The sequence below is a fragment of the Eurosta solidaginis genome, chromosome 1 (genome assembly GCF_040869045.1).
Source record: "Eurosta solidaginis isolate ZX-2024a chromosome 1, ASM4086904v1, whole genome shotgun sequence".
NCBI lineage: Eukaryota > Metazoa > Arthropoda > Insecta > Diptera > Tephritidae > Eurosta > Eurosta solidaginis.
In genome coordinates this window covers 6,918,150-7,062,328 of record NC_090319.1, presented here as the reverse complement: position 1 = coordinate 7,062,328, position 144,179 = coordinate 6,918,150, and the positions used below count along the sequence as shown (strand labels likewise).

General features: G+C 36.0%; 2 protein-coding genes across 4 annotated transcripts in view; one reads left to right on the top strand and one right to left on the bottom strand.

Moving 5' to 3' along the window:
• Positions 1-11,417, bottom strand: part of LOC137238851 (CLIP domain-containing serine protease B4-like) — a 19,255-nt gene extending 7,838 nt beyond the window's left edge. The window contains exon 1 of the mRNA XM_067763877.1: positions 11,248-11,417. Coding sequence (XP_067619978.1) covers positions 11,248-11,368 — 121 coding nt within the window. The 5' untranslated portion in view covers positions 11,369-11,417. The remainder of the gene's footprint in view (positions 1-11,247) is intronic.
• A 79,881-nt stretch (positions 11,418-91,298) lies between these two features.
• Positions 91,299-140,396, top strand: ich (zinc finger protein ichor). 3 transcript variants are annotated; one of them, XM_067778431.1, is made up of 4 exons: positions 91,331-91,381; positions 92,866-93,193; positions 97,439-97,571; positions 134,213-140,396. In XM_067778431.1, exon 4 carries the CDS (start codon positions 134,391-134,393, stop codon positions 136,131-136,133), a length of 1,743 nt encoding a protein of 580 aa, XP_067634532.1. In that variant the 5' UTR covers positions 91,331-91,381; positions 92,866-93,193; positions 97,439-97,571; positions 134,213-134,390; the 3' UTR covers positions 136,134-140,396. The 3 variants fall into 3 exon arrangements, with proteins under 3 accessions (XP_067634549.1, XP_067634541.1, XP_067634532.1); XM_067778448.1 differs by lacking the exon at positions 97,439-97,571 and having other exon boundaries at positions 91,299-93,193; positions 134,229-140,396; XM_067778440.1 differs by lacking the exon at positions 97,439-97,571 and having other exon boundaries at positions 91,299-93,193.
• Positions 140,397-144,179: the final 3,783 nt, after the last annotated feature.

Genomic DNA, 144,179 nt, shown 5'->3' with positions numbered 1-144,179 from the left:
TTGGATATTTATATTGTACGCAGATGCTAATGCGCGAAGGAGAGTGTCGAATCTTTTGATGAGCGTTACATCCAATCCCGTATTCTCAGCACTAGCCTCAGAATTTTCGAACAACCTACGAGCAGTGTTGCCGTCATCGGTATTGCCGAAACCTGGTTTTGGTTTATCTACTATCAATCCAAGTACACTTTTAAATTTATTCTGGATTTCGTTGGAACGTAGCTTTACACTCTCTTTATCTGCCTCATTCATAAGCTGCCATTTTTTTTACTTCTAGGCGATAACTTATGTGAAGCAAGCATTCAAATCATCTTATCCATGCATGGAGAGTAGACAAACCAAAACCAAGATTATCTAGGTTAGGCGTAAAGTCCCGTAACTCATTATTCATATCTTTTGGAGTGGCACCACAAATATAACACTTTTGTGCGGAAGAAGTTTCAGTCAAGGCATTGCAAACTTTTGTGTCAATCATTGTAAGAAGCATATTGTGATTTACGGAAACTTTGTATTCTTCGAGCATGTACTTTGTTGACAACAACGCACTTATCTCCTCTAAAACTTTGTTCGTTTCAAAAAGAATAAAATCTTTTGTTTCTTTAGAAAAAATAAATTTAATTGGTAGAAGAAGGTCGAGGATTCTGCCAAACAATGTTACCTTTTTCATCCTGTAATTGAAGAGGAACGAAAGAAAATATAAACAAAAACTCATCAGTGTCAGAACTGCATGTAAACTTTTGCTTATATGTGCTATGGCCAGAGCTTCCATCGCAACCCCACTTGCTGATTAAAGTATACGTCAAGTTTGTAGGTAAACACTAACAACAACTTCTTGATTTGCTAAAACTAAACGCTCAACAGTTTTATCTAATACGGACTGGACTTTAATTTCCGCACGTGTTTCACCCACATCAATTTCATTTGGATAGCATTCTGCCTTAGCTTTTCTTAGACTATAAAATGATGGATAAACCTTATGGCCTGCCTTGATGCTCCACTTCCAAGTCGTTTTGTACCCATGAGTCGTCGACTTGCTATTTACGTAGTGTGCTAAAGCTTCTACATTGCTCAATTATCTTGCATCTGGCTCACATGTCATCTTTTTGCCGGATATTTGAGTGGTTTCCTGTGATTTTTTCATAATGTTAGCAACATTTCTGTTGCCGGACATACGCGTTGATACTTCTGCCGCATAAAGTAACTCACCAGGACTTCTAGATTGCAAGAGGTCATCCACTCGACGCCGTTTGGTTTTTTCACTGCAGCTAACAAAGTCCTTCTTTCGTTTTCTGGGGTCGGGGTTACCTGAAGAAGTGGTTGGTTGGTCTGATGGCAACTTTGAATCCACCGTTATTGTAAATTTGAAGTCTGGACTCGAAAGCCACTCCGAGTTTTTATTCAAAAATCGCTCCTTATGTCTTCCAGAAGTGTTCCACTGTTGTTTTTATCGAATACTCGGCTGCTTCGCTTAAATCGTACTTAAGTACAACACAACTCAATAATTCTTTATATCTGGTTTCCTTCGAATGTTGAACCCAAATGTAAAAAAACTCCGTTCTTGGTACGGTTATAACTAAACTGCTCTGTGTTGTTGATTTTCCGACAGGGTGAATAGCTGATGATTGTTGTGCTGCCATCTTAAGTGTCGTTGATCGTTCTGATTTGTTATCAGTTGTGCAGTATTTATATTACATTCAGGTATTGGCGTAGATGCTACCAAATGGGGTTGTTTTGTGTAGCGTTCCTGTGTGGTTATACCTGCAATAGGATTGTTTTGTATGTACCTGTTTTTATGCCTTGGTGACTGGTGCGGTAGGTTGTGGCAGGTCGAAGTCAGTGATCTTCGCCTTTTTGCTTTTGGTGTGTTCTTTTTGACCTTGCGCGTTTATTTTTGTGTGTTTTATGGCTACGTGTTTGTTCCCTGTACCTGGGAATTGGCTTTGCCGTTTGTAGATCAGCTTTAAAGGTTCAAATATCTCGTCGGAGCTGATACGTACATACATCCTATTTTATATGTGGAGATAACAAAATCTACAAAAAAAAAAAAATTAAAAATAGATGTGCAAAGAATTCGCAATGGTTTTTTCTTTCTACTATTAGAGAATACTTCCGACTGTAGGTAGGTAGGTTGAACTGGCCGGTCCATGAGGACCTCACATAGACTGATTGAGTCCGTAGTGTTACCAGAAGTTTGTTTTAACGACCAAACTGAAAAACCCTATCAAAAACCAGGACCTATGTTATAAAATAACTCCGTCCTCTTGGCAAATACTAGAAGCTTCCTAGGACTTAAGCCACTTGCTGCTTCTAGATCTGACAGCTGTATCACTCCTAATAGCTGGAGTCTTAGCTTGGCAAGTGCAGGGCACGAGCACAGAACGTGCTCGATCGTTTCCTCCTCCAACCCGCACTTCCTACACCTGCTATCACTGACCAAGCCTAATTTAAAGGCATGTGACGCCAGAAGGCAGTGTCCAGTCAGAATACCCGTCATGAGTCTACAGTCCTCTCTTTTTAATGATAGAATCAACTGTGTTAGTCTAAGGTTGTAAGACCTACACATAATCTTCGACACTTTACAGCCCCGCGCTTGAACCCACGCCTTTTCTGCTTGGTGGATCATGTGCACCTCTCGCCTTCGCTTAATCTCGCCCAATCTAATTGGGACGTCTACGGAGCAAGCTTCAAGGGATGCGCCCTTTTTAGCTAATTCGTCCGCTTTTTCATTCCCATCTATTCCCATATGCCCTGGGACCCAATATAGATGTATGCTTCTCCCTGTCCCGATTCTCTCCAGAGACTGCTTACACTCTAACACGCATTTAGATGCTGTGCTATGCGAGATTATTGCCTTAATTGCTGCTTGACTGTCAATATAAAAGTTAACACGGTTGCAGCTTAAGCTATTCTCTTCCAGGGTTTCTACTGCTTTGGTTACGGCTAATATTTCCGCTTGGAAAACGCTACAGTAATCCGGCAGCCTGTAGGATCTGCTTAATTCCGGATCAGCGCAGTATACCGCAGACCCTATTCCTTCCACTATTTTGGAACCATCGGTGTACACATGTATCGCCTCGTCCGCCATTTGCGCACCCTTGCGCCAACCGTCCACCTCTATTGTGGCCTTGAGATCTCCCTCAAAGTGCAGGTATGGAATCATGTAGTCTGTTCGTCTTGTGACTGAGGACGCTATACTACTATGGCCATATGGTCGGCGCTCAAGCTGCCCCGAAGCATCGAGCCTGGTTGCGGTCGTTAACGCTTTGTTCTTTGCTACCAGGTCTACAGGTGGAATGTGCAGAATGGCATACAGTGCAGCCGTCGGGGTTGTTTTCAGGGCTCCCGTAATGCAAAGCATCGATAGTCTGCATACCCCCTCTAATTTTTTGAGGTATGTTGTTTTTGTGTGGCTTTCCACCAAACGAGAACTCCATAGTATAGAATAGGGCTTACAATCGCTGTAAAAACCCAATGAGAAAGAGAGGGCGATAGGCCCCACGTACACCCCAGCATTCTTTTACATGCATAGAGTGCCGTTGAGGCCTTCTTGACCCTCTCCTCCACGTTGAGCTTCCATGACAGCTTACTGTCTAGGATGATTCCTAGATATTTTGTGCAAGGTTTCTCCTGTAAGGCCACCGCTCCTAACTTAGGCCTGGTCCAATTTGGGACCTTGTACCTCTTTGTAAACAAGATCATATCCGTCTTCTCCGCATTGACTTTCAGCCCGACATTAGATGCCCAGGTATGAATATCCCGAAGCGCCCGATCCATCAAACAACTAATCGTTGGAAGGCATTTTCCACTTATGACAATTGCAACGTCATCTGCGTAAGCCGTAAGTTTTACGGGTAACATATGTAAAATTTAGCCCGGATGTCCGCGGATATATGTAACTTTTTTGTCCCTAAAGTTAAAAAATAGAGAAAAAATACCTTTTCTTATTAATAACGGAATGTTAAATATATTGAAAATACTCTAATTGCGAAAGAATTACTATTAAAAAATTTTACTTATCTTCGGGCTTAGAATGCATCAAAAAAATTATATAAAAGTGTTCACTTAAAAGAAATATGAAGCTTAATATTCAACAAGAATTTTGCAAATTAATCAATGCATTTTACGGTCACTCCTGCTTTCTTACTTCAATTACTCAATATATATGAGCAAAAATATCAAAAAAAAAGCAGAAATCCCGTTATTTTGTTTGTTTTCTTTCATTTCTCATTACACTTTTCTTGGAATAAGAACTTTGTTTTTGTCCAGCTAGCTTGTTCTACACGAAACACTGTGCAGCGTTTAGATCAAGAGATTTGTCTGATCAGGACGATCAGACTTAGGTGGAGTGTAGTGTGACGAATATTAGCAACACTAAGGGATACTATCATCTCAAAGCCGATACTAAGCAGTGACTTGTATGCACATAAACAAATCAATCATTATGTCTACACATATGTCCATACAAGCAGCGGAGAGAAACGCACAAACACATGCATATATCTGAGATACTCCCAAAAGTAGGCAATCATCGGTGGAAGTATCACTCATATATACACGTTCATATGGCTATGCGAGAAGCTATAATCGTGCATCTGTAGTTTATAGCTGATAAGTTTATAGCTGGTAAACAAGTAGTAAATTCTAGGAGAAGAAACGCCCAGAAGTATGCGAACGAGACAGCAGAGAGTATAAAAGAAGCGAAAGCTGAGTAGGCAGTAATCAGTTTGATTTAATCACACTATCAGTTACGAAGTGAAGTTTAAGTTCGAAGTACTTTCAAAGTAGTCTAATAAAGACCATTTTGTAATACAGAATATTGGAGTGTTTTAGTCAACAGTTTAGCGAAACGAACGTAAGCAGAGGGTTGCAAATAAGCGGGATTTCCCTAAACTCGTTACAATATATAGGAGCAGAAAACGAAATTTTCAAATACAAGTACTCTCGTGAATTAGGTTAAGGCCAATTTGTTACTTATAAATTTAAAAAATTATAGTTATTATTTCCCGATTTTTTGGATAAACTAAAAATATATTTTATATTGTGACGAATAACTAACTAACTAAGGGATAGTATCATCTTTAAGCCGATGGTAAGAAGTGACTTGTATGCACATAATCAAATTAATCATTATGTCTACACATATGTACGTACACGCAGCGGAGAAACAACGCACAACGACATGCATATATCTGAGATACTCCTGAAAGTATGCAGTAATTGTGTAAGTATTACTCACATATAAACGCGCATGGGCTTTGAGAGAAGCCATAAAACCGTGCATCTGTAGTTATAGCTGATAACTAACTAGTAAGTTCTGGAAATAAAGCGCCTAGAAATATGCCGGCGAGGAAACCAGACAGTATAAAAGGCAGCAACAGTAGAGGCAGGACAATCAGTTTGATTTAAGACGCTATCTGGCGAGCAATATTTTGCATTATTGAAAATTGAAGTTATTTATTCAACAGTTTAGTGATTCGAACGTTAGCAGAAGGTTTCAAATAAGAGGAATTGCACTAAAATTCGTTACAATTGGTGTCAGAAGATGAATTGTTGAATAAATTCCGAAGATTGCGAATACAACTTGGACATGTCGAAGTGGAGTGAATTGAGGATCCAGCAACTGAAGAAAGAGTTGAAGAGCTGTGGATTGAATAAAACCCGCAATAAACTCGAACTTCAGGCATGACTACGAGAGGCAATTGAATTGGAAGGAATTAATGTGGACGAGTATGTCTTTTATCCTGATGCGGAAGAATCAACAACAAGAATTGAAGAGAAAAACGAAACATCGCAGACAGTTACCAGCACAGACTTGAACATGATACTGGCTGCAATAACTGCTCAAACATCGACAGTGGCATCTCAGCTGGAATCGCAGGAGACACGTATAACATCCAAGATTGAAGTACAGGAGGCACACATTTCAGAAATTTCATCACAAATATCCACAAATATGTCATCACAACTGGAAGAGCAGACATATATGGCATCCCAACTGGAATCACAGGAGACACGTATCTCAGAGATGTCGTCAGAAATAACATCTAAAATTGAAGCACAAGACGCACGAATATTCGAAATGTCGGCACAAATTTCAGCACAGGTATCATCGCAGATCTCTGCACAATTGGAAGCGCGTATGGACGAGAAAATAACGCAGTTTGAGGAAAAAATCGAGGCCGAGGTGAATGCTTTGAGAGGACGTATCCATGAGTTGCAACTTAATCGTCCGGCTGTTTCAGCGAGTAATCCAAAGGTAAAAACACCATCCTTTGACGGTTCTGTTCCTTTCAGGTGTTTAAGCTTCAGTTTGAGAAGACCGCAACAGTGAACAACTGGAATGCTGAAGATAAAGTTGCAGCTCTATTCGCAGCATCGAAGGGGCCAGCAGCCGAAATCCTACATACGATTCCCGAAGGAGAGCGGAACAACTATGAAGCATTGATGGCTGCTGTAGAACGACGTTACGGAAGCGAACATAGGAAACAGATCTACCAAATATAATTGCAAAACCGCTACCAAAAATCTAACGAGACTTTGCAGGAGTTTGCTTCAGACATTGACTCATCTGACAAATGCGGACGCACCCGTGGAATACACTGAAAGGGTAAAGATTCAGAGCTTTATAAATGGCATGCGGGACGTCGAAACAAAGCGAGCTACATACGCAAACCCAAAGCCAACATTCGCAGACACGGTATCACATGCTCTGATTCAGGAAACGGCGTCGCTTCTGTGTAAGCCAGTTTTCAAAGCACTCCGTGTGCAAGTAGACAGGCCAGAGTGGGCAGACGCAATTTTAGAAGTTGTAAAAGGAACGCAACAGAAGAATAATGGTGCAATCAAATGTTTCAAGTGGGGTAACCCAGGTCACCTTGCTCGTCATTGCAGCACCGGTCCTGGTAGTTCCAACTTGGGTGGCCGTAAACGGAAAGCTGGATGAGATAAGCAAGAGCGAGTCAGATGTAACGATCGAAAACTTGTCCCATTGAATGTTCTGTGATATCTATCTCGCAAATTGGAAGAAACTCGAGCAGTCTTACAGTCAAAGGAAATGTGGATGGCAAGGAGCGTGTACTGACTGTAGATACGGGCGCATCTCATTCCTTAATCCGATCTGATTTGGTCAATAGGAGAGTAAAGCCATTACCTGGAGCAAGGTTGAGCAGGGTCACTGGCGATTATAACCAAGTCCAGGGAGAAGTGATCTGTGAAGTCTTAATTGGGAATGTCACGGTTCTACACAAATTCGTTGTGGCGGAGATCGTTGATGAAGTCATATTGGGAGTGGACTTCTTAGTTGACCATGACATCAGGATCGATATGCGGAAAAAGATTATGTGCTATGAGAACCAGGATGTGCCACTTAACTTCAGTTTGGAAAAAGAGTTCAGCAGTAATCGAGTATTGGTGGAGAAGACTCGACAAAGACCACGAAAGTCAAAGGCAAAGGTTGATGGATCGAATAGGCCAAATAATGCGAAATGAGAAGTACCTGCGAGAGAAACACTGGCATTGACAAAAACAAATGGACGTACAAAAACTAAGGAACGAATTTTCCAGAAAGAATGCAAGGGTGGTTTCAAGCCAGGGCGCACTACTGTTGGGAAACGTCGGAACGATACTGAATATATGAAGCCAATCCGTCAAGAGCAAGCTCTACAAAATAGTTCATTGACCAAGCAACAGAGTGCGAGGGAACGATCCAGGATAATGAGTGGTAAGATGAAACGCAGGTACGATAAGAACAATAATTCGGAAGGTTTATTGGAGGGAGATTTGGTACTGCTATACAACCCTCACCGGCGGAAAGGTGTTCCATCCCAATTTTGGTGCAGTTGGGAAGGCCTGTGCAGAGTTGTGAAGAGGATCAGTGATGTCATCTACCGCATACAAACAATTGGGAAACCACGAAATAGAAGGGTGGTTAATTTGGAGAGGCTAGCAGCGTTTAGATCAGGAAATTTGTCTGATCGAGACAAATATTGTGACGAATATTAGCAACACTAAGGGATACTATCATCTCTAAGCCGATGCTAAGCAGTGACTTCTATGCACATAACCAAATTAATCATTATGTCTACACATATGTACATACACGCAGCGTAGAAGCGACGCACAACCACATGCATATATCTGAGATACTCCTGAAAGTATGCAGTAATTGTGCAAGCATTACTCACATATACACGCGCATGGGCTATGAGAGAAGCTATAAAAGAACCGTGCATCTGTAGTTATAGCTGATGAATTTATTGCTGATAACTAACTAGTAAGTTCTGGAAACAGAAGCGCCTAGAAATATGCCGGCGAGGAAACCAGACAGTATTAAAGGCAGCATTAGTAGAGGCACGACAATCAGTTTGATTTAAGACGCTATCTGGCGAGCAATAGTATTGTTATTGTACTTTAATAAAGGCCATTTTGCTTTATCAACAGTTTAGTGATTCGAACGTTAGCAGAAGGTTGCAAATAAGAGGAATTGCACTAAAATTCGTTACAATATATAAGTAATAGGGCGGGTGAAATTGTATGGGGAAAATGGGGAAAAAAACTTCAGGGTCACATCCAGTTTCTGAATCTATGGGTCATACTGAGTAATATTGTCCATGGGACTATAGGTCTGAAATGAATTTCGAGCCTCCCTAACTTTTTTGGAAAATTTTATATCCCAATTCGAATTCGAATTTGACATTTATTTTCATGTATTTTGTTTGTGAGAGCCGCTATTCGGAATGGGATATAAAATTTTCTAACAAAATTAGGGAGGCTCGAAATTCATTTCAGACCTATGGTCCCATGGACAATATTACTCAGTATGACGCATGGATTCACACTTTACACTGAAATGACAGTCCTTGGTCGGGAAAAATCCTGAGTCGCTCCGGTACATAGAACCGACTGCCTTGGGAAGCGAAACCTTTCATTATCACCGACTAAATCCTCCGCGACCTTGTTTACAACATGGACGTCACAAATGTCGACCATTTTGATCATCCACGTCGATGGCACTACGCTACCGACTGTCCTACATCCCAACATCTTGGGTGTGACGTTTGATCAGGATCTTCATTTTGGTGAGCATTCAGCCGCAATTGCACCGAAAATCCAGAGCCGTAATAAAATTCTCAAATCTCTTGCTGGAAGTACTTGGGAAAAAGACAAAGAAACGCTCATTACCACTTACAAAGCAATCGGCCAGCCTTCTTCTTATGTTCCCAGAACACAACCTACATAATGAGGCGAGAATACTCCCCATCAGGGAGAAACGAGATGCTAACCAAACAGTTCCTGTTGCATACCCAGAAACCTGGGCATCCCAACAGACATCTGAGCCAACACCGCGCAGGGGCTTAAGGAGTCATCTCCGGAAGCACTATGAGGAAATACGGCACCTGAGAACTCAGCCGTATGAAGCCAAAAACAGCGAACTCTACAAACAGGCGTCGGACTTTTATGCCAGGAATTGCTCGGTGAATCCAATACTCAAAGAACAGTACCCAAAACTTGCGGAAGAGGAACGCATACTCCACAGGGAAACGCGAGTCACTCTAGCTCAACTTCGATCCTGTAACAGGTTAAACTCTAACCTATTCAGAATCAACCCTGACATACAAAATGTATGCCCCGCTTGCACTGTGTCCCCACATGAAACCAACCATCTCTTTAATTGTAGTGTGGAACCAACGCCTCTAACACCCCTCTCTTTATGGTCCACCTCTGTTGAAACTGCAATTTTCCTTGGACTCCCGTTAGAGGATATTGATGACAATTTGTGATCGGTCGCACCTATTGGATGGGGCGAAGCACTGCTACAACAACAACAACCCGTAGATTCAGAAACTGGATGTGCCTTTTCAAGAATAAATTTGCCCAACCCTAATATGTATACATATATATATATATATAAACGTAACTTGGCAGATCAGCGTTAATACGCGTGGGGTTTTGTGTCCCGCGCCGTTCCCTGCCGTGCCCCGCAGCGTCGTCCACGCCGCGCTGACCTTCCGTTCCAAACTATGTTATCTTCTTTAGATATAAATTTCGGACAACGCAATAAGACCATCATGATATCTTTATTTCCCTTGATATTTGGTATAAGGCCATATCAAAATTATGGCTTTATTTCCAATTGCAACGGGAAATTAAGCTATTATGGCCTTATTGCGTATGACGTTTTTGCACCCCACCTTTTATAGTAGACAATATTCGTACTAAGCATGAGTACGTCAGCTATATACATCTCTAGGTTCTTAGTAAGTGTTAATATGTTTTTCTGTCAGTCATTGTAACTTACACTTAAAATACAATATAAAAAAGTTATAACTATAGGAATATCAGGTAAAATGAAACCATGTCCCTTTATTTATATACCAGTGTAACCTCGAGACAACATCTGCCCTTGTTCAATTTTGTGCGGGGTCATGGTTTTATACCTGCTATAATAATGAAATAAATTAACGTTAGTTCAATACTCTGCATTGAAAACATGTGTTTACTCGTGGAATAGGCACACTGTGGAAACCACAAAACAAACACGTCCTTAGTACAGTATCTCATAGGTAGCGGGGAATCGGTGCATATCATGACGATCAGAACTTTTAGATCGTAATATTTTAGAAAAGGTGGCTGGTAGCAAAAAAAAAAAAACATTTAGACGTTTTTTATATTGATAAATTTATGATCTACAATTTTTGTTATATATTTTTTTGATAAAATATACGGTTTGCTATACTTGTTCCATTATTTGTTGTTAACATTTTCATGCAGGCCTTAGTAAGTGTTGCCTTCAAATGGCACACCCTAACATACATACACATATGTATATATCGCAATTCACACACAAATTCATCATGTGTATATATCACAAATCACATACTCAGATTGCGCATTCACGACTTTAAAATTGCTTCGTTCGGCGCAAATACGTCATAGTTGACTCTTGAGCGAATAAAAAAGAGCAAGAAAAAAAGAGCTAAAGGAGAATGGTCAATTCATACATCATAAAACAGCTGACCTAATGTTTACATGCGCAATGCGCAATCTCCTAGTGTGATTTGTGTGTATATATTACCCCAGCTTGAGCTTACAAAATTGCTTAGGCCCGAATTACATAGAACGCTTTGCCTTCTGATATATGTTTTAAATGTATGGTTCTTTACATGGACACTTGCTACACAGAATTAGTGTAACGTCAAATGAAGCAAAGGCTATTTTTTAGATATATTGCAGCTCTAATTTATTTACCTTGTCCATTTGCTTTTGATAACAACACGAACGTGATTACACATAAAACCGTTGTTAAGTACATGGAAATGCGTATTTTGGTTTTATTTTTTGCTGTTGCGCAAAATACTTGTATGCTCATATTATCAGATATCGCAAATTACGAAAACGATAACCGAATTTCCGATCAACCGCTTATTACAGTTCAAGTTGCACTGTGCTCAACTTTGCAGCAATGAATTTAATGCTTCAATCAATTCTCATCTTAAATCAGACGATTAGTATGCTTATTTATTAAGTGATACGTACATTTTCTCATGAGATAATTCCTCAATGAGTATTAATTTTGCATTTGAGAATATCAGTTAGCTTACTGCACTGAAAAAAGCAAACGTTTTCTCTTTGACATTCTTCTGAAACTTGGATTATCTCTGACAAAATTATGCAAACGGATGATGACGATATAACAGATTGTTGTTTTGTATGCAAAGATTAAGGCCAGTTTTTGCAGTAAATGTCTAAGCTAAGCTTAAACTAAGTTTGCTTAAACTCCAGTCACATTTAAACTCTAGTTAAACTATAGAGAAGTTTTTAACTCACAGTTTAATGCCAATTTCACACAGAGGCTTAATGAAATAATTAGCCTAGTTTTCTACATTAAAGCCCTAATTGAACTCAATCTTCCCTTTTGAGCGGAGACAGTAAAAGAACTGATTCAGCGTTTTTCAAGCTACCTTTGATGTCCCGAAACGGAAGTACGTTTCGTAATCAAGCAAAAAAATTAGCGCAAGGAGCCATTTCAGCATCTTTAATTTGGTCTGATTACCACATCCACATAACTCAACGAATCAAGACCTATAATCTGCGTTGGTTTTGCTTTTTTATGCGAACGAAAGAAGATAATGCGCTCCCGAAAGTATTCGTACTGACAACCGCTTTCGGAAGCAAAGGAAGAAATGGAAGTCCACCTCGTTGGAAAAACTTAGTGAAAAAAGGTTTGAGTTTGAATGCCTAAAAATATGCTTTATTTTTATTAAAGCACTTTTAGGCTTATTTGGTTATTTGTAAATTTGTACTTTAATTTAAATGAATTATTAATATAAATAATATTGTCACGAATATTAGCAAAACTAAGGAGTGCTGCCGTCTCTAAGCCGATGCTAAGCAGTGACGTGAATGCACATCAATAATTCAATCATTATGTATCTACATAAACGAAACAATAACTGCGTCTACATATATGTACCATGTACGTATACGAGCAGCGGAGAGTCAATGCACTAACACATGCATATATCTGAGATACTCCTGTAAGTATGCAATGAGAAAAACTATAAAATTGTGCAATTGTAGTTACAGCTGAGAAGTTTGAGAGCTACTGGACTAGTAGATTCTGGAAGCGCCTAGAAAATGTATAAAATTGTGCAATTTTAGTTATAGCTGAGAAGTTTGAGAGCTCATGGACAATGCTAGTAGATTCTAGAAAATGCGAACGAGGAAACCAAAGAGTATAAAAGGCGACAGATGTAGAGGCGCTGTAATTCAGTTTGATTTGAGTTGTCAAGCAGTTACGACTAAGACGATATCTAGCGAGCAATAGCAGTATTATTTTGAATAGTGGAGTTTCATTTGAGCTATCAGTTTGGTTATTAAGCTATTCGTTGCACAGTTTGAGTGTTATTGTGGAGTATTTTAATAAAGGCCATTTTTCCATTATCCAATATTGGAGTTATTTATTCAACGGTTTAGCGATACGAACCTAGCAAAAGGGCAAATAAGAGGATTTGCAGCAAATTCGTTACAATTGGTGTCAGAAGAGGAATTGTTGAATAAATTCCGGAGGACAACAAGGATATGGCAAAGTTCAGTGAATTGAAGATCCAGCAACTGAAGAAGGAGTTGGAGAGCCGTGGATTGAATACAACCGGCATTAAACTCGAACTACAGGCACGACTACGAGAGGCAATGGAAGCAGAAGGAATTAACGTGGAAGAGTATGTCTTTCATCTTGATGTCGACGAGACAACAACAAAAATTGAAGAGAAAAACGAAACATCGCAGACAGTTACGAGCACAGACTTGAACATGATATTGGCTGCAATAACTGCTCAAACATCGACAGTGGCATCTCAGCTGGAATCGCAGTCGACACAGATAACATCCAAGATGGAAACACAGCTCGAAGAACAGAAGACATATATGGCATGCCAACTGGAAGAGCAGAAGACATATATGGCATCCCAACTAAAATCAAAGGAGGCACGTATTTCAGAAATGACGTCGCAAGTATCATCTCAACTGGAAGACCAAAAGACATATATGGCATCTCAATTGGAAACGCAAGAGGCACGTATATCTGAAAGTCGGCAGAAATTTTGGAACAGGTATCTTCAAAACTGGAAGCGCAGGATGCAAAAATGGCTCAATTTCAGACAGAAGTTGATGATTTAAAAGGTCGTATGGAGGAGTTACAACTAAATCGCCCAGCTGTTTCAGCGAGTAATCCAAAGGTAAAGACACCATCCTTCGACGGTTCTGTTCCTTTTCAGGTCTTTAAGCTACAGTTTGAGAAGACCGCAGCAGTGAACCAATGGAATGCTGAAGATAAAGTTGCAGCTCTGTTCGTGGCACTGAAAGGGCCTGCCGCGGAAATCTTACAGACCATCCCAGAGTACGAGCGGAACCACTACGAAACATTGATGAGCGCTTTAGAGAGACGTGACGGAAGCGAGCATAGGAAACAGATATTCCAAATTGAGTTGCAAAACCGCTACCAAAAAGCAAATGAGACATTGCAGGAGTTTGCTTCAGATATTGAAAGATTGGCTCATCTTGCAAATGCGGACGCACCCGTGGAATACACTGAAAGGGTAAAAATCCAGAGCTTCATAAATGGCATACGAGATGTGGAAACGAAGCGGGCTACATATGCGAATCAAAAACTAACGTTTGCTGAAACGGTATCGCATGCACTGACTCAGGAAACAGCCTCACTTTTGAGTAAGCCAGCATACAAAGCTCATCGCGTGGAAGTGGAAAAGCCAGACCGGGTAGACGCAATTTTGGAAGCATTGAAGGGTACGCAGCAGAAGAATAATGATGCAGTCAAATGCTTTAAGTGTGGAAAGCCAGGGCATATTGCGCGTTATTGCAACACCAACCCTAACAGTTCCAACAATGTGGGTGGTCGTAAACGCAGAGCAGAAGGAGAAGGATCTCCAAGACAAATCAATCGTTAAACTAAAGCGAGTCAGCAGCAAGGGGCGACAGCTGACTGCCTCAATTGAATGCCCCATAATCTCTATCTCACAAATTGGAAGAAGGTCGAGCAATCTTACTGTCGGAGGACATGTGGATGGAAAGGAACGTTTACTGACTGTAGATACGGGTGCATCTCATTCCATCATTCGAGCGGATTTAGTCAACAAGAAGATAAGACCATTGCATCGAGCAATATTGCGCACAGCCACTGGAGAAGACACCCAGGTAATGGGAGAAGTAGAATGTGAGTAGCAATTGGGAACGTCACGGTACTACACAATTTTATAGTGGCAGGTATTGTTGATGAAATCATAATTGGAGTGGACTTCTTAATCAACCAAGGCATCAAAATCGATATGCAAAGCAAGACGATGCGATATAAGAACATGGATGTGCCACTTAATATCGGCTACGAGAGAGGCTATAGCAGTAAACGAGTGCTGGTTGAAGAGAGTCAGCAAATACCACCAAAATCAGAAGCAGTCATCTGGGCAAAGGTTGATGGAGATTGTGGGACAAACAAATTGTGGGTTGTCGAAGCAGCAAATAAATCAGCACTGAACATACTTGTAGGAAAAACCCTGGCTATGACAAAACAAGATGGACGTATTCCGGTAAGAGTACTCAATGAGTTCAAGTCTCCATTCAATTTGACCAAAGGAGCTATTTTGGGAAGATGCCAAGAGGCCGAAGTAGTTATTAACTGTGAACAGCTCCAGGAACACGTTTCATCTAGTAATACTGATCTTTCAAATGATATCACGGCATGGACGCATGGGCTAGAGGAAGCCTATCAGAGTAAGGCAAAACAACTGCTCATAAAATACGCGAACATATTTGACCAGGATGGTTCCAAACCAGGCCGCACCAATGTTGTGAAACATCAAATTGACACTGGCGATGCGAGGCCGATCCGTCAAGCTCCACGTAGTGTTCCACTGGCGAAGCGGGAAGTTGTGAGTCAAATCATACAAGAAATGAGTGACAGCGGCGTCATCGAACCATCAGCTAGTCCATGGAGCTCACCGGTAGTACTTGTAAAGAAGAAGGATGGAAAAATGAGGTTTTGCGTGGACTACCGGAAGTTGAATGACGTTACGAAAAAGGATAGCTACCCGTTGCCAAGAATTGACGACACTCTGGACTCGCTATCTGGTACGAAATGGTTTTCCACACTGGACTTGAAAAGCAGCTACTGGCAAGTTGAGGTGAAGGAGGAAGATAAAGAGAAAACAGCCTTCAGTGTCGGTCATGGTCTTTGGCAATTTACAGTGATGCCTTTTGGACTTTGTAATGCACCAGCTACTTTTGAGAGACTCATGGACCAGGTACTGAAAGGACTACATTGGAAAACATGCTTGGTGTACCTGGACGACATCATCGTATTGGGCAAGAGTTTTGATGAACATCTTAAGAACTTGGAGGAAGTTTTCCAGAGAATAGCTGGCGCTGGTCTGAAGTTAAGTCCCAAAAAGTGTACGCTGTTTAAAAGGGAATTAAATTATTTGGGCCACAAGGTAACGACAGAAGGTGTCTGTACAGCGAATGAAAAGATAGAGGCAGTAAAGGATTGGCCAAGACCAGAGAATCTGCATGAATTGAGAAGTTTCCTTGGGCTGTGCACATATTACCGCCGATTTGTACCAAATTTTGCCAGCGTAGCCCATAGTCTCCACGAGCTAATAAGAAAAAATAAAACTTTTGAATGGAAGAAGGAGCAATAGTAGCTTTCCAAACATTGAAAGAGCGGTTGTGCACTGCCCCAATGTTGGCATACCCGATTCCAGTAGCAACGTTTATTCTAGATACAGATGCGAGCGGATATACTATAGGAGGCGTTTTATCACAACTGGTCGATGGACAAGAGAAGGTAGTTGCATATTACAGCCGTTCAATTGGAAAACCAGAGAGGAACTATTGCGTTACACGGAGAGAGCTGTTGGCATTGGTAGAGTGCATTAAACATTTTCACAAATACCTCTACGGCCAGCGATTCCGTGTCAGGACAAATCACGCAGCGTTGAAATGGCTTCTGCAGTTCCGTAATCCGGAAGGACAATTGGCACGGTGGATCGAGCGACTACAAAGCTATGACTTTTCCATTGAGCATCGAAAAGGTAGTACCCATGGAAATGCTGATGCAATGTCACGAAGATCATGTAGTCTGGAATGCAAGCACTGCTCAAAGACCGAGGCTAAAGAAGAAATTATAGATGTCCGGCTAATGACTATAACGTGTACGGATGAATGGGCAAGGAACAACTAAGAAAGTGTCAGCCAGAAGATACAGATCTGTCACATGTTATGCAAGGGCTCGAACGAAACGAAAGACCAAGCAGAGAGGAGATGTCAGCAGAGAGTCCCATTGCGAAGTCATATTGGGCACAGTGGAACAGTTTAGAATTGATATCCGGTTGCTTGCATCGAGTATGGGAGAGTGAGGATAATCAATGCAAAAAGAAACTGATAGTTGTTCCCAGGAAGAGGATTCCTGACGTGCTCAGCGAGCTGCACATTGGTCCAAGTGGAGGTCATCTTGGAATCACGAAGACACTCGAGAAAATTAAGCAGAGATTCTATTGGGTTGGTTGCCGTCAGTCGGTCACCGAGTGGATTGCCAACTGCGAGGTATGCAACAGAGCGAAAGGGCCCAAAACCCGAAGTCATGGCCAGATGAAGCAGTATATTTCAGGTGCACCATTTGAAAGGATCGTCATGGATGTCGCAGGTCCATTTCCTACTAGCAACCGCGGAAACAAATACGTACTGGTGGTTATGGATTATTTCAGTAAATGGCCAGAGGTATACCCAATCCCAAACCAAGAAGCAGAAACAGTAGCAGAAGTGGTTAAAAACGAATGGGTTGCAAGGTATGGTGTACCAATGGAGTTAAATTCTGACCAAGGCAGGAATTTTGAATCAGCTGTGTTCCAAGAAATGTGCAAGAAGTTGGGCATTCGAAAAACGCGGACAACTGCATTGCATCCTCAGTCCGATGGTATGGTGAACGCTTCAATAGAACATTGGAGGAGCATTTAAGGAAAGTAGTAGACAAGTACCATAAGGACTGGGATACACACATATCATTATTCTTGATGGCCTACCGATCGGCAGTACATGACACAACGGGCCAAACTCCCGCAAAGGTAATTTTTGGCAATGACCTTCGACTGCCAGCTAATTTGAAGTATGGGATAGATGCCGATGCGGAGAGGAATGTCAAGAAATCCACTGGTGTCTTGGAAGAAGAGCTGAGAGAGATACACGATCTGGTAAGGCAACGAGCAAAGATTATGAGTGACAAGATGAAAGCGAGGTACGATAAAGCAATTAATTCGGAAGGGTTTCAGGAAGGAGATTTGGTGCTGCTATACAACCCACAACGAAAAAAAGGTTTGTTCCCGAAATTGCAGTGTAACTGGGAAGGCCCATACAAAGTTGTAAAACGGATCAACGTTGTAGTGTACCGCATACAAACCATTGGCAACCCACGAACCAAAATGAAAGTGGTTCATTTGGAGAGGCTAGCAGCGGTTAAATCGAGAGATTTGTCTAATCGGGACGATCAGACTTAGGTGGAGGGCAGTGTCACGAATATTAGCAAAACTAAGGAGTGCTGCCGTCTCTAAGCCGATGCTAAGCAGTGACGTGAATGCACATCAATAATTCAATCATTATGTATCTACATAAACGAAACAATAACTGCGTCTACATATATGTACCATGTACGTATACGAGCAGCGGAGAGTCAACGCACTAAGACATGCATATATCTGAGATACTCCTATAAGTATGCAATGAGAAAAACAATAAAATTGTGCAATTGTAGTTACAGCTGAGAAGTTTGAGAGCTACTGGACTAGTAGATTCTGGAAGCGCCTAGAAGATGTATAAAATTGTGCAATTTTAGTTATAGCTGAGAAGTTTGAGAGCTCATGGACAATGCTAGTAGATGCTGTAATTCAGTTTGATTTGAGTTGTCAAGCAGTTACGACTAAGACGATATCTAGCGAGCAATAGCAGTATTATTTTGAATAGTGGAGTTTCATTTGAGCTATCAGTTTGGTTATTAAGCTATTCGTTGCACAGTTTGAGTGTTATTGTGAAGTATTTTAATAAAGGCCATTTTTCCATTATTCAATATTGGAGTTATTTATTCAACAGTTTAGCGATACGAACCTAGCAAAAGGGCAAATAAGAGGATTTGCAGCAAATTCGTTACAATATAAATAAACTTGTTTCAAATAACACATACACAAATTTTTTCACGTTTTTCTAGAACTGCATTGAGGTCTTAATCAAAAGAAGCAAAGTCAATTTTGGGCTACATCAAGTAGTTTTTGGCCGCCATGGGATACAGGGTATTGTATTGGCGCCTTTTATCGGGCAGTTAGCGTCTTCGAGAAAACCTTTTACTGCAAGAAGTGCACCTTAGCAAGCTTGCGCGTTAATTAGTGCTCCTTCAATAACGTTCAAAAGGAGGTCACCCGCATGAAACTTCTCTGGAATATGTTTCAATGCTATTTAGGTGCCCCTCAGGAATCACCAATGGATACGGGTACTTAACGAAATCTTGAAAAGGAGGAACGAGGGTAGTCGAAACGCTGAAAACTTCGTGTATCGAATCACCGAAAAAAGTCCTTACAACGCAAAGTGAGCTCATGGAAACGACACTTTTCAACATTTCGCAATGGCCTGTGCAAAACGGGGGGTTGAATCCCACCCTGCAGGATAGTAAAAAAAATCAAAAAAAAATAAAAAATTCCCTCACTCAACTTGCTGAGACTGATCCGCACAGTGATAAATCCCTTCTGAACCCAAAGAAATATTTTGGCTGGCGTAAGTGTCGTCTAAAAAAGAAGTGTACTTACGGACCTCATGAATTGAGCTATTGCACTGATGTTTCGACGATGCGTATACCAGCAAGTTGTCCCTGGAGAAATTATCAGACTGAGGAAGGGGAGCCGATTCATCACTTCCTTTTATCGATGTCTAGAACTGCAGACTTGACGACTCAGATTTCTTGGATTACGGTTTTTGACAGCCTGGCAGAGGTAAAGAAGGAGGATCTTTCGGTGCATCCCAAGGGCACTTACAATGAGCAACCGTGTTTTCGAGTGGACGTGTCGAGTGATCTCATTAACTACCATTAAGCTTTTAAAATCCGACAAGCAATAATTATGACACGTCACATTTACCGTAGCTGGTTAGAGGAGCTTAGAGCACTTTCACGGTAAGGCATGCCTATTGTAAGAGACAATTAAATCTACAGACCCGAAAGTTCAAGCCACTGCTTTTGCAGTTACAACAACAAAAATAACACCAAGGCACATTCCGGAACGAATAAAATATTTAGCATCTGTTTTAAGTTTGCATCTTCTTTTCTGGTCGAACTGGTAATTTGCATATGTAGGTATGATGCTAGTAACTTGTATATAATATATGAACATATGTATCTATGTACAAAAATATATGTATGTACACGTCACATACACAACATACATAATAATATAAAAAACTACTAATCGGCATGATAACTGGTAGAAATGTGGGTCAGTGGTATCGCTTTCGTTAATTTTTTTTATTTCATGAACAAACAAAAAACGAGTTACCAAGCACGAAACTTAATTTTATATCCACTTCATTAGACCCCTGCGTAAACACGTAAAGAACAAAGAGTAAGTAAAACACGCGGCAAATTTAGCAAAGAAAGTATGTGTGGGGGTAGGAAGAAGAAAGGGGAAATATATTATAAAGCAAAATATTAAGTGGTTTATAATAAACAAGTAAGGAAGTCTAAGTTCGGGTGAAACCGAACATTACATACCCAGCTGTACACTTGAAATGCTGTTGTTGTTTGTTTTGTGTGCTCAATAGTGTTACAAGGCTGACAATAATACATATACATATGATTATATTCTGAACAGATTTTCGTCTAAAAGAACCAAAAAAGATACAGAGGCTAACACCAATGACCTTGATCGGGTAATAATGCAGTTTTCCTTCAGATGTGGGGATTTTCCTACTGTTTATTTTAAAATAAAGATATAACAGAACAATAAACATAAACACACAAGTGCCATTGTACTAAAAAGCGTTATTACAAAAAAGGGCAGGGATTTTAACGAAATTTTCCAACTTTTACTAGAAATAGCTTATATACCTGCATCTAAACACTTTTATAAAATCTTTTATATAAAAGAAGGCTATTTAACCGATTTAGTCCATTTTTACTAGAAATATTTCCTGCTATAAAGAAAATATGTGTACCCAATTTTGTTACGATCCGTTAATTTATCTTCGAGTTATGGCTCCCGAAACATAGAAAATTGCTCAGTCATAAAACGGGCGGTGCCACGCCCATTTTTTTAATTTGAATTTTTTCCTATTTATTCTTATAAATCCACTTGGTATATTAAATACCATTGTTATAAAGTTCTTTTTTTGCATAGATATAGCTTATTTTATTCCTCCACGACTCTTTTAAAAATCTTTTATATAAAAGTGGGCGTGGTCCTAAACCGATTTCGTTAACTTTTCTTCAAAGCATTCCTTATAGTAAAGGCAACCTCTCTGCCGAATTTTGTTACGATAGGTTCAACAATTTTTGATTTATGATTAATAATATTTGTAAAATTTATTTTATCACAAGTGGGCGGTGCCACGTCCATTTTAAAAACTGTTTCCAAATTTTTATCAAGAGTCTCAAGAGTAGTCCACCCGTCAAATATCAACATTCTAGGTGTATTATTTACTACATAATCAGGTTTTTTGTGTTTTCCAAAATGTTATATATATATATATAAAAGTGGGCGTGGTTATCACCAGATTTCGCTCGTTTTCAATACCAATCTATTCTGGGTCCAGATAAGCTCGTGCACCAAATTTGGTGAAGATATCTCAATATTTACTCAAGTCATCGTGTTCATGGACAGACGTACGGACGGACGGACATGGCTCAATCAAAAACATCATCAATGGATCACCCATATTTTCGATTGCATTTGGCATCAGATATACATATTTTGACGAATATTAGCATCACTAAGCGATACTAACATCACCAAGCCGATACTAAGCAGCCGCTCGTATGTGCGTAAACAAATCAATATCATATCATCATTTATACAAATACATATAAGGCAGCGGAGAGATACTCACAAACGCATGTAATCATCAGCCGAAATAGTACTCACATATACACACGCATATGGCTATAAACTACAAATATACATGTATATGGCTGGTAACCAAGCATGAAGTTCGCAAAATTACTAGACCTTAGGAGAAATGGGTGAACGAGGAAACCGAGAGTATAAAAGCAACGCAAGCTGAGGCATGGCGACTCAATTTTGATTTATGCGCGCTATTTGTTGTGAAGTATAAGTGTTATTTTGAAGTACTCTCAAAGTAGTGTAATAAAAACCATTTTGCATTATTGAATATTGGAGTTATTTATTCAACAATAAGCGGAATTTCCCTAAATTGTTGTGAAGTATAAGTGTTATTGTGAAGTACGCTCAAAGTAGTGTAATAAAGACCATTTTGCATTATTGAATATTAGAGTTATTTAAATTAAAAAATTAGAGATTCTAATGTAGCAGAAGGTTGCAAATAAGCGGAATTTCCCTAAATTCATTACAATATGTACGTTTGCTGTTCTCCTATCCTGCCGACAGATTTGGTACTGTCGACTACCGTTGCTCGGTCTTTTCTGTCCTTAAGTTCACATATCTTTCTTAGTAAAGGAAATGGGACATCTACCCGACACCGGATTGGCTAATTGCCACCGTAGCCTTTGACGAAACTCTCCTTATAATATCATAGGCATCGCATGATTGAAACCGAAATAAAGCAAGTGTAAAATTAAAATAAGGCAGGTTATACATCTGAAGAGATTTAGGCCGAGCTTCTTTTGCAATTAGCATCGTGCCACTTTTCAAATTCTACTACCAATTATGGGAACGGGGCCTAAATGTTTTATCGCAACTCTGAACGGCGTTTGCAGTCAGATGAATTTTCATTAAGAAGCTTTAGGTAGCAAAAATACACGCAGAACGTTTGCCAATGCCGAAGGTCAACACCGCAAGGAAATGATTTTTAAAGGCACCCTTAAAAACTTTAGATGTTGTACTATGTTTTCTCTCTTCTTCTACGTCTACGTCTATCTCTCTTTGATCTGCTATACTCATTTGCGATTTAGAAAATTAAAACCTAAAAATTTAGCAACTCATGGCATTAATTTTACCGTTACATATGTGTTAATAATAAAAGCAAACGTGCCAGCATATATGAGTGCGAGTTGGTTAGAAGGAAAATTGCATACGTGGCAAATGCTCTGCGAAAAACTTTTGGTCAAAAACTGTCCTTAACAAAATTGCACAAGTTGTTTTGCAGAGCATTAGGAGCATATGCGTTTTATTTGGTAAAATATCGACCCACCCTAGCGTACGTGCACAATTATCATTATTTATTTATAAGCTTATTCTGCGGGCGATTCATTGGCACAATTTTAGTATTTTTTTTTTGGTTGTGATGACTACTAAACACACGCTTCTTTGTTGTTGTTTCATTTCACATTTGAGTTGTGAATTTTTAATATGCGGGAATTTTTTTTTTGTTAAAAGAACATCAGCGTTGGCCTACTTTTTGGCAACGAACTCAAGCGCAAATACAGTCTCACAAATGAAGTTTAACATTTTTGTAGTACATACATATGTATTTATTTGTTATTATTGTTGATCTTATTATAACCCTTCGTAGTATTAATTAGTAAAATTATTTAATTTGCAACACAGAAATTAAAAAAAAAAGTAATTTATGGGGAGTGTGTATGCAATTATTTTCATTGCTGGACATCTTGTCAGCCTGCCATGTTTTTGGGCTCTGTGAACTACGCTAGTAACAAAAATTCTGGCTGATCCGTGTAGGCAGCTGAAAAGGAATATAAAAATAACTCCCTTCTTTTTAATGAATATAGCACTATCTAAGAATTTGCTTCAAAAATACTTCATCTGAGCTAAAAGTGCGTTGATTTTATGCTGAAACATATATATTTTTGAAGATGAATCTGAGATGGGGCGCTCTCCAATAAAATTGTGATATAAGGCGTAATTTATCAAATACAGTAACATTCCTTTCAACAGTCGGTTTAAAATATAGGTTGCACGAATAATATTATATAAATACGATTTTGTTCAGCTAATATATTTGGTTTGAGCCAATTTGTGAAAAACTTTCTAAGCTAAATGTGTAATTTTACATCCTTAATATTTTCTCAAACAAATATTCAAAAAAAACAAAAGACTTAAAAAGCGAACTTGCTTCAACATATCATTTCACTCTAAATACAAAACTCTGCTTATGACATCATTCCTGAAAGGGTGACATATACGCCATATTGAATGAACACATTTACGTTTATTACCGCTGCTTGTTGACAAAATCTATTAAAGCATCGACCCAGATTTTCGCTTCGTTCTACTCACTTGCGCTCCCTTCTTTTCGTGCATAATTTACATATGCCTTAATATTATGAAATCCGCTCGTTAACAAAAGCACCAATGTGGTACGTACATACATATTTACCAAGCAAACCTATCCACCCACCATAAACGGTAAATTCAAAATTCCGTTGCTTATTTGGGTCTGCGGTAAGCAAAAAAAAAAACAAACAAAAATTAAAGAAATGAAAAAAATTGTATACGTTTCAATTTCATTCTAAATTGGTAAGTAAATAAGTGGCACTGCTAAGGCAATGTCAATATGAAACGAGTGAAAGGGACGAGTGAAAGGGAGGCTGAGAGGTAAATATATGCAATTTATATACAAACATCGGTGAAGGCACCACAGCATGACCAGCCACATTTCCAGCTTAACAAACAAAACAACTTGACATTTTGAGTGAAGCTGACTTGTTTTGTTGTTATATACAGCCATGTGCACATACATATATGTGTATATACAAACACTCATGCATGCATGTAGTCATGTAGGCGATCTTTTTACCCACAATTTGGCTTCATCTTCATTATAGTATTCCCACAGCGAAAATGAATATTTGGGCCAAATAAAGAAGAAGACACCCAACTCGCCGAGAAGTTAACTGTGCGTAGAACGTAAAAAAAAAAATATATATATATGCGGTAATTTAACACAACCACTAGACATTTACAAAGCAACAACAATGCTTTAGTCAAAGCAGAAGCAGCGTTTGCAAAATGAACAGACCGCCGAGAGACTTCAATTCCGAGTTCATTCCAATTGTAATAAAATTTTACTTTTTATAACAAAAGTTGCCGATTCATCAGAAAATAAGTAAAAGCCCCGTCACATAAGCAGTTTTTCATATAGATGCGTTTAACGCAATCATATGCATTCCATTAACATTGTGGCTCAGCTATAAACGCAATACTACGGGGCTGGCTTAACAACAAATTATGTCCGAAAGAGCGGAGAAATGGTGAAATGTTAACCTGCCTTCAGTGCGTGATGATCCCAATTAGTGGAGTTTGTTTATATGGAGTCGATGGTATTACCTAAGGTTCGTAATGTCATGGGCGGACATGTATATGGATTTGTTTGTGTATGCATGTGAGTAAGTAAGTTTGCTTGAACAATTTAAGAAGAAGTGCTGGTTTCGGAAACATCAATACTTCCTGCAGTATTGTAGAATAATGTAAGGATTTCGAAACTTGTGCAATAATGAAACTAGAACATTGGCGTAGAAAAATTTCAAACTCTAGTAAGTTCATCCCATTTCAGCTCCCATTAATAAACTCGATCTCTGGATAACTACTAGCTGCTAGGCGGTCATTGTCGTTGTAGTAGTGTTCGCCCTTTTAATTAAGTCTTTTCTATTTTCGTATGATTAAAAAACAATAGAATTTTTCTTTTTTCAGGAAGCATATTTCTGGAGATTTGGGAAGAGGAGTCGAGAGAAACGAATAACGAGAAAAGGATAAAGAGATGGAGTTAAACAAAGAAGAGATATGTGTCGTAGAGGGAGCGGGGAGTGGGAGGGAGCAGGAGAAGGAGCTAGAGAGAGATGAATACATAAATGGTCTAGAAGTTCGCATGTGGTCCTAACAAATCGTTCCCGGATCTGCATCCAGTGAAGGACCATCAACATCGATAACAGTATCCCCAAGACCTTCGGGGAGTGTCCTTATCGCATAATAATACATAAAGAAAGAAAAGAAGTTGGAGAGGAAGATAGGGCGAGCGAATAAAAGGAACACGAAAAGAGGAATGAGAAGACAGAGGGAGGAGTAAGGAGTAAGAGAGTTAGGACTGAACAACGTCTGCTGCGTCCTCTGATATATTGTATGTGATAAAAAATTGTTTTTTGTCGGTAACATCCTTTCATTTTCTCGACTATTAGAAACTTAAAGCTTTGTTACTGACATCCTTTTGGTGTATATGAATTGTTATGATGAAGAAAGGGCGTTTATTGCTGCCTATTTTTTGTATCAATATTAAAATTAGAAATTTGTATTTTACATACTGTAACGAGGTTTGGGAATTCCGCTTATTCCAACCCTTCTGCTAACGTTCGAATCGCTAAACTGCTGAATAAATAACTCCAATATACAATAATGCAAAATGGTCTTTATTAGACTACTTTGAGAGTACTTCACAATAACTCTTATACTTTACAACAAATAGCGTGTTTAAATCAAAACTGATTAGTCACGACTCAGCTTGCGCTGCTTTTATACTCTCGGTTTCCTCGTTCACCCATTTCTCCTAAGGTCTAATAATTTCGCGAACCTCATGCTTGGTTACCAGCCATATACATGTATATTTCTAGTTTGTAACCAACTGCGTTTGTATATGTGAGTACTACTTCAGCTGATGATTACATGTGTTTGTTAGTATCTCTCCTTTGCCTTATGTGTGTAAATGAGGATTGATTTCTTTCGTACATACGAGTGGCTGCTTTGTATCGGGTTAGAGATGCTAATATTCGTCACAATACTTTAAGCAGTCTTTAAAAAATTGCGAAAATAAAAGTAAGTTCACACCAATGTTTTTTTTACCTAATAATAGAAGATGAAAGTATGTCATGATGCATAATCTACCAAAAATTAATTTTTTTAAATATTAAATATGCGCTGGTATTTATGGCAAATTTATCCGGTAGTTCTATGTATGTTTATGTCTATATGTGCAATTATCAATTTATGTTAAGGTTTTTGTTGTTGTTATTGAGTACGCACATATGTATAAAAACTAAATTGCAAAGCTGTCGTTAAGTGGGTCAATATAGTACCGATACGTGTGTCATACAAACACACATCCACATCACACAAAGAAACATAAAAGCACTCTATATATATACATACATACAAACATATAACAGTAAATTATTTACACGCTACAAATGCCGCAAGCAAACAATCAATAGTCAACTCTTTTATACGCTTTAAAATTTTATAACGAATCCTTTTTCATTACTTCGAGCAATTCCAACAAACAAACATACAAACATATGCACTATCACGCACATAACGCTTTCTGGTGTTTTGTTGTACGCTTTTTTGTTGTATTGTCTGTCCAGTTTCTTGTTGCTGATAGCGATTGACAGTGCGGCAACATGTTCTGAATATGTCCACTTGACTGAAGGGTGGTATTAAACAAGCTGCAAACTCAATGAAGAACATGCCAGCACACTCGTAAATCCACACATACATACACATTGCTTAAATAGAACTACTTTTATAAAGAAAAACTTACATACTTTCAAGTTGCAAGTTTTGAAAGTAATCAAAGCGTTCCATCCATTTTGCAGATAAGTCTATACGCATCCATATATAATGATAAAGGGGATGGAGCGCGCAGCATTGGTATGAGATCGCCTCCTTTTGGCTTTCTAAAATGGAGCAACGAAAAATGCGTTTAAATACGTAACTGGGTCGCTGCTAAATAAAATCGAACAACAGAATTTATGTACTACTTTTATCAATAATTTTTTTATTGTTGTATTGGCTCATCGTATGTATGAAACTGACAACCTGTTGCACGCCCCAATGCTTGAGTTACATGTGGCTCATTCCAGAGTAAACAATACCGCTGTTTGACAAGCTGCTCGCTGCATACTTAGTTTGAATAAGTGACGACCAAGTGGAAAAATCCAACAAGGTACCGCGACAACTTAGTTCTCTTGGCATTTATTAGAATTTTTTTAGGATCCATCCTAATTGCTGCCGCGAAATTTGAAAACTCAGCCCCTCCTAGTACCCAGAGTTTTGAGTTTGGGAGCGCAGTACACGTGCACAAACTGAGTTCAAAAGTCTCCCCTGCAGCCCGTAATTCCTATATCTCATCTCACTAGCGAGACCTCATTTATAAATATAGGACGCCAGAAGCCAGTGACCCAATAATCCATCATGGGCATCAATTCTTCCCTTCTTAGAATAGGAACAACTTTGTTAATCTAAGAAAAAATATATATTGTAACGAAGTTAGGGAAATTCCGCTTATTTCAAACCTTCTGCTAACGTTCGAATCGCTAAACTGTTGAATAAATAACTCCAATATTCAATAATGCAAAATGGTCTTTATTAGACTACTTTGAGGGTACTTCACAATAACACTTATACTTCACAACCAATAGCGTGCTTAAATCAAACTGATTACTGACTACTCAGCTTGCGCTGCTTTTATGCTGTCCGTTGCTTCATTCGCATATTTCTACTAAAGTGTAGACGTTTAGCCTTCTGAAACTGCTGTATCTCCTGCTTGGTAATTTCTATATACATGTATATTTGTAGTTTATGTTTATCTTATAGACATATGCGGGTGTATGCGTGAGTAATACTTCGGCATTTGATTACATGTGTTTGTGAGTATCTCTTCGTTGTATGTGTGTAAATGATAATTGATTTATTTACGTCAGGCATCGGCAAAATCAAAATGCAGATGTGTTAGTGAGAGCGCGATAATCGCGCACATCACTTGATGCATCTGTTTGCGTAGTTCATTCGCTTATTAGCTAGCACCAAGACAAGGTCGTGTTTGTTATTATATTTTTAATCCACACAATGGCAAGCAAAAGGTTTATACAATTAAATATATTGTATTTGCGCAAAAGGGTTGGTCAACATTAAATATTTTTCGCTTATGCACATTGAAAAGACTAACAAACGATCTTTGCTTGACAACAACATTCATCAGCATAGCGAACGACGAACACAATCGATGTTACTGCGCCAAATGCTCAGCGACAACTAAACTAAAGAGAATAAGAATATGTGTGAATTGAGTCTGCAAAATTTTGTCACTATTTGCCGATGTCTGGTTTACGTACACAAGACTGACAGCTTGCTTTATTGTTGTCGTGCCTTTATTTATTTAGTATCAGCTTAGTGATACTAATATTCGTCACTATATATAAGGCGCGATATACCTCTGAGGAAAATCAAGGCCGATCATCTCTTCTTTTAATTTGATGTTCTCTACGAAAGGCATCTGCAAGCAGATGAGCTTTCGCTGAGAAGCCATGATCTTAGAGATTATTTCCTTGTCTCAAAATCTCCTTCTCTTGCGTATTTCCCTCAAGTTTTGCTGTATCCTTTGCCGGATATAGATTCGGTACGTTCCGGTAACAAGCATCGTTAAAGCAATAGCGCAGCTATTTCGGGAACGATTTAATATGACCACGTTGAAGCTTCTAGGTCCTATCGCCCTCCACATCCACCAGTCTTATGAGAAGCGCGGGACCACCAGAGTCTCGCCGTTTAAATATGTGTATTACACCTACATATTTGCAACGTGATTCGCTTCGGGTAAGTGAGGTTGACAATTGGATTGGGAAAGCTGTGAAGGTAAATCCATTCGTATTGCAATTGCACCCATCCTTCAGCTTTGCAGCATCAAGGTATGTGATTTCTAGCTATTGCGAGACCCTATTTTTGCTTTGCCTTTGCAGATAAAGATGTGAGGGTCTTGTCATTGCAGCTCGCTTGCTTCACGGCCATGTAACTTAAGTGTATACTTGCCCTTAACCAGTTTATGCCTCTATTTTCCGCCCGGGGCCTCTTCATACCGGTTGTGAAATCAAAGATCTTACAACAAACTGACTTCTATTTTCTCCAAAATCCAAAATTTTCGGATTCTGCCAATTTTCAATACAGCTTTTAATATTGAGAACGAAGCATTCCGCCTACAGCTTACTTAAGATGATCGTATTGTAACGAATTTAGTGAAACTCCGCTTATTTTACACCTTCTGCAAACGTTCGAATCGCCAAATTGTCGAATAAATAACTCCAATATTCAGTAATGCAAAATGGGCTTTATTAGATTACTTTGGGAGTAGTACAATTATACTTCATAATTATACTTCACTTCGACCCTGATAGCGTGTTTAAATCAAACTGATCACTGACTACTCAGTTTTCCCTGCTTTTATACTCTCTGTTGCCTTGTCCGCATATTTCTCCAAATGTCTAGATGTTTATCCTTCTAGAACCTTCTACTTTGTTACCAGCTATATACGTGTGTATGTGTGAGTACTACTTCGGCTGATGATTACATGTGTTTATGAGTATCTCTCCGTTGCCTTGTATGTATGTGTGTAGATGATGATTGATTTGTTTACGTACATACGAGTGGCTGCTTAGTATCGGCTGAGTGATGGTAGTATAACTTGGTGATTTTAATATTCGTCCCAGAACATATATAAAAAATGTTTAACTTATTACAGTTTAAAAGTAAGTTGATATATCCCGCCCATAATCGTGGAATGCGTCACGTATTTATATATATATATGCATATATGTGTATCTCATGTAGTATTTTATTTTATTGGAGCAACATGCGTATCACGTTTTATTGCTGTTGTTGCCGCATGGTGCATAGTACCCAATAAACAAATAACAAAAAAAAATTGTAGACTTGAAAATATAACTGAAACAGGCTACCGAATATTGAGTTTTTGAAATTTAAAAACAATTAAAAATTTCATACTAAAAAAGAGCCTCTAAGAATGCCATAAACGGTTTAGATAAATGTGAGACTTTGCAATTCAATAGAAGAAGTAGATTATTCATTTTATTGCGGATTTGAAAACGTTTTACGTTCATAATTTTCATAAAGAACAGTAAGTGCGCAGCATAAATATTTTAGCGGGGTAAAAGAAAAAATTGAATCGGTATTGAAAGTTGTCATTGGAATAGCACTCGAAGTTGCAAATAAAGTTTTATTATTATTTTAGAATTTATTTTAATTTTACCTTTTATGTTGTTTTTAGTTTGTTTGTGCTTTGTTCCGTTTTCTTTTTTATACTCAGCTGAGCAGAGCTCACAGAGTATATTAACCTTGTTCGCATAACGGTAATCCGTAACGGCATAAACTAATCGAGATAGATATAGACTTCTATATATCAAAATGATCTGGGTGAAAAAATAAATTCATTTAGCCATGTCCGTCCGTCCGTCCGTCTGTCCGTCCCCCTGTAAACACGATAACTTGAGTAAATTTTGAGGTATCTTGATGAAATTTGGTATGTATGTTCCTGGATCGCTGTTTAAAATGAACGAAATCGGACTACAACCACGCCCACTTTTTCGATATCGAAAATTTCGAAAAACGGAAAAGTGCAATAATTCATTACCAAAGATGGATAAAGCGATGAAATTTGGTAGGCACGTTACTCCTATTACAAATTAAATTAGAGAAATCGGATGACGAACACGCCCACTTAAAAAAAAAATTTTTTTAAAGTCAAATTTTAACAAAAAATTTAATATCTTTACAGTATAAAAGTAAATTATGTCAACATTCGATTCCAGTAATGATATGGTGCAACAAAATACAAAGATAAAAGGAAATTTCAAAATGGGCGTAACGCCGCCCTTTTTCATTTAATTCGTCTAGAATATTTTTAATGCCACAAGTCGAACAAAAATGTACCAATCCTTGTGAAATTTGCTAGGGACATAGATTTTATGACGATAATTGTTTTCTGCGAAAATGGGCGAAATCGGATAAAGCCACGCCCAGTTTTTATACACAGTCGACCGTCTGTCCTCCCGCTCGGCCGTTAACACGATAACTTGAGCAAAAATAGATATATCTTTACTAAACTTAGTTCACGTACTTATCTGAACTCACTTTATCTTGGTATTAAAAATGGGCGAAATCTGTCTATGACCACGCCCACTTTGCCGATATCGAAAATTTCGAAAAATGAAGAATTGCCATAATTCTATACCAAATACGAAAAAAGGGATGAAACATGGTGATTGGATTGGTTTTTTGAAAATGAGAAAGTTCTGTTGGGCGAAATCAAAAGCCCTTGGAATCTTGGCAGGAATACTGTTCGTTGTATTACATATTGTAACGAATTTACTGCAATTCCTCTTATTTGCAACTTTCCACTAACGTTCGAATCCCTAAGCTGTTGAATAAATAACTCCACTATTTAATATTGCAAAATGGTCTTTATTAAAGTACATCAAAGTAACACTTATACTTCGCAACTGATCGCTTGCTTAAATCAGACTGACTTGTCGTGCCTCAACTGTTGCCGCTTTTATACTGTCTGGTTTCATCTCGGGCATATTTTTAGGCGCGTCTATTTCCAGAACTTACTAGTTAGTTATCAGCTATGAATTTCTCAGCTATAACTACAGATGCACAATTTTTATAGCTTCTCATGCCCATGCGCGTGTATATTTGAGTAATACTTGCACAATTATTGCATACTTTCAGGAGTATCTCAAATATATGCCTGTGTTTGTGCGTTGCTTCTCCGCTGCGTGTACATCCATATGTGTTGACATAATCATTAATTTGGTTATGTGCATACAAGTCACTGCTCAGTATCGGCTTAGAGATGACAGTAACCCTTAGTGTTGCTAATATTCCTCACAATATATAAAAAAATTAGCAGTACACGACAGATGATATTATGGGTCACCCTGGTCCAAATTTTGGTTGATATCTCGAAAACGCCTTCACATATATAACTGAGGGCCACTTTCTTTTAAAACCCTCATTAATACCTTTAATTTGATATCCATATCTTAAAAACACAGGGCGTCCACCTATAGAACTATGGCCCACTCCATTTTAAAATACTCCTTAATACCTTCCATTTGATACCCATGCCATACAAACACATTCCAGGGTTACCCTAGGTTCATTTTCCTAAATGGTGATTTTTCCTTATTTTGTCTCCAAAGCTGTCAGCTGAGTATGTAATGTTCAGTTACACCCGAACTTAGCTTTCCTTACTTGTTTTTATTTTACATTCGAAACTTTTATATTGTTATATCTTTATTATTATTTTATGTTTTAAGGTTGCCTTTATATTATAATTTAAATTTTTTTCTACATGCGGTAATACATTTTTCAAACGTTTTCATTTCCGTTGACTTGACAGGCTGCACGGCCGGCCGGCCAGCGCGAATTTTGTAATTAAATTTTGAGTAACTTCCCGATTAGCTACAAGCTTGAAGCTTGGAATATAGCTCAGAACCCGAAGACAATGCAATAATAACAAAAAATCGCCGCTAGGTGGCGCAAGGATCGAGAAATTCAAAAAAATCGTATTTGTTGTCCGATTTCGCTCATATTTGGAAATCATATTTGACATACAGAAATAGAAACCGCTTTAGTAAAAATAAAATAAATAAAAAAATGTTTTAAGTTAAACGGTTTTATTGAAAACAATACTTACATTAAGTAATAATAATACTAAAATAGAAAATAATTAGGTGGGTCCTAGGTACTAGTCATCCCACTCCTAGTTAATCTAGGGCGTTGATCGGACAATTAAATAAAAGCGTTGGGCGCGTGAAATTTCTGAAAATGTGAGGCGTACCATGATGACCTTATTAAGGTTCAGTTGGTCTTACTTATGAATATGAATAGAAATGATACGCGTCCAACGATTTTATTTAATTGTCTGATCAACGCCCTAGATTAACTAGGAGTGGGATGACTAGTACCTAGGACCTACCTAATTATTTTCTAACTTTTAGTATTACTACTACTTAATGTAAGTATTGTTTTCAATAAAACCGTTTAACTTAAACATTTTTTTTTAATTATTTTATTTTGTATAATTTGTAAATACATTTTTATACCCCGTGTGTACTTGTACACGAGGGAATTATAACTTTAATTGGATAATAGTTGTACGAAATGGCATTAAATAATCGAGGTAGATACATACATACTTCCTTATATCGACTTCTGAGTGGAATATCACTCCATCTCGCCCTAACTTGTGTAAGAACTAAGATATCTTTACGAAGTTTGGTACCCTGGCTTATCTAAAACCTGAATGTTTTAGTATTGAAAATGGTGATATGGGAAAATATGACATCTTATTATCGAAGATCAATAAAGTGATAAAACTTGAAAACGTAAACCGAAAGCCGTTGAAGAATCATGCAGAAATTTGGCACAGGGGTTGTCCTTCCCATTATTTATTCATTTTATGAACATTAAAAAACACGGTTGGTTGACCTCGAAATTACGAAAAATTCGAGATATATATCAGAGCCAAGGAGAAATGAAGAAGGTTGGTTGAATCTATGACAAAAAAGATAAATCCACTAAAATTCTGGAAAATGGGTCTGGCACTGCCCACATTTATAAGAAGAAAACTTGACTTGGCATGCAGGTTGTCCTCGCTAATATATATGTACATATATACTCCTTGGTAAATTAACAAAATTGGTAAGCGACTACGCCCACTTAAAAAAAAGTGTTTTCAAAATCAAACAAATCAAATGGTAATCCACATTCCAGCGCATATAACTAAACCTTACTGATATTTCACCTAAGTAAAAAGACATGGTGTAGCAAAAAACGAAAATAAAAAAAATTAAGAAGAAAATTTAAAAGTTTTGCTAGTCGTAAAACAGAATAAGTATCACTTTGCAATTTTGCAGAATTATAGGTCCTAGTATAATATTTGCATCTGATGAAAATTCGTTAACGACCACGCCCATTTTTTTAAGTTGCCTTAAGTTTTAACCATTATAAAATTGACAATATATTTATGACACATAAATATATTACCAACGTAGAAAAGTGGGAAAAAACTTAAGATGGTCCTGGTCCGCTCATTTTAATATAAAAGTCGAAAAACAGCGACCGAGTTAAATGAAATTTGTTAAGAACATCGCTTCAATGACAGTAACTGTACCCTTCATATAATTTCATGTTCGCGACATTCTTCCTTAAATATTTATATCCTTAATATATGACATCATACGTTGGGTATATACTGTTTGGCTCTGCCCAAACTTAGACATTCTTGCTTGTTAATTATTAGTTCTACTTCCTTGTGCTAAATGATGCTTCACAATTTAGTTAAAAGTTGCTGCACTTGGGCTGTTTTCAATTGGTGCGCCTAAAGTCACCTTAAAACGCGCGACACTTACTGCTTAGCTATGTAAACATATAAATGTATGTGCGTATGTATGCAGATATTTATGTTTGTTAAAAGAAAAAGACAAAGTAAAGAATAAATGGTAATAAATAATTACTAGAAATGGCAAAAGCGAGATCGACAGTTGCGACCGTATGCATACATACGTACATTAGAGTATTTATGTTAGTTTTGTCAATTATGGTGTCCTCTTTAGCACATACAACAACAATAAAAAAAACGAAAAACAAATAGACGCATAAGGTGGTGACATCGCCAACACCAGCCGACGGGCTGACAACACCAGCAACAGTTGCTTACCACATATGTACATACATACATACTCAACTAAAAAGTTTGTTGCTTGAGTCTTTTGTTAGCATTGTTGACATTTAGTTTGCGTGTTGGCTTTCAAGCCAATTCTCTAGCGCTGTGTAGGTATGAGTCTGTGGCGCATTTAAAGCTTAAAACGTTGTGTCCATATGTTTGTTCGTTAGTTTGTTTGATTGTCTGACTTGCTTACTTACTTAGTTGTCGATAGTCTGGTCTGTCTGCTTAATCCGCCTCATCCATCTATAATGGGTGTTTGCCTATTATGTGTATGTAATTTAATAGTAAATACACATAGAGACATACATCTACTTTTCTATGGAATTATAGATTATGGTATACTAAATACATATATTCGTGTTGCGTTTGTGTGTGTGTCTTTTAATACAGTTGTTGTTGTTATTACCCATCCACAAGTGGGTTACTTGCGATTTCATGACCGACTTCTTCCGTGGCTGTTTTTTTGACATTCGCTTTTTATTCACTTCTTTCATCGCATATCTACACTTTTTTTTGCATTTCTTTCATTAAAAACCAGAAGGCTTTACTGTTGTAACTACAAAATGTTGTGTTTGGTTGTATGGTTATTCTTCTTCTTTGTCTTTGCTTTGACATGTTTGAGATGTACATACTTACTTTTAAAACTGAAAGAAAAAAGGTAAAGTGGAAATAAAAGTTTTCATAAAAAGTTCGTGGTTATTATATTCTATATGAAAACGAGGTGGATTACAAAAGAATTAAATAGCACAAAAAAAGTAGTAAACATTTTAAAGCTCGTACTAAGCTTAAAATTAAGTACTTGTATGTGTAGGTGCTGGTTTTGAATCACGTCGCTTTTTTTTGGCAAAATTGAAAAATTCAATAACACTTTAATGTCTATATTTTCTATGGCTTGCCTACATTACTCTCACTCTTATTCGCACTCCCTATATCTCTCATGTCCCAGTTCACTGTTTTATAGAATTTACTAGTGTACCCGGCAGACTTTAACCTGCCCGAAAATTGGCTGCATTTAAAGAGTGTACCTCGCTTACCCTTTTCTCTCTATACCATTCTCGTCTACTTTTTTCTTTTTTTTCTCGTACATCCCTTATTTCATTTATCCCACTTCCACTTCAACTCTCAATCACACTCCCTTTCCAACTCTCACTCCATTTATCATTCCCGCTCTCACTATCACTCTCACACCTACTCCAACTCTCACTTTGACTCCCACTGCCCCGCTCATTAATGGAGTCTCTATAGTAAATTTTGGATGTCTTCTTCAAACAGTTGCAACAGTTGCAACGCTTACTTTTCCAAACTATCCTGAACCATAACGAACGAAAAAAAAGAATCGAAATCGGTCAAGCCGTTTTTGAGTTTAAGCGAGACTAACGCACAGCAATTCAGTTATTTACATTCATATTCAATTTGTGCATCCTCACTATTAATTCTTTAAGTGAAGAAGGTTTGAGAGGAGTTTTAATTGTATAGAGCCAATTCAAAAACAAAATTAATTGTTTTATTTTTTCGGATGAATGGCTGCCCATCTCCTTGGATCCACACCCAATTGATATTAAAATCTTGCATAATTTTAGCATTTACAGGTGACTTAATTCAAACAAGTTTTCTTTACAACGTTCTCAATATAAAACGCAACAGCAAGATTAAAGCAAGTTTAATAAACAAATAGTCAATTTCTATTTTATTCAATTTGAAAACAATTTAGTACCTTTATATTAAGTCCCTTTCATGTTTGTCCCCTCATTTTCATACGAATTTTTGACCCACGGAAAATTCTTTTTCGATAACTTCCCGTTGAGCTAGACACTTGATACTTAGAACATAGTTCAGGTCTGAGACACATTACAATGCAAGTGAAAAAATCCACTAGGTGGCGCACGGATCGAGATATACAGAGATTTGAAACTTAGCACATAGTTTGCGAGTCAATGGTACTACAATTTGTGGAAAACAAAATGCCGCCAGGTGGCAGACGAATCAAGATAGACAAAAATCCCTGAAAAAACGCAGGGAATCTTGCGATCGAATTTTGAGTAACTTGCCGGTGAGCTAGAGACTTGAAACTTGGGCCGTGGGTCAGAACCCGGTGACAATGCAATATTTTATCAAACAAATTCAAACAAATTTTGACTAAAAAACTTTAACAATAGCTCTTGTAAAAGAATTTTGGAATTTAAAATTATAAAGGTAGAGCGCGTGTTTAAATTTAAATTTATTCGATTTGTGCCTCCATTAATAAGGCTGAGGGTAGCATTTTTTTGATATCTCTTCCATGATGTGATGTTTTAAGAAAACTCTGACGTTCGTATTTCCATTGGGCTTTAAAGATATGTATTTGCAAAAAAATCGATTTCACAAAACCTAAAAGCGTCAAATGTTAGGTATTATCATGCGATTTTACTTTTTATTGTTGCTGTTACAGCTTAATTAATAAAAAAATGTTAGGAAATTGACAACACCATAAGATAACAACGAATCGCCTTTCCAATTTGTTCGCTTTGACCCGAAAAGTGTTCTATAGCGCTGTGCGCTTTTAAAACGGATTTCCATAAACTCTATCGTTACGATGCTTCACTTTGACGCTTTGACAGGGCCATAAAATAACTATAAATAAATAATAAAGTAGTGATTATCGTTTTTTCATACGCGGAGTCAAGTAATCCCGATTCTAAGGCTAATGGTTTTTTAACACGCGTATATCCGTTTACGCTTAAACTTTATATGGACTGCTAAGCGACAAACTTTATATACACCACTGAAATTGCTGCGCATAAATTTTGTTTTACTAAATTTCAATGCGCATTATACTCAGATGTAACTGAAATATGTGTCTTTGTTTCACCCTCTACACTAATTCTATGTATTCTATGTGTGTCCACAATTCATTGCAACTGATTCAGCTATATGTTATACCCTATGGCCATCAGAGCGTTGTGTCTCCGCTTTTCAGTACACCCTGTTGCTGTAGCTAGTTGTTTAACCACAACCGCTAGATGGGTCTCCTAAGCATTATCTAAGCGAGGATAGGCGTTTTTTCACGCGCAAACGAAACGTATACGCGTGTAAAAAAAACACGGCTATTATAAACTTATATTCCTTCATACCGCCAATCACTGCTTTTGTTTTCATGTGGATACTCTGTTCTTGGTCATTTTTAGCTGAAAACTGTATTTTATACGACTATGACAGACCAACATTTTTAATTTAGGCAAGATTTTACAATATTTTAATCAGCGCCTATAATTTACGGAGCTCCGTATTTCCAATTTAATAGCAAAACCCAGAAATTCACCAAATTTCTTCAAATTTATAAAAAAATATTGATTTGCATTAGCTTTACCATCAAAGTGCAAACCTATCTAAAAAACTGTGATAATCCTTAAAATGTTTTTTTCTTAATAGTGTGCCTTATTATATTTTATGTATAATCCTGCACTGCGTAAATGTGCGCACACACACATATAAAAATATACATATGTATGTGCGTTCAAAGAAAACTCTGCAAGCACATCTTCCCATTTGAAGGCTATTTACAGTTAATTTGTACAAAAATTTTACAAGCCTTTGTTGAACAATAAGAAAAAAAAAGAAATGTTTATTTTAGGTGTGCCTTGCATTCGAAGTGTCAAGCGAAGCGGACATAAGGTCGACGCCAAATATACAGGCACTCCAAAAAGTTACAAAGATTAACTGATATTTACCTGCTAGCTACCGTAATTCGTTACGCGTGCGTTTTTGTTGTTGATGGATTTCTCTGCCAATCCTCGGATGATGAGATGCTTTAAAAATATGCCAAAGGTTTTTCGATTTGTTCTTAACGGATTTCGATAGTAAAACTTAAGAAAGAGTGTTCCATCTTTTCAATAGTGCTTCAAAAAAAGTGATAAAATTTGTGATACGAATTCTAAAATAAAAAATAAAGCTGTAAAGTCGGAAAGGAAAGGTGTTTGTTTTGAACACAATTAACATGCAAAACCAGGGACCGAAGTAGTTAATTTTCTTGATCTAAATACTTCAAAATTAAAGCGAAACCATTTTTGAAAAAAAAAGATAATTATGTATGTACCAAACCGTTAAGATCAAAAAGCGAATGTCTATTAGGGTTTGCGATTTCTCCTTGAACACAGCGAAAATTTCGAGACTAGAGAAATCAACAACTTGGTCTTCGCGAAATTTTCGAGCACAAGCGAGAATGCCGAGACTTGAGAAATTTTCGAATCTGGAAGTAAAAAAATTTGGAGCTCTATATAATATTGCCAATGCAGTGTTAAAGTTGAATGTCGAGAAGCTCTCAAGCCTGATTTTAAAGATTTTAATTAAACATTGGCATAGTCAAAAATGTTAAATAATGGCAGTTCTAAAAAACTAACCGCTCCAAAAAGTAATCCGTTTCAAAAAGTGATCGGTTCCAAAAAGGAGCCGGTTCCAAAGTGTAATCGGTCTCAAAATGTAGTCGGTTCCAAAAAGTAATCGTCTCCAGAAAAAGACCGGTTCCATAAGGTAACCAGTTGCAAAAAGTAATAGGTCCCAAAAAATAACGGGTTCCAAAAAGTAACCGGTTCGGTAAAGAAACTGGTTCGAAAAAGTAACCGCTCCTAGGGGTAACCGGTTCCGAAAGGGAATCGGTTCCAAAAACTTACCGGTTCTAAAATGTAGCCGGCTCCAAAATGTAATCGGTTCCCGAAAAGTTACCGGTTCCGAAAGGTAATCGGTTCCAAAAAGTTACCGGTTCTAAAATGTAGCCGGCTCCAAAATGTAACCAGTTTCCGAAAGTAACCGGTTCAAAAAAAAAAAAATTGCTTCAAAAAATGTAATCGGTTCCAAAAAAGTAATCGACTCTAAAAAATAACTGCTTCACAAAAAGTAATTGGATCAAAAATAGAAACCGGCTCCAAAAAAGTAACCGGTACAAAAGTTGCAGAGAACGTAAGCCCAGCTTTTACCTCCATAACTAATATTTTAGTTATAAGCAAAACAATAACCGTCAATGTATTTACATTCCTGACTTCATCTATATTGTTATGGGCCTTATGTGTTGACTATAACCAACAAAAAAACCTCAAGCATAACAAATATTAGACTGGGTCGATTTATTAACCGATATCGCGCCATCGATTTTTCGATAGGATTTGCGCTCAGGAAAAAAAGTTCCACTACGCATACCCAAAAAAATAATTTTCGAGCCTGCGAAATTTCACTTTTTTGACTTTTTTTCGAATTTGATTTTTAAGGTTTTTTCATGACCTACTAAACAAATTTCTTTTCTTTTCTTAAATCCTCATTTATATAACCCTTTTCTTTACATTATAAGTCAACGTCGCCTTATTTGTTTCACTTATTCTCCTAACGCCTAAAATATTTTTACCCCTCCTGCTTCCCTTTTCCTAATTCTCTTTACGTCTAACAAGCTGGACTTCCCTTTACAAATTGCAATGCTAACACATCAAAAGTCAAATCGCTGGAACTGTCAAAGGAGATATTTGAGAGCTCTTGAAACTATCATCCCTAGTCTGAAATTAACTCAATGTGACACTCTTGTTGAATCATTTGGTTGTGCAGGCAGGCAGTTTTTGGCCACAGATAACTAGGATTGAAATTCAATTTTAGCCGTAGTCAAATCCTTGCATGAAATTTCCTTTCACTCCTTTACTGATTTTTATGTATGTTTGTATGTATGTGTGCGCTTGCCATATGCTAGTCATGCTGCTTGCTGCCTTTGTTTGTAATGTGGGATTGTCTTTGGTTTTGGTAAATATTTACGCAAATTCTATTAATTTAAGTGTAAACCAGTAAACAAAGCGGCATTTGGACTCGCACCTTCATACAAACATGCACGTATTGTTAGGTCTTTGAGACTAGAAAATACTGACAAATATCAGCTGCGCAGTCATAACAAATTATCGTATGCATACTTAAATCCTTTCTGGAAATTATTTTTTTTTGTTATGCAATTGACCTTTCTTCGAAGTCATGCTGTTACCTTCATTTATTTTTGACCTTGAATATTAAGTGTAAATGTAATTGCTGCCATGCCTTTAACCCTTTCTTTTGTTGCATTTGAATATTTTTACCTTGAAGACATTTATTTTTGAATTGATCGTAAACCTTTATAATGTTTAGCAGATTTTTGAAAGGCGTAAAAGTGGTAAACAATTTCGTGTAACGTTGCTAATGTTTACAAACAATAAAATAACCTTTCTAATGTATGCGTGATTTTCATTTATTTCATTAGTAAAATAAAAATAATGTAAGGCGCGATAACCCCCGAAGTGATATTAGGCCGAGCTTCTCTTTCAATTTGCGTCGTCCCCCTTTTTAATTTTTCCTACAAATTAGCGGGATGGGCCCTACTTGTTTTATGCCGACTGCGAATGGCATCTGCAAGGCAAATGAGTTTTCACTGAGAGCTTTTCATGGCAGAAATACACTTGGAATGCTTGCTAAGCATTGCCGAGGGGCGATATCGCTTAGACAGATTTTCTTCTAACTGAAAAAACTTGTTTCTAAAATTTTTGATGTTCCTTTGCCCGGGGCGTGATCCCAGGATCTCCGGTGTTGTAGGCGGAGCACACTACAATCACACCGCAGCAGCCGCCGTAATATGATGAAACAAAAAAAGGATAAAATCATGTTTTTGAATTATGAGTGTTGTTATTTTTCTATTTTTACTTCATACATGCGATATATTCGGCTAAATAAAATCTACCAAAAAGGAATATATTTTTGATGAGTTTTACTCAGCTGTCAAATACAAAATTCGTATGTAAAAAACCATTTATTCTCTTTAGGAAATTTTTTATCCCTGATTGATGCTTGAATGGTTTGTTGGCAGCGAACACACATACAAATTGCCTCTTTTTGAAAATTAAACTTTTGCTTAAAAAATTTTGGCTATACTTTTCTAAGCAGAACTAAAACAAATATTTCTAAGTTTAAGTGCTAGTAAGAAATATTTCAATCGGGTTATTCGTTGTTGGCTTACAGCTGTGCAAACAACAATTTTATGATTTTTGACCATATTTTAACATATTGTTCACATCGCTAATATAAATACATAGCACACTGGTCGGTCTTATATGGAGTTGGTGGCCAAAAATACTTCCAGTAGAGATATCAACGTGAAACTTTGGTCACGGCTTTACAAATATGTGACAACTATTTTTTCCTAAAATTGGTGCGGGTGATACCTTCATACCGACCCACAACCACCCACTTTCACCGCATGCATACAAAAACTAAGCAGATGTGGGGGGAAAATTGGTAAAACATGTCTATCCCAAATACAATGGTTAATAGGATTAAATAAAGAAATTAAAGTTATTAAAAGATCTTGCAATCATAAAACAACAAAACAACAAACACACACAAAAGTTTACATTTGCATATCGTCGACTGGATAAAATAATGTCGTATGTTACATGTTAGCACATATAACATACAACAATAATTTATCAAGGTGACGCTATCAGAAAACTGTCACAAACATTGTTACTGGCAGAAGATGGCAGCTGATATTTATACCTTAGAATCTTAAAACTTTGGCTAATAATAAGATATAAGTTCCAACGTGAGGATCGGTGAGAAACCCAACTAAAACTTTAGCTGAAATTGAAATATTTGTGCAAATAAACACTAATGAAGGCACTGGTGAAATTTTAAATAACAAAAAAAAAAAAACACAACACGTTAAAGACACTAAACTTATTTCAAAATGAAGTAGATACCTTTGATTTTAATACTAACTTTCACTTATTTTAATATTTTATGTATTTTTAAAAAGCTTAAACTTGCAGTTTATTTTTAACTTGCTCACACTGCAAAAACCAACTAATACCATAATCTCGTTTGAAGCTATTTTTAAAGAGTACGTTCGAATAAAGTGACGAAAAAATATATCTTTTAAAAGGCTGTTCTAATAAGAGATACGAAGGACATATTTGGTGACAAACTTTTCACTTTAATTTTTTTATTTTTGGCCTATAGAACCAACCACTGTGCATAATATCGAAATTAGCCATTTCATATAACTAAGCTTAAAATGCAAACAAATGTTTTCAAATCGAACTTTTGTATAGGGTTATGACATTAAATCGACATCGAAAGAAATAAATTATGCAAATGTGAGTGCAATATAAACCCGCAAATCCGGGAGCGTTCAAACAAGAGCCACGTTACTAGCTGCTAGCGTCGTGAAAAAGATGAGAAAGGATTCGATGGATTTTTTGAAATTTCCACGTTAATCTTACAATGAAGTCCCACTGGAGTTTTCTATTAATTGTAATTTTCGACTCTTAATACCCTGATTGCACTAACTTGCAGTCTGATTTGAACTCTTTTGCCGGATGGTGTGCAGACACTACTTTACTTTTAAATGCAAACAAATGCTGCATTGTGTCTTATTCCAAAAAGAATACTGCCACAAATTTTATCTGCAAACTAAATGCTAAATCTCTTAATCGTTTTCAAGAGATTTAAGATTTGGGTGTCATTTTTGACTCCAAACTCCCTTTCTCTAGTCATATTGACTTCATTGTTTCAACATCTTTTGCAATGGTTGGGTCCATTAGACATAACACAAGTGACTTTAAGAAGTCGTCTTGATTATTGCTATGAATTTAACTCCTATAAAATTGATATAGTTCAAAAATGTTTACGAATAAGGAAATACCACTTACATATTTTGACGAATATTAGCATCACTAGGGTAGTTAATAATCACGTAACAACAAAAACATGAAGCAGTCACTCTTATGTACATGTACACATTGAAGTTTATGTACAAGGCAACGTAGATATACCTCACACACACAGATGTAGCCATCGGCCGAAGTTTTTACTCACACATACACACACATATATGTAGCTCAATTACCAAGCAGGAGATACAGCAGTTCTAAAAGGGGAAACGTCTAGACCTTAGTAGAAATATGCGGACGCGGCAACAGAGAGTATAAAAGCAGCGCAAGCTGAGGAATCAGTTTGGTTTAAACACGTTATTAGTTGCGAAGTGCAGTATAATTGTACTACTTCCAAAGTAGTCTAATAAAGACCATTTTGCGATACAAAATATTGGATTTATTTATTCGACTGTTCAGCGACTCGAACGCCAGCAGAAGGTTTCAAATAAGCGGAATTTCCCAAAATTCGTTACAATATGTACAATTTCACCTCTCCAATGGCTTTTAACCTACACGATGCAGTAACTACTAGGACATATTTATAGCTGATTTTTACCTTTTAACATTCGATATAATTCGAATACAAATTAAAACAACATTTGGTATAGATACGTATTATGCAACTTTACTTTATTTAATTCAAAAGCATATTTTTTAGGTTATTGTAGCTTTTTTATTTTGCTAACAGCTTAATTGGTGCACAGTTTTTAGTCATACTCGTTGTGCCTGGGAAAGGGGATATTTTGAACTTATTTCCATAATAGCAGTACATCAAATAATAGCAGTATATAAAGCCATAGTTGTACCTCCTAACGCAACTTAAACAAACATAAATGTTTATATAACTTCAAAAATAAAGCGCGTTGTTTAAAAAAGACAAAAGAAATTTTTGATGTACATCAAGTCTTTTGGTTTGATGTACTGCCATTATGGAATCGATTATAATAGAAGCGGTAGTGAATTTAAGAAAACTTACAAATTTGAAATTTTAAGATATATTAAAGCTAGCTAACAGCCAGCGCGCTGTTACCGCAGAAAACCTAATTTCCGAAATTTGTAGTTAGTATTTGAAAATGCTATTTTGTATAATTATGACTTAAGCTTCGCTGACGCAAATCGCACTCGTTCCGAACTAGTACAGAACAATAAGATTAATAGTGTTAGTGCTTAGAGCTGAGAATTTTAACATTGAGATATCCTTCAAACGGATAATTTCCCCTCTTAGCAGACCTTTTAAATGCGCCCTAAACTAGTTCAGTAGTAAGTAGTTTTGAATTAGCAACAGCCTTTGATTAATTAATTTAAATATATATAGCTCAGAGTTAAGCACTGTCGGTACAAGTGGCCACCAACTATCCGGGCGTGCTCCCGATTATGGTATTTAACCGTAGGGTCGTTTCTCAAGAAAAAATTAGTCGCATACTTATATACGTATTTCCTGGCGAAACTAGGGCTGCCTTTATACTTTTTTTTTTAATCTGTCGAAATAGATGGCAGAAAACGTGTGAGTTTTCCTTAGAGGTGGATATTATTTGACATGCGAAATACTTGCCGAGTATTTCTGGATGTGGATACTAGGCTTTATGCAGAATACTTTCACTCAGGGACGGAAAATAATAATTATTTTTTTTCTGAGTAGAAGAAGTCCTGGTCAAAAAATTGTCCTAGGTGAAAATGTTTGAGTTCCCAGGTATCCCTATAGCAATATCATGTCAAATCATGTCCTTTTTATTTTTCGAACCTTTTCCATAAAAGTCCACATATAAAAGTAAAATGTGTATTTTTATTTTTTGAGTCCGATATAACTAGTTAAACTCGGACTTTTAAAAGTAAATTTATTTTGGCCTTAAAAAATAAAAGTCCGGATTTAACTTTTATTTCAGGACTTTTATTTTTAAAAGTCCGAGTTTAACTAGTTCTATCGGACTCAAAAAATAAAAATCCGAAAATAATTTTTATTTTGATCCAAATGTATTTAAAGTCCAAAATTAATAGTTTTGCAAGGTCAATTTAAGTTGGGGTCTGTTGTTGAAGTCACATATCATGAGGTGGCCGCTAACACTTTAGGTCACGTATTTTTCTTGCAATCGGAATTGACCATATCTCGGGAAAAAAAATCGAATCGAGGCATTCGAAAATGGATTTTGTGGGGGAAGAGTTGTTCTCAAAGATACTGTAAGCAGATTTGCACAGAAAAATTTCCTATTATTACAAAATAAACTCTAATAATGCTAAAAACAGCGTTTTTCGCACTTTTAGGTTAGGATTCTCAAAATCCTGACGTGCTGGGCCAAATATGAGGACGGATTCGGATTCAGCGCGCAAAAATACGTCGGAAATGACTTCCTAATCCAAAACAAAAAAAAAAACTATTTTTGCAGGCCTTTGTTATCAGTCGCTTACGTGAAGAGAAACAAAGAAATATGTCAGCCCGTGATAGCCGTAAATCAGCTGATTGGTGCGTTTTTAATATGATTAGATAATTCAACTTACGGTGCGGTACGATTTTGACATTAATTCATAGAATTACAAAAACAAAGTACATGGAATTTCTATCTATGTTTGTATGTATGTTGCCTTGCTGCCATCTTGTATTGTTCTGCCATGATTAAACACATTCTTATTAAAATAACTATTTAGAAGTAACTCTATTTTATTCTGTTGCAGACATATACCATTTTAGGATATGAATTCGGCGGTTTTGCTCTAAATATTCCAAGGCGCACATTTTTCATGTATGTAGTAAGTATGTATGTGCAGGGCCGCATTAACCCTCAACGGGGCCCTCGGCAACCATCAATTTGGGGGCCCTTTTGTTACAATGTAATAATGTCAATAAATTTACTATATACTATATACATGTCGCTTTCTACATTTGTTTTCGGAAAATTCATCAATTATATCATCAATATCGATTTTGTTCAATAAATCTGACTAAAAGCAAAGTATACCTAACATCTCGAGTCGCTCTTGTCGCGTTGTAGCTCTGTCAGCAGATTTGATTCTTTTTAATTGCGAGAAAGATCGTTCGGCAGAAAAATTTGTGATCATCTTTCTGTGTTAGGAAATACATCGGCTAATTAATCTTCCATTAGATTCGTATAATGACTATGAGTTTTTTGTGCTTCAGTGGATTTCACGTAACTTTGAATTGTTTCAATGAAAAATTCTTTGAAATCTCTACAATAAAAAATAACTAAGTTATTAATAGCTTCCTGGAGGTCTCCATCACTTGGAGAAAAGTTGATGAAACACTGAAACTTCCATGTACTTTCACTGTCAAGATTGTCGATGATTTCGAGGAAACCTTTTGTCCTAAAACCATCGCGAGGCGAAAATTCTACTACTGGAGCATTTCCGTCATTAGGTTGTTTTTTTCTACGACGAGTACATTTTATGATTTCCGTGTAACCTACACGAGATAATAATTGTATTGTTTTTTCCTCGAAATCATTGAACTTTTCACGGAATGAAACTAAACTCTCTTCTAACGATCCGTACAAAAAAAGCACACGTTTGCAAATCTGCTTTTTCACTTTGCAATGACTTACTCACTGAACGTATATCAGTCAAAATAGAGTTGAATGCTTCTGCACCCTCTGTTCCAAAAATAACCGAAATTTTTCAAAATAAAAACAACCAGTGTACATTTTGAGATAATTATTTTTTATTATTCAATTCTCTCCTTTCACTTCGATACACTTCTTTGCACGCTAATACAATTTGTCAAATGAGCCGGAAATGTCCTTTTTAGGAACCTTGTCTAGTTCGTCGGTCGTCCCCTTTTGAAAGCGGTCAATTGAGTTTTATTTATTTGAGTAAAAATTATTTTCAGTTCTGATTATGTTTGTCTTTCACTTTGTAGAATTTTATGTTGGTAAGAAAATTTTAAAAGTCTTTTCATTTTTCGGGGGCTCCAGGCAACTACCTATTCTGCCTACTTGTTAATCCAGCCCTGTGTATGTGCGTTCTACTATTCCTCTCACGCGAATTTTCAAATTTCTGACTAACCCGAAACTCTCCGCCAAAACGTCTTTACACTTCTCCATAAGTTATGCCGATATGCAATTTCAAATAGCAGTACCAACATACTCAAACCCATACCAATACAATATGCCACCCATATCCATTTGAATTCTTCCAAAGTCAACATATCGCGTTTGTATGTCATACTAAGGTCCTTCAAATTAATGCGCTTAAGTTTGACCATCATAAAAAATGTATCATCATACCAATGTTGCATTAAACCCGTTTCACGTACGCGTAAACCAAAATAATTGAAAATATCTCTATAAATGGTATTCTCATTTACAGGCAAACTAAGTAGAGCACCTTTGGTGAAATAAAGATTTTCCGAGAGACGAAATAATGAGTTAGTAAAATATTTTTGCCGCCGATCCACAATTGGCCATGCTATTGTTGTTATTATATAACCATACGTGGAATCCATATTTCGTATATTATCTTGATATTCATCGAAGGTTTTTGTTACCTTAAATATATGTTTATATTCTTGCCAAAACGTTTCACCTCTATATAAACGTATATCAGATACTTCACTTTCTGCAACTTGTATTTGTAGATGACGTTCTTTAACTTCGCTAAAACTTTCAATTGGATGTTCATGCGGTGGTACCGTTAACCACTTTGCTAAATTTGTCGAGAAAAAATTACTTAAAATGCCGCCTAAAATAAAGGAGAGTATGTAAATAATACGACGACTGAAGTATCTGCCACGTATCGTTGTAGATTGGTTAAATATGGGGCGTAACATATCCATATTCCAGGGTACGATTAGTAGCGATGTCAAAATGGGATTGGAAAGTTCACGATTGGAACCCAATACCATTTGTACAGCACCAATGAAGCATAAAAACCAAACCAAAACAAAAATTAACGATAAAACGCTAGGGCGGAAAAATTTGATGAAAAATTGATATGTTTCTAAAGCTGGTTCTATTGGTAGCATGGTAAGCAGTTGATAATATTCAATGGGGTAGGTATACCGTTGTAGACTGATTTCCTTTTGTGGTGTTAATAAACTTATACCCACATCGATGGTATCGTTCAACGTCGCCTCGCGTATATCTGCTGCATTAACCACATGCACTTTACTTGAATTATAATGATTGGGTACGGACAAAGTTAAATTATATTTATGGCAAAATGTTAATATAAATTGCCCAATATAACCACCAATAGAGACGCCAGCTTTTCCATTCACGTATATCATTGTATGCGGCTCAATTTGATCTGCCAAAGATCTTAATTTCTTGCCATGCGCATTCCCCAAACGTTTTGGAAAGATGAGATCCGTTTCGTGTATAACACGCACCTCCAATTTGAATACAGGAAATTGATTGTATGTATGATAAATATTTGTGGTATTAAAATCACGATGTAAGAGCACAACATTTAAAAATTTTAATTCCAAAAATGTTTCAAAAAATGTTGTTAAATCGATTTGTGTACTATCCACCAAATTTTGATTGTGTATAACTAAAACACGTCGATTGCGTATATATTGTAAATCGTTTGCTAATTTTATCAAGAAATTGCGGCTAGTAAGTTTTCTCATACAAACTATCGTTAAAAGTACATTATTTGCAATGCCATTTACATATGCCGTGGCATATTTGTCAAACTGTAGCATTGGCAAGCGAAATTGTTTTAGGAGCTGCTCGTCAACGCAGTCAGTCATACGATTGCGATAAAAGTAGAAACCATAAAATCTTTCTTCCATTTGTAAACGTCTTATTAGGTCTTTTAAATCGCGCGTAAATTCTGTAATATTCGGCAAATTTAAAAATTTATCATAATTTATTTGTGTTTTTCTAGCGCACAAGTCGCATCTCCACCAAGCGATTGCGATGAGAATGAGAAGTTTGTACTGCATTATCAATTCCACGAACTACCGTTAACAATATCTAACGTGCTAACAATTCGATTTGGCTTTTATATTCGAAATCCTTGTGCCTTTTGTTTACAAATAGGTAAAAGTGCGTAAGCGCTAACTATTTATTTTGGCTGTAATTGTTTAATAAACACAAAACTTAATCGAAATGATAAGGCAAATTTTAATATTTGTGAGGCCTAATTTTTTAGCGTAATTAAAGTACTATGTTTCGATGTATGTACAGTTAACGCATTTTCATTTCATATAATATTTATGTGGTCGCCATTGTATTAATGTTGTTTGCTTGCCTACTATTCCGAAGACAAAAAAAAGGACGTGTGGCACTCGGGGACTGCCGCGGTAAAGCTTTTGCATATTATCAACTTATGCAATTATAATATTTATGCAACATTTTGTTTTCTTTGATATTAATTCAAGTTTTGTCTTAAACTTTAACTTTAACTTTATTTTTAACTTTAACTTGAACTTTAACTTTAACTTTAACTTTATGATAGAGATCCAATTTTATGTATTTGACCTGTTGCTAGCACCAAACCTTTTTCGAACATTTTCGAACCTTTTTTGACAAATATCCGTTAAGGTTTTTATTTATTTAGTCGCCAAGCCCGCGATAAAATCTATGCAATAGCTTAAAAAACATGAAAATACTTAAAAAAAAAATAATAGTTGACTTTCCATTCTTTCTCTTTGCTTCGAGACTTTAATTTCCATATGCAAATGTCTTTGCTTAAAGACTCTAATCGTTCAGAAGGATAAACTTACCAACCTTCAACTGTTGCTACTCGAAGAGAAATGCTTGGAGTTATATTTACGACAAAACTTTATTACTCGAGCTAAGAGACACCTCTAACCCTTTCTTCTCAAATAATAAAAACGAAACTTACAAACATAGCCGTAAATTGCGGTGAAAGAAAAAAGGACAGAAAAATGGGACTTAGCGTTTTCACCCATTCAAACTAGGACATATCGATTCATATTTTCTTGGGACAAAATTTCAGGATCACTTAGCAACTATTTTTTTACTGATTTAAAACTACTTTTGAACTGTTTTAGATTCACTTCAGGATTGTTTTGCGATCATTTTGGAATAGTTCGTGGATTATATTCGGGTGCGTCCCACGCCTAACTTGTTTTAGTGTCAATATTGTTTTATTTTTTCTACGAACTATATTTATTCGGCATTGCTTAAAATATCCCACCTATGTCATACGTTATTTCAAAACAGTCTCGAATTGATTCTGTAGGTTTTCCGTAGTGAAACCTAAAATAATCATTAATCAGTCCCGAAATAGTTTCGAAATGATATCTAATGATCCTGAATTTGTTAAAAATTGGTTCCGAAGCAGCCTTCAATAATTAGAAAAATAATCCCAAACCGATCCCGAATTGATAATGACATTGTCCCAAAATAGTTTCGAAATAGTCTCAAAATGATCCAGATGTTGTCCCAAAGTGATACCGATAACAATTCTGAAGTGATCCTGAAATTGCCTAAAATTGCACCAAAATAATTTAGAATTGATCCTTAAAATTATCCTGACGTCATGCCAAAATTTTGAAAAAAAAAGACCCAAAGTAGTCCCAAAATGGACCGATACGATTCCATTCCCTTCAAAATTTTGATCGATGTGCGCCAATCTATTACACTGTGCCGGCTGGGTATTGGACCAAACCCACTTTTTTGTAGAGATTGAGGCTTATGTAGACAAAGTAATATCTCCGTTTTTCGAAGTTAGTCTCCAAAAAATAGATATCGGCTGTCGAAGTTCGAAATTCTATATTTCGAAATTTTATTTTTTTGTTAACGCGTTCAGGAAATTAAAAAAGAAAAAATGTGGTCGTGGTCCGCACTTTTCTTTTATTTGAATGGCTGAATTCTTTTTTTGAAAAATTACAGTACGAGCAATTCCAGTGGAGAGTATGTGCAAGTGCAGTGGGCCGATTTATTAACCGATATCGCACCATCGATTTTTCGATAGGACTTGGGCTCACGAAAAAAAGTTCCACTACGCATACCCAAAAACATAATTTTCGAGCCTGCGAAATTTAATTTTTTTGACTTTTTTCGACTTTGATTTTTAAGGTTGTTTCATGTCGTACTAAAAAAATTGTCATTTGATTGTAAAATTTTAATGTATACCCTGTCCGACCCAAAAATGTCCGCTAAAAATATTGGCGATAACAGTTTTTTGAAAAAAAAAAAAAAATAATAAAATATTAGTATTCGTTATTAAAAGAATTCGTATGCCATCGACTTTTCGATAGGATTTGGGCTCAAGGAAAAAAAGTTCCACTACGCATACCCAAAAAAATAATTTTCGAGCCTGTGAAATTTCATTTTTTTTTACTTTTTTCGACTTTATTTTTAAGGTTTTTTTCATGACCTACTAAAAAAATAAATATATATATATTTTTTTTTAAAAAACTGTTATCGCCAACGTTTTTACCGGACATATTTGGGTCCGACAGGGTATACATATGAAAATTTGTTTAGTAGGTCATGGAAAAAACCTTAAAAATCAAAGTCGAAAAAAGTTAGAAAATGAAATTTCGCAGGCTCGAAAATTATTTTTTCGGGTATGCGTAGTGGAACTTTTTTCCTGAGCCCAAATCCTATCGAAAAATCGATGGCGCGATGTCGGTTAACTTTCGTTCATACAAATCGATCCACCCTAATGTGCACACATGAAATAGTAGCCACTATCATGGGACTATCTGACTTTCACCTCGTATAACAGCTGATATACTAAATTTCTCAAAAAAAGAATTCAGCCCTTCAAATAAGGAAAAAGAGCGGACCACGACCACATTTTTACTTTTTTAATTTGCTGAACGCGTTAACAAAAAAAAAAAAAAATGTAGAATTTCGAACTTCAAATTTTTTGGAGGCTAAATTCGAAAAACAGAGATAGTACTTTGTCTACTTAAGCCTCAATCTCTGCAAAAAAGTGGGTTTGGTTCAATACCCAGAAAAAAAGTTGATTTTGTCGCATAGTATTATGTTTGCACAGAAGCCACTTAGCTCCATATTAGTTGATGTGCACACGCATTCTCCCTTTACTGAATGTCATTATGTACTCCTCTCTAATTGAATGATTTGGTAAGTCCCCTTCTTAAGGGAAAAGACGATGCTTCCATGTTTTATTGTATGAATCGATGTGTCCTGGTTCGAATGGGAAAAACGATAATTTCCCTTTTTTCTGTTACTGCACTTTGGCGGGTATGTTTATAAGTTTTCATTTTATTCACTCATACTACAAACCCCATTTTTACCCCATTCGATGAGAAGAATTACAAAGCGAATTGCAAGCAGTATTGATTTTTTTGGCTAGCCGCAAATAATAATAGGGTCCTAAGTTTCCATTCGTTTCAAGTAGAGACTATCCTAACTTTTTTTAAATTAAATCATCCCTTTTGTAATGTGGCAGGAGTCGAAACATAATGACAACGGATCGTTACAAAAAAGGAAGAAAGGTGATTGTTTGAAAAATTCGAATCTGACTAGCTTAAGCTTAACAGAACTGTTATGTTAGCACCCGTATTCGTACCCCATAAAATCGCCTAAAATTTTCATCTTCTTACCGTGAGATGTTTTAAATCCGGATGCCAAGTAAACTGCGAGTATTTTTGCACAAGGCATATGTTAGTTTAAATGTTGGTATGAACAAATACATGATACAAATATGCATTTAACACAAAAAAAAAAACACATCCTAGTGCAAACTAACATATAAACAATTCAGATGGTTATTTTGGGCATGGCAGCTCACAATCCACCAACGGTTTTAAGTAGTAAAAAGCCAGTAGCGCTCCTTTAACGCCAATTTCAATTGTACCTCCAAGTTATGTTGTATATAGATACTCTTTCTATTTATACTTTTTATATCTAATGTCTTTTAAATATGTCTGACTATTTAAGTCATATAGCAGGAATTATTGCTGCAGATTATCAAGTCAATGTGAATGTTACTTTGCTAAGAGCAACACAGTTTGAAGAGACTTTGCAAAACATGTTGCTAGCAGCATGTGGTAGCCAGCGCTATAAGCTGATGGATGGACTGGTTAGTTGCTTGCTTGATTGGTTGTGCTATTTTACCTATAAATTAAAGTTTGAAGCATTAGATGTATACATTAGGGTGGCTCTTAGTTGTAAGGGGGAAAAAGCTTTTGCATTTTCGATCTCACCCTCTAGAATTATGCGAACAGCACAAAAATGAAGGAGCTTTAAGTTCCGAAAAAGAATGAACTTTAACCATTTCAAATGTTCATATTCCTTCTTTACTCCACCAAAGCGATTTTTATATCTTTACTTACTTGCTTTTTAAAATTCTTTCTCTTTGCGTCGTACTCCTTTCAATTATTCCTACAAATTTGTGGGATGGGACCTACATATTTATTTCCGACCCCGCTTAAAAAACTTTTCGCTAATTGAAAGAAATTGTTTTTAAACCTTTGGTGTTAGTAGATCTTCAAAATTTAATGTATTCGCTTACTTGACTTATAGCGTATTAAAATCAAACTTATTGACTGTCGCCTGGAATGCGCCGCTTCCATAGTCTCAGTTGCCTCATTCGCCTATTTCTCCTAGGGTTTAGAATTTTCTCGAACATCCTTCTCGATTAGTTGTTTATTTACTTCTTTAATATGCTGCATCTCGAATTCGCTGTTGTCTTCTTTATATATGTGTGAATAATGTCTCTACGCTCTAAGCAGCTGTATTCATGTGGACGTACATATTTGTTGTCCCCGCTGCTTAGGTTGCCGTTATGTTTCTGCAGCATTTATTTACTAGCGGCATAGTGATGTGTTGAAACTGCTAGTATTTGCCACAATATAAATAAAAATTCATTGTTTGGGAAAAAAATGGTAACACACGCTACCTAACTGCATACTAGAAAAATTAGAAACTTTGATTGAATACTTGGAACCTCTTTTATTATTAACTTTATTATTAGACCAGTTTTGTAATTTTAGAAATGTTTGAAAACAAAATCTGTACAGGTTATTGAAAACAAGTGAGAGGTATTTCCGCCCACAATAAATGAATTAGAGTAAACAAAACAACAATTTCAAACTCTTTGAGAAACCACTAAATCTATTTTGAAGGCCTTAAAATTTCTGGAGGGTGAAGTCGAGAATCGGAACACTATGGAAAATAATGGCCACCCTAATATATATACTAACATGCATATACAATTTAAGAAAAAGTTGCAAGCATACTATTTTCATCTTCATTTTACTCACTTTCAGCCGACTATTTTCTATTTGCAAGTGTAAGTGTGACAGTCGGACAGCGAATACAAATCCATAGACGACAATTGTCACAGCGCTTAGTTATACTTTGACAAGGCATAATTTTTCTTAGTTTTTATTTTTGTTTTTAAGCATTGAATTTGTTACGTTTATATTTGTTTACTTTTTTCACTTTCCTATTTTTACCCTAATTTTGTTTTACTATGTTATTAGTGACTCTTAACATACCAACAAATACATATGTGCCTACTGTTATTATTACTACCTTCTTTGCGTTTTTTTTTAAATAAATATGTAATTTTTTCAGCTAACCAGAATTTTGTGATCTAGAAAATTTTAATGAGTTTGACTTATGCTCTGTAATCACTGACGGATCAACTTACTAACCAAGTTGGGTTAGTTAACTTTTTTTTGGGTAAAATTAATAAGGCCAACGCTGCGGGCCTCTGTAAAAGTCTTTGTAAAATATTGTTGCCTAGAAAAAAATCTTAAGGGCAATATCAAGTTTGTAGCAAATAAAAATTTTTAATATCAAGTTTTATAAAATATATATGAGACCAAAATATTACAAACATATATCGATAATTTATAAGTGCCCCAGAAAAACATTTTAATATGCGTAGGTGCGAAACGAGATAATTGATCCCATGGCCACTTAAGAAAATATTAGTTGACTTTATGACCATTTCAAAAAAGCAAAATAGGCATACTATCAATATCGTTGACATTGTAGGCATTTGAAATTTAATACTGTGATGAGTTGAACCCTTAATTTACCTTTTGGTCAGTTGAAAGGGTAGTAAGGTCAGTTGACGTTATGAGCGTTGACCTTATGTCACTCTCCCTATAAAATGACCCAATTAGCTCCCGTTATTGTCGCAACTGCATAAGTGACACCGAACATTAAGTTCGTCTAAAATCAGCCGTCAATCCACAAACCGATAAAATATAGGGAATGTGTTCGATTGGCGAATGAAATTACGTGCAGTGGCTGAGATAACACGCATCTTAGCTGATTAGGTACAAGGGCACGGTGCAAGCAGCGATTGCTCACAGTCGAACATAAATGCAACCGTGTGACTCGACTTTGAAGGGCGACGAAGCTTAGGCCTAATCCTAACTAATTTTTGCACCGTTTTTGTAGCGCAGTCAAAGTGATGATTCAATATATTACACTAGAAACCAAGTGAACGTGAACCAAAGATGGAAAGATGGATCTGTCGGCCATCGTCCTAAATCGCGGCCATCGTCCGTGAGCTAATTTAATGCAGATGCAGGATATGTCGTTCAAATCGATTACCTTATAGACAGTAAAATGATCTTAGTGAATATTATTCATTTCTTCAGACACAACCGTATTTAGCGCAGAAAAATTGTTTCCAACTCTGGCATTGTTTCCGGTTAAAATTTGGATCACAAGCATTCCAATTGTTTTGTAAATTATGAATATTGGACGAGATGTGATCAGCAGGCTTTTTTTATGAGTTCAAGTTTTTGGAGATATTTCAGTCGGCTTACGAGCTATTGCCTAAAGTTTGAACAAGCAGAGCTTACATTTGTTTGTTCAAAATGGTTGCTAGAAGAAAGTTACCAACTTTGACTTTGTTCCAGGTTCATATTTTTCGCGATACAGTAGTCGCTCACAAATTAGAATTTGTTTTTTAGGGTGATTCTAATTCCTGAAAAATTTCAATTCCTGGACGTTTTTTTATTTGTATAAAACCTTAAAAATTAAGTCAATTTGCATTAAAAAACTACAATGAAATTTTGTCTTATTCAATTTTATTCATAAAAAGGAGAAAACATGAGGTAACAATCCAGTGCAATATATATCACATGTTTTTTTTATTAAATATACATATATGTATATATACGCTAAATCAAAAAAAGGACCAAAAAACAAAAACTCTTAGTATTGGTCCAGTTAATGTACACTTTTTTCGCGTTGATTTAAAAACCACTCATAAAGAGTTGCTTCCATTTTTGAATATTCAGCAATGTGCAATGATCTTTTGTTTGCCTCATGAGAGGTATTAGAAACAGCGTTTAAAATTGATGAATTAATAGATTTGATATAGCTGATTGCAGATGGCCCACATCAAATTCTAGGGCTAACCGCTTCCCTTGAACACCTTTTTCAAGCTTTTCCAAGATCTGAACTTTGGTTTCCAAGGACAAAGTACTTTTCTTGCGTGTATTTGGCATATCAGCGAATGACTGTTACTTTTAAACAAACAATGCAGAACCGCGACAAAAATCCAACGACTACTGAGCGTAACATGAATAAATTGGGGATTCCCCTTTTTATATCTATTTCGCAACAAAAAAGCAAAATATGCTCTGAAATTAGAATTTTCGATTCTAATTTCAGATCGTGTAAAGTATTGAAAAAGTTGATTCTAATTTCTGGGAATTCTAATTACTAAAGGTTCTAATTTATGAGCGACTACTGTATTCCGAAAATTTGAAGCAGACCTGTTTGGAAGACGTAGAGCAGCATATACACAATGATTGTGATGATATTCAAAATACGTCCGCCAGCTTTAAACGAATTTTATACAAAGTTGGTAAATTCATATGACAAATTTTTACCATATATCCTAGAAATAAATAATAAATCGCCACCTATAACCGAGAAGGCATCTAGACCTACACAAATTTCGTATGATGAACAGAAAATGCCGCATCATTGTAGTTAAATATGTTTGTGTATATGACAATACGTACTAAATTATGTCGGTATGTATATTTTGTTTAATTAATTGCAATGCAAACTTAAAATGGTATTAATGGAGGGACATTTTTTAACGAATTTCGTCAGTTATTTTAACACACAAAAGGTGGGAGGAGAGCATTTCAAATTGTTATTGTTAAACGTTAATATCGTTTGCGGCATTAATAATTGTTTCCCTTCAAAATTAATGAAATCAAGGAAACAAAGTTTTATCGGTAACCAATAAAGGTTTAGCTTTTTTTTCAAAACTGGCTGGTCTCGGTAATTCATGCCAAATTTAAGGTTTGAAGTAAAGTAAGGCCCTGGTCCAAAGAAATATGTCTTTAGAACTACTACTTCCCCAAAGATGAAAACTAGCATACTTCTCAAATTTTAATGGTTGTTTCTCAACAGCTTCTTAAAATTAGAACCGTAGGGTTCTCAATAAACCTTTTCTAATATTGAAACAAGTCTTATTGTTATTTTGATGTTTTCTTAAATCGAGAAAAAGATAGTTCTCAACGTATTCCCGAATGTAATACTTTAATTGGACTCAAATGTACTATCCCTACACTGCAATTTTTGTTCATGAAAATAATATAAAACATGTCTAAATCAATTTTAATTTATGACAATTCATCAATGCTACCAACCGCTATTTTACTTCTTCTTCTGGTTATTAGATGAATTATAATCTTACACAAAAGTTTCACCCTTTTGATAATGGATTTGTTTACGTAATCATGACATTGCAGGCTCATCGACCGATAGCATTGAACAAATTAAGAAAATCACGCTAAAGATCACAAATCATTCACGTAAATAAAAAAAATAAAATTATATAAATGGACAAAAATCAGCGAAAAATGTCTTCTTATATAAAGACATATTCTTGCTAAACTTTGGTTTTTAAAATTTGATATAGAAACGACAAAAATATGTATAATACTAATAATAATACCCAACGGATTAATACCCTCCAAAACCCACCCAACCGAGGCGAGGGGCGCATCCGCATGACGCGCGGATTTGTTTTTGCCGAGTTGTTCATAGGCGGAGGTTTGTTGAGATCTAAAACTACTCAGATACAGAATTAAAATCATTAGCTGAGTATTATAATCAGTTAGAAATTATGCATATACAACATTGTTAAATAAGTGATCTTTTTAGTACATAAAACTTTTTTTTGTTAGGAGTTAAGTTATGATAGGACAGTTTTCTCTATGGTAAAAAGTGAATCCGTTATATAAAATGAACTAAAATGAGTGTTAAAATCATGACACAAACACCGAAAAGGTTCATTTAATTCTAAATTAGTTCTACACTGCCACAAAAGAAGAGGTTTATAATGTCTTGACACTCGTGAGGGGACGTTAAAGTTTACTTCGTTTTAGAGAATTGGGCTAGAAATGTATGTAGTAAAATTATATGTATGAGAAGTAAAATTATAAAAGTGGAGCACATATTATTTGGATTGGAAAGTTTGTAGGAAAGGAGATATTATTAGTCAATCAATTGCGCTCCACCTTTATATTTTTACTTCTAATAAATATTTTTGCGATTTCTATGTCAAAATTTAAAAATCAAAGTTTAGCAAGAATATTTCTTTATATAAGGAGACATTTTTCGCTGATTTTTGTCCATTTATACAAAGGAAGTGCTTAAATTTTTTAAATTTTATTTTCATTTTCTCCTTTTCTTATATTTTCTTGGTGTCTTAACCTATCTGTTAAGTTTAACGCTTGTAGCTCAATAAGAACTTACATAAAAATCAATCCCAAATTTCCGTTGCGTTTGATTTTTCTAAATATCTCAGTTCCTGCGCCCCCTAGCGAAACTTTTTGTATTGTGTCATCGGCTGTCATCGACCTCTGAATTAAGCTCTAAATTTTTAGCCTCTAGCTCATCGAGAAGTTACTTATACCCCGGTTACAAATTTCCAAATTATTATCTAATTTTTGCGATCCGTGCGCCTCCTAACGGAATTTTTTTCTCCTTTTCGTCTTTTTTCACGGTGTCTTAACCTGTATCTGTGGTTTCATGCTTGTAGTTCAATGAGAATTTAATTTAAAATCAATCTCAAAACACCAAATTTCCAAATTCTTATCTAAATATTTCAATCCGTGCACCACCTAATGGAATTTTTTCTCCTTTTCTTAAATTTTCTCGGCGTCTTATCTTATCTGTGAAGTTTTACAAATAGCTCAATGAGAATTTACATAAAAATCAATCCCAAAATTACCCCATTTCGTACGATTTTTCTAAATATCTCAGTTCGTGCGCCCCCTAGCGAATCTTTTTGTATCGTGTCATCGGCTGTCATCGACCTCTGAATTAAGTTTGAAATTTCACTTCTCTAGCTCATCGAGAATATACTTAAAAGCTGGTTTGAAAATTTTCAAATTCTTATCTAATTATTTCGATCCGTGCGCCACCTAACGGATTTTTTTCCTTTTGTTGCATTTTCACGGTGTTCTAACTTATGTGTAAAGTTTCACGTTTGTAGCTCAATGAGAAGTTACTTAAAAATCGATTGCAAGATTTGTATGAAAAGCGGACAAACATTCAACTGAGCTAATATAAAGGAAGTAAAAAATCAAAAAAGTTAAGAAAATTGCAAACAAGAAATGGCAGGAAGCCAATTAGATATGACACCTACATTTTGAACTACATTTCACAGCTGCGCCACCTTCGTTTCTTTAAGTGAACACATAAGATTCTATCTTGGTTATCATTAGCTATACATAAATATTTACCTGCATACTGCCAACATATGTACATACGTCCCAATATATTAACCTAACTTCTGTACTTCCGTAGGCATGCAAAAAGAGCATCCAGTCATCTACTTACTATCAATTCAAACTGTTTCTCTGAATGTTTGTTGGAGATAGTACTTGCATATCAAGGACCTAAATCAAAAGCAACTTAACTCAAAAATATCGATTTTTGAAGATTTTTCAACTACCGGGCTCTTGAACTCAAAACTGATAGTCCCGTAGGACCATTCAACAATACCACAAATCATTACCAAGAAAAAACTAGGTAATCTCTGAAATTTTTTTTTGCGCTTGTGAAAGAACCATTCGGCTTTTGCATGTATTCTGAACAGCATGTTTTTTTTAGATGAATGATGCTAAGATTTAGCTGTGCGTTACATACAGACATATTCTGTGGCATGCAATTCGCACCCAGGTGTTTAACTTGAGTTAGCGGTGTGGGTGGCTGAAACTGTGCCGATTCTGTAATCAACTTGATTTATGCAATACGCGCAGAATAAGATTTAGAGCATATATGTTTTTATATACATACGTACATATCTGTGAAATTTTGACAAATCAACCAATCTCGAGATAAGATTAAAGTGAAATTTTTGCTTCTTAACAGAAATCCGTTACGGGTCCACACAATTTTTTTTATTCCAAGTCGTAGCGCTAAATGGATGCTATGAAATAATGAAGTCACAATGATGAGAAGCTGATAGCTTTTAAGTTAAATATCGATTTATCGTCGTAGTCGTAACTCTAGAGAGGTTGTTTTGTCAAATTTGCCACAAATCCAGTTCTCGTTTGTATGAAATACTTTTTTGTATGGAAATAGAAAAGAAATCCAGTGAAATGCGCAAGTAGACATTTGGCAATGCTTCTATACTTTATAGATAAATATTTAAGTTTGACATCAAAGTGTCTTTCCCGCCCATACTTATAAGCCAAGTTATGTATGGAGGGGTTAGATTTTTGTGAAAACTTTTTCAAACCTAGTGAAACCTTTTCAAGTTAAATTAAACTTTTTTCAAGTCAAAGAAAACTCTTTTAACATCAAGTGAAACTTTTTTCACATAACATGCTATAGAACCATTGAGGGTATTAACGCTAGGGCATGCCCATCATAAGAGGTGACTAATATTCACACACCCGAAGGCTCTAGGCGAACAGAAGGTATCTACTACTACCGTGGCATATCCGAATCATATCCAACAAAGGATTCGCCGCATCTGTAAAACTTCTCTAAGGTTTTGAGGAGTATTTTTGAAGTGAAGCGAAGGTGATGATGCAAAATCAACTGGTAGTATGAGTAGGATAAAAAGTACCCCGTATATGAATGTGTTTGATTGTTGCATATAATAATGTCAGCGATTTGTTAATTTGCAAATATGCCGACAGACCAAAAGAAAGCAGCAGGACCTCTTTTAACAATAGCAACAACATTGTAAACAACACCGACATTAGCAACGCAATGTTGAAGCATTATAATTTAAAAGCATTGTCGATATCAGCTCTGCCGGCTACTGTCAGTTCTGCTTTAACCTGTTGTTTTATGCGCTGTTAGCATGGAATGTCACAGCGGGTGCTATGAATTGTCGATTGTGGACTGTCGACATTCTTGCTTGAAGTCATTGTTGTTGTTACTTGTTTGAAACAAATGTGCATGTGTGTGAGTGTGACTGCATATAAGGATGTAGGAGCATTTAGTTATGCTCAGCGTGAAGTTACAACCAAAACATCACAGCAGTACAACGTAGTAACCGCAAGGTTACCAAATTGTTTGTTCAACAGATTCTCACACTTGAGCATGTTTTGAACGAGGAAGCGAACATTCTGAGGCGTAACTAATTGGTGTCTAATATTGGTTGCCCAGAGAGGCTTCTGCTTTAAATTTGAGTTCTGTACGAAGTAGGTACTCATATTTGGAGTGGAGTTGGAAATGCAATCTGAAGATACTAATTATAATTTGTATGACTTAATAAAAATTAATAATGTTGATTGATTGATAGTTAAAGCCATTTTTGAATAATATTTTATGTTTGATAAGGCTAATGTGTTTAAATTAGTTTTAATGAATATTCTTTAAATAGATAGATAGATAGATTTGCTATAAGTTTTGAAGTTTTTAATGTAACGTAAGAAAAGGAATTGTTCTGATTTTTGAGGTTAATATTCTGATGTTATATTATAATGTGATTACTTGTTGTTGTTTTTCCAGCAGAAACACCTTACCTTTTTCTCCATCTACCTCTCACTTTAGTTCTCACTCTTATTCTCACTCACAACTTCACCCCCACTCTCACTCACACCCTCATCCTCACTCTAACTCTCAGTCTCACTCTTACTCTCATTGTAGTTCTCACTCTCACCCTCTCTCTCTGCCTTCCAAGTGATCTTAAAATAAATGAATAAATCCATCACGATAAAAGCTTAAGCAAATTCCTGCAGGTATTTGAGAAGCGTTTAAGCGCGCTAATACAATGTCTATAGGAATTGTGAGTAACTATAAACCTTATAATCCCTTTTAATGGATTTTCTTTTAACTCTTTGCAATAAAATTATCTGTTCGTTCGTATGACAGCTACGTACTTTTAGTCTGATGAAATTCTCTAAGAGAGAGAACTAAAAGTACCCGTAATCACATTTCGCGAAACTCACGTTTTTCCTGTCGGACACTAGAAGGAATGGTGCAATCTGGCGAGCTTTGGAAATTTCGTTCAACTCAGGTGAAAATTGGCGAATTCAGAGCGTTTTCCTTTCAGACTACAGGTGACAGAAGGTACGTAAATAGATTTCGAGGTCAATGTCGACTGGTCGGACAGCTATACCTTGAAGTGGTAAAGGCAATACCCCTACGGTCATTGATGAAGGTCTAATAGATTAAACTCCTTTTTATGGTGTGTGATAAAAGCTGGACCAAACCCAAGTTCGGGAATCAAAGCTGGTGGGTTTTATGTTATGCCTTTCTATAGAATTCATTATCTCTGTTAAACTTTTAGGTCTGATCCACAAGCGATTCGGCTAAGTACAAAAACATGACCACAAAAGCACAGGAAAAAAGAGAGTTGCACCCACGTAAAGGTTATGTGAGAAGCTGCATGCATCCCGCAAATGTCTCAAGAGCTAACTTAGCCTTAACTATTTCAAATTTTCATTCTCACTCTGTTTTTATGAACAGCTGCGTTGGCGGAAAAGAATTACCAAAGCGGCAAAAACAAATGCCGCCTAGAAAACATTGCCGAGAAGAAAAAAGTTGAATGCTACAACAACCGGAAGTAGGTCAACGGTAGTGCACACACACTTCGCAAAAATATGAACGTATTTTTGTATGGCATCTGTATGTATAAACAATTGTGTGCGGGCAAATCGAGATGAAGTGGAAAACCGGATCTTATCGACCATCCAATGCAATCGAGATATGGTAGCGACTAATAGGCCGACAGACGAAGCGTAACTGTGCCGTGAAGTATTTGCGTTTGTGCATATGTATTTGTATAATTTATTGTTGTTTTGTTTTTGTTGTTCTGGCGGCGCAGAAGGGCAAGTTTATTGGCATGTTGCAAAATGCAAATTTTCATTGCGCTCGCTGTAGTTTTTGTTGCATGCAACTTCTCATATAGACACAAGGAACTTAGTTGTAAATGCATCTTGATTATTTGTTTTTGTTGTTTTATATACAAATGTTGTTGTTGTATAATGTTTTACGTTTCTTTTGTTGGGTCTATAAATAAGAATTAAAATAATGATGGCAATTTGCTATTGAGACAAAACAAATAAACAAAAAAAGATTTTCTGAAGTGCAGTAAAGGGTGTTTCAATGTGATTACGACCCCGAACATCATTCCAGCATGAAACGACTCGATATTTCTTTCCCATCATAGTCCACGCACCTGCTGTAGTAAGGCGTTTTCAGTATGTTAAGGCGTACTACACAGACTCCGATTGGACAGTGATCCGTCACATCCCTAATTCTCATTGATTTGGCCTGCATTTCCCTGCTAGAAATAAAGCCGGGTAAGCGTTTGGTCAGCTGACATCTCTAGATCAACCTATAACGGATGGCTTGCAGAAGTTCAAATTCCCAACAGCGTCTCGACTTGTAACCATACGGGTTAAGAAGTTCACTTGATTATAATCTTGCGACACAATCACAAGCGGTGTCAAGCACTACCAGACCATGCTTGATTGCACTACATTTCAATTCAGAAGTTTAATTGCCACTTGGCTATACCAGCTCGAATTGGAGATAATGACCACGTCTCAACCTAGAAGAAACGTGAGAAAGACAAGGTGAAGCACTAAGCTTGTCTATCCGTCTCCACTAATAATACGCCTGACTGCTGCTGTCGGTCGCTCCACTACCGCTTTCTATTATACTCTCGTTCAATTGGAGCTGTCGCCCGTTATGGACGCCAGCGTGGCCCGACTGCTCTGTACGATATCCCATACAAGTTTATCAACATTGATTTAAATGTCTTAAAGGCAGCATGGATGTCGATAAAGACCTTAACAATAGTTTGTAAGGACGGTGCAATATTCAGAGAGTCCCAGTTCCCTTCTCCTGGAATCGTCTTTGCACACTGTATCACTGCATAAGCTCCTCCTATTACTCACCCAAAGAATACCTTATGTTCTCTACCTGGAAGTCAACAACCACCGCAGTGTGCCATGACTCTACAGATAGGAACGCTCGAAGTTGAAACCATATTTAGCGCTGCATCCGGTCTGGCACCGACGCGTATAACATTCATATCTAAAAAAGGCCTACCTATATCCGTAACACTCGTACAAATATTTGAGAAGTTTTTTTTTTTTTTACAGTTATAACAACAACAGCAACAGCAACGTAGTCCATGGCAGACTCTAGATTAGCTTCGACACCGTTTAATCGTCGTTCTGGGGTGTCCCTTTATATTGTAGTGTGCCCAAAATCGGCTGATTTTCACATTTAGATCCTCTCAGTCTAAGAACTCCTGAGGCTAATTGGAAGCACCAAGGAGTACTAAGTCGGCGGGGTAGCTTCCATTTTCTACTAGAAAAGTCTTGTTCAGATAAGAGCTCCTTCCTCTGGTTCAGTGAAGAGACCGTATATGGCATCACAGCCCCCTACTTTACTCTAAACTTTCCACGGCCGCATTGGGAAACCCGTTTGTAAATGCACTGACGAAAAGAGGGTCTTAAGTCTTAATTGTGACATTGCAGTTATATTGTTGTGGCGTAATATAGAAAAAGTAAAACAAACAGACGCAAACACACACACAAACAAAGATTCAGTAATGAAATGCAAATAATGACAATGACATGGGCGCTCTCTGTCATTGTCACAACTATATCTTCAACTCGAACTCTAATCTAACGTTGTGTGGAAGGTATTCAAAGGTGAAAATATTACAAGCATCGGTTTTGTTATTGTTGTTATAGTTCGTGTTGTTTGTAAAGTATATATGAATGTGGCATTAAAACATTTTATGGCTTCCAGTACAAATAATCGTAAAGTACTCATACAAAACCGTGGCGCAGGGGCTAACCGGGGAGCTAGCGTCAAAATCGCCAACATCACAGTGTCAGTCAATACCAACGCGCACACGTATTAAATTCAGTTACACAGTGTCGAATAGACGATGTTGCATGCAACAACACCTCCACTTGTAAGTAGGTCGTTTGTCGCGTTGTTTGTATGTCGTAAATACGTTGGGTGTTGGCTGCAATAGATCCGCGACCGTGTGCTGTCGGGTGTTGGTTTCTTTTTTGCACAGCTGGATGGGCTTGTTTGTGTTTGTTTTTATGTTTGCTAAGTTGGCGGTCATGGTGACGATGTCAGTCATTCATCATTTTAGTGGCTGGTGACACATCACTTGGAATGCATTTTTGGCATGGTGAGCTTTTTAAACCGAAGTTATGCATTTTGCGAATGTTATGAACAAAACAAACAAAATTCAGTTTGCAGTTTTGAAAGATTTATCAAATTTGATAAAGAAAATAAGAATTATGCACTATGACCTCTCCGCTTAGATTTGTAAAATTTTAAGTCGCTTGTATGTAGCTCTCAAAACATTTGATAAATGACAGCGGGTCTTTGTTGCTCAATCTGAGAAAAATTGTATCCCGAATGCATATCTGGTTATCGGTTCGACTGAAGCGAAAGTTTGGTGACGCTACTGATGCAAGGTGCTTTTTGAGATCAGGTGGGGTCACATAAGGTCAACGGCCAAAAGGCCAATAGACGTTATGAACACTTCACAGGGTCTTTCTTATTTTTACTTTATGACTATTCTGGAAAACAACCAAAATCACGTAAAATAATTTAAGATCAGCACAAAATAAAATAACTTCCATAGGATGGGTTAGACTTTTATGCGAACATGTTTTTCTTCTTCTAAATGAACTCTCGGATCGGAACCCGCCTATGGAAGCAGAGGTAGAGGGCGGCCCCCACTCCGTTGGAAGGACCAGGTGGAAAACGATTTAAACTCCCTTGGTGTGACCAATTGGCGCCGGTTGGCGGAGCGAAGGAGCGACTGGCGCGCCTTGTTGGACGACCATAACCGTTTAGACGGTTAAGCGCCAATTAAGTAAGTAAGTAAGTAAGTAAATGAACTCTCAGCACCCCAGCTTTTAGTCCGATTTTGCACTGTAATGCGACGAGAATTAGTTGAATAAATTCTCCTTGTCCGATTTTTCACTAAAATATAGCGCCGTACCCGAAATATTAAAAAATTTGTATATTCATTCGACTGATCAAAAATATAACGAAAACAATAAAACGTAACTGTAATTCAACAGTTGTTAATATTTTTATACGTGGAGGTGCGAAACAAAATAATTGATCTTATGACTACCTCAGAAAAAAGAATTATGATCATTATGTCAATCAATTAAAACTTGCAGCTTGCGCCGTCATCGAGCGTACAATACAGTTTGCGCTGCGATCTAGCTTACAATAGCAACTGCCGGTAATGCAGTGCAAATATTCACAATAGTGCCATAGTACAAATAGATTTCTCACAATCGTTTATTTTTAAAAAATTATTTTAATAAAATATAGATAAACAAAAGCACTACGACCAAAATTGCGTAAAGCTCGCTAATAGCCCGTATCTCCATCTTTACAACCAAAACATTATTTATAGATTTGGATTCTAAATAAGAGCGAAAAAGGGACCCGTACATAAAAATAGCAATTAGAAATAATATATATGATAGTAAGCTGACTGGAAAACGTAGAACAAACGTAGGGTGAACAAGGCTACTTGTGTAAAGGGTTTGTTTGCAGAAAATGTCGTCTGAAGCGCAAACTGGTGATGTGGATTTATGCGGAAACTACGAAAGCCATCACATACTGCAAGAAGACGCTTAGTGCAGCAGCAAACTTCTTAAACATCACGATTTTATGAGCTCCTGGTTACTGTAGCATTGAGGGCATGCAGACGAACATACAAAAGCAGGTTCATCGTTAGATAGCACTGAGGCGGTCGAGACTGGTTTTCGTCAGACGCCTATAGGTAAATCAAACAAACATGGTCGACCTGTAGCACAAAGAGAAAGTAAATTTTTGGAACTACTAGCACCATCACGGGACACTGCCCGCTAAGCCTGCACGCTTAAAGAATAAGGATCCTATAGCTGGGCCACAGAGGACTGCAAAGAAACAATCTACCACTACCTGTTCGAATACTGTCAGAACTTTTGAAAATTGCAAAATTCTCCGCAAATAATATCAGTAGGTTCATAAGCGGAACCAAAATGTCGTCTTGTGCGCTACTTGTTCCCGGGTTCTTATAACCGAGCAGCTCGGCAACGAACTCACCAGTTTACATAGCCCAGCGCAGATCCTAGGTATGAGATTTAGATTTTGATCGCTTCGAGGGTACTACCGGCATAGAAGCATGCATGTTGCAAGTGCAGGTAAATAAAAATGGATTTAAAATCGTGTAAAGCGAATAGAATGTTTTTTGTGCCCTTTCGATGTTGAAGGACCATTTAAAAATACATCGTTTGAGGCCATTGGCAACGCTCAGGTTGTTCAAGGAGTCGAGGAGGATAAGGCTGCGAAGGCCTCGATTGTCTTTTTCAGGGGGTAAGATGTGGGAACTATTTCTCAGGGTACAACACTGCTTGATATTATCGATATTAGCCGCAAGTGTAAGTTGCCTGATCACTGCAGCGCCTTCTGAGCAGAGTTTGCTGAAATTAAGAATGCGGTGAATGGGACGCTATCCAGTGCTACTATGGTTACAGAACTCCACATCTACACCGATAGCCAAGAGCCTATTAGAACCCTAAGTTCAACCGTGGTGCGACCGAGGTTGGTATGGGAATGCTTGACCTCGCTTGTGGTTGCTCGGCTTTGACGGTTCACTGTCCAATGGGAGTGCATTCGGTACATCTCAACATATCGGAAAACCCTTCTTGCTGCAACTGCATGAAGCACGAAGAGGAGAATTATCGGGACTCAAGGGGTCAACCTCACCTACGCTAGGCGAATCCTGTTACAAATGTGAACGTATTATTCACATATTCAGCAGACGAGGATCGGGTGACTCCAAGTTCCTCATGAAACTAGGCGGTGAGGGGCGCTATGACCTAGAAGGTACAATGTGTTCATTTTAATCGTTCCCGAAATGGCCGGGCTAGTACCTTAATACTGCTTGTTACCGGAACGTACCAGATCTGCATCCGACAAAAGACCATCAACATCGATAACACTTCCCAAAACCATCATGGAGTGTCTTTATCCCTACAACAACAACAATAACAATAATAGGTGGAATCATCGACATACTTCAGGATTGACTGTCCAGCTTCTGCCAGAACTACCAGAAAGTATTTCTAAGATGTCTGAAGGACTTATAGAGGGTAAAGATCGAATTAATTGGATACTACTTATATCGTTGCCACGCAACGGTTTTGTAAGTAGTTATAGTTTACGTCATCGTTATCTTATATCATACAACAACGGACATTCATGTTGACCATGTGAGCTTCCTCACTACCACTCAACCTAACCTAACCTGGCCTAATTGATGGAGTAGACTGATGATGTTAATATCTGGCTTCAATTTGGAGCACCAGTGGAATTAAAGTCTTCCTTTACCTGCCTCTATCATCCACCGCACGTTAATGTATCAACGAAAGCCAAATAACACATTTTGATACAATTCTTACGGGCATCTCCGCTAAAGCAGCCGAAGAACGAATGTTGTTGCTCTGTTGTTTTTGCTATTGAACTTGCGCTTGACATTGCCAGAAGATACTTTGGTTAAAACTGTGTCAGTGCACTGCTTCAGATGAGGCTGCAAGCCGCAACAACTAAGATAATAATATACAACAACAAAAGCAGCGTTAGCAATATTTAAGCTATGAGTGACACAGAAGCTCTTCGCGATTGCACTTCTTACACTCCGCTGTTTCAGCTAAAAAAATAAAAAACAAATAAGTTCCTTTTTCGCTCTATCTTGCAGATTTAGATGTGCAGTTCTCGTCATTGTGGCTAGCTTGTCTCAGGATTCTGGGACTTCGGTGAATCTCCTTTTTTTCTTCTTCCTCCTATACATATTTGCACCATAGGGTTTGGGAATGGGATAGAGGAAATGTAGAAAGAGAAAAAAGGAGAAAATTTGCAAAAAGTGGGAAGGAATTTAGGAGGACAAGCAAACGCAGAGAAAAGTATTTAAATGAAAAGAAAATAAAGGTAGAAGAGGAATCGAAAAAAAGAAATTTGATAAAGAGAAAGGAGAGAAAAGTGCAGAAAATGGTAGACGTAAAGTGGTAGGGAGAGAGAGGGACTAAGCAAAGAAAAGGGGGAAGGAAAGACCGAAGAGAGCAGAGTAGAATGAAGAAGAGGATTGGAGAAGCGAGACGATAAATAAGAAAAAGTAGGAATATTGAGAGTAAGAGTAAGCGTAATGCTACAAAGGAAAACCAAGAGATCGAGGTGGGCAAATCGGCAGAGCAGAATATTATGAAATGTCTTTGATTAAATTGGAATCATCCTATATTAAACTAAGGTGCCTTAAGCCGGAAATTGTAGCTGTTAAAAAGCAGCGGGAATTCCGAAAGGTGCGTGCTCAAATTTCAGTTGCGTCAATATATAAATTGATAATCAGGCGGCGATTAAGGCAATAATCTCACACAGCACTTCATTAAGAAGGGTTCTAAATTGCTAGCAAGCACTGGAGAGACTTTGCTCAGGCCGAACAATACATCTATACTGGGCTCGCGGCCATAAAGGGATAGGAGACGGAAGGCTAATGAATTGGGAAAGGAGGCAGCTGTACTCGATGAATCGACTGTAGACACCCAAATTCGTTTGGGAGAAATCAAAAGGAGACGTAAGTTCCATATGAACCATTAAGTACGTAAGGCGTGGATGGCACGGGGCTGCAAAATTTCTAAGATCATGTGCAAGTCATACGATATTTGGCTTCCAAAGTAGCTCATATTGCTAAAGAGATAAGACTTGGGGCTCATGATGGGCATGGAGGGAATTACCTGCAGTATTTGCAAGGAGGACGGCGCTATTATATAGCATAAATCATGGTACCCATTTATTGACCGGTCAGTTCAACCTAACCTAGTCTAAACTGTAGCGAAGCTGGTAAGAAGGACAAATGGGGTTCCTGTTATACGTTGTCGTAAATACATATGTGTATATGTAATTTTATCAGGGTATGTGCTTCTTTTGCATTACGTATATATGTGTTAGTTATGTGTGAAATTGTAAGAAAGATCAAATTAATTACTTCGCAGCTCTATGAATGCGTGGCATGCATACTGACATACATATATTAATTTAAACAAAAATACATACTTAGAAGATTGCGTATAGCAGCTGCAGTAGCCAGATTTGCATGTTGTCAGTCGTAAGCATGCCGTAACTTATGTGGCATGCCACATGCGTGCGTTTTGTGCGGTTGCAATTGAGAACGGCAATACACATGAGAAGCCTGTAACAATACAAGCCAAGTATGAAGAAATGCGAATTGAGAATGTGTATATATGTATGTTTGTTGTATATGCGGCAGCAATGGCAGTTGTTTGGAGCAACTTGCAACGGGGCCGTTTACGATTTCATACCGAGATAACAATATTGGCAGCAACTGGCCTTAATGGGGACACATTTTTTTGCAAAAACTATAATAAAAAAAAAAGAAACACAATAAAAATGTGATGGAAAGAAATGAAAGCCACAAAAATATAAAAAAGAGTTGAGTAAATATCATAAATCAAAGTATTTATTGGTTTATGTACATTCTTACAATGCTCCAATTAGGGTAACGAATTGTATTGGGGATTTCTATATCTTATTGATAGATTATGACTTATAATTAATCACTCACAAACAGCGGTTGTTGTCTTTGCCTCGTGGTGTTAAAATCACAGTGATTTAAGTGATTTCAACGAAGAAGGTTCAGACATTAAGGTTCAATTACTATCTGGTGGACAAAAGCGGTTCAAGGGACTCCAGCACCAAAGTTTAATCACCATGACGCAACACCTGTGCTATGGACTTGGGCCCGCAAATACCAGAAAAGCTTGAAAAATGACACATTGCAGTACAATTCTCGATTGTTTTTGGGATCATTTAATTATATTTTTTAAATTTCTTGGCTACCATTAGGGATAACTTGGGAAATATTTTCGGTCAGCTTTTGGGATTGTGACTTTGGAACTTCCTTTATATTAGGTCGGTTGACTATTTGTCCGCTTTTCATACAAATCTTGCAATCGATTTTTAAGTAACTTCTTATTGAGTTACGAACGTGAAACTTTACACATAGGTTAGAACACCGTGACAATGCAACAAAAGGAAAAAAATCCGTTAGGTGGCGCACGGATCGAAATAATTAGATTAGAATTTGAAAAATTTCAAATCAGCTTTTAAGTAACTTCTCGATATGCTAGAGACTTGAAATTTCAAACTAAATTCATTTACAACTTTAGAAAAATCGTACGACACGGAGGGAATTTTGGGATTGATTTTTATGTAAGTTCTCATTGAGCTACAAGCGTAAAACTTAACGGATAGGTTAAGCCACCGAGAAAAGGAGAAAATAAAAATAAAATAAAAAAGTTTGAAGCACTTCCTTTATATAAATGGACAAAAATCAGCTCCACTTTTATATTTTTACTTCTCATAAAAATTTTTGCAATTTCGATGTCAAAATTTAAAAATCTAAATTTAGTGAGAATATGTCTTTATATAAGGAGACGTTATTCGCTGATTTTTGTCCATTTATATAAGGGAAGTGCTTAAAACTTTTTTATTTTATTTTTATTTGGACTCATATCGATAAAATTCCTGAAAAACTGCTCTAGAAACTACTCGGGTTTAAAAAAATACCTGGTTCAGAAAAGTTAGCCCATTCCAAAAAATGTCCGTTTCACCAGAAGTAGAAATTTCTTTAAAAAAATACCCAAAGGAGCAAGTCTTTGGAAAAAATTGTGAAAATGAATTGATACACATCACCGCATCCTCGAGGAGTTTTCCCCTAGCCCACTCAAAAAAAGTGCTTCGCAAAAATTATAGACCTCTTGACATGGGCGAGGCCTAATACAAAAAAATATTTATAGATTAGCTACATAAGTTTTACGAAGACATTGATATAGTTCAGTGAATAAATACCCATAGGCTGCATTGGTTAGGCCATGTTATATGAACCAAAAGATGATCATGTGAGAAAGGTTTTAGGTTAAATATGTCTTCGAGAAAGATGCGTTATTTGTTAAGGAATTTTGTTTTGTACAGCAATGAGCTTTTGAAAAGATGTTGTATGTACTTACGAACAGTACAAATACAAAAAAAAAAAATATAAAATGTTTCTTGTAACAAAGTAAATATGACACTTTTCAGGAAACGCACTACATACAGATCAATTTCGCTGAACATACTAATTATGCGATTACGGGATCGGGCGTGGCCTTCGGTAAATTTGCAACAAACCTACAAGAGCTACAACTTTGGTGTCTTAGAAAATAGTTTTGCCTGTAAAAACATAAGTTTTCATACCCAAATCTGTAGCAATATGTTGCATCGGCATAAATACTCAAAGTTGCCGAAGGGCACCTTCTGACCAGTTTAACATTTTAAATTGAAACTAAAAGTGCCCCTTTCCATACGTGATGACAGCACAATTGTGCTAAGGAATGCAGACCACTACTTCAATGCAAATTAAAAGTAAACTAGATGTCCTGGATTAAAACTTCGTTCAGAAGAAATTTATTTGGCTACTTTGTTGCAAAATTATGGTTTTACAGTAATATAGTGAATCGGCCTAAGTGAGTGAATAGTAGTGATTGTAACGCTTAAGTAGATAATGTTAACGGATCCCCACGATATGCAAGCTTTTGAACATAAACAACAATGAATTAAATTCAGCAACAAAGAAAAGCTTATGATAGAAGAAAGAATGAAACAAAGCAAAAAATAATGATAAAAATATTTATTAATTACGAAATAAACTAAAATCTCGTGAGCACTTTACTCGTAGTTGGCTTTTGCAATCAAAAAGCAGTAGCAGATGAATATAAAAGTTGGGTGATTTAAAGAAAGAGTGTGTGGCATGCCATGAGAGAAACAGTAAGAGAATAAAAGTGATAGCAACAATAATAGCAATTAAGCAGTTAAATAAGAACAATCGACGCTGTTTGAGGTAATCAGTCAAGCAGCCCGGCAGCCTAGCTTTCCAGCAATAGAACTACGACTGGGCGCAATCAAGTGATGGGGCGCATAACGAGTCAACTTACAAAGTACACACAAGTGAAGGTTACATTCAAGGCAAATGAGTTTACGTAAACTTTTTATATTTTAGGATTGTTTCAATATCTTAAATTATCCAAATTTCCTTAAGACGTGGTACAGAGGCAAAAAAATTAAAAAAAAAATATTCGCATAAATCGTTATTCGTCGCACAATCATTTTTCACAAAGACTGGTGTATAGCGAAAATCCTAGCGCATTGAAATCTAAGTCGTAGTTATATCAGTTTAGTGGACAGCATAGTCAGTAAAAGTCTCTGTAGAAAAAGTATTCCTATCCAATCTATAGCCAACTTGGGATATGTCTTGAAGGAAAAGTTTTCAGGTAACGTACGGAGTTACCTGTCCAATGTCTAGCAAGAAGATTTACCTTCCGTGTTAGGATTAGAATCTTAGCGGTTTAGGGTTAAATATGTGGAATTATTTCAATGATTACTGCTCAAGCAGCTGCTTTCAGGAGTAAAGAACTTTCTGGATGGAATAAAAAAAATGCTGAAGACAATAACAATAAAAGAAATTATTTCGGTCGACATCGCATCACAGCGTCAGTTATCGCCAGGAATAGAGGCCGTGACTTCGAAACAGCCCGCGAAGTACTCAGAAAGTAAGTAAGATAATAATAATAATAATTATAATAAAAATCAATGAGAGCCTTAACATGTTACAGATATTCACAGGTATTCACAGACAGGCCCCAGAAGGGAAGCAGCAAAAACGCCACTATTAGAACCACACATACAATAAATAACGTCTCGCCGCAGAAAACAATCACGAGAAGATGTTATTCTCGCCTTTATGCCGCAGAAAAGAAATCTTTGGTTAAGAAACTAAGATAAATCTTCGTGGCATGCAATTCGTTACAATCACGTTCAAAACAAGCTTGGCTTTTCATCCCAAAGTCGGAGAGGAAGGAAATGATCTGGCCAAAAATTTTCACATCTTTTTTTAAACACTGGAGAGATTAGTTGACATGCACTTAAAGGTACTTATTGTTAAGCTCCCTCTTCTTACGAGCCAACATATGTGTTGTGAGACTGCTTAAACTGGTACGAATAGGAGAGAAGTACTTTCTTCTCAAAAAATTTATACTTTGGCAGCGTTTCATGATGTGGAAGGCGCTTTCAGCAACGTGAGAGCTAATGCGAATGAGTCCATTCTCGGTTGGTCGGGGGTAGTGGAGCCAATAATCAGTTGGATGTTGTAAATCGGAGGTGTAAAGATTGTATCATACACTTACATTTTGCTTCTTTCTGGGTCAACTTCGAGCTCCAGTTGCTTTGGGAACCATTTTGGGATTGTTATATGGTTTACTTCGGGACTTAGAGGAGAGTATAAAGAAAGTAGGAGAGAGCAATAAAGAGAATAAGAAAAAGAGAAAAATAAATCGAAAAGGAAATTGTGGTCAAGTGGAGGGAATTTTAAAATGAGGGGTGTCATGTAGTAAGAGAGAGGAACTCGGAAGTCTAAAGGAAACAGGCGGAAAGACGCTTAGTTAGTTAAAGAGGAAAATAATAATTAGTTAAAGAGGAAAAGAATAGAAAAGTTATATGAAGGGAGGAAGATAGTAAAAGAGAATGAGGTAGTGAATGCGAAAGCAAAGACTATGAAAAGAGAAAGAGAGATTTTGGTTGCCGTTACTTCGCTTAAAAGAATTGGTTAAAATCGATCCCTTCAGTGGTTTATCTGTAAATTCATGGTAAAAGTAGTCCATCTAGCATTTCTTTTTGACTTGTAAGCAGTGAAGAATTGATAAAATTCAAGCGATTAGTAAAGAGGTGAAGCCTACAAGTCCACATTATCCGTTCTAATCGCTTTTATTTCACAGTGAAACCACAGTGCAACATTACCGACAGCCAAGCAGCAAATGAAGTCGTACAGCGTACTATACACACATAACGGTTCTTTGTCAATAAAGCAAGTCTTTTACAGATTTGGCTGCCTCCATTTAAAATACAACCAAATGAACGAAGTCAATACCGCACGAAATTTTTTGTTTTTGTGTTGTTCTATATCTCCATCTGGTTATTAGTGATTGGCTGCGCGGCTTTTCTTTCTACGATATTGTTTAGGATTTTGGTTTTTGTAGGTATTTAATTTATGTTTAATATTTAGCTCATTTTGCTTGATAGTGTGACGATATTTTAATGAGTTGACTGGTTTGGTGATTCGCTAATGCTTTTATGATATTGTACATATCGATGTAAATGTTTGATACAAAATTTATTGATATAGTTAATCACGTATGCTAGAGCTAGTTATGGAGTGAAACATATTTCAGAAAGTTATAATCATAAATATTAATAATTAACACATCGCTGTTGTCTTCTTTAGTAATGAAATTTTAACTGTTAAAATAAAATACTGGTTTTCGTATCAAATTATGGGGGCCAATATCAATTTCTACAGCGCAATCGCCAGCTGCACTGCTAACTAGCGAGTGGTTTAGATCTCCGGAGGTAAGACGAGTGTGCTACAAATGAATTAGCTTGGGAAATATGACAATTACAAGTCTGCCGTTTTTTTCTAATTACGAAATCGATTTAAATAAACCGAATGGATACAACGATTAAAATACTTTCTAACACGGGCGAAGCAGAAAAAAACTCTTTTCAATTACAAATTTTTACAGAAAGTTTAAAACAATTTTTGTTTTTACTCTTATGATCGAATTACAACAGTTTAGCGCTACTAGAACAAAAGACTTAGGACACGAACCTTTCCGTGAAGTTGTCGCAGAAAGTTCACACAACATTCAATTGTAATAACAATCACTTAAAGCCCCTAAGCGTTTGATCGAATCACCAAATATGCATGGAAACGTATACAAATATACACACATACACATATACATGTTTAAACACATTTTTCCATTGATTTCAAGAAAACAACAAAGAAAATTTCTGCTTATTGTTGTACAAATTGAGCAAATTCATTTAAAGGGTACATCTCAATTCCGATGCACACACACTTACACACACACCAATATAGAAACAAGAACAAAGTTTTAAGCCAAAAGAGGTAAATAAAATAAAAATATAAAAAAACATAGATATAATACAAAAGCAAACAAAGTTCAAAAGACAAAGTCACCACCAGCATCGTAAACGCTCTGAACAATAACAACTGTTAGCAAAAGCACAGTTAGAGCACTTTATTGTATTTATTGTGGGTACTATTTTTAATTTTTTTTTTGGTTCAGCTTTTGACTTTAGATTTATGTATGTCAAATGGCAATCAAACACCGGAGCAGCCAAACAATGCATGCACAATAAACAAATCAATATAAGTGTTTAGCTGCGTGTGTGTGGTTGTGTGAGTATAAAGTAGTATGTCAGCGTCAGTATAGCTGTAAAGCCCTTTTTGTTATGTGAATATATGGGAACAAAGGCAAGCATCAATTAAAATAAAAGCCAAATGGGTGAGACAGAAAAAAAATTAATTTAGAAATGACCGACGGAAAAATGGTTGCATGTGCAATGTCAAATGAGTTTTTGAAGAACTATCCAAGGTAAGTAGTATATGTACAATATGTTGCTCATGCAAAAAAAAATTTTGTTAAAAGTATATAAGTTTGATACTGAAATAATTATATTTATCTTGAAATCCTTTGGCGACCTTTTTCTTTTAATATGGTATTTGTTTAACCTGTTTAGGGCTGAAGTGGAGTGACTAACTCCACGTTAAAGAGTGAAGACGTGTAAAATAATTTCAAAGCCCTGAAGACGGTTACCGTATGTAACCGAAATATATGGGTAAACTGAGGAAAGAAAAAAAATTTTTTTTGGTATTTTTAATACTAAAAGATTGGACCTAAAGCCGGTTAAACAGTTTCAGTTTAGGTTTAGCGATCGTTTCCAGACTATTTCGGGCCCACTTCGGCTCGCTTAGAGATGGTTTTCCCAACCTATTCAGGCCAATTTAAGGTTTATTTGGGCTGCTTTCGGGATAATACCGAGACTGGTTTCTGAATTGATACGGCAATAGCTTTAGTTCTCTTGCGGACAATTTTGGAATTGTTTTTGTGATCAGATCAGAAATATTTCAGGATCATTTTGCATAATTTTGAGGGGATTGTTTTCCGTATCTATTCGGGTTAAGTTAAGTTTATTTCCCGTACTTTTACGGATGTTGTCGAGATTGTTTTCTTGGTCAATTCGGGGCTAACAGTTTTGACAGTTTGCGGACAGTTTTGGGATTGTTTCTTAGACAACTTCAGTGCTTTTTCGGTGTTGCAGCATTTAGTGTGGAATGTTTTCGGAATTATATCAGAATAATTTTGGGTTTATTTTAAGTTCGTGTCGCTATCACTATTTTTCAATATTTTTGTAATTGTTTGTGGGATCGCTCGAGACTGTTTCAGGATGGATTCGAAATTATTTTGTGATCAATTTTGGGTCACCTATTTACTATTTCAATATAACTCCAGAGCTATTTGGGGACTATTCCGAGTTTGTTTTTGATAGGAATTTGGAACTATTTCAGAATTTGTACAGGATTATAATAGGCATGGTTTTAAAAGCATTTTGTTTTGATCTTATTGGCTCATTTGAACACTGTTTTAGTTACAAATTCAGGACTGGATGATTTCGGGATTATTTTGGGACTTTGCCAGAATTGTTTTTGGAATTGTTGTCGAGATTATATCCGCACTATTTCAGATTGATCTGGGACAGTTTGTGGTTAATTTCGGCTTAAATATAAATTTCAACAAAATAAAAGGGGAAATTAAGTTTGGTACGATATCCGAAAGCTTTAAGTCCTTAGAGGAAAAGAGATAGAACCCCCCGGAAAATATACCAAAATAATCCGAATGACGAGCTGAGTTGATTTAGTCATGTCTGTCGGCTTTAACTCAAACTTTTCTCTCAATTTTTGAGATATCGTGAAAAAATTTGGTGATCGGCTATATTTTGATGTTCCATTAACCATTTGGTGATATATATCTCCCATCAAACCGATTGATCACATAAGGTAGTTTGCGCCATTTTTCCTCGTTTTAAAATATCGCTTGCATCAGTTTTATTTATAAAATACAGTACCTGGGCGACCGAACTTTGCTCGGAAATCTTCGAGTATGCCGCATAACATACTTTGTTCCACATGTCATCATTAATCAAACTCAAATTTTTTATATGTGCATATATTATATATTTTTATTTACCAATATTTGATTTCCTTAAATATAGATTTCAAAAATATATCAAACACTAACCACAAAATGAACTAGAATTAAACATTTGAAATGGGTAATTCCAGCCTATAGTATAAGGGATTGTTATGACAATTAGTGAAATCGAGAACTAAGTTATTTAGGTCGAGTATCTTCATGCGCCGAATTATTAATTTCAAAAATTTTTTTAGTTATACACAATGAATATCTCACAAATTTTTTACATTCCAAAAACTTGTAAATTCTAAATATGCTTAGTAGGAAGGAACCCAGTACGTACTTATGTATGTAACTGCTGTGTTAATATACGTGTACGTTCGTAAGAGCTTGCCGTGTAGAATTAATTAGAATCACTACCAAAGTGCATCTTATGGCCGCACTACCTGGGTTATTTATAGTTCGCGAACATAAAACAATTCCAGTGCGATCTTAAGTTGATTTTCTATTTTTAAATCATTCCAACGAGTGCCGGCAAATATTGCAACAGCGGAGGGTCAGTCTATGTGCACACATGCTTATGAACTCCATGTAAACTTAGTGAAAAAAAAAACGAAAAAAATTTGTTTGTGCTCAATCAAGATCATCGTCATCATAGTAATTGGCGCTTGACAGTCTCTGCGATTTTAGATGTTTCGTAAACAAGCACTATAGCCATATCTTTTTTGCGAGAAGAAGTCTGCTTTTGCCTATTTTACTTAATTCAGTAGAGACGTCACCTTGATCTGCCGCTAAATTTAGTTGTCAAAAGCCATACGACCAGGAGCATCTTTGTTTATTCTAAACCTGTCTTCACTATACAGGTCGTACAGTTCGTCATTAAACCTCTGAATAAATATTTTTCTTAAATACTCGAATGGCCATCCTATCTTGTTTCTGTACCTTCCATGACTTCAAGCCATACATTAGAGTAGGGCTGATGAGAGACTTATAGAGTGTAACTCCTCTTCGGCGAGACACTTCACAAAAGCAGAACTAACATTGACGTCGGTCACGAACATAAACAGTGTTTCAATTAGAGAACAACTTTTTTAGGCGTGAAAATTTATCTGGCTTATACATGCCGTTTGGAATCGTAATAGATAATGTAGGTCCCGTTCCGCCAATTTGTAGAAAAAATTGTGGAATGACGCAAATTTGGAGAAAAGCTCGGCCTAAATCCGGTGGAAAGTCTAGTTGATAGTATGCTTACTAGGTCTGAACGCGCACTGGTAAGGCCCAAACAGTTCGACTTACCTTCTGGCAGCTAGAATAACAAGAGCGGGAATATTTCGCAGCTGTGAATTCGAAGCAGGATGCGAGGAGTTAGCGGATGACTCCAAAGAGAAGACTCTTTGACAACTATCAGTTAGTTTAATTAATTGTCAACTTACTTCCCTAAGCGCCATCTGTTGGTAAGTAGTTAAATAGTCAGATGTCGTTTTCAAATTGAACATATGTCTAGTATTCAACGGTAGCAAATTACCATGGTGAGATATCTTTTTGCTACGGTGAGAAACCTTTCTAATAGTAATCTGTGAGAAATTGAAATTAATCATTTCATATTTGCCAAAAATATGCATTTAAATATATTTTGCTAGAATTTGCCACGGTGCCTTGATAATGCATTTCAATTTTATTAGCGTGTGTGGAATTAAGAAAATTAAGTCGAATAATGTGTAAGATTTTTTACGAAGATTTTAAACTTTAGTGTTCTCCTTTAAAGCTTTAATAGAATATGGGTAAATAGAGTACTATTTCGTCTAACTACCCCAACCCTAAATGGCATCCCTACTCAAAAATGTCCCTATTGTAATGCGGAGTGAAATACCTTTCGTTTGATACCCATATCGGCATATCTCATGTAATTTTTATTTAATTTCGAATAGGTGGCAACCTTGTGAAACATTCTGAGCGGCAACACCTAGGTAGAAAGTCTTAGAAGGTGATACATTATATCTGTGCCAAATTTCATTTAAATCGGTTTAGCCGTTCCCGAGATCGTTCGGCTATACAAACATACAAATATACAAATATACAAGAATTGCTCATTTGAAGTTATAAGATATATCCTTATAACTGATTGCTATAAAGTGTTTTTGTTATAAAGAGTTTTTGAAACTTGATCAGATTATTCTTCAGTTCCATTCAAGAGAGGTAAAAAAACTTCGGCACAGACCGTGCTTATTTGTTGTTGGAATACTTTCAAAAGTCAAATGAGTTTATTATTTTTGTGTTTATTTAGCTTGACTTGACAGGCCGGGCGGCAGGAATTTTGTAATTAAAATTTAAGTAACTTCCTATAAGCTACAAGCTTCAAACTTGGAATATAGTTCAGAACCCGATGACAATGCAATAATAAGAAAAAAAAACTCCGATAGGTGGCGCATGGATCGGAATATTTCAAAAAATCGTACTTGCGGTCTGATTTTGCTCATATTTGGAACACATAATCTGTAAACTTAAAAAATTTTTTTTAAATTATTTTATTTACTTTTATAATGTCAGTCAAGTTTTAAGAGTTATTTTTTGACATTTTTAAAAACCTCAAAAAGTAGCCGTAATTTAAGATAAATATTCTCTAGCTCACAAACATGAAATATTTTGACTAATGCCCCGCTATGCGCTAGTCAACATTTTATTTAACAATTATTGATATTTGTACAGCATTTTGTTGGCTTTTTAATAGACCAAATGAAAGCTCAACGGTAAGTCGAAGCATTTCTTCAAAGAAATCATATCAACGACAATACAAATATACGCTTCCCTTTGTTTGTTTAGAGCTTCGAGTAACGGTCATTTAATTTGAAGTAAATTGAAATTGAGAAGGGCCAGTGCAATGTGCAAGCAGACTTTGCTTGAGCTTAAAGTAAGGGTAAATATTATTTCTAGCTTAATGCATATGAAAAATGAATATTTGAAGTGTACGAAAATAAATTAAATTTCATGCTTGCCCCAAAAATATGTCAAGCTGTGCTTGAACATGAAATTTATTTTAACTGCGTCGATGTTTGTTGATTTAATAATCGATTTTGCTTTCATCCTTTACGAAAATTTTCGAAGGCATTTTTTTTTCAATTACTATGTGTGTGGCTTTAAGAATGATTGCATTGCTCTGAGACTTCCAGTGAAAATTACGGTTGCTATTTAAATGATAATTAACACAAGTTTAAAAAAAAACTCGATGGTCGCATGTAAATACAAAACGTTATAAAATAACTGTTGAAGAGCAAGTATTAATTTTACGATTTAAAATTATTTCTGATCGACTAAACTATAAATTTTTCTTAATAAGTTTGTTCGTATTTTAATCAAGCTGTTTAATTATCATCATCTCAACTTAGTAATTATTACTGAATTTGCGATTATTTGATTCTAAAGACTCAAGACACGAACTCGCTAAGTAAGCGCCGCTGCAAAAAACAATTTATTTTACTTGTTATTGTTGCTAACTTGGTGACGAAAATATTTTTCGTGTCATTTTGCCAAAGTGGCAGAGAATGCAAAGAAAGTAAAATTATAAATAAAAACAGCTATAAAACAACAAAAGAAAAAAGCAATTTTTTGAATAAGGAACTGAAAATATACGAGGAAAAATAAAAGTACAAGAATAAGTTTTCGGAATTTCAAGCTTTAATCGGCGTGGCAAGTAAAAATGAATGCTTAGCCGTATGTGCATATATGGCTGTAATTATATACATATGAACACATACATACATACTGACAGCACAAGTGCCTTTACTTCCAACTACAAATTATACATACATACTTACAGATGTACAGACATGTGTAGCCGTGTGTGTGTGTTGGCTGATCGTAGTTATGCACTTGTACCTGTAAAGCTTTCATTTTCGAAAATATGCCGTTACAGTGATTTAAAAATAAATGAAGAAGATAACAAATGCTTAAGAAGAAGAAAAATGACGTGAAAAGTGAAGAGAATACAAAATATTCGTTAAGATAAATAAATGAATGAATGTGAATGTGAATTAACAGGTTCGTTGTTGAAAATAAAACATAAGAGCATGCACACAGTTAACTGTACACCCATCCCCCGATTTACACGGTACTTGTTTTACACCATTTCGCTTTTACACGGTTCATAAATCAGCAAAATTTGAAAAACTCCGAAGATTCACAAATCATTAAAAACCTTTTTGAGTCCCCTTGGCAACACTGATTGCAATATTGAGGGATTCCCCTTATTGTGAATATGTATGTACATAACAAAACGCAGAGTACATATGTAGTTCATGTGGAAGGAAAATCGTTTGATGAAAATTTGAACAAAAAGGCATAATTTTTACTATTATTGCGAGTTTTTTTGGTTTGAACTGGTAAGTTATCGATTGAATTATCTTTTCGTGAACCTCCATTAAGATGTTTTAGTATTGTTTTATTTAAATAAATGACTGAATTGGGTAGTTTTTTCGCTTTACACGGTTTTTGTATACGAAAACGAAGATTTCACTTTACACGGTTTTGTCTGGAACCGATCTTCCGTGTAAATCGGGGGATAGGTGTATTTTATTTTATTTGTATTATTCAAAAATTTGAATGGGTTGATTAAATAGGATTTGCAAATGAAGTAGTTTTATGAAGAAGAATACTTTGTGTCATCTTGTTTTATAGCCACTTCACTAAAACTAGTTTTCTTCAGATCCTTTACGGGTGCTGGGTACAGATTCTACGCACCTGCATGATAGACCGCAATGCGAATGCTTCTAGCAATGTGGCTTAGCTCAGAGTAGCGCAGTTGTAAAAACATTTTCATTTAACGAGGGACATCATGTAGATACATATGTTGAATATTTTCCAAGAACAAAACAAGGATATGAAGAAGGATCAGTGGATTACAAACCTACAGATCCATGCACTGTGAAGTTGTGATATTTTATAGAATATCAATGAAAAATTATATAATTTCGCGACGATAATATTTTTTGTCCATTAGATAATTTTATTCGTAGAGCTCATCCGTCGCATGCCGTTGGTAAACGCAGTGATCCGATGCAACTGCATCACGCAGCAAAAAGGGAGAAAATAAAAGAAAATCCGAAGGTGTAGCTGCCATTTTATTTCGCCGCGATGTACTTTTCGGGCATGACTAATAAAATCAAGTCTTTTATGTTATTGGAGTACACACGAGAAATTACGATTCTTAGCGTTTTATATAAATTTTCCCTAAACAACATCAAAAAAATGCTGTAGCACAGGAGACCGCAAAATATATAGTAACAATAAACTCTCATCATGGCGGATATTAGGAGACACCGTCTTCCAAGAAAACGTTATGTATAATGGTAGGTGGCCGACTAGGCGCCAGTGGCGCACGACACAAACAAGACCGATACTGAAACCGCTGTCGAAGCCGAGACCGAAATAGGAATCAAGAACATATCGAAAACTATGATTGATTAAGCAAGGCGGAACACAGTAGTCAAACTAAATCTTGAACCGAATCGTGTACCAATATGGAACAAGAGAACTGGACCCAAAATAATATCGAACCAAGGCCGTCACCCAAGCCAGGAACGAAACCGGTACCGATATTGGAAGAATAACCGGAAACGTTGATAGGCATTAAACCGAAAACGGAAAGAAATCTAAAAATGGGATTTAAATCGCAACCGCACCGTTCTGTAATATAAAACGAAAAGTCAACGCTAGTGGTACCCGAAAACGGAAGCTAAAAGCGAACTTGGAACTTAAACCCAAAAAAATGAACTTGTATCTAGAGCAATCGGAAATGAAAGTAATCAGAACCGAAACTAACGGGAACCGAAAGTAACGTAAACCCAAGCTTCAAGTAGCCGATCCAGAAACGAAAAAGAACCGAAGGCTTATTTTTGAATTAAATTTATAGGAAAGATTTACAGGACGTGCATGGCATTCCAGTCGGATAAATTTATGTTCTTTGTGAATGCCCATGTCCTATTTAGTTCCTTTTATTTCCTATTTATTTCGTTTACATCTGGAAGACCAGCGAGATACTATTTCTTGTAATTTGAGTACCTTTGTGTAAGGTCCAGAGCATCGGAAAAAGATTTGCTGATAAGCCTCTTCTTATATGTACTTCATTTATCGGTGCAACAGCACATTTAGGTTAGGTTGAACTGGCCGGTCCATAATGACCCATAGACTGATTGTGTCCATAGTGTTACCAGAATTTGTTTGACGACCAAACGGAAGAGCCCCAACAAGGTGCCAGGACATATGTTATAGAATAACTCCGTTCTCTTGGCAAATACTAGTAGTTTTCTAGGACCCAGCTTAATTGCTGTCTCAAGATCTGGCAACTCTGCCGCCCCTAATAGCTGGAGCCTTGACCTGGCGAGCGCAGGACATAAACACAGAACGTGCTCAACCGTTCCTTCCTGCAGCTCACACTTCCTACACTTGTTGTTACTGACGAGGCCTAACTTATAAGCTTGTGACGCCAGAAGGCAGTGTCCAGTCAGTATGCCCATCATGAGCTTTAAGTCTTCTCTCTTCAGAGATATGAGCCACTTTGTGGGTCTAATATCGCAGGTTTTGCACATGATCTTAAGAAATATTGCAGCTCCGCGCTTTTGTGCAAGCACAATACTCACTAATGTTTAGTGCGATATGGAAGGGTACTCTTGACCTTGGACCTTGAGACTTCATTATTCTTAAAATCAAGTCGAATTCGATGTCATCAGCGTTCACGTATAATTCAATATTACTATGCACGGGGGCCTAGCGGAAATTTTAAGCTTTTATAAAGATGCTTAATACTTTTTAGCTACAGCTTACACCGCTTTTCTTAAATACAAAATGTTGCACAACATATAGCTGGCAACATAAAATAACTTTGCAACACAATAAACAAGACTTCAATTTTGTTTATAAGGCAAAATAACAGAATAAAAATCTTTCTAGGTCAAGTTGCAAACGAATAATGGCTGCCGGGTTGACTTTTCCACTTAACACGAGATATCAGTGTGAGTGAGGAGAGATAGTGCTGCGCGCAACTCACGAACGGTTTGGAAGATATTAGTGATACTCTCAAATGAGATTCACTAACACTTTAAGCAATTTTATTTGTTTGTATGTGGGCCAGCAACATCAACAATTATCAAGCAACTTAAAGTTTGTGTTGATTTGTCTGGCTATTTTTTTTTTGTGCTGATTTCTTTGTATAGTAATTTGACATTATCTCTATTTTAATGAGTTAAAAAAAATGTATTTAAATAGTAAAAAAAAAAGACTTGCCAAATTTGTAGAACTCTATTTCGTAAAATAGCGCTTAACCTCATCAGACATTCAAATCGCTTTTTAAACTTCGAAATGCTGAATACGTAAAATTCCTTTTTTGTCATCTTTTAAAGGATAGATATTTTTATAACGGCTCGTGACACATACTAGGCCGCCAAAAAAGGAGACTAAGCCCTCTGCCTTTAATATCTTTCCAACTTATCCTTAACAGTAATTCTTTAACACCCCAGCGGGTTAAGGGGATTAGAATATACCGGCGGTAGGTATGCCTGTCGTAAGAGGCACCTAAATACCGAATTGATTCAAGGGGTTGTGTAGCGCAACCCTCTCAAGGCGTTGCCGGCGCAATATTATCAACCTCACCTACCCGTGGCGAATCATATTTCGAGGCTCTGGCGACCCCGAACTCCTGATGGATCTAGGAGATGAGAGAGCGGGATGGCCTAGAAGGTTTCATGTGGTCATACCAAAGCGTTCCCGATATGGTCGGGCTTCTACCTTTATGGTGTTTTTACCGCAACATCCGGTAAGGACCATAAACATCGATAATACCCAAGGCCTTGTGTGTGTCTCCTTATCGCTACAACAACAGCAACCAACAGTAATTCCCTAAGCAGTATATCGATGTGCCTACCCTGCGGGAGTTCCCAATCCACATATGTTTCTTTCTCTGTCATTCTTATCCCCTAAAGGACTGTACGCCAAATTAGGGAGATCTTTGCGTTGAATATCGCATTGTTCTAAAAAGCACACAAGATAAGATTTAATCCATTTTACTGAACTCAACAGCTTCCATTGATATTCCGTATTAACTTTCTAGCCATCTTAAAATGATATCACAGCAATTAAGTCAATATATTCAGGTACTCTGCTCAGTAACTACCAAACATTTGTTATACTTACAGACCTAATGATTTTTGGATGACTACTTGGTAACCCTACGACTTAGGTAAACAACTCAGTATCTAGTGTGAATATGGAGGATGAGAGAGGGAGAACAGAATCGCAAGGTATGGCACACACAATCGCTACAAACGGCGCATCTTATTCGGGGAGCGCAAGTAGTGTAGAATCAGTGGCAACATGCCTGTTTTCAAGAGACAGAAAGGAACAGTCCCAGACAGGCCGAGCACGTAAAAAGTGACTATTTGCTAACAAGAGATATGAGAGTAGGTGCTAAACTAAAGGGTGTTAACGCTAGATCTCCGCCTTTCTCGGTTGGTCAAAGGTATGTAACATTATGACTTCGGCTGTTACGGAGAGGGTGATTATTAGCATTATGTTCAAGATGATGCGGAAAGAACCATGGAACCCTCTTCCATCCGTGCGACAGCATCGCGAGGTTGATTTAGCTAGAGGAAGTTTCTCCGATAGAGCGCAAGTACGATATCATAAGTTAAAGTACGGATGTCATACGTGGTGATGTTGAGGATATGCTGCGCTTTATGCAGAGGCTGAAATCGAATATACCGACGCAGGATTGGAAGTTACTTAATGTATCTCGGCCTACGGAGGAGGGTCAATACTACATCTTCCAAATAAACAAGCAGGATTGATAGGCCGCTAAATTATGGGCATTGATATCATTATAGTGTTAACTACTTTGTACTCTTTACTTTAATTTTTAAAATAATTTTTAATTGAGTTTTAAAATTTTTGAATAACTTCAAAAAAGAAAATTCTAATTAGTTGGAAAATATTTAAACTCAAAAATAAATAAAATAATATTTCTAAAAAATAAATATTTAAATATTTGGTTAACCACCAAATATTATTAATTATAGTTTAAATTAAACTATATATTTTTAAAATTTTATTTATTATTTATTTAAATTTTTATATTATTTTGATATTTAAAATTTATAAATTCACTGACACTGAAATTTTCTTTTTTCAAATCATATTCAAAAATAAAGTAATTCAAAAAATAAAATACAAACATAAATTATATTTAAATAAAATAGAAAACTCTACATTTACTCCCCCTCCAGTGAAACGAAAAATTTATTTTTTTTAATGTTAATTTACAGTGTATATTAAGTACTGTAAGAATTTTGTGTTATATTTTGAAAAACAAAAAAAAATTTAATTTTTTTTTTAATTGCGTTAAAAGTTTATGTTAGTATTGATGTAGGTACCCAATTTTTTGATGATTCGATGTACTTGGTAAATTTTTTTAGGTGTCGTTATTGTTATGTTGTTGAGGGTAATAATAACTTAATAGTTGTTCGTTGAATATTGTTAATTATAACGATGTATTTGAAGAACCTAGAATGAGGTTGAATGATAGTAGATGGCAACTTTGTGTGCACAGTTACTCAAAAATTAAAAACTTGTATTATGCAGAATATATGTTCAATATATTATTTTACTCTGCATAAAGTATGTCCAAGTTGTTGATAAGAAATGAAAAGTTGATTCCTTTATTCGTTTGAGGATGATATGAAATTGTCAATGATTCGTGTAATGTTAATTAGTTTAATATTGGGTTTTTATATGATTTACATTTCAATATGAAAGTATTGATATTTGGAAAATATGTCGATAAAAATTATTTTAAGAAATCTTTAGAGATTTTTGAAAATTGTAAAAATTTGTTTGATTTTATTCTAAAAATGAAAGTTATTGCTTTGTTTTGTAGTATTTTGTGTTATTTTCGAATTGAAAATGAGGTTATTATTTAAATATGAATCTCGTATTTGTATTGTGGAATTTTTATATCGTTGTTGTAAAATGATAATGATTAAAAGCACATTTGTATCTTCATCGGGAAATTGAAAGATCGAGTATTGATCACTAGTTTCAACAAGTTCATCATTGTACGTATCTTTTACGTCTTCAGGATAAAATGCGGTGCCAACATGTTTTAATTTTAAATATTGGACAGTAAGAAAATCTGTTGGTAAAAGTTTTATATCTCCATTTTGGTTATCATCATCATGATGATGATCTTCAAAAATTTCTTTACATTTAGGGTGAGTTGAATATAAAATTAGAATTTTCCAGATTCTTCCGGATCGCCATTATAGTTTAAATTAAACTATATATTTTAAAATTTTATTTATTATTTATTTAAATTTTTATATTATTATTGATATTTAAAATTTATAAATTCACTGACACTGAAGTTTTCTTTTTTGAAATCATATTCAAAAATAAAGTAATTCAAAAAATAAGATTCAAAAATAAAGTATATTTAAATAAAGTAGATAACTCTACAATCATAACTAGAGAATATTCGGTTCTCTGAGTTTGCTTTTTCAAGTGTCGAATCGTCTATTCAAACATTCCTTCGTTATAATACCTTATTTCCGTCACAATTTGGCAGTAAAAAGTAACTGCTTTCATATGCTTTATATCAATCTGCTTGCACTATTTCAATGCAACTAAATTTTTGATGTCATAATTTAAGCCATACAAATTCCGCTCAGCAAATTGATTCCATTTTCAGCTGATAAAAAGTAGCGTAAGTCCACTGAATTGATTTGCTACACTTACAAACTTGCTAAACAAAAGACTCAAGATGCAAACCTGCAAACACAACACGTAAACTTACAACTTATCTACTAGCGAACGAGATGTCATAAAATTTTAACATAAATTTCATATTCAAATTGCTTCGTAGTTAATGATTTTGTAGGTTACAGACATAAAAAATTTCTATTCATATATGAGTATACAACAATATTACGAGAAACATGTTGCGCGCGTGCAAAGAAGAAAAGCAACAACAAAGTAAATAAAATATTTCAATATTTTATTTGTGCTCACTCACCTAAAATTAATGAGTTTAGCAACAAGAGCACAATATTTGCTACTCTTATTTACTCATGATTTTGGGCTCTCTCTCTCACCTGCTTGCTAAACCAGCTTAGGATTTACCTACTCGTTAGCCATGACTTTGAACGCGTTGAAGGTAAAAATAACAGTTCACTGTCCAATTACACACTCATGAAATCGCAAAGGCAAACACAGCTAAAAGGTTCGCTCAAATTGCGCGCTCTTCAAACTTGTTGCAAGCTATGAGCAGGAAACACAATTGTTGTTTGTACGCTCTTAACTCCAAACGCCAGGTTGTGACCATTCTTGTAGCTTAACACACCGCATCCCGCGCTCATGTAACCATTTTTGTTACTAAACAAGATTGAACAAATCAACGAAGGCGACGATTTCATGCTGTGCATTCGTGCAAATGATGTTCGCTAGCCAATGCAAAAACAAAGAAACAAAAAGATGTTGGCTCATACTGTGACTCTTGCCACCATAGTAGCTCTGTGCTTAGTTGGTTCCGAAAATTTGTTTCGTGGCCTTCTTAAACGTCCAGTTGCGCAGACTGAAGAAATACAAAACAACAACAAGTTATAGAATTAGTACTACGTGTGTATGTATGTGTAAAATTACGCTCAAGACCATTTGCTCCCATCCTTGTGTGCATAAACCATTCTTTGACGCTTCTGCTTAAAAACTATATACTTCTACTGCTGCTGCTGCTGCTTTGAGTCTTCGTGTAACTTATTATTGTTGTTGTTATATTTTACAACAACCATAGTCGTTGTTGCCATTGCGATGCTCTATTGGTGCCGTTGTGCGCATTTCTTTTGGGGCGCCTGCGCACAGTCGGCTTTCTACCGTTGACGTATTCGGATTTGTGGAAATTTCTCTGCTCTGTTTTCGGGCGTTCTGTGCGTGGAGAAAAAAAGTTAAATGAACTTATTGTATTGATTGCAGATTAATAATCGAATAAAAAAATATAAAATTGTGCTTTTTAACTTAATACAAAATATTGAAGAGTTGAAAATGTGTGAAAAATATCTTTGTATTTAAAAATTAAAAAAAAAAAAAGTTTGAAGCACAAAAAGGCACAACATGTTTTAATTGTTGATAAAGAAAATACCACAAATAGTAAATTAAAAAATTTTATGAAAAAAAGTGGCTTGAACAAAATAAAAAGTTGCTGATCAATAAAATGATTCGTGAATGCTCCGAAAATGGTTAAAATAAAAAAATAGCAAACTGAAATATTCTTTTGTGTTATTTTCGAAATTTTAAAAAGTTTTCAAAAAACTGCAAAGTTATGAATTCTAATCAAAATCAGTTACCATTAACTGATAAATTTCTTTGACTAAAAGTCCATGAAAATTGGAGTATAAAACGAAGATATTTGATTTGGGCAAGGTTCTTGAAAATACTTAATTTCGAGGTTTCGAAAATATACTAAAAAGGTGATTTGAAAAATTAATAACTTCAAGTCATAGACTGAACATAATTTGAAGCTTAACAGCAACAAAAATCAAAATGTGATAAAAAATGTGTCAAATATGTTTACCCAATAAACACGGAAAACTGTTTGGGTGCAAATAATTGTAAGAGCATGGAATCCGAAAGACACGTTCATGCAAACTGCCAATTTACGGAATTAAAGTTGAGAATAAAACAAATTTGTGCGAGATAAAAAAGTAAACACAATAACGAAACAAAAACAAAAATTAATTTAAAATAAAAATTTGAAAAGATATATAACGTTTTATATATTGAAACTAAATTATTTCAAAACACATAAAAATAATTACAAAAAACGTGCTGAAGAAAATTAAAAAAAAATTTTTTGAAAAATATATGAAAAATAAACTTTTTTCAACAATTTAAACAAATTTTTGAAAAAAAAAAATGTTTTTGAAAGAAACGAAAACAAGCTTTGAATAATTAAAAAAAATTGTGTCAATAATGCGTACACACATTAAATCTTAGAAGTAAAACATACGCGCATATTATTTATATGCCTACAACCGTACATCATTTACACAGCATTTCCACAAAGTATACAACGAAAAGCGCATTTTCAGATTATTTCGAAAGAAAACTCTTTCAAAAATCAAATATTCAAATAGTGTTTGAAAAATCACTTTACTCATAACTGTGCAACACTAAGGAACTAGAAGTACAACAACATCACAGCAAAGCAGAAAACAAAGATAATATTGCAAAAAGTTTAAAAAATATAAACAACAGAAATTAACAAAATTATCAAACGCAAAACGGCCGACAATATGTTATTTCGAGCAAAAATTACAATAGTATTCAAATTTGAGTGAATTTTATTTCATTATTTAGAAACAGACAACATTTTTCTACGTATAAAAAGTTATATTAAATAATTTTCAAACCAACGAAATAATTCTTCAGCTTTGAATAACACTACAACAGCGATCAGCGTTTATAAATAAAACTGTTGTAAATATTTTCTTACAATAAAAAATATCCAACAATAAAAAACTTATCAGAAAAGAAAACCCTTACTTTGTCATTATTTTGTGGCGAAATTCCCAGGTGTTGGCTATTATATGCCTATCTTAAACAAATTATATAACCACAAATACCCCAACGTTCTAAAGTTTTATACCCCAAAACTATCAACCAACTACAGGAAAACATCCAAACAACAAGTAAACTACAAAATAAAAGCTACTACTGTGAAATGTTAATTGCTGATATTTGTCTACTTTTTCGAATTGTAAATATATATATTTTTCTTTCCTTTCCCTATTTTATTACACTATTGAAACATATTTGTGCACCCTACTACTAAATTTTTTTTTAAGTTATTCATTCTTCCCTTCCTCTATGCTAACACATCTTTTCCCTACTTTATAATTATTAAATAATAAATTATATATATTCATGAGTCCATATTTCATCGTTTTGCGTTTTGTGCTTAAAAATATTTGTTTGGACATGATTATTTGCTGTCGCTGCATTTAAATTTTTAACAAGTATCTCTTTTTCTAAAAAAAAAAAAACATATAGTGAGTATGAATAACACTTACATATTAACCCTTCTACTACCAATATCTATGCCTTGTTTACAACCATGGACTTCCCCTACTAACTAATTGGTAGTCATTATAAACTTTATCATCTTTTGGATGTATACTAGACTGGGTCGATTAATTAACCGATATCGCGCCATCGATTTTTCGATAGAATTTGGGCTCAGGAAAAAAAGTTCCAATACGCATACCTAAAAAAATAATTATCGAAATTTTTTTTTGAATTTTACCGACTGATTTTTAAGGTTTTGATTGTACCTAAAATCGGTTTTTTTTTTTCAAAAAACTGTTATCGCCAACTTTTTATCGGACATTTTCGGGTCGGAGAGGGTATACATATGAAAATATTTTTTAAGTAGGTCATGAAAAAACCTTAAAAATCAAAGTCGAAAAAAAGTAAAAAAAAAAAAATTTAATTTCGCAGGCTTGAAAATTATTTTTTTTCGGTATGCGTAGTGGAATTATTTTTCCTGAGCACCCATCCTATCGAAAATCGATGGCGCGATATCGGTTAACTTTCGGCCATACAAATCAACCCAATCTAATGTATACTACTTATTCTTTCAAAATATGTGGGATTGCAATACATCTCAATCTAAGGGCTTCATTATGTATTGCGAACGATAGCTCACATGAACCAATAAACAGATCCCGCATTAAAAAATGAGAGAGCAAAAAATCATAGTTAGCCGTGAAATAAATTTTCTCGGCGTGACGTCACGCTTTTGACAACATGTTTCATTACTGACGCAGTGTTCAGACTTTATTCCAATCGGAGTATTTTGCTCCGCTCTTACCTCCTACTACATTTTTTTATCTCAAATATTTATTTGGGTCGAGTTGAAAACTAAATAGTATTACTACCTAATAACTTTTGGTAGAAGTTTTTATTGTATACGTATGAAAAGCTGATAGTTTACAGGTGATGATTGGATGAAATGACGTGAGTGTTTTTCATCATCGGCGATCGGGGTATCGGGTTCGTCTTCCCCCACACTCTGTACGTCAGTTAACAGGTCGCAATTATCGTTCCTACAGGAATCTTCCCCGGTCTTGAAACCTTCTGTCATTAAAAGAGCATGAAATATATATGGTAACGGAAAATATTAATATTTTTGCGCGATAAATATCCTGGGATATAGAATGTGGTGTGTTAATGGGAGCATTAATTGGTCATCCTACACGTTTTAGGCCGACTCCATGCGCATCTGATAAGGCAGATAACTTTTTTTGCTAAGACACATTTTATAGCAAAAACACGATCGAAAGATTTGCCAAGCCACCAAATCAATTTGATGTTAGTTGTTCGCCCGCTTTCAAAAAGGAAGAAAAAACATACTACGAAAATTTAATTTTTAATCCGGCGTAGCCGTTTGGTCAGGTAACAGTTTTAAATACTCCGAAAACTGGTAGCGAAATATGAGAGAAATGTAATAAATCGAAAAACTTCAAAAGCGCTACGTCATCAAACTTTTTTTTCAAATACGATTACAAATACAACAATTCTGGAATGCGGAATCTTGGCTCATTCGATTATGGATAGCTTAGACGAACGATGCGCCTCCAAACGATTGCGTCTAGCATTAGTATTCTCTACCATTTTCGTCCGGCCTTTACGTTTCTTACTTTATGTCAAACAGGAAGGCGCAAGCAATTGTCAAATAATATGTTGCCATTGTTTAACATTGTGCAAACACACTAGCGATTCGTCTCTGTGGCGAAATTTACATTCGTTTCGTAATAGAGAATGAGGCCCTAAGATTAAGTTCGGGCTAGCGTAGTTTCGATTTCGATCACCACCCATAAATTACCTGTTTACTAATACCTTTTAAAATCTGTTCCTAAAACATGAATGAAATCATTTAGAGTATAAAAAAACAGTAAAAGAGCTTTTGCAACTAGTAAAGTTTTAGGAGTAAATACAGAATGCGTTCATTGCTTTTAGCTTTAGTCCAGTCCGTTCAGTGCGAGCAAAATTACAAAAGTTTCTTATATGTTCACTTAACATCTTATGGTAATTTATGTGAAACGGATTAACTTACACTGCCATTTGAACGTAGCTTAAAGCATCTTTTACCATTCAAGAATTGAGTAAGTAAAAATGTCTTTAGTTGTCATACTCGTATATTCTTTTCCACCAATTAATAAATTGCACATTTCTTAAACTTATTTTTAAATATATTCCTACCTTTTTATTACCTACATTTTGGTAGGTGGACCTATTTTTCGAACTCAGAATGAAAGAACCCGACCCACATAGTAAACCCTAATTGATAAGCATTCCTTTTAAGATGTACAATGAACGGGTCTTCAACGGTCCACAATGAAAAAGAAGAAATGCGGTGCCTTGAAATATGCAACAATTTTTCATGTGAATTTTCTATGAAAACAAACATTGCTGGTATGTAAATTTAGGTGCGGTTGTGCAGTAGTTCGTTAAGCTAAGCTTAAACTAAGTTTGATTAAATTCTACTCAAATTTAAACTCCAATTAATAAAACTAGGTATCAGTTTTCTATCCACAGTTAAAGGCCGTCTTTAGGTAAGCTTTTTTGAACACTGCAACACTGCTTTTGCATTATTGGCTTGTAGATACGGCAACAGCTGACTTTTGTTTACATATTCGATGACATTGCTGAGAGAAAATACACTGTGATCAAATAAGTTCAAATTATAAATAAAAATATCTGCGTATAAATGAACTAATTCGATTATATCACAATCACTACGATCATTTTCGTCCGCGGATATATAATTTTTTTAAATAAATGTAAAGCTTAGCTTAAGTTAAAGTTGACTGAATAACTGCATGAGAAATTTTTTTACATATCCAATCAGCAATAAACCTTTGCAAGAAAGAAAATATAAATACTAGAATGATTAAAAAATACGTTGCATAATTCAAGAGGAATTACTTATTTTTTATTCTCCCTGGCCTTTCAAGATTTGTTCAAAGAAATTGTTAGAACATTTTACTCCTTGATCGACAAATATCATTTCAATATCGATTACCTAAGTTTTGGTAGTGCGAAGGGTGGGTAGTTAATTTTCAAACAGTTTTATTATTTATAATTTTTAGTGAACTCTATATTATTTTAATAAGTTTGTTCCTTATGAAAAGCAGGCGAGCTACGTACCTGTTTGTGATGATAACCTTAAACTTGTCTTAAGAATATTTCACTAACCAGTTAAGAATTACAAGCGTACTGAATGTCCAATGAAGCAAACGAAAATAAATTCTTAACAGCTTAGGTCGTTTAAACACCGATGCCCAAAAAGGGAGCCAAACTACCGTCTGATGAGAGCAATAAATGGTTGAAATTTTCGGCGATAACTTTTTCTAAAATTAAACTTTTATATACTAAACATTTTACTCCCACATATATGTTAACCAGTGTTGCCAACACATTTGAGTCAAAAGCAATTGTTTCGTTTTTTTTTTTAAGCAAAACAATAATGAAGTTCTTTATGTGTAAAGTGTGAAAAGTGTAGAATACCCTCTACCTTTTCGATACCAAATTAACGAATGTGGAAACCGTTGGAAATTTTTCACAATTTTTGTTGTTGTTGTTTTGTTGAAAATTTTACCACGGGATATCAAATCTTTTTGGTTTTTCTTTCAACCACATTTGCAATCCATTCGTCTCCGAACAATTATTATCAGTGCTCTAACCATAATAGTTTTATTTTATTCTCAGCAATTTTGCTAACACATTTTCTTTCTAAAGCAATTTTTCATAATTCCTATCTGGGTGCTTTGTTCTATCAAATTTCACATACATCCACATTTGTCTTTACTACTGCACTTTATTTTTGTACTTATTTTTCTCCTTTCGTGTCTTGAAAATATCATTTAAAAAACACCAAAAAATATTCGACAACAACGCAAATCGTTTGCCATTCGCAAAATGAAACCAAATATTTGTGAAGCTTTGCTGGAATACAAGAATTAACTATCAAAGTGATACAATTGCGCTCGCTGGGATTTTTATGAATTAAGACAAAAATATCATCAATATGGAAAGAATTTACTGAAAAAAATAATCGGTTCATACCAAGAAGTGTAAGAATACAACAAACTACATTTTTTATATAAAATTATATGTTCGTAACTGTTGATTTTATAAATTTTAAAATTTAAGCGTATTCCAAAGTGACGGGTGAGACGCTTTGACTATTAAAAATAGGAAAGGATGTGAAGCTTCATAACCTTCTCGAGTGTGTCTAGTTTTTCAGTTGCATCTCTTTTTTTAAATAAATTCCTGCTGCACGACTTTTTTAATGTAAACGCCTAGTGCAGTGATTTTAACAAAACTCCTTGTTGAAAATTTTTCTTTTCACAATGATATCTTAATTTCGAAGAATTTCGCTTTTTGTTATGTTTGGATCTCACTAAATTTATATGGATACATTTTTTGTTCAGCCAAAGCATAAATAAATAAGCTGTGAGTCATTTAATTACGCAACACTTAGCTTACGGTAGCGATTGCAAAAATGATGACACTCAGTGTATCACCTAAAACTACGATTTCGACTTTATTTTTGATAATTCACACGCATCAATGAACCCTCCTACTATGACTGGTGGGTGTAAAGTACTACGTTAACGCGCTTAACACACATATGACTGGCATGATGGGGGTAGTTTCTCGACATAATCGTCACTAATACACTGACATATGTAGACAGCAGAGTATTTTTGATCACCGATCGGTTCCCAGTAAAAAAATTAGATCATCTAAAGACTAATGTTGTTGTTGTTGTAGCGATAAGAACACTCCCCGAAGGCCTTGGGGAGTGTTATCGATGTTGATGATCCTTTGCCGGTTCGTTCCGGTACCAAGCCCGACCATCTCGGGAACGACTAATCTTTGATTGCTCTGTTACGAGCAAGGGAATTACTCCACAAAGCTCCGAACCTCTTGCATTTTTTATTCCTGTTTAACATTGCGTGTCCTTACGTGGGAGCACTTCATATCAGTTCCAAACGGATACAAAAGGGAGTATTATTTTTAGCACCTTTGATATCCATATCGAGTATTACCGGCTATGATGATCCTTAATTGATACATTAGGATAACATTAGTATGTATATATTAGCTCTTTTATAACTCAAAACTGTATTAATAAACGAGAAATCATTATTAGATATCATTACTCCTTCATTATTCAGTTCTGATATTAATGCAAGTATTTTTTAGATGTAACAGTAAGGAAGAATCATAAAAGGTTATTTAAAAAAAAAATCCATTTATATCGGTTATACATATGAATTTATCTAGTTGCCTTGGATACGAGGCTCTTCAGAGAAAAAGGGGGAAAGCCTAAAATTTTCGCGTAAACCGCTAATTGTTGGTATCTTTTCAGGGCTTCAATGAATCGTTCAGCCTCAACATTAAATCATTTCCAGCGGTAGTATTATCATTGGGAGCAATAGTAAAAATCTTAACTCATCTCGGAGGCAGTGTTAATAATGTTAGATGTCCCTTTCTTTTACTGAAATTAAGTAGAAGGAATCTTATATAGTATAGAGAAACAGTGGATGATTTGTCTACGAGCAAGTGTTTCTTAATAAACGCGAGTTGTGTATTCATTTTTTTCTTCAATAATGCACATCTCATGTGTATGAGTAATGAATTCAGTGAGCATACATTACATACACATGTATGTACTGAGCATATGTGTTCAAATACGAACTCTGTTCCATGCCCCAGCGGGGGCTTAGAATATACCCGCGGTAGGTATGCCTGTCAAAAGAGGTGACTAAAATACCAAATTGATTCAAGGGGTTGCGTAGCGCAACCCTCTCAAGGGGTTGCCAACGCAATTTATAGCTTCTCCAACACAATTGTCAACCTCATCTATCCGTGGCGAATCCTGTTTCATTAACAGCCGAGGCTCCTGATAGATCTAGGGGATGGGAGGGTGGTATGGCTTAGAAGGCTGCATGTGGTCAGACCAAATCGTTCCCGAGATGGTCGGACTAGTACCTTTATGGTACTTGTTACCGGAGGGTATCGGATCTGCATCCGGCAAAGGACCATCAACATCGATAACACTCCCCAAGGCCTGCGGGGAGTGTCCTTATCGCTACAACAACCCTGTTCCATATACATGTAACCAAATTCAAATTTATAACCCGCCTAGACTATTAAGACATGTTTAAAAGTTATGTGTCTTGTTTTAATTTCAATATTATTTTCTTATACATAAGATTTAAGAGCAGCATGAGTCTACGTTATAAACATTTTTGAATTTTTTTTACTTCCAAGCAATTCACAAAATTCTTGTATTAGTTGTAAAGTTCATGTATTTAATTAGCGAGACTTGCTCATATTGCTCTATACAATTGTTTTGTTATTGATCTTAGACAAAAATTGCATGGCTTACAAACGGTGATGGTTACTAGAACATGTTTCTGAATTTCACTTCTTAATCGGCCTTTACACTGGTATGAATGTGGGAGATTCGAGTTCAATACCTAGTAACCATCGCTGTTTGTAAACTTTGTATTTTTTCTCTAAGATCAATGTAAAGTTTAAAGGTGTTTCTATGTTTTACAATATAAAACATATCACATATGTACGTCAATTAGGAGATCTTGTGCATCGCCTAACCTGTTTCTTATTTTATATCAAATAAACAAAAGTTCAGTTTTGTATTCCATTGATTTTAAGTGTATAAAATCCTGTTTTTTGGTGCGATTTTATGCTCCAGTGATGGTTCCTGTTTGTTGATTTATTTTCATCACTCGATGACTTCAGATAAAAGAACCCATTTTCATTTATGAAAAATTGATCTCATTTAAACTACATTCTTTTTAGGTTTCCGCCAATTAGATACAAATAAAAGCATTTGCTTTCGCATAGTTCTTTGTAACATTCACCATGGTTAAATATTTATGCCCACCGTAACCGTTTACTATACACATACATATCGACATCGACATATGTATGTATGTCCCCATATATTCTTTGGTTTCAAATTTACTACTTTAGAAGTGCGTTATTAGATTTTTTGTTGTTTAAACTTCCCATAATCTTATTGAATGTTTAACGGTATATGTAGTTAAGTACGTGGGGAACGCCTCTTATATTTGTATGTAAAGGTGAGTTAAGAGCAAAAATGCCGTGTTTGGGTCATTGCACTCGATGAACGATTTGCGGTTTAATGAAGCGCTGCGTCATCTCATCATCGTTTGTTCTTTTCTAACTGTATTCTAAAATCGAAGTGATATTACGTCATTGCATAGAATGCGATTTTTTTTTTATATTTTATTTATTTCTTAGTTTTCTTAATATTGCGAAATATTTCATTGAACTTGAAGTATGTGAAATTTTCTGTAATTAGGTTTTGCTCGGTTTTAGATATATATTTAAATGTATAATTGTTTAGGTATGTGTATCAGTACGTTTTGGTGCCAGTTGATGTAGTTTTGAGTACTCATTGAAGCAGTTTTTGGCAAATCTTAGTATGCACATCGTAAGTACCCAGATTCTAAATCAGTTTCGGAAAAAATGTAAGAGGTAGCTGACAACAGGTCAAATATGAAAAAAGTTTAAACCTCTATTATGGTTTCTTGGTATTGAACGCAGACTCTTGACTACGACTAAAAGATTTCAAGTTCGGACCCAAATAATATTATCAAAAGTGGGCTTGGCCCTTAAAAATTTTCTACCTTTTTTACTTTCTCTTCACAAAGTAAGCTTTTGTAATGAATTCCATTACGATACATAGATTTTTTCCGAGTTATGAACCTGGAAGCGTCAGAGAATGCTTAGTCAAAAAAACAGAGATACAATGCTAGGCTTTTGCAAATTTATTGTCTGTTACATTATTTTACGATCCCTTCACGAATCTCTTATATAACAGTGGGCTTAACTCTTAGCGATTGCGCTTAATGACATCCCACCTGTTACCTATAATAAGGATAATATCCGTACGAAAAATTTTTTTAATCGTGTAAGTATAACTTGATTCATCAGAAGTGGGCGTCTTCACTCCCATTTTATGGAGGTACGGGAGACTCTGTCGATGAGGGCGCATTTAAGATGCCATGGTGAGGTAGGTGGGCTGTAAGCCGCCTGTGATTTTTTGTGAAATAGATTGGTTCTTTGACTGATACTAGAATACGGATCAATAGTTTGGAAACCGCGATATCAAGTTATCTCAGATGGGCTTGCGTCAATGCAGAAGCAATTTTTACTTTTCTCTTTAAGGAATTTTCATTGAGACTCTGCGTATAATCTTCCACCTTATACTAGTCGGTTAAATCAGGTTATCAATCTTCCAACTCTCGCAAGTCGTAGAGAAATGCTAGGCGTATTATTTATGACTAAACTACTGAACGGACTAATTTCTAGCCCCTTTGTTTTGAACGAAGTAAACTTCAGTGTCCCATCACGAGCGTCAAGACATTACAAACCTCTTCTTTTGAGGCAGTGCAGAACTAATTTCGAATTAAATGAATCTTTTCGGTGTATGCGTCATGATTTTAACTCTCATTTGAATTCATTTGATATAACGGATCCACTTTTTACTATAAGGAAAACTATCCTATTCTAACTCGTAACAAAATTAAAAAAAAAATCTTTATATGCTAAAAGCGTTAACTTATTTAACGACTTACTATATGTATAATTTCCAACTGTTATGTTTAATACTTAGGTGATGATTTTTACTCTGTAGCTGAGCAGTTTTAGATCTCAACAAAACCTCCGCCTATCAACAACTCGGGAAAAAAACGGATGCGCCCTTCGTGTTGGTTGGACGTGCTTTGGAGGGTATTAATCCGTTGGGTTTATCATTATTATTATTGTAACGAATTTAGTGAAATTCCGCTTATTCGAAACTTTCAGCTAACGTTCGAATCGCTAAACTGTTGAATAAATAACTTCAATATTTAATAATGCAAAATAGTCTTTATTAAACTACTTTGTGAGTACTTCACAATAACTCTTATTCACAACTAATTGCGTGTTTAAATCAAACTGCTTAGTCATGCCTCGGCTTGCCCTGCTTTTATACTCTCGGTTTCCTCGTTCACCCATTTCTCCTAAGATCTAGTAATTTCGTGAACTTCATGCTTGGTCACCAGCTATATACATGTATATTAGAAGTTTGTATCCATATGCGTGTTTATATGTGAGTACTACTTCGGCTGATGATGACATGCGTTTGTGTGTATCTCTCTGCTGCCTTGCATGTATGTATGTGTGTACATGATGACTGATTTGTTTACGTATATACGAGTGGCTGCTTAGTATCGGTTTAGTGATGGTAGTATCGCTTAATGATGATAATATTCGTCACATTATTTATAAATTCCGTTTTTCTTGTTTTAGTTCATGAATCTCCTCCATTGTTGGCACACCCTTTTTAGGAACCGAAAGTTAAATAAGCAAAAGGAAATGAAGCTCACAACTCCAACACTGGTCTAAATGTTTCTCAAAATGGCCTAGGCCACAGCTCATCCCTTAGTGGTATTTAGTTTTGACTAAAAGGGGCAATTTAGTCTTGCCGTATAGGCTTGAGGTGAGGGGGGTTAAAAATTGCCTATCATTCTCAATCTGTGTGAGACCCGAATTCTTATATATTTGTACCTAACATCAAAAAATCTCAGACACCGTTATATGACGTAGAAACTTACATAGTCATGCAATAGGTAATAACTCTAAAAAGCCACGATAAAAATTTAGTACAACAACAATGACAATACCGCACTCAAAAAGTAGTCACGTGAACAGCTAAATAGCATTGGTTACATATGTACGTAAAAATAGGCGAACATTAGCAATGCAGAGCTACATAAAAAGCTAAAGTAATTGAATAAAACGAAGGAAGTAATACTTGTAGTAAACAAGTGCAAGAGGAAGAATCGAGGGAGGGGACGAAGCTAAAAATATCATTACTATTTCTTTTAAATTAATTAATTTAATGTTTACGTTTAAATTATTGTTGTAGTTTTTGTTGTTATGCTATTATACCGCCGCTGCCTACTGCGTTATTCATAAGGCTAATACGAAATTCAAGTAGCTACAGACTAACCAAAATAACAAAAACAATAAAAATAACAAAAATAATAACACGTCAAACATTAACTAAAAATAGCGTCAAATACTGGCAAAGTAGTCGAGCTTTGAGTTTGAGTTATAAATGCGCGGATTAGGCGCGTAAAATCAGCCAAGTGTAAGAAACTGAAGCAGCAATAACAAAAACAAATAAAACAAAAATTAAACATTTAGAAATATTTTACCTGCCCGCTTTGAAGCAGAAAAAACAACATCACCTTACCGTAGCAGTTAGCTGCGTTTGCGAAAAAAAAACAACAAAAACAATATCATACACAATTCACGAAGTCCAAACGAACATTGAAGTTCGCTGACCTGCGGGCTGTCCGTTTTTTTGGGTTGGTTGTCTAACAATGTGCTAGCTGTTTCGGTTGTTGTTGTAGCCGTTGAATTGTTGCAAAGTTGAGTGTCCAAAAAAATTATTTAAATATATAGAAAAAACCAAAACAAAGGCGCCAACTAGCAGGCTTATTCTACCTCTTACCAGTAATATTTAAAACAGCCAATTGTAGCCAACGAAAATACTCAATTTATGGTATCTTTTATATACTTACATATATAGCACAATCAGAATTGATATGTTTTAACCATTTATTTAAATATAATATTGCTTAAATTTTTTAAAAGTCAAAGAAACATAATTTAAAAGCCGTTTAATTTGAAAAAAAAAAAAAAAAAATACTTGAATATATTTGAAATCATCAGGCAGTTTTGACCGTGGCAGAGCAAGTTACGCCAGTAAGCCCTTCTTCGAGGTATTTTGCTGCCAAATACCGGTGTCGCACGAAATGCTTTCTGCACAACATAAATTAACCAACGATGAAGTTGACTTTTCGAAGACCTTCTTCTCGAATGCTACAAGAGTTGTCCCATAATTGAAAACATTCTATCCTCGAGCTCTCTTCCGAGCTCAGAACACACAGGACCGAGTTTTGAATGTTGTGGGCCCGATTTCAGCTGTTGCTTTGCAACTTTCGCCATTCTCGGGTAGGTTATTAGTAAAAGTTGTAGACTCCCGCATCTTTGTACAGTTTGACATGCATGTTCGTTGGAACGTGTACAATTTCTATATTTCCTCATAATGACGAAGCTTTGAGACGTAGTCTATTTAAGGTCCTTTATTGGAGACAGATTTCGGGCCAATCTGTATTTTACTAATCATTTCTGCTCTTAAAATAGTTTACGTTTTAGAACATTTATAACAAATCTGTTCAGATAACGAAATGCTTTAGTACTCATATTGCTACCCTGCTGAGAAAATGGGGGTCGTTTACTCAAATCGACAGTTAACTTTCTATCTCCGATCTGGTGCTAATCGGATGAAGAGCGGGACAGTTGGAAGCCACACTTGTACCAAACGCTCTTATCTCTGGGCTAATGTATTTAAATGAATCAAACAAAGGCATAACGCGTTTAGAAAGCATTCAAAAGTTCTGCAAAGAAAATAAATTGCCATTTCGTAGGATATCACAATGTTAAAAGTAGAGCTGAAAGCATGCTAGGGGCAGAATTAGAACTACATAGTACCGTCTCTTAATGCGAAAGCTCTGCGCTAGTTCAAACAAGTGCCATTGGCTGCAGAGCAGATGCAGTTGTTTGGTGAACCAGCTCTAAACATCAACACACATCTTATTTCTGTTACATATTTGCGTCCTTCGTTTGATTTCCATATTTTGAAGAAATTTGTAGGCATGGCTCAACTATATGGTTGGCTCATCTCATCATATGGTTTGGAACTCCTCATATAGTTTTATATTAGGGTGGAGCACCAGTATTTGGTAGACTGGATATGAAAAACCAAAAATATTCCTACTAGACAAGTTTGTTTGACTTTAATCACAAATTTTTCACATTTATACATTTTTGAAAAAAAATATTTTTGTGTTACTTTGCAGCGGTGATTAACAAATGAGAAGGTATTACTGTGGTGCATAGTAAGGCACGGTATACTACGTACATACACGCACACACATACATGTATAGCTATGACAATATGCTTACACAAAAGGTATTCATGCGCTCGAATAGCCGCTATTTTTTTGCAAGCTAGTTGGAATAAAATCCTAGGTAGCTAAAAGAATTGCATGCAAAGCAACAACACAAAGTAAGCTAGTTGAGTTTGCTTACCGGTTTGAGATGAAATCGCTAAAGCTGCAGACACTGGTGCGTTATCGGTAATCGTATCGGTAACCTTATAACAGCTGATTCGACCAACCTTATGGGAATCAATGTAATCGATTATTGGTGCCATATCGTAACGGTAAGGTAGTAACCGTATGGAGCCAACCAATTGGTTTTTGGTTTCTCGCTATATCCATAACATAAAAATATTTGAGTTGAAGAATTTATTAACTTTTTTTAGATTTTATTTATTGTTTTGGATACGTTTTTACTAGAATAATTATTTTTTTTTTTTGGTATATGTTTGTAATTTTTTGCGTTTTCTTAATTTTTATGAAATTTTCACGATTTTTAGGTTAAGATGCCAATAATTGATGCCAATATGGATAAGTAAAAATATGGTTATGACTATGGCGTTATGACTATGCCAACTTTAACTTGGGCTTAAGTGTCGAAAACGTACTGCGCCAGAAGTAGAAATGTCAAAGCACCAAAAAAAATACCAGTTTGCTGATTTCCTTCCACAACCAGCATGGTTCCCGAAGATGAAATTTTTTAGCCAGTTTAAGGGTTTTTTCAAGCTTATTTGCAAACAAAAAAGCAACTAATGTAAACTCAAAGTATTTTTAGATTTCTCACTGTGAATAATGTTTGCTCCAATCCCGGATTTGTTCGTCAGCATCGTCAGCATTTCATGCATAAAATCTGTGTCGCTATGTAAATTACTTTACGTTTACTATGTGGATTTTGATTCACATTTTGTGAGTTTATTGAACCACAGCTTTGTTCTCATTTCGTCATTGTTTTGCGAATATCTTTATTCGCGTTAGCTGAATATGCTAATGCGATATACATATGTATGTAAGTATTTCCTTCCGTAAAGGAAATGACGTTTTTGATGACAAAAACACGTAACGTATTTCTTCCAATTTATACTGAGCAGGTATGGCAGCTAACAGAGTGCAAAAAGCTCTAAATATTTCCAACTTACTGTCTGTAATGGGAGATCTAGTGTCACCCAAAGATCGGCCGTAGGGAAAATACCTTAGAATTTCAAGGTATAATTAGCCGGTCTGTCTTGTCGATCTCGAAATCATTAAAATCTACAAACCTCGTGTCACCTATTGCCATCACTAGAATTGAAGGACATTGTCCATCGTAAGCCCAGGGCTCATAAATTGCATTGACTGCGTTCACTCGAAATCAACCAGCCGATTTCAACAAACCCTGAGCACCGTACTTAAATTAACTTCCAAAAAGCGTAATGGCACAACCTCAAAGCACATACGAAGGGTGCATATGCTGATCTCCACATTCTTTATGATGTCCAACATAAAAACATGAGTTCCGAAATATCATCGATTTGGCCCAGACTCGCCTCCTCCCGCATGCATAACACTACCATCGGGCTAAATGACATATCACGGGCTCAGTACGGCGTGCAACCTGTCCAAAGGCTTTTGACTCTGTCAATCATGGCAACCTACTGAAATAAATTTAGCGGTCATTTCTCCCCATTGGTCTTAAGTGGTTAGGTTAGATTAGGTTGAACTGGCCGGTCTATAAGGACCTCACATAGACTGAATGAGTCCATAGTGTTACCAGAAGTTTGTTTTAACACCCAACCTAAAAACCCTATCAAAAACCAAGACCTATGTTATAAAATAACTCCGTCCTCTTGGCAAATACCTGAAGCTTCCCAGAACACTTGCTGCTTCTAGATCTGACAGCTGCATCACTCCGAATAGCTTGAGTCTTAGCCTGGCAAGCGCAGGGCACGAGCATAGAACGTGCTCGATCGTTTCTTCCTCCAGCCCGCACTTCCTATATCTGCTATCACTGACCAAGCTTAATTTAAAGGCAGGTGACGCCAGAAGGCAGTGTCCAGTCAGAATACCCGTCATGAGTATATGTACTGACGTACATTGATCCCTTTGAGAAAACCCTTAGTCTTCTCATATTTCTTTTTATTATTAATTTGAACGGGTATCACATTAACACAACGGTCTAGTATCTGAAATTCGTCAGTTTAAGACATTTCGGTATCGTTCAGCGTAGTAAATAGTTATAAACTGCGGCCTCAAAATAGGTCACCGCGACTAAGCCAGCGTTTACATATTTCTTTTGTGTCAAACAACCCTAGAAGTATTTGTCCTCCAATATTCATTAGCGCCAAGAACATAATTTATAGAACCGGTTTATTGTACATGATCACGGATCATATCTACCGATCAGAAGTGATCTAAATAATAAGGCATCAAAACCATCAACACTGGATTTGAACATACCTTTTTTTGTTGTTACTCAACACTGACTGCATGACATAAACAGCTGAGAATGGGAGAATTGAACTGGAACGCGGAAAAAAAGTTCGTTTTGGCTCGGCCATTTTTAGCTCGGATCACAAAGGAAACGCACGGTAGAAAACAATAAAAATATATATAAGTCTTTTTTTTTTTCGATATCAAGAACCGTGATAGTTAAATCACAGGTTATAATTGCCATCAAACCCAATTATTAAACAATAGCCACACGCTCACTGTAAGTAAGGCTACCTGAGCCAGCGAACTCCTATATTTCGCGACTTCAAGCCAGTCCAAGGCAGAAAGTGCTGAACGGGAAAAGCACCCTCATTTTGGGACACGCGGTTCTACCCTGATACATGCGGCCCAGTTCCATATGCATGTATTCTCGAGTCATGGTAAGAAGGATTCACTGGTACAACCACTAGTGAAAGCATGCCACGTCTAACACACTTGGACGATGCCATGCAAAGGGAGTAACTACGACAATATAATATAACTCGTGGTAATACCGGAAAGCAATTGGTGTGACTATGACAAACCAAAAATAAAAGGAGCTAAATCATGATCTTCACAATTACGAGCTGGTAATCTAAAGACCACGGAGCATAGCAGTTAGTTACGTTATAACAGGAATACCACCTACGCGGCAACGCCAACCAACTACAACAACCATCAGTAGCCGTCAGCAACTATACAACTACTGGAAGGAAACCACGATCATCCTCTCTTTTTAATGATAGAAGCAACTTTGTTAGTCTAAGGTTGTAAGACCTACACATAACCTTCGACACTTTACAGTCCCGCGCTTGAACCCACGCCTTTCCTGCTTGGTCAATCATGTGTACCTCTCGCTTCCGCTTAATCTCGCGCAGTCTAATTGGCACATCTACGGAACAATCTTCAAGGGATGCGCCCTTTTTAGCTAGCTCATCCACTTTTTCATTCCCACCTATTCCCATATGCCCTGGAACCCAATATAGATGTATGCTTCTCCCTGTCCCGATTCTCTCCAGGGACTGCTTACACTCGCTTATTGCCTTAATTGCTACTTGACTGTCAGTATAAAAGTTAACACGGTTGCAGCTTAAGCTATTCTCTTCCAGGGTTTCTACTGCTATGGTTACGGCTATTATTTCCGCTTGGAAAACACTACAGTAATCCGGCAGCCTGTAGGATCTGTTTATTTCCAGATCAGCATAGTATACCGCAGAGCATACTCCTTCCACTACTTTGGAACCATCTGTGTACACATGTATCGCCTCGTCCGCCATTTGAGCACCCTTGCGACAACCGTCTAGGCGGTTTGTCACCTCCTAGTTGAAAAGGTTTGCCACATCCCTTAATTGTGGTATTCTAAATTGCCTCTAATGAAATCTTAAGTATCTTAAGTGGTGAACCGACATGTATCTAAATGGCAGACATGGGAAACGGAAAATCTAAATCGGGGAGGATCAAAGAAAGACGTGCCATGGGATGGTGTTCTAACTATACATCTGTTTGATTTCTACAAACCCCCTTCCCTACCAGAAAATGTAACCATAGTTTATTATGTGAATAGCTGGATTACAATGGCGATGAGCTGTGCTACAAGATAAATATTTCTCTCTATTGTTTTCTCCATTGTTTATCTTACTTAGCCGGTTTGCGATCTTCCTACTGTTATGTGGAATTTCCAATGAGCAACTTCTTTATTTTGCAACCCTCTTGAAACTGCTAGTTTATATGGACTTCTGTTAGAGTACCTTTATGAGAATTCATAGTCCCGTTATTCCCTTCAGAGCTTTGATAGCCACTTGGATGTAGGCGTGGGTGTCACTATACGTCTCAAATCAGTTAGTCATGGCAGAACCAAAAACAAATACTTTCGTGTTTTTTGGAAAGAGCTTCGTCAGGTTCTTAATGGTAACTACCGATACCGACAAGTTATTGTTTAATTATCGGCTTATTATTAGCAGCAAATTCTTATTGTCGAGTAATCAGTTTATTATCGACTGGTTACAGATGTGTCTACAATTTTATATTGAAGTTTTATCGGTGTCGATAAAACGCCGATAACAAATTGATGACATTTGGAAACGAAATCGATAACTTCTTAATAAACAGTCGATAAAATTTCGATAAAAAAGCGATATATTTTCGATAAGAAATCGATACATTTTCAATAACAGCATGATAATACGTCTACAACAAGGATATAACTTTTCGACAAGAAATCGATAACAAACCGATATCGATTTATCAATAACTACAACCTTTGTCATCGACAGCGAATTCATAACATTCCTATAAGAGGTCGACAGCTCGTCTGTACCTCGTCCATAAGACACTTGCATATTTCTTTCCTTTACTTTCCTTGCCTTGATTGGTTGTCTAATTTCGATCATATCAACATCTACCACTTCCGCTACGTTCTCTATCCCCCCATTTAGCATACCACTTGCAAAAACTATGCTTACACTTACAAAACACTTGGCGTGATTTACCTCCTATGATGGTCGCTGTAGTGTGGTGAAATTTTAATTAGAAAAATAGTTTTCTTAAGCGGGGTCGCCCCTCGGCCATAGTTTGACAAACAACCCAAGTGTATCTCAGGCATGAAACGCTTCTCACAGCAAAGATGATTACACATCAAAAATGTGTGTCTCATTCTTTCACACTCATTACCCTCAATTCTGGCAGAGCCGCTTTATCAACAAAAATACATAAAACATCGCAGTCGCGCATGCTTTTGTAACGCACGACACGCAACTATGGCACACTACGCTTCATAATTACACACACACATTCACATCTAATTATAAGCTTAAATACTTACTTATGAGCTAGCCAATAAAGCACTAAACATGCAAACGAAAATAACAAAATTGCATACAAATAGTTAGTTAGGAGGTATGCAAAAGAGTGCATGTGTGTGTAAGCAAAAGTATATTTTTTAAAAATTTTATATTTTTTATGATTATTAACTGGCCTTGTACATTGTTGTTGTTGTCGTTCAAACAAAAGCCACTATGCATTTTGTTTTCCAGTAACTTGGCCGAGTTTTCACGTTGAACCGCGAAGTGATTCACTGGAAGCAACAACAAAACAAAGCGCAATCAGTCATTGAGTACAAATGCATTTATATACGAATATATGCTATTTATGTGTATGTACTTATGTATGTATGTTTATTTTTATTCTTGTGCTAGTGTCTAAGCCCTAATCTCCAACGTAGCCCAGCACGTGCGCCTTTGACAAAAAAGACTGTGCATTGCCACATGTACGTGTGTGTATATACATGTGTGTTTGTGTGACATGCAACAACGCCAATGGCTAATAACTGCTGCCAACAACAAGAATAAGAATAGTGTTAGCCTCAATTGTTGTTGCTGGCCACTACCTACTTGCCACAGCTGCTCAACCTTGTCAAGTTTATAGCAGTTGTTGTTTTTGTTTTGTGCTTCAATGCTGCCGCATGCCACAGCGACCTCAATGTGGTCTCATACAAATGCATGTAGATATGTTTGTTCGAATTTGTTTTTCTTCTTAAACACATTTAGATTTTTTCGTTATTTTTTGTTTTCTCTGTTATTACTTTTTTTGTTTTGCGCCAAAGTCATTGCAATTTCTCACGTGCACTTGCAAATATGCAATGTTAGCCAATTCTGGTAGCTCTTGATGTTGTTGTTAAGCTATTGTTGCATTCGGCACAGCATCCGCCTTGAGCGAGTAATCTTTGCTGAGTTGCCAATTCAAAGCCAAGTTTGCTGTCCTTAATTCTGGGTTACGGCACGCAGCTTTTTCGAAGTAATATTTGTTGCTCGTTTTGTTTCATAAATACTTCTTTATTCAAGGCATTGACTTCTTATGTGATTTGTTATTGTTATGGTCGCGGTCTGCGTCAAGAATTTTCATAAAAAATAAAATCATAAACAAACAAAGAAAACACTGTACGTACTAAACTTTGTGTAAATTTTATGGGAATCTTCGAAAACAATGCAAGTTTATGTCCGTCCCCTGCATATATCCGGCAAAGCACAATCGACGTCGATAATCTCCCCCAAACCTACAACAAATACGACAGAGCTGACGGTGTTCCGAAAAAGCAACCCCTGCCGACATTGCCTGGGTGCTCATCTCCTGCATGGTCGATTCTGTTACATTGAAAGGCACCTTTTTATAATCCAATTGTGTACTGGAATTTTTTGGTTGCCGTACTAGATCCCTACGGTTCAGAAAGCTTTGCTCTCACAAACATCCCGTACCAGAAACATTGACCACCGAAAAAATCCGCCGACATCTAGCCAGCACCCTATATAATCAAAAATTTGGTAACAGCTTGCAAAGTCAGGGGAACGCTGTGACCCCAGGCGGTTCCCATTCCTCCCTGATGAAGATCCCATTCTATTTGCTGCTATCTACCACCCACAGGATGATATTAGCGACCAGTTCAGCAAGTTCGCCAAACATTCTCTGCCCAAATTCACCACATCGCAACAGTGGTCGGTTCCATAGGCCAAAAATAAAAAAATCTAAGTGAAAAGTTTGTCACCAAATGTGTCGTTAGTATCTCTTATTAGAACAGCCTTTTAAAAGGTATATTTGTGTTTGTTGTATTTAAACTGTACTCTTTAAGGATAGCTTCAAAAGAGAGGTTATGGTATTAGTTGGTTTTTGCAGTGTGAGCAAGTTAAAAATTAAGTGCAAGTTTAAGCTGTTTAAAAATACATAAAATATCACTGTATTGTAACAAATAAAAATGAATATTGAAGTCAAAGGTATTTACTTCATTTGAAAATAAGTTTAGTGTCTTTCGCTTGTTTTTTTTTTTTTTGTTATTTTAAATTTCACCAGTGCCTTTATTAGTGTTTATTTGCACAATTATTTCAAATTCAGCTAAAGTTTTAGTTGGGTTCCTCACTGATCTTCACGTCTAGACTTATATCTTGTTATTAGGCAAAGTTTTAAGATTCTAAAGTGTTAATAACAGCTGCCACTTTCTGCCGCTAACTATGTTTTGCGACAGTTTTCTGATAGCGTCACCCTGATAAATTATTGTCGTATGTTATATGTGCTCACATGTAACATACGACATTATTTGAACCAGTCGACGATATGCAAATGTAAACTTTTGTGTGTGTTTGTTGTTTTGTTATTGTTATGTATGCAAGGTCTTTTAATAAATTAATTTCTCTATTTAATCCTATTTTTAAATCCTAAATTTAAAAAGACCAAACGATTTCATTCTTTGTTTTTTGTATGTATGCGGTGAAAGTGGGTGGTTGTGGGTCGGTATGAAAGTATCACCCGCACCAATTTTATGAAAAAATAATTCTCACATATTTGTAAAGCTGTGACCAAAGTTTCACGTTGATACCTCTGCTGGAAGTATTTTTGGCCACCAATTCCATATAAAACCGACCAGTGTGCATCGGTCCTTATTGTTCAGGAATGCAGCCCGCCCTGAGGCCCCTGCAACATTTTTTTCGACATCAGCCTCCTTACTAGACTTCACCAGCAATTAGACATAGAGCTGTGATAGTGGCTACTCAGAGTCGTGCGTTTGCTCCAGCTAGTCATAGCTACCTCTCAATATTATGCAAGACATTAGTTCGTAAAAATTGCACTCTCTCCTTTTCTAGAACCTATTATTGCAGTGCGAAGCGCTTGTCTAGTGAGGCTTAAGATTTTGGTCAACATTTCTTTAAAACCCCGTACTGTGTACCGCTTCAAATAAAGTTGACCTTATTTCTAATTGAATTGCCCTCTATGAATGATAACAATACAAATTGACAATGCAGCAATAAAAACAAAAACGGTAATGCATACAAACACAAAACAAAGACAATAGAATTATTCTAACGAAATGAGCCATTGTCAAAGTGGTTCAAGTTTTATATGCACATTTATACATAAATATTTATGTATATACAATATTTTTATAAAAACGCGTGGAAATAAAGAAAGCTTAATTAATAATATTGCGTACCATTGTTCTTCTATTATTGTCACCATTTTATTATCATTAATAATTTGGAGTACAAATGCAAATGCTTGAAGTAACCAAACTTGTTGTTGTTGTTGTATTAACGATAAAGACACTCGACGAAGGCCCTCGGGAGTTTTATCGATGTTGATGGTCCTTTGCCGGTGCAGATCCGGTACGCTCCGGTAACAAAACACCATTAAGATACTAGCTCGACCATCTCGGGAACGATTTACATGACCACATTAAACATTGAGGCCATCGTTCCCTCCCCACCCCCTAGTTCCACGAGGAGCTTGGGGTAGCCAGAGCCTCGTCTGTTAATGAAACAGGATTCGCCGCGGGTAGTTGAGGTTGACAATTGGGTTGGAGAATCTATATATTGCGCTGACAACCCCTTGAATCCCAAGTAACCAAACTCAATTTATTATGTGCCAAGCGAACTGTTTAGCTGATCTCGTAAAATTTGTTGTATGAAGCCATTACTAAAACGTTAACAATTAAAGTTCTATTTATCAAGCAGCACTATATGTATTAGGGTGAGCCAAAAGAAAATAATATGATTCAGGACATTCAAAAAGATAGTCCGTAAAAACTGCAGCTTCTTATTTTAATATTTAGAGGTGCTTCAATTATTGATTATATGATTATTTTAATTTTCATTCTAAATATTTTTTGGTTTGCGAAGAAGGAAATTAGTCCTAATAAGAATTCTAAACATTTCTAAAAATATTGCGACCAAAATCAATATGCAATCACATATTAATTTGAAATCGTAGTCATTTTATTTTGCAATCACTTATTGGGCGACGTTTTCGATTGCCTTCGCTTTGTTTGCTTTAAATGTTGCAAGCCGTATTCACTATTCAATTATCGTTGCAATCAGCAGCATTTTAAGCAATTTTGATTCCAATCGGATAAAATGTGACTGCGAGTAATTTTTGTGCAGGGTCATAGAGATTGCTACTTTCAATTAATTGCAGTCATCTACTTTTAAAAACGTATATTGTATATTTTACAATAACAATAAAATCAACAAATAGTTGGTTCAAATAAAAAAGAAGTCGCTTATTAATCAAATTCACCGAATTTTCAATAATAAATAAATAAATTAAGCATGATTTGTGATAATAAAAATTATTTCAATTTAAAAATGAGAAAATAACGAATAATCATAACTATTTTATTAATGGCTGCTGTTAATTTGCAAGATTATGGGTCCGAATATGAACAGAAATTTTTAATAATAAAAAAAATCACAAAAAGGCCTTAAGCGCAAATTTGGACCCATAATAACTATTTGAATCATGATAACAAATTTTTAAAATCATCGAATATTTTTATATACATTATATTATGGTTGTTTTTTTCTATGTTTTTATTATTTACTTATGAATATTGTTTAATTTAAATTTTCATTGCTCGTTTACTTCTTAAGATAAAATAATTTTTATAATGGAAAGAATTAATTAATTTTTTGCGGTAGCAAATTGCAATACGAAATTTCTGCTTCAGGATGGTTGACATATTTCTGATAAGTTTTCACCATTGTAATATTTTCAGTTACATGATAATTTTGTATTTTATGAAAATTTTTAATTTTTGTACAATTTAAAATTAGTAAGTCATTAAATTTAAAAAAGAATACAATAATTAATAATTATTAATCCCAATTTTATTTAACAACGATTTTTTTGATTACCCTTTTAATCACAAACAATCATGAATAATTTCGCAAATATTTTTTTTATGAATTTATTTGTGGTTATTTTTTTTACATTATTAAGCTTTAAATGTAAGAAACAATTTTTTCAAAAAATTTTTTAACTTAAATTTTTTTGTATGATTTTTAATAATCGGGGATTGCCCATATTGCTTTTTTTTTTTAAATGTATGAAAACATTTATTTGAAGCAATTTTTAATTTTTATAATTTATTTAATAATTTGGGAAAAATTTAAACAACGTGACATCAGGACGGACAAGGCGACAGCTGTTTCGATTATACCTTGTAAATCTCTTCAAAGCCTTTTCTCCCGGGAGTGGGAGTCGAACTCGCACCCCTACGATAGTTGAAATGGTTGTAAACGCATTCAGCTACGTCATGCCTGTTGTGAAGTCTTTCCCAATTGCCTTCTTTTTGCATATTTTAATCTTTTACACATTGCATACTTCGTATGCAATTATGTGTTAAAGCTATGCTTGGTACGGCGGTTTTCAAAGAAACTTCGGTTTTGTTGCTGCTTTCGTTCTATTTATAGAACTACAACGAATTAACCAATTTTGTCTGTTTGTATGATTTTTAATAATCGGGGATTGCCCATATTGCTTTTTTTTTAAATGTATGAAAACATTTAAATATGCAAAAAGAAGGCAATTGGGAAAGACTTCACAACAGGCATGACGTAGCTGAATGCGTTTACAACCATTTCAACTATCGTAGGGGTGCGAGTTCGACTCCCACTCCAGGGAGAAAAGGCTTTGAAGAGATTTACAAGGTATAATCGAAACAGCTGTCGCCTTGTCCGTCCTTATGTCACGTTGTTTAAATTTTTCCCAAATTATAAAATAAATTATAAAAATTAAATTTTTTTGATAATTCGGGGAAACTCGAAACAAGGGGACATAGAACGGACAAGGCGAGAGCTGTTTCGAAAATATTTTGTAAATCTCTACAAAGTCATTGCACCCGGGAGTGAGATTCGAACCCGTACTCTTGCGATAACTGAACAAACACATTCAGCCAAGGTCATGCATTTGCTGTTGTGGATAGCAGTTGTCTGCTCTGCGTGGATTTATCTTTGGACAGTACATACTTTGTAAGTTTGTTTGTACCAAAGCTACGCTTGTTGATGGCAGTTCATTTTTGGTTTTCGATTTGCTCTATTTATAGAAACACAAAGAACTTACCAATTAATATTTATTTGTATTACTAAGCGGGGAAATTTTTTTAGTTACTAGGTTTTGCTGACGCTATGGTAAAAAAATTCTTGGCACTTTAAATTGCATTACAATTTTAAGCTGTACGATTAATTTAAAATATTTCGTTATTATCCAACAAATAAGAAAAATTAAAAATCATTCGAAGGGTTATTAATGGTAATAAAATTTTATTTGGTCTAGCTATTTATTAAAATTAAAAAAAAAGGCGAACAATTTATGATTACTAATGGAAATTTAACAGGTTTGATTTAAACATGAAAAAATAATTTTTGATTATTTTTAATTGCATATATATTTTAAATTATTTTGGGTTTTTTGATTTAGCGTTAATACATAAATAATCATACATATTTTAATGTAATCAATAATGACGTCTAAATGGTTATTACTTATAATTTTTAATTATATATATTTTATTTTTGAATATATTTTCCACTTATTTTTATTCGGATGCAGATAATTATGCTTATTTTAGTGATCAACTCATTTTTCCATGCTGGATTACGGAAAAATTAATAATCATTAAAATTCAAAATAGCAAGAAAATGATTACTAATTGTAATATAATTTTTTTTTGGAAAATAAAACCATCCTTAATTCGTGACAGGAAAAATAGTACCCTGCGATCGACACGCCTGAACAATTATTTAAAAAAGAATATTATTCAAACTACACAGGAGTAAATGACTAAAAACAAATAATTGAGCTGTTTAAAATTTTATCAAAAAAAAAAATTATTTAACAATTTGGGAATAATTTAAACAACGCGACATCAGGACGGACAAGGCGATAGCTATTTCGATTATACCTATATTCATATAAGTAGACAACATGGTTAATACGTTGTAGTTTTATAAATAGGACAAAATCAACAACACCAAGTTTCTATGAAGCCGCCTTACCAACGCATAATTTTACCACATGATGCCATAAGAAGTATGGACTGCGAATAAAGAAAATATGCAAAGAAGGCAATTGGGATAAGGTTTACAACAACTAAGGCATGACGTGGCTGAATGCGTTTGTAACACTCCAACCATCGTAGGAGTGCGGGTTCAAATCCCACTCCCGGGAGAAAAGGCTTTGAAGAGATTTACAAGGTATAATCGAAACAGCTGTCGCCTTGTCCGTCCTGATGTCACATCCCAAATTATTAAATAAATTATGAATTAAAAATTGCTTCAAATAAATGTTTTCATACATTTAAAGCAATAAGGGTAATCCCCACTTAAAACTCATAGAAAAAAATTATTATCCTTAAGGCCGTGCGACTAATTGATTACTGAAAATCTTGATTAAACACAACTTAATTGAGTTGAGCAAATTAATTGAGTTTTTGCCATTTTGATATGAAAACTGCGTTTAATAACGTGATTAATCACATTACTACACATACGAATATCTAAGAAGGTTAAGAGTTAATCATGTCCGATTTTGTTAAATCAAAATTTTGTTTTTTATTCATTATAATTTTAAGTCATTATTATTGAAGTCTATGCGAAATCAATGAGAGTTTTAAATCAAATTCGACTTTTAACAATACACATCAAATTACCATTTTCGCATATTTATAACAGTTCATATTTGCAATTAATAATTTTTGCTTATTACTCAAAAAACTTATAAGTCTTTGTAATCTGGTTGTAAATATTCACTAGGCAATTAATCATCCACAATATGGGTACGTTAGTATGCATAAAAATATGCAAACATTTTACAATTGTATTTATTCCTTTTTAATGATATTTTTTATGGCTTCGATTCTTCAATCGTGCGAGTTAAATTTTATAACGTTTTCTTTTTGGTAAAGGCATGGCTAACAACAACAAAGCCTATAGTAAAATTATACCTTCGTAACAGTAATATTCGTAGCTATCAACTACAAATTTTTCATTCAATACAGCAACATTCTCATTACTACTCGTAAAATTGCCAATGTGAAATTCGTGCCATAAATACACACACATAAGTAAACCATTTCATTTAAGCCCCGCTTACGACCACCAATGCAAACGCAGCTTCACATACGCAATCAAAACATTTCTCCAGTAACAAACCAGTCACAGCTACTCCACTACTTCAATACACCAGCAACAACTTCGGCTCCAACGTAAACTCAGCTCGGCTGTACGCTCCGTTTTGCTTCAGCTTCACCATTTAATTAATAGTAGCAGCGTTGTCGCCGCCATCCACATCGTGCTTTCATAGTGTTCGGCGTTATTCGGTTATTTGCTATATTTTGCCGATTGCGGAAGTATGTCAGCAGGTCTTCTGAATAACGGTACATTTGCTATGTATGTTATTGTTGCCGGTGCGCCGTTAGCTCAATGCCGGGGCTCACCGCTGTTGCTGTGTTACTGTCTGAGTGTATTGTTGGTGTTGGTTGCTGTTGTTGTTGTTTAGTTTTACTATCGTGCTGGTAATGACAATAAACTTCGTGCTGGTATGATGTGCGCGCCTACCTTAGATTTTTTGCTGCTGCTTTTATTATGTTTACGATTTTCTCGCTTTAGCTTCATACCGTTTTACTCTCTTGCATTTGATTGCTAACACTCTTTAGCTCCTAAATTTATTTGACTTTGACTTTTCTCCACAGAGATTAAAAGGCCAAACGGCATGTTGATCAGCCAATATATTGCTTTGTGACTCTCTATTGCTCTCATTATATCCATTGTTCATCGTTTCTCAAATTCTCCACATATTGAATGTGTCTCAACATGTTGCAGCAACATTACCTACTTTATGGTTGCAACTTGTTTTTCTTGTTTTACTATTCATGAAAACGTTTACATTTGTTGTTGTTTTAGTGTGCCATTTACGTGTCAAAAGTGTGCCTATGCTGTTAGTTTTGTTGTTGTTTGTTCTCATTCTTTTCTAACATTTTGGTTGCGCTGAATTTTCACATGGCCAAGGCAAATCGGCCGGCCGCCCGACCATCCAGGGTCCACTTATGTCCGCAAACTTGTTGAAAGCGAAATTTATTATGATTGTTGCTACCACTGGCCTTTTGTTGTAAGCGGTGTTGCGGTTTTTTTTTTTTCAATTTTCTATTTCTTCTACTTTACAAGTACTATTCTATGTTCTTTTTTGTATTTCATTGATTGTGATAGTAAATTTCGTTGCAATTTAAATGACTTAAGCTCTGCCTGCGTGTATGTATGTGCTATTAAGAACTTTCACTCGATACACAATTCCAAAATTGTAACAAAAACTTCATTTACTAAATGATATCCTCACTACTTTATTAGCTATTGCTTGGTAATAGCATATAGTAATCATAGCTTGTCTCAAATCTTACTATGCCGAGTTGTAGCTAAACTGCTCCAATTAATGCCACCCCCGGTAGAAATCTACCAAAGTAGAAACTTAGTTTTTACTGTGACAAGCATTTTACAACTCAGACTCGTTTCGAACCCAAGATGTTTACTATGGAGAACCAATACAATACTCACTTTACAACGATTATAATTCCCACTATAGAACTAGCTTCACTAAACTTTTCGCTCTTACATATATAAACACAGATATATTATATTAAAGAGCTTTTAGCATTACAACAAAAGACTTAAGACACAAACTTCACTTTTAAATTTGTTGGCTTTTATTGCGAATTTGCAATGAAGAACTACCGTTGTTCGGGCTATGCAGATACTGGTATAAATAAGAAAATGTTTTAGCACATTCATTCACAATCCATATAAAGGATTTTATTGATATTCACCAATATTTATTGTCAGACTTCTTCCTGCCTTCTCATTCATACCCTCTTCTTACCTCAAATAATGCCCGGGTTTTCAGTGCGAGTTTAAACTCCAGTTAAAGTTGAGTAGAGTTTAACCTTGCCAGTTTGTTCGATAACAAAACATTTTGCTGCTTATCTCAGCTTGAGCGGCCAAAGTGGCAGAGTTAAGCTCTAGCCAAATTTAACTGGAACTTAAACTCGCACTGAAAAAACGGCCTAAATGTACATCTCCATATCTCTCTCTATTTCCATCACACTCACCATGTTTATATTCAACTTCATCTGCATCTAAACCCCATCCCTATCTTCTTACTTCTGTCTATCCCCATGGCCCTCCCCTGCTTCATTTATTTACTCACCCCATTTTATTCAGCTCTCGTACACACCACCTCCTTAATCGTCCCAGCCACCATCTCCGTCTTTACCTTCACTTTAAGTGTTACATTTTCACTTTTAAGAGAGGTGCCTTGAAGACCTCTGTGCTACTTATTGAAATAAAACTCTACATTTATTAAGCGCATAATAATAATAATAAATATGGCTTCGAGGAGACAGGGGCAAGCTTCTGGTCCAATTCATGGTCTGCTAATTTAATATTTTCCTACAAATAATGGAACCTGCAGTTGTAATGCCATATACGATCAAAAATCTGATGCATTTTTATTGACAAACTTTTCATGTCAAAAATGTACTGCGACGGTTTGTGCAACTATAGCTGAGGAGCGTTGGGGAAAAATGTTTGGGTTTCTCAAGTTTCATTTAGGATCCTGGGAGATATATGCATACAGATAATCAGACCTTCACTAATTAAAAAAAAACTGCAATGTACGTGAATAGTTTTTCTAGAGTTTAAATACAGCATAGATAATTTTTAAGGATGCCTGTTGAATAGGCATAATTTTTGTGCGCCAAAAGTTTTCTCTTCGATATGCTAGAAGAATTTATGGCCATGCTCATGCAGAAGTTTACACTCACAAGCTATTGATGATGCTGACCAGATAAGTGTGCGTATTGTACAATTTGTTCAAGAGATCTGTCGCTCTCTTCACCAATGTAGATGTGCTTCTCTAAACCAGTTGTCAATCTCACCTACACGAGACGAATCCGGTTAAAAATATAAAAGTAAACATGCTCATACTACGCAGGCGAAGTTATGGCAACCTCAACATCCATAGGAAAGGGGGAGTGGGAAATGTATGAACTAAGTGCTAGTTTCCAGAACGTACAGACTTTATGCAGCTAAGTTAAGTGCTCTTTTTTTCAAAGGTAAACTACTCAGCATAGCAGTTTGCTTACTAAATGCTTGACACAATTTACCTCCTTGGAGATTTGGGCCGAGCTATTATTCCAATTTGCGTCGTGATCCTTTTTGGTTTTTCCTACAAATTCGCGGTCCCACATGTTTTGTGCCAATGATTTTTCACTGAGAAGCTTTTCATGGCAGAAATGCATTCGGAGTCTTCGCCAAGCCACTGCCGAGGGCGACCCCGTTTAGAAAAACTTGTCCTAATTGAAACAACTTTTTCTGATGTTGCTTTGCCCGGGGCTTGAGTCCAGGACCTTCTGTGTGGTAAGCGGTGAACGTTACCACCATATCACGTCGGTTGATGTAATAATCTGTACTAATAATAATTGCCTGGGGCGATATTTAGGCCTTAGAAGGGGTGTGCACTCGACATGTTTGCCAAACAGCTGGCCAGAGGTGAACCTTCTAGGCAACCATTTGTAAAGTATTTGCATGTTGCCTTGAGCAAGACTTGATTCCAGGTCCTTCGGTGTAAAACTTGTGGAGTACTAAATGCTAGTGGTTGTTGCTGTTGTTGTGTTTTAACTAGAAAAAGTAGTGAGTATCCAGTACTCTTGAAGCATGATTTGTAAACAGAGTTAACTTTATCAAGTAAAAAATCATTTCGGGCAGAGCTTCGTCGGAGTCTTATTGTTATTGAAAGCGAATTATTATTGTGGACATACGGATTTTTTATTGTTATCGCCCAGTCATCGGATTTTTATTGATTTCGTTCGGGCTTGTTATCGACGGATAGCAGCTGTGTCATCGATTAAATATTCCGATAATAAGTTGACAACCTTTCAATAAAAAATTTTTAGCTTTCAAAAGACAGATCGATAGCCTTTCGATAAATAATAGATAACTTTTCGATGAACACTATATAAATTTTGGATAGCATATCGATAATTAGTGGATAATAAATCTATCACTTTTTAATAATAAATCGATCATCTTTTTATGGCATATAGATACATAATTTTATAACATATCGATAAATTTTCAATAAATAACTGATAATAAGCCACTAATTTTCTTTGATAACAAATCGATAATTGCTTTTGACAAGATATCCTTAATCATTGGATAAATAATCAATAATGTTCCGATAATATGTGTATCGATAACTTTTCGTTACAAACCGATATTTCGCCGATAACCTTTTTAATCGATAGCAAATGTATAACCCTACGGTAATAAATCTGTAATTGGCCTTTACCTCCTCGATAACACACCTACATATGTACAAAAGTAGTGAAATCGAGACCTTCGAAACAGCGATTTAGTAAAGCAGTCAATCAATTTTAGCTTGTACTACAAGCAGTAAAGTTCTCATGCGTGAATTCTATGCTCAAATATTCTCCATGTAAACACATAATACTACAAAAAAAATTGCGTTTTATTCGAAACTCTGCCGGCGTTGTGCACCGCTGATATAATAAACCGATAGCTGATCGATTAGAAATGGATAACGCACCCATAACTCGTGGAAAATCATGTTATCTTTCGTTTCTTTGCTTCTTTTGCATTACCGTTCCCACACACCACCACCAACACACTATACCCCCTTAAAGCATATCTCTTCCATAGACCACGCTCACGCCTACACTTATCACACGCTTACATTCTTGATTCCTCTATATCGTGAGCAAATATATTTCGATAATTTTCGTAAAAGCACTTGATCAAGTAAAGAATTTCCATTTTTTGCATTTCTGGGGTCAAGTAATCGTTGGGTACAGAATGCAATTTTGAAATTCAAAAATAGCATCATAGTGCCAAGTAATTTGTTTTTATGCTCTATTCCTCCCCATTTTAGCTATAAATAGTGATTAGTATGAATGAACAATGGAATGATAAGTTCAGCTTCTTTGAAATAATTTTACTAATAATTCAATTGCGTAAAATAACCGGAAAAATTATGCTGATGTATTTAATAAAACTAAATTCATAGCTGTGCAATTCAATGCTATTAACCCTAAAAAGCTAACTCTGTAACATAAACTTCTTCTCCTTGTTTGTAAGAATTTTAAATTAATTTTAAATATTTATCTTTTCATCTCATTTGGACAGCGTCGCAGTCGAAATATTTTCGGGCAATACTTAAAATATATATCCATACACACATCCATATAAATATGAGCACACACCTAACTTTTAAACTATTTACAAAAGCCACATTAACACCAACACATTCAAAAACTTACACACATAAATACATACATGGGTACGATTTTTTTAAATAACTGTAAACGTGCAAGCCTACACGAGGTTTAATTTCGTTTTACCTTTCCAACAATATCACAATTTACAAGACCAACTTACATATATGAATATAGTTTGTATGTATGTATGTTTATTCTTCTTCTTGATTTAGTAATTTTTCTCTTGGTATTTCTTCACATTTTACTTTTATTATAGCCGCTTTTAATTTGCTGATATGAACAACAATTTATGTAAGTATGTACACACACACATACGCATCCACCTGTCAAGCACCGAAGTGCTGGGGCTTTTTTAATCTGTCGAGTTTCAAGTTAACTGATGGACAACAGATTAAAGGGAATGAGGAGATAATGTTGGGTTAAAGTTGAACATTTTTGAATGCTATTGAGTGTCTATAGCCCACTTAGACTTTACTTGATTTCTAAGTAGCTAGCATTCTCACGCGTATCAGTTCTTACATATATACAGCAATATACTTGCATACGTACATATCTATGAATAATGTTTAACGTAATCAACACTTACCAGTTTTCGGCCCAGCTTCTCTTATGTATATTAAAGTTTAAAGCAATCATATTTAAAAATTTAAGAGAAATAGCAAAACAAATACATAAAGAAATAAAAAGAAGAAAATATATATATTCGAAAATTTTTTTTTTATTCTTTAAGGTTTTGCATTAAATTGCTTTGCTATTATGCGGATTTTTCATTTAAAGTGAAAATGCTTTTACCGTTTGCGAACACAGACTTTCAGATATGCGAGTCAAGTACTCTTCCACTTTGTTGCAGAGACTTCTAACAAATTGAACTAATGCTTGGCTTATGTACATTTGTATGTTTATTTATATATTATCTAGCCACACCTGACTTTCGTAGTTAAAGATCTTTCCAGCCTCTTTCTTAATTTTCAGTATTCAACATCTAAAAGCGCTAACTGTGAGGTGCTTAAACTTTACAATAGTTACCGTTATTTTCGTTTTTTTTCGTCTGCTAATGCTTTGACTTCTTCATTACTAACATTTATATTTTTCGACTCCAAGCTATTTTAAGATTGTTTTTCTTCAAACCTTCTTTCAATCCAATCCAAAACTTAATTTTGTTATTTTTGTTTTATTTAAGTGAAAGAAATTTAATTCGATGATCGTACACATTAGGGCTGTCAAAAAAAATGACGTGTTTGAAATTTGAGATACTTGGTTTAACTTTTGATCAAAGAACCTATCCAGTTTCTTTTTTTATCAGGGACCCAAACTTTCATTACTTCTATGATAAAAGTACTTCAGAAAAATAATATTTGGACTTTAAGTTTTAAGTCCGAAAGAAATTATTAAATATTTTTTGAAAAAATATAAAAGTCCGGTCCTATAACTATGAAATGAGACGCGTTTTTTCATACAGAATCCTTCTTGATTTAATAAAAAGCGGTGTACCAAATTTCAAGGCAATATCTCATTTGTATCTTTATAGCGGAAAAATACTATGGAAAAGTATAAATGTCATATTACAAGAGCTGGTTTTCTATGACAAATTTTTGGAGTTAGGTTATGTTAGGTTGAACTGGCCGGTCCATGAGGACCTCTGATTGAGTCCGTAGTGTTACCAGAAGTTTGTTTTAACGACCAAACTGAAAAACCCTATCAAAAACCAGGCCCTATGTTATAAAATGACTCCGTCCTCTTGGCAAATACTAGAAGCTTCCTAGGAATTAAGCCCCTAGCTGCTTGCAGATCTGACAGCTTTATCACTCCTAATAGCTGGAGACTTAGCCTGGCAAGTGCAGGGCACGAGCATAGAACGTGCTCGATCGTTTCCTCCTGCAATCCGGACTTCCTACATCTGCTATCACTGACCAAGCCTTATTTAAAGGCATGTGACGCCAGAAGGCAATGTCCAGTCAGAATACCCGTCATGAGTCTACAGTCCTCTCTTTTTAATGATAGAAGCAACTTTGTTAGTCTAAGGTTGTAAGACCTACACATAATTTTCGATACTTTAGAGCCCCGCGCTTGAACCCACGCATTTCCCGCTTGGTCGATCATGTGCACCTCTCGCCTTCGCTTAATCTCGCCCAGTCTAATTGGGACGTCTACGGAGCAAGCTTCAAGGGATGCGCCCTTTTTAGCTAGTGCGTCCGGTTTTTCATTCCCATCTATTCCCATATGCCCTGGGACCCAATAGAGATGTATGCTTCTCCCTGCCCCGATTCTCTCCAGATGCTGTGCTATGCGAGATTATTGCCTTAATTGCTGCTTGACTGTCAATATAAAATGTAACACGATTGCAGCTTAGCTATTCTCTTCCAGGGTTTCTACTGCTTTGGTTACGGCTAATATTTCCGCTTGGAACACGCTACAGTAATCCGGCAGCCTGTATGATCTGCTTATTTCCGGATCAGCACAGTATACCGTAGACCCTACTCCTTCAACTACTTTGGAACCATCTGTGTACACATGTATCTCATCGTTTGCCATTTGCGCACCCTTGCGCCAACCGTCCACCTCTATTGTGGCCTCAAGATCTATCTCCCTCGAAGCGCAGATAGGGAATCAAATAGTCTGTTTGTCTTGTGATTGATGACGCTATACTACTATGGCCATATGGTCGGCGCTCAAGCTGCCCCGAGGCACCGAGCCTGGTAGCGGTTGTTAATGCTATGTTCTTTGCTACCAGGTGTACAGGTGGAATGTGCAGATTGACATAAAGTGCAGCCGTCGGGGTTCTTTTCAGGGCTTACAGGAGCTAAGCATAGATATTCTGCATACCCTCTCTAATTTTTTGAGGTATGTTGGTTTTTGTGTGGCTTTCCACCAAACAAGAACTCCATAGTATAGAATAGGGCTTACAGTCGTTGTAAAAACCCAATGAGAAAGAGAGGGCGGTAAGCCCCACATATACATCAGCATTCTTTTACATGCACAGAGTGCCGTTGGGGCCTTCTTGACCCTCTCCTCCACGTTGAGCTTCCATGACAGCTTACTGTCTAGGATGATTCCTAGATATTTTGTGCAAGGTTTCTCCTGTAAGATCACCCATCCTAACATAGACCTGCTTAAACTTTACAATAGTTACCGTTATTTTCGTTTTTTTTCGTCTGCTAATGCTTTGACTTCTTCATTACTAACATTTATATTTTTCGACTCCAAGCTATTTTAAGATTGTTTTTCTTCAAACCTTCTTTCAATCCAATCCAAAACTTAATTTTGTTATTTTTGTTTTATTTAAGTGAAAGAAATTTAATTCGATGATCGTACACATTAGGGCTGTCAAAAAAAATGACGTGTTTGAAATTTGAGATACTTGGTTTAACTTTTGATCAAAGAACCTATCCAGTTTCTTTTTTTATCAGGGACCCAAACTTTCATTACTTCTATGATAAAAGTACTTCAGAAAAATAATATTTGGACTTTAAGTTTTAAGTCCGAAAGAAATTATTAAATATTTTTTGAAAAAATATAAAAGTCCGGTCCTATAACTATGAAATGAGACGCGTTTTTTCATACAGAATCCTTCTTGATTTAATAAAAAGCGGTGTACCAAATTTCAAGGCAATATCTCATTTGTATCTTTATAGCGGAAAAATACTATGGAAAAGTATAAATGTCATATTACAAGAGCTGGTTTTCTATGACAAATTTTTGGAGTTAGGTTATGTTAGGTTGAACTGGCCGGTCCATGAGGACCTCTGATTGAGTCCGTAGTGTTACCAGAAGTTTGTTTTAACGACCAAACTGAAAAACCCTATCAAAAACCAGGCCCTATGTTATAAAATGACTCCGTCCTCTTGGCAAATACTAGAAGCTTCCTAGGAATTAAGCCCCTAGCTGCTTGCAGATCTGACAGCTTTATCACTCCTAATAGCTGGAGACTTAGCCTGGCAAGTGCAGGGCACGAGCATAGAACGTGCTCGATCGTTTCCTCCTGCAATCCGGACTTCCTACATCTGCTATCACTGACCAAGCCTTATTTAAAGGCATGTGACGCCAGAAGGCAATGTCCAGTCAGAATACCCGTCATGAGTCTACAGTCCTCTCTTTTTAATGATAGAAGCAACTTTGTTAGTCTAAGGTTGTAAGACCTACACATAATTTTCGATACTTTAGAGCCCCGCGCTTGAACCCACGCATTTCCCGCTTGGTCGATCATGTGCACCTCTCGCCTTCGCTTAATCTCGCCCAGTCTAATTGGGACGTCTACGGAGCAAGCTTCAAGGGATGCGCCCTTTTTAGCTAGTGCGTCCGGTTTTTCATTCCCATCTATTCCCATATGCCCTGGGACCCAATAGAGATGTATGCTTCTCCCTGCCCCGATTCTCTCCAGATGCTGTGCTATGCGAGATTATTGCCTTAATTGCTGCTTGACTGTCAATATAAAATGTAACACGATTGCAGCTTAGCTATTCTCTTCCAGGGTTTCTACTGCTTTGGTTACGGCTAATATTTCCGCTTGGAACACGCTACAGTAATCCGGCAGCCTGTATGATCTGCTTATTTCCGGATCAGCACAGTATACCGTAGACCCTACTCCTTCAACTACTTTGGAACCATCTGTGTACACATGTATCTCATCGTTTGCCATTTGCGCACCCTTGCGCCAACCGTCCACCTCTATTGTGGCCTCAAGATCTATCTCCCTCGAAGCGCAGATAGGGAATCAAATAGTCTGTTTGTCTTGTGATTGATGACGCTATACTACTATGGCCATATGGTCGGCGCTCAAGCTGCCCCGAGGCACCGAGCCTGGTAGCGGTTGTTAATGCTATGTTCTTTGCTACCAGGTGTACAGGTGGAATGTGCAGATTGACATAAAGTGCAGCCGTCGGGGTTCTTTTCAGGGCTTACAGGAGCTAAGCATAGATATTCTGCATACCCTCTCTAATTTTTTGAGGTATGTTGGTTTTTGTGTGGCTTTCCACCAAACAAGAACTCCATAGTATAGAATAGGGCTTACAGTCGTTGTAAAAACCCAATGAGAAAGAGAGGGCGGTAAGCCCCACATATACATCAGCATTCTTTTACATGCACAGAGTGCCGTTGGGGCCTTCTTGACCCTCTCCTCCACGTTGAGCTTCCATGACAGCTTACTGTCTAGGATGATTCCTAGATATTTTGTGCAAGGTTTCTCCTGTAAGATCACCCATCCTAACATAGACCTGGTCCAATTTGGGACCTTGTACCCCTTTTTTACCAAGACCGGTCTTCTCCGCATTGCCTTTCAACCCGACATTAGATGCCCAGGTGTGAATATCCCGAAGCGCCCGATCCATCAAAGAACTAATCGTTGGAAGGCACTTTCCACTTATGACAATTGCAACGTCATCTGCGTAAGCCGTAAGTTTTACGGGTCCCTCATCGAATCGAATTTTTGGCGTTACTAACAAACATTTTCAAATGACTAAAATCTAAACATTTAGAGGAATTTCTTGGCAAAAAGTTTATTTAATTTGGATGAGCCCTTCCATAGTTTTAAGTCGATCGTCTTTAAAACTAAAGTCCTGATTTTACTTTTTTTGTGCATATTTTTGAAAAAAGTACGAAAAACAAAAATGCACTATTTGCTTTGGGTTTTCCGAGATCCCATGAATTTTCAGCTAGGCAAATTTTTTGACCCGGACTTTTTCGACTCAAAAAAAGAAAGCTACTATTAAAATGGGTCCGTGGTTTTTATCTTAGATCATATTCAATATTTATTATTCATTCAGTCTAAAAAGTACAGGCCTTCTTACAGACTAGTTAAAAATAGAAAAGAGTTTAAGCTTAAACTTATATAAGCTATTATTCAAATTAAGTACACTGCTATATCGATTTGCTAGATGTATAGTCTTGGATATAGGCCCATTCATAGCATAGTTCGTTCTATGAGTTGCTTCGATAAATAGTCTATTATTCCGTAGATAACGTGGAGGAACATACGGAATGAATAAGCTGGATGCGTCGGAACAGTTGATGTTAGAGTTTATAACATTATAGGCAAACGTGAGTGAGAAACAAGTTCTTCTGTCACACAAAGCCTGAAGATAGAACAATTTCCGCCTGCTAGTGTACGATGGGAAACCATCGGGCCAATGAAGCAAACGCAATGCAATTTTCGTAAAAATTTATTGAACTCTCTCAATTTTGTGCGAGTTAGCTTCATAAAATGGATTCCATATTATTGAGCAGTATTCCAGACGACTTCTTACCAATGAGGTATAAAGTGCCTTCAACGTCATAGGGTCCTTAAAATCTTTTGTGTTACGTGTAATAAATCCAACAATTGCAAAAGACTTCGAGACAATGAAATCAATGTGACTTGAAAAGGAAAGTTTAGGGTCAAAAATCACACCCAGATCTTTAATTTCATGACAGCGATTCAGAGATCTGTCATTTAGTCTATAATTAAAATATGTTATAATAATAAGTTATTGTTTGAGCACCATTCGGCAAAAGAATTGAGATCGGATTGTAAGTTTAAGTGGTCGGAAGTATCACGGACTCTTAGAAAAAGCTTGACGTCGTCTGCAAACATTAGACATTTAGCGAACTTGAATTGCTGAGGCAGATCATTGATAAAAATTAGGAATAGTAGAGGACCGCAATGGGTACCCTGAGGGATTCCTGACCAGGCGTTGATAAGCAAGGACGACCTATCGGCTCCAATTGACACATATAGCATCCTGTTTTCCAAAAAACTTGAGAAGAATTTTAACAGGTTACCATTGATACCATACATCGCCAGCTTGTGTAGCAGTATAGAATGATCGACCTTGTCAAACGCATTAGAGAAGTTCGTATAAATAACATCAAGTTGCTCTTGGCTCTCAAAAGCACCGACAATTTGATTGGTGAGTAAAGCTAAATTGGTGGAAGTGGACCTTCCAGGAAAGAATCCATGCTGGCACTCAACTATAGCATTACCGATGTAATCGAATAGTTTACCATGCATTATGTGATCGAATACTTTTGCCCGAGTACTCTGCTTAACAATCGGTCTGTAGTTGCATATATCAATGCGGCTACCAGATTTATATACGGGATTTATGGAGCATAATTTCCATGAGTCTAGAAAACTTCCATTGCTCAGGCATTCTCGAAAGAGAAGCGCCAGAGGCTCTGCAATGGTGTTCGAACATATTTTAAAGAATAACGGAGAAAATCCCTCAAAATCTGATTTTGTGCTACTTGGCAGCTTAGAAATCGACACCAGAACATCATCTGCAGTAATATCAAAAGAAGAAATTTGAGATTGGTATCCAGACTGAAATACCGGAATTGGTGAAGAGGTAAACTTTGAATATACCTTTTGAAATAATTTGGCAAACAAGTTACACGTATCTTGCGTATTGGTGGAGACTTCGTCATCATACTCCATGGTCATGGGGAAGCCATTAGTCTGTCTCTTGGAATTTACAACCGACCAAAAACTAGACGGATTTGTTTTCAATTTCGATTCAAGTTTGATCATATATTGCTCGAACAAAAACTTATTTAGACAATCAAATTGCCTTTTAAGTGTAATGTAATTAAGTCGATAAGTTTCATTAGAGCTATTTCTATATCTTTTGAAGGCTTTATTTTTTCTATTTTTAATATTATTAAGTTTTGCATTTCTAAGAAATAAAAAAATGATTAGTCGTAGTGCATGATTCTGAGTTTGCAAAAATATTTTGTTTCATTGGCCTTATAATTATTTGAGTAGATTTTAGCTTATATTTGCAGAAATAGACTGAAAGTGTTTTTCAAACAATTGTTTTCTAAGATATGTTACTTTCACCATGAATTCAGTGAAGGACCTTAGGTATGATAGGCTAGCACATTTCATCACGACCGTCCTATCTCAGCAACACTAACTCGGTGATCCTAACTCTTCATTTTACGCTCTCCCTTTACCTCGCCCACTGCTTTTCTCTCCTACTAAAGACACCACAAGATTCTTACGTACCAAATGTGTGGCAATTCGAATAAATTTTTACAATCATTGTATAAATTTCGGCGCGCTTAACTCAAGGAAATGCAACCTTGCAGACATAACAGCCGTCATTTTCATCAGAAATCTCCAACATCAGCAAGCCATTTGCAAGAATATATATGTAAAAGCGTTTTAGTTTTGATTTTCCCTTCATCTAGCATTTTATAATTTGTATAATAATCACAATTTTTTTGACAATATTGAAGCTGATTGACAATTAAGAATATTACTAGGAGCGTTCATATAACAGCGTTTGTAACCGGATGCAGCTTATACATTTCTATGCTTTAATGAATCCCCATATTAACCAATTTTATATTGCAAGACATTTTTTCCGATTCGTATGCTAATTCTAGAGATTATTAAAACTTCGACCCAAATACCAACTGAGAGTTTATTTGACGGGCTTTTTATTGCTGTAGCCGCAGTTGCCGTTAGTGCCATTTCTCCATTCGTAAATATGCATAGAAATAAAAACGCACATCAATATTATTGAAAATACCCAATAGGAAATTTTAAGGCACAACTTCGCTGTCGGAAGGAGATGTTTTCAAAAGTGCTTTAGAAACGCCGCAAAATAGCAGTGAAGCGAGTTTCCGCGTGTTCAACAAGATGGATGCTCTATATGCTCCCAATTCTCTTCCATAACTGCGCTGTTCATTGGATAAGATAAAATAAATAAAAAAAAACAATTTTAAGTTACGCGGTTTTATTGAAAACAAAATTTACATGAAGTAATAATAATACTAAAAGCTAGAAAATAATTAGGTAGTTCCTAGGTACTAGTCATCAAACTCCTCATCAATCTAGGGCGTTGATCAGACAATTAAATAAAAGCGTTGGACGCGTAAAATTTCAATTGATAGTCATATATACGACCAACTGAACCTTAATATGGTTATGCCACGCCTCACATTTTTAGAAATTGCACGCCCCCAATGCTTTTATTTAATTGCCTGATCAACGCCCTAGATTAACTAGGAGTGTGATGACAAGTACCTAGGAACTACCTAATTATTTTCTAGCTTTTAGTATTATTATTACTTCATGTAAGTATTGTTTTCAATAAAACCGTCTACCTTACACATTTTTTTTAATTATTTTATTTTCAAGTTTTTTGTCTTCATTAAATTGCCTATTATTTCTCATTCTATTTAGTTCATTTAGTGACTCATTATTATAAGGACTCTTTCCTGACAATTTGTTACAATCTATGTCCTCAATACATAATCCTTCCAAAGACTTTACTCAACTCTGCGCCACGTATGCTCGTCCCTCCTCGAACTCCAAAATATTTAGATGTCACTTCTACCGGACTGTATGTAATATTTGTTCCAAATATGAGCCAAATCGGAGATCACAGCTCGCTTTCTATTCATGTATGTATTATGTGTTCCAAATATGGACCAAATCCAAATATCTCGATCCTTGCGTCACCTAGCGGTATTTTTTCACATGCCGTTTTCTATTCATGTATGTGTTACATATGTGTTCCAAATATGAGCCAAATCGGACCACAAAACGATTTTTTTTAATATCTCGATCCTTGCGCCACCTAGCGGCGATTGTTTTTCGTAGGTCTCTTTTTATTCTTGTATGTATTACATATGTGTTCCAAATATGAGCCAAATCGGACCACAAATACGATTTTTTTGAATATCTCGATCTTTGCGCCACCTATCGGAGTTTTTTATTATTATTGCATTGTCATCGGGTTCTAAGCTATATTCCAAATTTCAAGCACGTAGCTTATCGGGAAGTTACTTAAATTTTAATTACAAAATTCGTGCCGGTCAGCCAGCCTGTCAAGTCAAGCTAAATAAAACCGTTTAAAAACGAAGTACTTTCTGAGAAACCAACTTGAAATATTTTTTCTTCTTGCTTCTTTTACATTGTTCTACTTAACTGTGTATGAATTGGAAACATTTACGATAATACAAAAAAATCGATTGTGTTAAAGTTAGTATGCAGCAAATTTACATTTTAGATCATTTGATATATTAAATACTCAAATAAATTTCCCTAGTTTTCGTTTGAACTTACATAGATCATCATAATCGTTTCTTAAGCCTTTTGTTATTCAGGTCTCCTTTCTATTTTCAGATAACCCGCAAAAAAGTTGGCAAACAGCAAAGCAAGCTGGCAATAGTAACTCCAACCCATTGACCTTCTAAAAATTTTCCTCATTACTTTCCCGCTGAGATAAGCTGGCATACATAAATTTTGTTTCTTGTGACTACAAGGACGAACAAAAACCAAGTCGCATGCAACGTTAAATAAAATGAAGTTTTGCAGCATGAACGGACCAAGTGAATCAGAAGTTGAAAGTCTACTTATGAGTCCATGCTGGGGTAATACACAAAACGGCAGCCAAGATCAATATCTGCTAGATGGCCATAAATTATTACTGGAACACGACCTTGATTCGCTGCCTAGCGATTCGGAGCAAAAGAGTTCGTTGGATGTACTCGATAATTTGTTATTGAATACACCCTCGTTGAACGCGCTATCCGATCTTAAACCGCTACCACCATTCACCGGCTATACGGGACATTTGTCAATAAATGGCATTTCAGGACATCATTACCATGCGATCGCACAGAGGCTACCTGATGAAAGTAACAACAATTATTTACAAAGTGCCTATCAGACAAATCATACATCAGCGACGAGTAATGCAACAACAAGTATACAGTTAGCGGCGGCAACCTCGGGCACCTCGCCACTACCATCAATGACGAGTGGTAGTAGTAGTGGCAACCAAAACAACAGTCATGGCTCTTCAGCCGATCATAACATAGTTTCCTCATCTACTTGCCTGCCTGAAAGCGTACTAAGTCCCGAAGCGGACACGTGTCTGAGCGATGTGAAATTATTCGCCGATAGTCAGCTAGACAATAAACTTTATGCGAAAGCTGATAGTTGTATTATGTCAGCGAATAGTGCGGGTGGAGGCATGGGTAGTGGTGGTGGTGGTGGTGGTGGCGGCAACAACAATGGCAATGGCATGCTGGGTGGTGGTGATCATGGACCAGATTCGTTACATAGCGGCGTGCGCATTTACACCGATGCCAAAGAACTCTCCGAATATGTAGATTTGAACTCGATTGAAGATATTGCGGCCATCATAGGTTCGGCGATAGCAGATACGACTGTCCCCAATCAACTAGACACGGATGATGCCAATGATACTCGCGACTCTTGGATGGATTTGGAAAAGTGGTTTGGTGACAATTGTATACAGCAGGATGGTAAGTTATTGCTGTCACAGCAAGATGCGCTCAGTGAATTTATCTTGCCACACTCGCCTGTGCATCCGAGCGGCTCCACGTTGCAGGGTTTGTTAACGCACGGGTATATGCCACTACTGCATAATCGTTTACAAAATGGTCCACCTCAACAACAATCGCATCATGCGTCAAATACATTGACGATAAAAACGGAAGCGCCTAGTTCTACCTCATACTGCAACGAGCTACCCACAGCCACATCCACCTCAAGTCCACCTGGTTCGGTTGTCTCAACCACAGATAATATAATGATTAATCCACGCTATCTCACCAATCAGCAACAATATCAAGTCTCATTGTCGTCCATGAAAGCGGATGGTCTTTGTAGTCCCGACATGCTAGGCAATTATCCACATACAACAACAATTACACCCACCGGCACACCGAAAACCAAACGTTCGCGCTCTCAAAAGAAATCCACTCAGCAGCAAGCGCAAATGAATGCGCAATCCAGTAACAACAATGGACTCGGGCCGCAACAACTTAATGCTATATCACCCTCTTCTATAAGCTTTAGTGCCAATGACCTCTCCGGTTTGTTAGGTAAAGAGAAACCTGTACATCGTTGCAGTATATGTAATCGTGGTTTTCTTAATAAGAGCAATATTAAAGTTCATCTTCGTACGCATACGGGCGAGAAGCCATTCCGTTGTGATGTGTGCGCAAAAGCTTTTCGTCAGAAGGCGCACTTGCTCAAACATCAACAGATACATAAGAGAATTGGGCGTGACTGACACGTTGTAAGCGAGAATCGCGAACAACATCAAATGAATGTTGTTGCGATGCAAGCTAATATGCGAGCGTTCAAGGCCAAATCTACGAAAACGTTGCGTCTGAGAGTGGCCTGATTGTGTGTGGGTGTGAGCTTAAACTAGTATGATAATCTATTTAATATTTAAAGAATTGTAAAATTAGCTTCAAAGCTGTGTACCTCTAAAGCTCTGTAGCCTAAAGGCTCTATAGTTCTAAAGCTCAAAAGCTCATGCTTGTCAACACTCTCAGAGGCAGCGTAAAGTTTTTTGAAGGAGATAAATGTGTGATGTGACGCTACAAGCTAAGTGAGGGTCACCAAGTTCATTTATCCTTCAGTTAGCGTTTTGCGTGTTACGAATTCCTAAATGTAAACAAGATAAGGTAAGTATTTTCTATATATTAATTTAACTACATTTGATTAAAATCTATGCGCTTTTTAAATTGAGAGCACAGTCCTTTGTAGTTTTGTTGATAATGAAAATACTTTTTATATGTACATACGTGCCTATGTACTTATGTCTTATTTGAAGAGACTATTCCAGAATACGTGACACGCAATCAATATTTGTTATTCGTTGTTGTTGATTGCTTTTGATCTCTTTAGTTTTACTTGCTTTGTTAGGTTAGGCCAGGTTGAGTGTTTCGCAGAGATGCGAATAAACTCAGTTAGTATTCCTCGCCGGGGCACATTCTTTCAATTACATAACTCCTACTTGATATATATACAAATCACAGACAAGAACAGTTTTGGGCCTGTGATTGCCATTACTGGTAAGCATAATTGCGGATGAGACACAGATGCCGTCACAGTGGCGTCATTGGAGATGTTGCTACGATTTACTGTGGCCTTTCAGCCCGTCTGACAAAACTTACAGGAGCATGAATATTTTCCAACTCTACGACTGACTTCACAGAGAAAGAGAGCCTGGTTGTGGGTTGCATAGCGATTATGTGCCGCTTGAATTCTGAATCTTGTGATTTAACTAATAAAATTGTGTAAAGAATTTTGAGAAATTCCACTTATTCCAAACCTTCTGCTAACGTTCGAAGCGCTAAACTGTTGAATAAATCACTCCAATATTCAGTATTGCAATATGGTCTTTATTTAGTCTACTTGGGAGTAGTACAATTATACTTCAATATCACGTACTTCACAACAGTGTGTTTAAATCAAACTGATTAGTCATTCCTCAGCTTGCGTTGCATTTATCCTCTCTGTTGCCTTGTCCGCATATTTCTCCAAAGGTCTAGACGTTTCACCTTCTAAAATATTCTGCGTAGTTACCAGCTATATACATGCATATTTGTAATTTATGCGTTTCTCATAGTCATATGCGTGTGTATGTGTGAGCAACTACTTCGGTTGATGATCACAAGTGAGTGCATGAAATATCTCTTCGTCGCCTTCTACATACGTGTTGCTAGCTTTAATGTGTACATGTACATAAGAGTGGCTGCTTCATGTTTTTGTTGTTACGTGATTATTTACTAACAGCTTAGTGATGCTAATATTCGTCACAATATATTATCAGAAACCAATATTTTCTCGTATGAGAGGATCGTGTAGTAATAAAGAGGGCATCCTGGATTGCATCCAGCTGATATTTATTGAAGGTTCCCTCTATATCGAAATGTGCAGCCAGAGTAAACTTGGTGGTCCCAAAAGCACGACTCACCTTACGGATTACTGCATGAGGCGCACTATATGTTGAGCGGATGCTGACATAGGAATATTGGGCTGAGCACCTTGATGTTTAACCTACTGCGAATGTGGGTGTCCAGCTCTTAGTATTTCAAAAGTTTTTAAAACAATCGACGGAAGGAAAATGGATCCCAAGTACCAAGGGGTAACCAAAACTTTTTTAACCAAGAATCTTAACGAAAGACATTTCTATTTTCGAATTCTTTACGCTCTGGTATCATGCCACCGCAGTCAAAAACCTCAAATTTTTTTTAGTATTTTAGGTTGATTGCCAAAAAATCGACTCAAATAAAAGGTGTCCTTCGAAAAACTTTGATAGCAACAGAAAAACCACAAATCCGAATGCGTCAATATGATTGACAAAAAGGTGAAAAAATTATTTTGTGAACAAACTAAAGGGAGCACAAGCAATGTAAGAACAACGGAGCGTCCAATTGTCTTTTTGCAACTGTTGTTCCGTTTTGTTGCAAGTGTGCGCTCTACAATCGAAGAATAATAGCTGTGGTAGGGTGGGGCGTATGCGTAACAAAATAGCGAGACATGCTCTTAGGGTGATCCTTGAAAAATCAAATTAACGATTTTTTTCAGTAAAAACTCTTCAAACAGTAATTCCACGGTAAAAAATATACATAAAAATAACAAAAAGGTTGTAATTGAAATATTTGGGAAAAATGTAAACAACGTGACATCAGGATGGACAAGGCGACAGCTGTTTCGATTATACTTTGTAAATCTCTTCAAAGCCTTTTCTCCCGAGAGTGGGATTTGAACCCGCAATCGTACGATGTTTGAAATGTTACAAACGCATTCGGTTTCCCAAATTATTAAATAAATTATAAAATTAAAAATTACTTCAAATAAATGTTTTCATACATTTAAAGCAATAAGGGCAACCCCGCTTAATTCATATAAATTTAGTTTCATTTCACAATTCGTTAACGACTTAGAATGCTTAACTATATAATAGATATAAATCTATATTTTGGTTTACCAATTTATGTCCTTTGCGAAATGTGAATAGGAATTAAATTAAGATAAATTCGAAGTTTTTTTGACAACAAATAATTTTCTCTGCCACAACCTTTTTACCGGTCTCCCTATCTCAGGACCTCGCTCAGATGCGTCCTTCTTAGCAAAACTTTTAAGTTACGAACTTTGATAAATATAACAATTTTGACTCTTGTGTGATAAGCCTTAACCGTCTCCAATTGGGCCTAAAGTGTTAATATGTACAATAAAATTACCGTGTGAAAGGGTAAAACTGAAAAAAATTCTTATATTTATTTCAAAAAAAAAAAACACCCTAATGTCAATATCTGCATGAGTGCATATGCATTATAAAAAGAAAAATATTTAAAAAACAAATATGTAAAATTATAAATAAATCGAAAATATAGTGTAAAAATAAGTTCAAAGAACAAAATGTAAGAAATAAATTTAAAATAAATTAAAAATTTGTAATATATGCTTACGTAATAAATACACCAGCAAATAGGTGTGGCAAAAGCAGAGAAATTGTACCTCAATGTGGAAAATATTTCATTTTAACGTTATTAAGCAATAAAAAAGTTTATACAATTTTTTAGAAAAAAACAAAAATAATAAACAAAAATTGGGGTGTGCCAAAAAACGAAGATATTTTTTTCGCTCTTACCATAAAATATCATGTACTCATTTTATAAAAAAAAAAACAAGGACAAAATTATGTTATGTTATGTTATGTTAAAAATCCTGTTTTCCGTGTTATTTATACGGCACAACTTCAAGTTCCGTGGATAACCACTTCCAATTAAAATTAGGAGCTGATACAATTTTTGTTTGGTTCGGGTGAGAACCAAATGTAGAAAAACATCTTCAGTTTTGGCACACCCTTATGCACATACATTATTTTAATAAAAGTAACATATACTTCTAAGAGCTAAGTAAAAATGTACAAACAAATATGCAGTAATATGGCGGAATGTGCACTTAATTAAACTTTAATGGCAAAAGAAAACGTAATAAATTTGTTTAGTTAAATTTTTTGATTTAGCAACAAATTTGGTGAAACGAAAATTCTTGGAAGTTGCAGCAAATGTTGCCCTGGTGGTATTTAAAAATAAGAATATAGTTTTTCTTGATGAGGTACGCAACTTTGAAATAAAAATTTCAGTTCTAGCGATTAAAATTTTGTATCCAAAAAAATTTTCTTGAATATAAAATTAAAAATTTGTTAATTTTGTTTAAAGCAATAATAAGAATAATTAGATATAAATTTTAACTCACACATATGTACATATGTTTACATATTATGCTGAATCTATGATGCTTTTCATTTAAGTTATAATCGTTTACAGTTTGCTAAGCTGAATTAAAAAATACTAATAATTGAAAGATTTTGTTAAAAAAAAAAAAATAATAATAATCTAAGCATAATATTCAATCGAAAAGTCTTGAAGCACATAGCAATATCTGCTTAGTTAAACAATTTTATGTTATTTAGCGTAAAAATATTTATTATTTATTTTTTAATTATTAACTTTTGTGCAATTATTTATTTAAATGTCTCTTCTCCCACCCATACATACTAAATACTTGCATAATTTTCTATGAAATGCATATTTGCATCCCTTGTTTAAAATATCACTCGATTTTCTTCCATTCATTTGTAAATATTTAATAATTTTTAGTTTAGTTTTTAATTAAATAAAATTATTTTTATTGCGTTGCAAATTGTTCATGAAAAATTTACAAAATATAAATATTTTTTACTTAAAAGTTGTCCGCTTCACTTTTACTTATATTGCAGATGCTTTTTGGATAAGGGTAAGTTTAACATTCCTTAACAAATGATTTAAAATTTTTGAGTCAACAAATTGACCCGACCTAATGCACACATAATAAAAAATTGTATAGATACCCAAACTATATTTATAGCAAAAGCAAAAAATTTAAAAGAGTATCAATGTAACTAAATTTTAGTGTAATAAACAATACGTTCTCATATCCAGTACTCTTTCTCTGGATACCATTTCGTTCCGGTCATGCTTAAGAAAAATTTGATAAAGTAAAATTTCTCAACTTGAAAAAAACAGAAAATTCCATATTAAAAGTCCGTTTTAGTTTGTGAACGCTATTAACGGTTATTTGAGAACTAAGCCGGAGTTTAAGACATAACAAAAATGTTTCGTGAGTAAAGTTAATTACTGTTACTCAGTATTCTTACGTGATTTCAAATCCCACCTTAATACAGAAGATTCCATATTCTTATTCAAAATTACGAAAAATTAACCGCTTCCCAAAAAGTAAACGGTTTCTAAAATGTAAGGGTTCTGAAAAAGGAGCTGAAAAAACAGTGGACTCCAAAATTTAACCGGGTTCTGAAAAGTAATGGGTTCTGAAAAAGTATCTAGTTCCGAAAAGTACGCGTTTTCATAAAGTAACCGGTTTCTAAAAAATATTCGGTTCCTGGACTGTAAGCGTTTCCTGAAGAATAACGTTTTGGAACTGGCCAAAAAAGGGGTCGGTTCCTTATACTATGTCTATACGGAACACGATTTCGGTAGTATGATTTCGTAAACTAGATTCCAGTCAACACGATCATGCTTCTTCTTTTGCATAATTTCAAATGACATTGGTTTTCGCTTTTTTTCCCCAGCCGAATTAAAATGTTCAAGATAAACATATATCTTTGAAATTTGACAGCTAGTACGGTTAGACCATCGATTATTTCGTGTAAATTGTAATCGACCACAGAGTCGCTCAGTAAATTGCACATAATTTGGGTCCAATTTCGATGAAATTAAGAAGGATTTGTGATTTCGTTTGACAGTTTTCACATAAGGAAATTAGATAGTTTCGAGCTAATTTCGGCTGAAATTTAAAATCTTCCGAAATCAACTTGATTTTGGTGCCGTGGAGAAATAGTATTAAAAGCAACCGGGTGCAAAAAGTCATCTGTTAAAAGGGATAATCGCTATCAAAAAAAGTTCGGTTCCATAAAAGCATCCGCTTCCAAAAAAGAATAAGTTTCTAAAACATTAGCCGGTTCGACAAAAAAGTAACTGAGTAGAAAACTTTATCACCATATATTACCAAAAAAAAAATTATCTGTTTGACAAATAAAAACAAAAAAGTTCCAAAAAAGTAACCGGTTCCGGAAAAATAAGCAGTTTTAAAGTAGTAAATGTTTACGTAAAAATAACCGAAGTTTAAAAAATGACAGGTTCCATTAATAATAGGTTTCAAAAAAAGTAAACCCGTTGGAAAAGAATAATCCGATTAAGAAAAGTAACCGGCTCCAATAAAGCAAATGGTTCAGAGAAAGGAGGGGGTTCCGGAAAAATTACCGGTTCCGAGTGGTAGTCGGTTAATAAAAGGCATCATTAAAAAAAAAAACATAACCGGTTAAAGAAAAGTAGCCGTTTCAAGAGAGGTAACCGCTTCTGAAAATGTCACCGGATGCACCGGCCTTTTTTTCGGAACCATGAATATTTTTATCACCCCAGTTTTTCTTTAGAGAGGCGAAGAAGTTACGTGGTCCCGTTTCTCAGCTTCGAAAGCGATCTTGAATATGTCAATTTTTCGCATGATTCGTAAGCAGCGAAATCGTTTCCATAAACGTACTAAATCTTTTATGGATGTTTTCCTACATGGTAAGTATGGAGAAATTCAAAAATTTCAAGTAATAGCAATAACATGAAGAATGATAGTAATAACGGTGGTAATAAGCAACAACTATTTTAAAATGGTATGCATATGTATGTATTTTTGTTTATATGTATGTTAGCAGAATAAAATATTCGCTACACGAAACATGTAAGAGAAAGGGGCATCATAATATGTAGTTGCTGTAAAGCCAGTCAACTGCTGTGAGTCTATTATATTTATGCATGTATGTGTGTATATTTGAATGTATTTGAATTTAATGTGTGCCACTGACCTACTTCCATTGATCGTTTCTTGCCAACAACAATGAACAGAAAACAACAAATACCACATAAAAGTTGTACAAAAAAAAAGCAGAAACAGCAGTTAACAAGTACAACTACAATAGCCGGATCCAAAGCAGAGAAACAAAAAAAAACACATACACATAAATATTGCTATTCACATGCACAAGAATGTCTGAAGAAAGTGCCGAACGTTATTGACAGATTTGCTAAGAGCAAAAGGCAATAAGAAAATGAATGGGAAGACTTCTGCAAAGTATTTTACTTAAAATTTGTGTATTGAGGTTTGTTGCAAAATGCAATTCGGTGGAAAAAGAGAAAAAAGAGTTCCAACAAAGCAAGCCGAATATTAACGTTTTTCTTCACTCCTTTAATATCGAGACTTAGCTTATAAGCTTGAGCTTAATAAACTGACTTACTAATGTCGGATTTTACTGTGGTTGTAACCGCAAAAACACTCCGGCACAATCACATTCTGGTACTAGGCCGACTGTCGCGGAAATACTTTGAGGATTGTAATCGACTCACCGCGGGAATAGCCTAAGCTCGTGAAGCCACTGGAGCTAAGTCGATTTCGTCAAATTCTGGGGTAACATTCAGGAATCTCACTCCCTTTATTAGTGACTACACGTTAATTGCTTGGTATTATTTGAGTCAGGTGTACATTGCAAAAAGAGTTCTAGGGCCTCAAGTGATTGATAAGCGCAATACATAGTTTCCGAAACCCAATTGTCGACTTCACCTACTGGAGGCAAATCCTCTAACGAATATGCATGTATCATACACATATTAAACAAGTGAGGCTTATCGTTCCGGAGATGGTCGGGCGTGTACCTTAATGCTGCTTGTTACCGGAACGTTCCGGATCTATATACTGCAAAGGAACATCAACATCGATAACGCTTCCCAAAACTTTCGGAGAGCGTCCATATCGCTACAGAAACAACAACATGGAGAGTTCTAAATAGTCAGAATGAAGGGAAGATGAGCTGTAGATGATTAAGCCAGCGGTTCGAGGCAAGAGGATTAGAGGGTTTGTAGCGGTTAAGTCGATGGTTGGTAGAATCTATGAAAGGGCGGTTTACGTCATCCGACCAGTGAAATATAGAACGGTGAATGATTTGACGGATGCCCAAAACGACCAATAGAATTTGTAAACATTAAAACGTTGAATAGGTGCCTAATTCCAAAGCCAGTCAGGGAAATGAGTCAGTGGTGAATTGTTGACATATGCCCAAAATTTTCGGCGGATCCAGTGAGCGCTGAATTGTTGAGTGGTTGAGCAGTTGCGTGATGTCAAGAACGAGCGGTGGAGTTAGTTGATGGCGATGGACAACCCGTTTACTGATGGGTGGGAAGTTATGGTTAATGGATGCTTGGCGGGAGTATGATGG

Excerpts from the sequence above, each read along its gene's own strand:
- ich (XM_067778448.1), top strand. The coding sequence starts at position 134,391 with ATGAAGTTTTGCAGCATGAACGGACCAAGTGAATCAGAAGTTGAAAGT.